Raw genomic sequence first — 144,179 nt, 5'->3', positions numbered from 1 at the left:
CACATATGCCTTATTTTAAAACACTTCTAAAAATAATTTCAAGTATCTGAGAGTAATATATATAAAATATAACTATATCATAAAATAAAAATCAAGTTAAATTATAAGAACAAAGGAAAGAGTGTAAGGTGCAGGGGGGATTAAAATATAGCTAATGATGAATATCATGAGGATTTTAACACTTACCTTGACAATTATGATTTATCTATTCTGTCATCTTGACAATTTGCATTGTAAATAAGATGAGCACACATAAATGATTATTATCAGAAAGATTTTTAAAAAATTTTTAATGTTTTATTTATTTTTGAGAGAGAGAGAGAGAAAGAGAGAAAATCTGAAGCAAGCTCTAGGCTCTGAGCTGTCAGCACACGGCCTGACACTGGGCTTGAACTCAGGAACCCTGAGATCATGACCCGAGCCAAAGCCGGACACTTAACCTACTGAGCCACCCAGGTGCCCCAGAAAGAATTTTTGTTTTAGTTTGTGTATTTATTTTGAGAGAGAGATAGAGACAGACAGACAGACAGACAAAGTGGGAGAGGGGTGGAGATAGACAGAGATAGAGAATCCCAAGCAGGCTCCGCACTGTCAGTAAAGAGCCCTTTGCGGGGTTCAATCACACAAACTGTGAAATCATGACCTGAGCTGAAACCAAGAGCCAGACACTTAACTAACTGAGCCAGCCTCGCATTCCAAAAAGGAATTTTTGGGGGGTGCCTGGGTGGCTCAGTTGGTTAAGCATCTGATTTTGGCTCAGGTCATGATCTCAGGGTCTGTGAGTTTGAGTCTGCATTGGGCTCTGTGCTGACACCACAGAGCCCTCTTGGGATCCACTCCCCCTCTTTCTCTGTCCCTCCCCCTCATTACCTCTCCCACTCCTTTCTCTCTCTCTCAAAAAATAAACACTTAAAAGAAAAGCATTTTGGTGTGTATATGCACAAAGACAAAGTCTATGACAAAAGGGACTGCATAATTTTCAATGTTGTTACAGTGGATTTAGTAATAAGTTTTATGATTTTTTTTGGTAAAATCATAAAAATGGAAACCACAGAAAAGACTACTATTTAAAGGAGTATAAGGTAGTCTAAGAGAAATACAAGGTAGTTTAAGAATCCAATTCTCTAAGTGGTCGGATTATATACATACTTAGAATAGATTAGAATATAATAAAAAACTAAGTCCATTTTATGGCTCTGAGTTATACTACTTCCTGCTGTAATGTAAGATATCTATCCTTTATTAAGGGAAAAACAATGTTATTAAGTGAGGTATCTTGTTTTAAGAAATTGTTACTTTGAATGACATTTAATAATGGGAGGAAAGTGGTGAGTCCACCAAAAGATACAATACCACCTTTAGAATGACTTATATTAGTTCTTATTTATGGTTTTAATTACCTTGTATAATCAACTGACTATTCAAATTATAAAAATATATAAATCCACACATTTCTTTTTCTAAACTAAATTGAAAGACTAAACATTTTTATTTCTAAAATGTATTATCAAGTCATTCAGAAAAATAGAATTTAAAAGAAGATTCCTATAGCAGTCATTACCAGTGACCCACCCTTATCTCTACTGCATTCACCTATACCCTTCAAAGGTCCTTACTGTGAACGCTTAAAACTCTCTGCTTAAGGGATTTATACTATAAAATCATACTAGATCTGAGAGCATAGCACATCAGAAATGCCCAAGAAGCAATGTATCTGGAAGTATTCCTTGATAATGAGGTTCCTGAGCAAGATATATGCATAGGAGAAAATGGTGAAAAAAGCAAAGTAATAATTAACCAGAGTACTGTTTTAAATAACATCCCCCTCAAATTCATGTCTACCTGGAATCTCAGAATGTGACTTTATTTGGAAATTGCTGACTTTGCAAATGTAATTTGCAATGTAATCAGTTAAGATGAGGTCATGCTGGATTACAGTGGGCCTCAAATCCGGTGAGTGATTGCTTTAGGGAAAGACACACATGTGAAGACACATAGTAAAAGAAAAGCCATTAAAAAACAAAGATGGTACAAGGAGTAGTGAAGCTAGAGCCAAGGAACCACAGAATCCCTGGGTGTCATCAGACATTAGAAAGTTAGGAAGAGGCAAGGAAGAACTCTTCCTTAGAGCGCTTAGAAGGATGATGGGCCTGATTATATCTTGGTTTTGGACTTGGAGTCTCCAGAACCGAGAAGGTAAATTTCTGTTGTTTTAAGCCACCCAGTTTGTGGGACTTTGTTATGGCAAGTCCTAGAACGTAAAATGTCACGTTAACCCAGAAAAGCATGCCTGAAATCTATAACTTCAGGCTGTAAACTAGAGTCTCCTCAGCTGTCACCTCCATCAACAAATCTACTCTTTCCCCACCCATATCTGAATTCTGGCACCTTCTGCAGCCCAGAAATCTACATGGAAGGAAGAACAAAAGAAAAGAGCAAGCTTTAGAAAAGGTGGCCTACACCAGCCTATAAAGCAGATACTGGATCTGTTAATTTGGATGGAAGAAAAAGGAGAAGCCACATCTACTTTTAGACTTTCCATGCACACTAATGTTTTTTACAGGTGAATTATATTAATCAGTGTATTGAGATTTTGTAACTGGTTAAATTGGTAACTTTTCCACTAAGGAGAGGCACAAATAAAGCATGACAGATAAATATTTCCTTTGACAATGTTCTCCCATCAGAAGCTAATTGTTATCTATTCTATTCTCTTTAATGTAAATGTTGAGCTTCCTATTCAAACCTTTAGTTAACCAGAGAATAACCACACTATACACCCCAATAGGAGAAACATGAAATATTAGTACTGTCCCAATCTTGTTTTCCATTGCTTTCCTCTGTTTTCCACAGTGCCTACCTTTCACCAAATGACTAATCCTTTGAGGAGATCCTCTATCATATTGCTCTCAAACTCTTTAAAAATTGGTCATGACAGTACATTATTTAATCAATACTTCAAATCATACTATCAAAGAAATCACCCCTATTTAGCTCCCATAACAAAATAGGTCCAACTACTGTTAATGAGATCCAAACTCATCATAGACTCTTGATAGATTCTGTGAGAGTCAAAATGCTCCCCAAAATTATGAAGGTAATTTTATTCAGTGTCCTACAATAGATAAAATATTTACTAACGAAGAATGTGTGAAAGAAGTAGGAGAAAATCTGGGATTTTATAAAGGCAAGTTAGCAAGAACGTTATGACAAAGACTGGACAACCAGTCCTGAAACAAATATAGTCCACAGACCAAAACAAACAATATCTCAACCTCCAAATTAAAAAACAAAACCCTATGATCTTTTATTATCAAATGGACCTCTTTTTTTAATTTTTTTAAAAATATTTATTTATTTTTGAGACAGAGAGACAGAGTGTGAGTGGGGTTGGGGAGCAGAGAGTGAGGAAGACACAGAATCCAAAGCAGGCTCCAGGCTCTGAGCTGTCAGCACAGAGCCCGACACGGGGCTCAATCTCCCAAACCATGAGATCACCTGAGCTGAAGTCAGTCGCTTAACCGACTGAGCCACGCAGGTGCCCCTCAAACTGACCTCTTATCTCAACACAGAAATACAGTGTTGTCAAGTGTATTTCCTTCACCCTGCTCTCAACAGGGGAAAATACAGCAATAAAAGTCTTACTACAATGGAAAAATTAAATATCCCCCTCTGAATCTAAATTCCTTTTTTTCTAACCTATTTGGGAGCAACTGACAATGTTGAACTTTATCTAAGCTGAGTTCCCAGAAGGTAGCAAAGGTTGTTAACAAATTTATGCCTACTTCTGCATATATTTTTGTGTTCCAAGAAATAGCTAACCAAAATAGACCATTCTTCTCTGGCAAGTCCCAAAATAAGCCCCTCTTTCCACCAAGTAGAAATTATTTGTTGACTCCCTTGTTTACCTACCTCATAAAACCTTAAGTTTTCTTTTTCTTCTTTGCATGTTCCTCATAAACAAATGCTATCTCTCCTGCAATAGCTTGAATAAATGCATTTCCTTGATTTCTGGGATCTATTTATCTTTCACAGAATCAATCAAGAGGACACATTGAATTTGAATCCCATTAACAGGGGTGCCTGAGTGGCTCATTTGGTTAAGTGTCCAACTCTTCATTTTGGCTTAGGTCATGATCTCATGGTTAGTGAGTTCAAGCCCCCCATTGGGCTCCATGCTGAGTGTGGAAACCTTCTTGGGATTCTCTCTCTGCCTCTCCTTCAATTGTGCTCATGCTTTCTCTGAAAATAAATAATCTTTAAAAATAAATATATAAAACCCATTAACAGAAGGGGTAGCCTCAGACACCTTTACCAGATCTGTTATTGCTGGTTTAATGCCTTGACTGTGGGACCTACCACCAGTGATTAATAAGTCTTCCCACAGGTTCCTCTTTCTAATTTTTCAGTGGTCACTAGGATTTATAAGAATATTATGGAAATAATCCCACTGACACAAAATGCAAGAAACATAGGCAAGTCCTCTGACACTAAAATAGTTTATATCCTAAGCATGAACTCCCTTAGCAAATTCACCAAAAAAAAATGTTTTCTGAATTTAACAGGTATCTCAATCCATATCCACAGAGTTCCTAAGTAACTCTGGAAATCCAGGATCCCAGTCTATAAATGCACTAGAAAAGTTAATAGGGTTTTTTTGATAGGGTTTGAAAAAAGGAAACTGATATACGTCAACTAGAATTTAATTCTGCACAACCTTGTTTAGTTATCCCCCCAGTGACTCATTTTTGTAATCTCTCCTCATTGCTATATTTAATGATCAGTAGCAATTTTCCCATGAAATTTTATTTTAGCCAAGTCTTTTTCAAGGCAATAAAAGTTATAATTACCTTTGTATTTTATTTGAGAAACCACTTTCAAACTTCATATGAAAGTACTATAAACTCAGTAAAGATTTATTATTTATCTATTAATTTATTTGGCTATCTGATCATACTCATCAAATTTAACATTAAAAATATGAGACCCACATTTCTTTTGACATTTTAGAGTTAAAGCTGGTTTAAGTTAACTAAAATCCAGAGGTATAGGAGGAGAAGAAAAACTCTGAGGCTCTTTTCTCAGATAATAACAAATACTGAAATCAGGTCAATTCATCTGATTCTCTTTGCACTTTGACTTTGCTATATAAAAAAATGTATGTAAAAAGTATCTGGGAGGAAGTTAAAAGAGCTGGTTAAAATTAGGGAAATGATATTCCATATGATTTTTTAAAAGATGAAGCATAAAGATATTAACAGAAATATAGTCTACAGTACTAGCTCCAAATCACAGATATGAATAAAATTTCCCCATGTTTATCCCACAGTACTGGTAAACATCAAATAGCTTACCCCATAAGTCAATTTCTAGAAAAATCTTATAAATAGGTATATCTACCTCTAAAATTTTCCCTGGAGAAGACATCATACCATTTTCCATTGATTTCGACACCAACCTTTACATTCAAGACTATGTCAATAATCACGTCTGCTATGGAATATTTAAAATAAAGTTTAACTAGATTGTGTTGATGGTTTCCCAGCATCTAAACTCTTCATGTTGTATACATTATGTATGGACAGCATTTTGTGTGTCAATCATACCTCAACAGACTAGTTTAAAAAAAAAAAAAACTTCAACACAAAAATATTTATCCAAATATTCCACGTAGAGGTTGCTGAGAGAAATAATTCTTTATCAACAGTTATTTAATTGGTACTTTACTTTTTTTTAAGTTTATTGACTTATTTTGAGAGAGACAGAGACAGCATGTGTGGAGACAGGTAGGTCTGTGCTGACAGCACAATGCCTGATGTGGGGCTTGAACTCATGAAAGCATGAAATCAAGACCTAAGTTGAAACCAAGAGTCAGAGGCTTAACTGATGAGACACCCAGGTGCCCCTAATTGGTAACTTCTATGTGCCATATTCGCTTTTATTTGCAAGAGTTTGTTAAATAAATCATATTACAATTGTTGGGGAACAGTATCAAACTGTTCAACCATGAAAAAAAGTCTGGCACATGTGTTAGGTAGCTCAAACAGATAGGTAGACAGACAATAATATTGTTTTCATGTATTGATATATATTAATATTTTAAATTCATAACCATAAACTCATATTCATGCATATAGCATATATACATGACTGTGTTTACAGTGATATATATATGAATGTAAGTGTACATATGTGCATGTATAATGAACAATTTCAATGGCAGTCATAACTACTACTGATTTGAAAAATTTGCCAAAGTAGCCTGTAAATTGCAGTCCATGACAAATTTAAAGCCTATCCCTCTTACTAAAGATGTGTACATTTGAAGTTAAGAAGTAAGTAATGATGGGTAAAATAAGTAATTGTGCCCTTATGCATTCCTTATAATTTATTTTGAATTGAACATAAGTCACCCTGCTTCTCAAAGTTAGAAATTAACCACTTTAGTTTACAATGAACAAATTTATTTTCAGCACTTACTATTGAACATAATTAACGAATTATTGAACATAATCAATGAATTAGGAGAACATACAGAGAAATACAGTGTCTTACCTGCTCCAAAACTGTATCTTGTTCTAGTTCTCATATAGTTGTAAAATAAATCACTCAGATTACATGTGCTGTACCCAAATATTAATATTGTGTCTTTGTGAAAATAAATGGTAACGTGAGAAACTTTCACCAATAGATGCAATAAAGATATTCACTGTGAACTTCAGTTATGCTAATGATAACTTTCCAAGATGACCACTAGGATCCCATTTTTTAAAATTTGTTTTTCTCTTTTTTTCTCATCTTTAACATACACAAATTAAAGAAGGAGCAAAAATATAAATGGACAAATCCCTTGAAACAGGACAAATAAAAGTATTAATATCTTTACTATTTTTCTTGATTTTTGTTCAAACCAGTATGGAAGAAGAGATGGCAGAAGAAAGCATAGAACAGAAGGAGAAGTCTAGCAAAACCAAAAGTATTACTGTACAACAGACACAAAAAAATGAAGGGTCAGGGTTCAGTGAATACAGGGAGGAGCAAATAGAGCTCTGGTGGGAAGCAGAACCCTGAAATTAGATGACTAGTCAATTCTAGAAGGTGTGTGTTACTCCTAGAAATACAACAGTGAAAAAATATGAGAATGTATTTTTTCAATTACGGAAGATTTCTTTATATTTTTGCTGGCTTTTATGACATCTGCTGCTGGTGGGGAGGCCTTCTAGACCCATAAGTGTTGAAACACCTAAGAAGCCATCATCATCGTATTATTACTACCACCATTTATAATTTTATTTCACAGACACTGTCCTAAGTACTTCAATTCTTTAAGTTAGTCACTTAAGACACTATTCAATTCTTACATTCTATGGTCTTAATTTGATAGTTTAAAAAATATGTTAAATAGCTCACCATAGTTCATATACCTAATAAATGGCAGAACCAGTCTGTTGAGGTCTGAATTCAAAAGCTCTGTTCTTCAACTTTGCAGTAGCATCCGTCTACTTCACATTTTTAGGAGTATGGTTAGGCAACATCTGTAGGCATATATATAAAATGTACTCCTCCACCAGGTCAAAATATTAAGGTAATGGTGCTGTATCCATGACCATGGCCCTTAAAACAGAGGTCCAACTTAAGTGTTCACATTGGTAAGGGTCCACTAAGTACACTGGTTTTTGGAAGATATCTGTTACATTTTTCAAAGCTTTAAGCAAAGCACACTTTTATCCAAATTAGAGATGCCCAGACTAAAACACCAAATTTTTGTTTTGAGATACAGTTTAATAAACTAGATATAGTAATATTGTTGGGCTCATGGTTATGAAAAATAATAAGGGACTTTCTAAGACTTCATGGTGTCTTTGTATTTCTTTGGTTAATAAAAATTGGAAGCAATCTTGCCTTAATCTTTTCATTTTTTAGATATGAAGCACCCATCTTCCAATCTAACCAAGCTTATAGAAGAAAAATTCATAAAATATGATCTCTAGAGAAATAATCAAAAGACATCACATTTTAAACTGACTCATTCATTCACTTATTCTTTCCACAATAATGTACTGAGTGCCATTCATACATTATGAACTGATTTGATCTCTGAAAAAATAAAGCAGTGAATGAGACAAAATCTGTGCTTTCATGGAGCTTGTAATATGCAAATATAAAACACTATATAATGTCAAGTAGACATAAGTGTTACAGGAAAAAATAAAACAGAATAAGTTATAGAGTGTAACAGCTTGAGATTTGGATATAATGGTCAATGAAGGATTTGTGGAAGAGAGGGTATTTGAAGAGAGACACAAAGAAAGTGGCAAGCAAGTTCTCTGGACAAGAGTGTTTTAGACAGAGGGAATGGCAACTTCAAAGTCATTGAGGCAGAAGTATTTTTGACTTTCCAGAGTAAAAAACCAAAGTCCAACAAAAGAGATAACTAATAAAAGAGATAAAGGGACAGCAAGAGCAGAGACATTCATGTCAGGCCTTATGTGGTGATAGAAACCCAAGGAAGGATCTTAAGCAAGAAATGACATAATTAGCTCTACATTTTGCAGAATCACTATGTCTCCAGTGTTGAGCACTGAGGTGGAAACAGGAAGACCACTGCAATACTATTACAGTAGTTCAATAAAGAGACCATGGTGGATGGATAAAACTGTGGGGAAGGTAACTGTCATAGTGGTGAGAGCTGTGCGGATTAGTCATGTATTTTTTTTCTTTTTGAGAGAGAGAGAGAGAGAGACAGAATGTTTGTAGGGGAGGGCCAGAGGGACAGAGAGAGAGAGAGAAAGGGGATTTTAAGCAGGCTCCACACTCAGAGCAGAGTCCAACATGGGGCTCAATCCCATGACCCTCGGCTCATGATCTAAGCCAAAATCAAGAGTTGGATATTCAACCCACAGAGCCACCCAAGTGCCCTCTCACATATTTTAAAGACATCGCCTGAGAAATGGAATATAATGTATAAGAGAAAGAAGAGTAAATGATAATGCCAAATTTTTTGATAGTAGCAACTGGAGGAATGGAGATACCTTTTACTGAAGTACGACAGAGAGTAGGAGCAGACGCTGACAAGTTTGGGGACCACAAACTTAAAATGCTGCTCTTCTGATATGTCACCTAAGCGAAAAACTCAGAGAGATGCTGTTATTGAACAGCATTATCTAACTATAAAAATGAGAGAATTATAATAGTAATAGCAATAAACTATGTTGACTACTTAATAATTCTAATAACACTAATAATAAAAATAAGTTTCTAACTTATTTATATCCATTGTATCATAATTAAAGTTAATAATGATCTGCACGTACACAGGCCTTCACTATTGACTCAGAGATTGTACATATATTATTATGCTATCTGTCTTTTATCACTTTTTGCTGAGGTGGACACTTATGATTATTACCCCTATTTTCCAAATGACCCAATGAGATTAATTCACTTCATAAAAATAATACAAAATGATTGTTCTAAAATTTCTAGACTAAGCTCTTTTCACTCTATCATATTGCCCCATATATACAAGCAGTTGAATCTTGTTTTACATCATGGAGTATAAATCCTCTACGTTCCTATAAGCTTCCATTGTTGTGATGACCGCATAACACTCTTCAGTCTTGGCTGGTTCAGTTTTTAGCTGTTCACAGTTAAAGAAATAAACTTCTACATTACAAGTATCGCTCAGAACATCTCACATTATACTGGTAAGATCAATTGTGTTGAAGAATTATTTGTTTCAGGGCAAAAACAGGAAGAGGGATGAAGACAAAAAATACAATACTGGGGAATTTTATAATGATATATAATAAATAAGATCATAAGGCATAGAAGATGACTTACTAAATAAGTACATTTGTATCCTTATTTTTATATCTACACATGAATTGATAAAAAACTAAATTCACATTTTTGGCAGATCTTCTATGTCCTCAGTTATGCTGAATGTAGTATTCCCAGTTGTTTTAGTCACATTTAGAGTTTTAATTAGTTTTCATCTTTTATTCTGGCATAGCATATTCTTTTGAGGACAGGCTGTGGTATGTGGAACTGTTGTTACTTTTCCAGGCAATGTAAGAATGGATTCATAGTGATGATAGGGACAATGGAGTGCCAAAGAGGAGTAAATAAAACTCTTCTTAGCGGCATAAAAGAAATGTCATCCAGCATGAAAATGTGCAAAATGTATCCAGAAGAACATTAAAAAGCAGTCAGTGTGCTTCATTGCAAGCAAGGAAAAAATAAATTCTAGTTAACTAAGCAGAAAGACTATTTTTTGCCCGAATACTGGGGAGTTCAGTAAATCAAAGATAAACCAGTAAACCAGGCTCATAACTCAGATGGGAACCAAGATACTCTAAGAAGTTATGAGTGTAACCATGGGGAGAATCTGGCTATGGGAAAGATGTTTTGGGGTCTGTCACTATCAAACATCATGTCTAATTGGTTGCTGGAATCTCAACTCCAACATCACCTTCACCATTCCCATTGTGCACTGGACCATGGATATTAAAACCTGGGTAAATGCCAAAGGTCCCAAGAGGAACATCCAACTGACCAGCTCTCAATCATCTGCCTTCCGACCAAGCAGCCTTAACATTCCCCTCAGCATGACTCAAACTTTAGACATGTTTCTTCCTGACTATTGTCCTCTGGCATCCCTTTTCTTAGAGTATTTGCTTCAGAAAACTTGCAATTGCATATTCTTTCTCTGTCCCTTTGAGATGTAAATCTCCTTTCGGCCTCTTGCCAGTTCCACAAGTCAGAAATGTCTTTTGCAAGGACCTGAGAGCCATTGCTTTGAAATGTAATCATCAAAGAAGATAGCACCCCTATCTCCCAGTCTCTGTGGAAAGGTAGAAGTTTAATTTTGATGAGGTAAGTGCCAATTAGCAAACACAAATGTCTAATTATGTTTGCTAATTGGCCCACCTCCCCTGTAACATTCTCCAGTACTTTTCCACTAGTTCATTCCAGCATTAAAAAACATTCTTACCTTACCTTTCATTTCAATAATCTCTTTCCTTTAATTTAAAAGTTTTGAATAAAATCATCCTTGCCTATTTAACTTGTCTGCTACAATTTGATGTACTCAAACTTCCCTAAGTCTGATAGAACAAATATCTGACCTTATACAATTTTTATGGGTGGAGGCAGAATCCCACCTCTCAAGATTAAGACTGCAAAAAAGTCCCCAAACACAAGGAGATGTTTGTGCTATATGGCTAAAAACAGACTAATGGCCACTATTTCCCTACAACATAATGTCTAAAAAAGATTGTTCTCTATTACATACACTGAATACTAGTAGGCTCATAAAAATTATCTTTAAGATTATTTCACTGTTATAGTAAATTTCGTTTGTTTCAATTTTCATTTAGTTTTGAAAGAAAGAGAAAATATGTTCACATAAAGGGGAGGAGCGGAGAGAGAGAGAAAGACAAGATCCAAAGCAAGCTCTGTGGTAACAGCAGCGAGACCAATGAAGGGTTTCTCAAACTCAGGAACCATGAGATCAAACGACCTGAGCTGAAGTCCACTGCTCAAATGACTGAGCCACACAGGCACCCCTGTAGATTTCTTAAAGATTCTTAGATTGGGTGTGTCATCAGCTAGACCCCAAGACCTAACCTTTATTGCTCGTCTGCTTGTACCAACAGATTTTTGTCCTGTATTTTTCCTTAAGCTCTTCTTTCCAGTTCATCTTTTAAATCAGGCAAAAGACTCAACGGGCATAGCATCTGTGATGAAAACTGAAACTCGTCTTCAAGCAATGACAGCTGCCCAAAGAGTTCCTGCCAGCCTAGACTACACAGACCAGTTTGAACTTAACCCCTGACTCGTGCCTGTGCAAATGAACCATGGAGGGACTCAAGGAGTCCTTAACCTCATTATAACATGAAAATCTTTGCCCAAGGGGGAGCATAAGCTTCATTTACATAACACACATTGTATGCACAGGTGTTTCCTTAAGATGCATGCACCATCTTAGTCCAGCCTCTACCTAAACCAACAAGCCTCCTCTATCTAAATATTTATCCTAATTACAAATAAAAGGAACTATCCACTTTTGCTTAGGCAGTCAGGGCTTTGGAAGTTATCCCCCATGATCTCCATATTTACTTTGTGGTACAATTCCACCTGGTGTTTCTATCTTTGACTCATCAATGTGCAAATTCGAGTTTAAGTTCCTCGGTTCAGTTACAGGTCCTGTGACAGTAAAGAGCTTCTAAATCTATCTTGGCTAGCTTGAGTCGTTTGTATGGTTGGAAGTGGTATCTCCTATCACAATAATAATTAACATTCGCTAAGTGTTTATCAGGCACTCGGAATTTTTAAAAAAAAATGAACAGTTTTGAAGTTTAAAACTTATTAAAATGTTATTTCATCAAGCCTAAAAAATCAACCATGAAAGGAAAAATCCTTCATTTACCAGCACCTCACAGCTTTCAAACTGACTCCACATCTACACTTGTAACGTGCATTCTACAGAAATAATTCAAACATCTAAGCTAAAATTATAACATACATCAAAATAGTGTATGGATTTGAACTGGGGTCTACCTAACTCCCAAATCCTCACTTTTGCTGCAGTACTAAAACTTCCCTTGAAAACATTAACAATCAAACAGCGACCTATTAAGACTGCAGTGTTTTCCCTTCCTAGGGAGTTCTAGTGGTTATCTTTTTTACTCCAAAGAAAGGAACACACATAATATTCCTGGCTGAATACTTTTCTTAGTTGAAATTTAGTTCAATGCATATAGCTCATGTATAAAAAGGCTTTGAATGAGAAATATACTGCAAGTAATATTTTCTCCAAGAAATATAGCTTTTCATGACCCCACAACTCTACCTCTCTCCAGATATACCCTTTAATATAGCTGTCTATGCTATAAGTCTCTTCTCTTTTGAAATCCTTTGAACCATCCCCTTTTGATCCCATTCCAGTTACAATTTGTTAGTACCACTCCAACCAAAATCACTATTCCCAACATCAAATTTTAGTCATTTATTTGATTTTTGAGGATATTTACTACTTTGATTTTTCTTGATGTGGGCACAGTTTTTCTCAATTGGTTCTTATCTTACCTCTCTGACTTCGCCCTTTTGGCGTTCTTTTGCTGGTTACCTCTCACTTTCCTGAATTCTAAATTAAGTGAATATCTCAGGGTTTAGTTTTTTGATGTCTTCTAACCTTTATTTACATTGCTTTAATTCCATCCCACCCAAGTTCTTTGAATATTATCTAAATTGTGATGTTCCTCCCATTCACTTGTAGTCTAGCCCTCTTCACTAAACTCTAGATTTATATATTCAAATGCCAACTCAACATCTCCATGTGAGGATGCAGTTGTAGTTGGATACAATTAAAAATAGACACTATTTTCAAAAAGACATAAAAACGTATATCATGTTGGTTTCAAAATTTATGCATGAATTAGCTCTTACCCAATCTGTCAATGATCATGACGAATCTCAATTAGAGTTAGTCTTAGTGTTTCCTTTATCATTGTGCTAAACATTTACATCCATTATGCTGTAAAGAGGTTAAACTCAAAGCCTTTTCATTAATCTACTTGTTATTAGCCACCAAGTGGCTAATTTACGTGGGTTTTTTTCATGTTTCTGTTAAAGAGGATTCTGAGAAGTTTCATAGTGTTAAAATAATGACCTGTGAAGCACAAGAGTGGATGTAATGATAGTAAAAAAAAAAAAAAAAAAACCTGTTCAGTATAGAAATGTACTTATCAATTTAAGAAATTGATGTTAAAGTGATTTGTGACTAGATCTGAAGTAAATTTGATTTATCTACTTCACTTATTTTTCTTTCAGATTTCAGCCAGGAAGCATTTGAAATAATTCCTTATACCAGGGTTGCCTTCCATTTTCTGGTCTCTTGATAAATACCAGGAGTCAAGCCATATATTAGTTTGATTGGGGTTTTTGTCTTTATTAAAAACTACATGAAAGAGCCTGAATTTTTAATATGCAGCATAATAATTCTAGTGTACCTATTTCCATTCTTATCATATACAATTTTCTAAATTTGGCACTCTACTCTTAGATAGTCAGGAAATAGATATAGTCAAAAATATAGTCAAAAATAAGTGTTTTCTGTAATCAATTTTTCAGTTCTGGCATAACTTGAAAGAATTTATTAGCTATCGGTGTATCTGGGTGGCTTAGACAGTTAAGTGTCTGACTGTCAGTTTCAGCTCAGGTCATAATCGCTCAATTTTTTTGAGTTGGAGGCCTGCATTGGGCTCTGTGCCAACAGTGCAGAGCCTGCTTGGGATCCTGTCTCTTGTTCCCTCTCTTAACCCTCTCTCTCTCTCCCCCTCCCCTAATCATGCTGTCTCTGTATTTCTCAAAATAAATAAAATTTAAATATTTTTTAAAAGAATTTATTAGCTACCAAAACACTACAAAAAATTATACAACTCTGATTTTCTGAATTAAAAGAATCCTACCCAATGATTATTATTCATAGCTCTCAAAATCTGCAGATACTCAGTTTCCAAATCCCTCATTTCCTGGGGTTAGAATGCTATGTTCTGACCTTTGAACTAAGTTATGACCCCAGAATGTGGAATCTACTTGTCAGGAGGGACTCAAGGAGCTTATTTTAATACACAGGAGATTTGGGATCAACATTCTTTTCTAATAATCCCATAGGGAACAGGAGTTTTACATCTGAAGGCAAAATATTTTTCTCCCATATTCCTGTAACTAAAATTCTGTCATTTACTTAAATTCTGCTAACTGGATTTCTACTTTGTTCCTTTATGTTTGAGCTCAGTCTTAATAATCTGTTTGGTAAGTTCTGCTTTCTATTACTGAAGTTCCTCAATGCCTTTCCCAATCCCTCTCTTTTCACCAAGGGATTGAGCACTAAGCCCCAGTTCAAGCAAAAACATATTATCCTAACTACATTTTTGTCTACCTAACTGGGTTATAATCAATTTATCTGATTAAAAATCATGACTGTTTTTACACTGACTGCATCAGGGCTTTGTGTGATTTAGGCAGCTCAATCCTGTGCTCGAAGAATCTTCACAAAAGTAATTCAATATTGGATCAGAGTTCTTTAAAGAGGTTAACAGTGCTCACCTTGTGCAATAATAAGTGATTAGCAGAAAGTGCCATAGCATAATGAATAGACCATGAACACAGTATAAGAATCCAAGCCTAGTTGTCAGGTCAAGTATTTCACAGCCCTTGTGAGAGGTGATAGTGGAAGAGATTGTGTGCCAGGCCATGATACAGCTGAATATTTTAAAGTACCTTCATGGAGACTATCAACTAAAGTTTTCAGGTAACAACCCTCCTAGAATCCATAACATTTTTGATCATACACCAAAAAACCCATACGCAATTTAAATTTAAATTTTATTAGGTCCACAGTACAAACAGTTCAACATTTGTGGAGACCACTTATCTCAATATTCTGTCTTGAAAACCCATTCACTATAAAAGCCAAAATTTAAGAGGAGCCAATGAGAGAGGACCCAAATAAGCAAAATTACAAATCAAAGAGGAGAAATAACAACCAACACCAAACAAATAGAAAAGAAGTCTAAGAGAATATTATGAGAAATTATATGCTAACAATATGTACAATCTAGAAGAAATGGATACTTTCCTAGAAATATATAAATTTCTAAAACTAAAGCAGACAAAAATAGAAAATTTGAATTGATCAATTACCAGTGATGAAATTGAATCAGTAATAAATAAATTTAAAAAAACCTCCCAACAATAACAAAAAAGTCCAAGACCAGATGGCTTCACAGGTGAATTCTATCAAATATTTAAAGAAGAGTCCTAGTATTCTCAAACTATTCCAAAAAATAGAGGAGGAAATAAAACTTCCAAATTCATTCTACAAGGCCAGTATTACCCTGACACCAAGACAAGATAAAGACAACACACACAAAGAACTACAAGCCATTATCTCTGATGAACATAGTTTGAAATATCCTCAACAAAAAACTAGCAAACTGAATCCAACAATACATTTAAAACATTATTGACAAAAATCAAGTGATGTTTATTCCCAGGATGCAAGGTGATTCAACATTCACAAATTATTTAACATGATACATCACATCATTAAGAAAAACAGAATGAAAGCCTATGATCATTTCAATAGATGCAGAAAAAGCATTTGACAAAGTACAACAACAATTCATGATGAAAAGCTTCAACCAGGTAGATCTGGAGGGAACATACTTCAACATAATAAAGGCCTTCTATGGGGGCGCCTGGGTGGCTTAGTCGGTTAAGCGTCCGACTTTTGCTTAGGTCATGATCTCGCGGTTCGTGGGTTCGAGCCCTGCGTCGGGCTCTGTGCTGGCTGCCAGCTCAGAGCCTGGAGCCTGTTTCAGTCTGTGACTCCCTCTCTCTCTGACCCTCCCCTGTTCAGGCTGTCTCTCTCTCTTTCTCCTAGAAATAAATTAAAAAAAAAAAAAAAGAAAAAAAGGCCCTCTATGAAAAACCCACAGTGAACATCATATATAATAGAGGAAAAAAATTTTAACCTCAGATCAAGAACAAGACATGGATGTCCACTTTCACTACTTTTATTCAACCTTGTACTAGAAGTTCTAGTCACAACAATCAGACAACAAAAAGAAATAAAAGATATCCAAACTGGTAAGGAAGAACTAAGCCATTCACTATTTGCAGATGACATAATACTAAGTACAGAAAACCCAAAAGACTCCACCAAAAACTATGAGAACTGATAAATCAAGTTAGTAAAGTCACAGGATACAAAATCAATACACATAAATCTATTGCACTTACATACACTAATAATTAAGCAGCATAAAGAGAAATTAAGAGTTCCATTTACAATTACATCAAAACTAATAAAACACCTAGGAATAAATTTCTTAACCAAAAAAGTGAAAGACCTGACTCTGAAAACTACAAAGCATTGATGAAAAGAAATTGAAGATGGCACAAAGAAATGGAAAGATAGTCTATGCTTATCGATTGGAAAAACAAATATTGGCAAAATGTCCATATGACCAAAGCAATCCATATGTTTAATGTACTTCCTATAAAAATACCAACAGCACTTTGACAGAGCTGCAAGAAATAATCCTAAATTTTGTATGGAACCACAAAAAAACCCAAATAGTCAAAGCAATCTTGAAAGAGAAAAACAGGGGCGCCTGCGTGGCTTAGTCGGTTAAGCGTCCGACTTTCGCTTAGGTCATGATCTCGCGGTTCATGGGTTCGAGCCCCGCGTGGGAGCCTATTTCAGAGTCTGTATCTCCCCCTCTCTCTGACCCTCCCCTGCTCACGCTGTCTCTCTCTCTCTCTCTCTCTCTCTCCTAGAAATAAATAAAACATTTAAAAGAAAAAAAGAAAAAGAAAAACAAAATGGAATCATCAAAATTCCAGACTTCAAGTTCCATTACAAATCTCTAGTAATCAAAATGGTACTAGGACCAACATAGATACATAGATTAATGGAACAGAATAGAGAACCCAGAAATAAACCTATGATTATATGGTTAATTAATCTTCCACAAAGGAAGAAAATATATGCGATAAGAAAAATATAGTCTCTAACAAATGGTGATGGAAAAATGAGACAGTTAGATGCAAAAGAATGAAACTGAACCACTTTATTCCATCATACACAAACATAAATTCAAATGGATTAAAAACCTAAATGTGAGACCTTGAAACCATAAAAATCCTAGAGAACACTGGCATTAACTTTTCTGACATTGGCCATAGCAACATTTTTCTAGGTATGTCTCCTAGAAATGAAAGCAAATATAAACTATTGGGACTACCTCAAAATAAAAAGCTTCTGTATACCAAAGGAAATCATCAACAAAACTAAAGACAACCAATGGAATGGGAGAAGATATTAAAAAATGGCATAGCTGATAAAGAGTTAGTATTCAAAATATATAAAGAACTTATGTGACAACACCAAAAACTCAAAATGATCCAATTTAAAAATGGGCAGAAGACATGAACAGACATTTCTTCAAAGAAGACATACAGATAGCCAACAGACATATCAAAAAGTGCTCAACATCACTCATGATCAGGGAAATGCAAATCAAAACCTCCAAAAAAATGAGAGATCACCTTTTAGCTGTCAGAATGTGTAAACTCAAAAATACAGAGCTGGCAAGGATGTGGAGAGAAAGGAACTTTGGTGCACTGATGGTGGGAATGTAAATTGATGCAGCCACTGTCGAAACAGTATGGAGGTTCCTCAAAAACAGAACTACCTATGATCTAGTATTGTACTATTGGATATTTACCAAAAAAAGTACAAAAACACTAATCTGAAGGAATACATGCACCCCGAAGTTTAATGAAGTATTATTTACAATAGCCTAATTATGGATAAATGTCCATCAATAGATGAATAAAGATGTGGTATACATATGCAATGAAATATTATTCAGTCATAAAAAAGAATGAAGCCTTGCCATTTCCAATGATATGTATAGAGCTAAAGAGTATAATTCTAAGCAAAATAAGTCAGAGAAAGACAAATACCTTTTGATTTTACTCACATATGAAATTTAAGAAACAAAACCTTAGCAAAGAAAAGGAGAGAGAGAGAGAGACAAACTAAGAAACAGAATCTTAACTACAGAGAATAAACAGTTACCAGAGGGGAGACGGGTGAGGGGTTAGGTGAAGTAGGTGAAGGGGATTAAGGAGGAAACTTATCATGATGAACTCTGAGTAATGCACAGCATTGGAAAAACAAACAAAGTTTGGATGAGGGTATGTCAATAATAGGGACGCTCTTCCAAGAAAGGAATGAGAAGTACTTTATATTTTGAGCATTTCTATCATTAAAATTTTACCTACAAATTAAAGAGCCAGGAAGTCCTTTAAGAGACTCTGATATCAAGACCATCTTCATGGTGTGGTTACAATGCTCCAACTAGCTATAATTGGTACTCACTCACCCCCAAATCTGTTAATAAGAGGTACAAATCTAGTTTCCTGCCCTCAAAAATCTTTCAGTTTTCTTTCATTTTCAAATCTCTCCATGATCTACCAAATCACCTTTTACTTCTTCCTTCCCTCATTTACCCACCTCTTTCAAGTTTTCTCCATTGCACCCTTCAACGTACTGCATAGAGAATTCATGTCTGACACAAGAGCAAAACACTCCAAATGATTCTATAAATTTTTTAACATATGACCTTCTAAAGTGCCAGGAAGGCACTGATTTCCAGAAATATCTGGCCACACTTCATGGATATAACTGAAGAGAAACAACTTGAGAGTCAAATAAGAAAATGTGAACTAATGGGTCACTGTTACAGATTTGAACACGTGTAAGAATAAATCAATAATCTGGAGATGAACAGAATATGTAAATGTAGGCAGGAAAAGGCACTTTGGAAAACACATAAATGGGAAGTCAGTAAGATGTACTACAACTGAGATCAAACTCAAAGAAAAGATGAGAAGAGCCACAGGTGAGAAGCCAGATTCTGATCATCTCTCCTCTTCACATGCCATCTTATAATGTTTCTATTGTGCATAGAGTGAAGCCAAGTGTAAAAACTCAAAACAGGATTTTCTAAAACTAAAAGCTCTAACTTTCCAATCAAGTCATTTATTTGTTAATCCAAATTAAATATAAAGATTTCTTTCCCATCATTTTAGGGAATGTAGCCAAAGGCCTATCAGTTATATATCTTCTACCTTATACAGTGCTCTAAATACCCATAGTTCCATGTATAAGAGGTAAAAATAAGGTATGAAGAAGTTAAACCATGTATAAGTTGAGCTTGTCATGCAGTCAAAGAAATGCAATTTTATGAAATCTCTACATAAATTCTCCTCCAAGGTAATGACTGACTAATCTCTAATCAGTGAATTTGACCTTAGTATATCTTTCCTTTGATCACACTTATTGACCTCCAAATGTCAGCATGAGATTCCCTTCGTCCTGACCCAAACTGAGAGGCTTTGGTCTTCTTGACCCCATTCAGGTCTGATACTGGTCTAATAATTAGACTCAGAGTTCTTTTATTTTACCTATTAATCGTGAATTTTCCTCAACTGTGATAATCCTATGACAGTTATTCAGTATAAAATTATATACATGTGCAGTCAGAACAATGAACATAAATGTTTTTAATGATTTAAGCCAAAGGAATATTTGCAAATATTTTGATAGAATGAAATACTTCATTTCTCACCAATGTACTGCAGCTAATATAAAAAGTATAGGACGTGGGTGTCACTTTGGTAAATATAGAGAGATTACATATAAAACTACTTTTTCTATGGTTTTTATGTTTTTTATGGTTTTTCTATGGTTTCATGTCTTACTATAGCCAATTACTTTATCATGCATGGGATATAAAAGAGAAAACACTACAACTTGAGATGTCAACCCAATCTCTTTTCACATGAGAGTTCTGTTGAAGAAATATTTGAAAAGACAAATCACAATTTAGGCAAAAAGCTGCATTTTTCTCAAAAGGTTCATTTCCTCATTCAAAAAGATTTTTATGGAAACAGAGATATGATGGTGAGACTTTGCCTCTTTAATTGTACCTTAGTCTTTATCACACTGTCGTTTTATTACAAAGTGGCATTTACTGATTTTGAGTTATTTCTTTTCTTTTTGCAATATTACCTGCTCTTTTAGAAACTATGAGGGCTTCTAACTTACCTAGGATACTCCACACCAGTGAAGGCAATGGATACGTGTTTGCTTAGGAGCCGTTCCCATTAGAAAATCTATTACCAAATATTTTTGTATTTGCTTCTTTATTTGATCAAATTATTGAGTCTTTTCCTTTTAATCACTTGGAACAATTTCCCATTGTAGGATTCTTCCCATTCTGTAGCATTCAAAGTGCTACATCTGCCTGGCTTTATATTTTCTATTCCACAAGAGTGTCAAAAGCAATCCAAGGGCCAGCAAATGATGAAGTCCACTGTGTGTAGTTATGAGGTTTTCATTTTCCATCCTGCCAAGTCTCTGTTTAGTTGTTTTGCATTCTTTTATTGTCCTTCTGGTATTTTCATTTTTATTTCAGTTTATTCTTCTGTGGATCTTTTTAAAAGAGTTAGGCATTAAATTAAATGTTTTCTATTTCTTCCCACATATAGTTCATCTCATTTTTTAGCTGTCCTTTCATATTTTAAGTTTCATTTTAAATATATGTATGTTCTCAGAACTAGAACTAGATCACCAGTTTGAAATGTTTTCTTTCTGTAGATTTTTAAATGTTTATTATTATTGTTTGTATTCTAAGAATAAAGTCCTACTTTAAGCTCTCTATTTATAAAATGTGAAAATTGAGCTGGTAGTTTCTGAGTCTTTTGCATTAGGTAACCTCACCTCTACGGAGATAAAATTAAAGCCATGATAATGTCTTGTTCATTTCATTCCATTCCTACTTGCTCTTTAAAAGCATCAAAGTCTCTAATAAATTTTCCGAAAAGTTCTAGCACTCTCAAGTGAATTACCTTAGGTTGATTTGTGAAGAGGTTTTTTTTGGCTACCATGTGTCATCTAATACAAATAGTCCAGAACATTGCTGACCTATTGGCTGATATTTCATAAATAATCCATCACTAATTTAGATTTGGTTTAAATTTTCAAGTTGAGGTCACTTGGAAATTATAAATAAATGAAATAATCTGTGTATTTTTCAAAGAGAGTGTGGTAATTTCAGATCAATTTCCAGAATTATGTTTAACATTGCCTCTTTTAGACTGGTGGGAAAATATCTACACAAAGAGGCAATAAATTTCTTAAGGTCCTGTCTCCAAAAGATAAATATTTTATAAAATCACTTCCACTGATTTGCCTAGGAAGACTCCCATTAGTGCAAACATCAAGCTGTGTTGTGATAGTTTGCTCCTTCATTTAATAGTGCTAAATATACATTCTACCCCCATTGACTACTGAGCCAAAGCACAGACCAGTCAAAATCAGCAAGCCATTCAAAATAAGATCATGTAAGCAGATTCATCCTAAATTGGGCATAAAATTATTACATTTTAGGAATATTAGATACTGCTAAAGCATCATTTGGGAATGAGAGTGGACACCAAAGACCAAAACATATCTGTTGATGGCTATTTTGTTTTTAGAATCTTGATTTTTCAGCTCAATTTATTTCTTCACATTATATAAGGCTTGATTTCCTAGGGGAGTTGGCAATCATTAGACTGCCAAATAATATTCCTTAATAAGCCTTGGCATTTGTGTCTCTAAATATAGTATGTATAAATAAATGTTCACCCTTTCAAGGAAAATCTTTTTTAATAATTCAGACTGACTATAAAACTGTCTAGAGAATGTTTGAATTTTATTGCTTTGTATTTTTCTTGCCCTTTCAAGTTTTTATTTAAACTTCATTTAGTTAACATACACTGTAATATTAGTTTCAGGTGTGTAATATGGTGATTCAACACTTCCATACAATACCCAGTGCTCATCACAACAAGTGCCCTCCTTAATTCCCATCACCTATTGAACTCATTCACCCACTCATCTACCCTCTGGTAACCATCAGTTTGTTCTCTACAGTTAGTAAGCTAAATTTCATTGTTCTGCATGAAAGTACTCTGAAGATCTAATAAATTACACTAAACAAACAGAGTTCAGACTCTCAATTTTAAGTGCAGAACATTCTTTGTTTCCTAAGGAAAGTAAAATGAGGAGATATTATCCTAATTGTATTGTGGCCTTCACTTTCTTATAATAGTCCGAATCTGTATTGCCAATCCAGAAATACTGATCATCTCTCTTTCTCAAACCTTCCTAAAAAAATTTCAAATTTGTCCCGTAGGCTGGGCTTATAGTTGAAGCTAAATGGCCTATAAATATTGCTGTCTTGGTTTTATGGAAGTTTAGCCTGTCCAGAAACAATGGTTTTCTAGCCTTCAATTTATAGACTCTTGAATTGGAAGGGATAGCCTACATTCTTTTGATATATGACGAACCTGAGGTCCTAAAACAACAAGGTACTTCTGCTAGGATGTTGCCGGGTAATATGGAGAAGTGAGTTTAAGTTCTGTCTTCACTAAATTTTGTTAGATTTTGGTAGGCTGTCATATCTATTGGCCTCAGTTTTCCTTCACTTACAAAATGATAAAAATATGAAGTAAAAGCTGAGGCTAATAAATATTAAATAGCCTCCTTCCTTAGTGTTATGTTAATAAAATTTAAAACTTATATAAGCAACTCACTATACAATAAATTTTAAAATTCTATTACTGATTTCTGTGTTCCAGGCATGGATATTATGAAAATTGAGTGATGAATTATTTTCTCTGTAGATCCTCAAAACTAAATACCCAACAATATACCCACCATCTCCATGCAAATTTCCTGGAAGAAGCACATCTACAATCTGAGCCAAAAAGAACACAGAGATTTCCCTTTAGGGGGGGAAATACAGATCCCACCCAGTAACCCCAATTTCAATAGAAGATAATTCTTACTCTCAATTTCTCAAGCCAGAAACTCCAACAAAGTGCTGTTGGGTTATCCTCTTGAATATCTCTATAATTGATATAATTTCTCTCTTTAAAGCCATTATCCTATGTACATCAACCTCATTTATTACTTGAATTACTGTCCCAATCATTAATAGGTATTCTCATCCCCAGTTTTGCCTATTTAATCCCATTCTATAAAATATGGCCTGTATGTGCTGTTTAAAGTGCAAATCTGATTACTTCACTTGCTGGCTTGAAATGTTAAAATGGGTCCATATTTTCTTTAGATAAAATCCAATAGATAAAATTTGCATATTGGTATGGAGTTAATGTTTGTGCGCCTCCCCCACCAAATTCGTATGTTGAAGCCCTAACCCTCAATGTGGTAGTATTAGAAGGTAGGGTCTTTTGGAGGGAAAGGGAATTAGGTTCAAATGAGGTCATTAGGGTAGAGCCTCCATGATAAGTTTAGTGTCCTTGGAAGAAGAGTAAGAACACTAGAGCTTCCTTTCTGCCTTGTGAGGACACAGAGAGAAGGCAATAGTCGACAAACCAGGAAGAGGGCTCTGACCAGGATCTAAATCTGCAAATCTTGATAATGGATCTTCTCACTCCAAAATTGTGACAAATAAATGTCTACTGTTTAAGCTACATAGTGTTATGGTGTATTGTTAAAGCAGTCTGAGATAACTAAGACAGTAAATGGGCACCAAGAAGTGGACATATGGCTGTAACAAATACCTAAAAATGTGGATGTGGTTTTGGAGCTGGGTAAGGGGTAGAGGCTAGAAGGGTGCTGCCTGAACATCCCCTCACCCCAAGCCATGAGGGCAAAGAAGCATTCAAACATCAAGTAAATTGACTTGTAGGAGATCAAATTAGTCACAAGGAAATCGCATAAATCAATGAATCTGATTTCAGGCCGTCTAACCCTCTTCAACTGCTTCTCAAGTTCCATCTATGGCCTCATGGGGAGTACCTTATGTCCAGTTGACTAAGAAAGAAATATTTTGGGCTCAGTTTTATGGAGAAACTGGTATGTGGGAACTCTGCACAGCCACAGCACCACAGTCTCAGTCTTGGATGACCTAGAAGGACGACGGAGAGAGGAAATGCTCCCAAAAGATTGAACGTTAAGCACAATACTTGGTTTTTCATTTTTACCTGAAAAGAGAGAAGACCAAAGGCATAGATCTTCAACTGATTTACAGCTGGTGGCTAACGTTAGGCTGGATGGGGATTTGGAATGGACGTGACTGGAAAATTGGTGACAAAAAGGTCTTACATTGCCTGCACAGATTACTGAAACAACCTTCTAAGTGGTCTTCCTATTTCCAGTTTCATCCTGTTCTAATCCAGTCTATAAAAATTAGCCTCAAAAGGCTTTTAAATCTTTATCTGATTACATCACTACACTGATTAAAATACCTAAAAAAAGGCTTCCCATTTCTCTTAAATTCCAACCTCTCCAACATATTGTAACCACTTACTATCTGAATCCAGTTTACCTCTCCAGTCTTACATATTATTGCTTTGCACTGGGGCTTGGGGGGCGGGAAGGAGGGGGACCATAGTCTCCATTTATTCATGATTTTCTTTTCTTCCTGGAATTTCCTTTATACATACAATCTTTAAATCATTTAAATATCAGTTTAGACATTATTTTCTTCTGGGAAGATATTTTGACCTATTTTCCCATCTTCAGATAGTTACCCTTTTTATTTATAGTATATAGTATTTATAGTATAGACTCTATTTCTATATAAATCTTCCAGGAGTGGCTCAGCACTACACCCAGAACCATTCAAGTCTTATTCATATTTCAGATTCTAGCCCAATTCTCCAAGCAAAAAAAGGACAGAGATATTTGACTATATATCTGTATAGATATGACTAAAGAGTTATTTTTCCCTGTTTCTTCTGCCTACAATTAACTTCTTTCCAGAACTCAGAATAATAGTGACAATTTTTTTTCCAGAGTAGACTGCTACAAAGTAAGCCTCATTGTTTGGTTCTAAAAAGGTAATCATTAAACAGTACAACATCAGAACATTTCACAAAAGTGAGTAAATCATGGGAATCCATAGTCATCTCATTGCACATACACACTCCATTTGTAAGTGCATGTGAGTATATATTATAGATATCATAAAATTTCAAAGCTGAAACGGACCTTAAAAGACACTTAGATCTATTCTTAACTTCAACAAAATGCCTTCCAAGTGATTATGCATTTATGCTTTAACATCCCCATTGAAAGCACAATATCTCACAAAGACAATTCATTCCAATATTAATTATTTCCGACATAGAAGAACCAATTGCATATCCTATAGTTTTTAACCTAGTTTGATTCAGCAAAGGCTGTATTTCCCAAGTTCAATCCCTCTTACAATAGTCTTTTCAATATTTAAAGGCAATGATTGAAGTTCCTGAAACATCAGTACTCTCTCTTAAATATGTGTCTTCATATTGCACATAAAAAACAATATTGTTGCTTTGGATAAAAAAAGGAAGAAAGAGAGGAGGAAGGGAGACCGAGAGGATGTGTGGAGAGAAGAAAGAGAGATATGAAATGAGAGAGATGGCTATTTATTTGAAAGAGGGGGTTAGAATATCTATGTATGGAAAAAAACAGTCTGAGGTATCCTTTGTTTTAATCATCCCAATTAAAAGACATTGTGGTCTATACAATTAAGGATGCAGAAATTTTCCTTGATAAGTTAGTTAAATAGCTATATATAAACCTGGTACAAGAAATCATTTGCTTTTCTTAGGAACAGAAAAAAAATACCTTTTCAGATGAACAAATCTCTCTCTTACCATAAGTAATTTTTTTTTGCCATCGGTTTTGGTTTTCTTCTATAATTTCCCTTACAAGCTATTGCTATTAAGTCTCTTTGACATGCAACACTAGTAAATTTTAGAAAAGTAAAATCCAACAGCTTTTGGATGTTTTCACCTTTCATTTTTGGAATTTGTTTGGGTGACTAAGGCAAGCAGATGCTTCTTTACATCATGTAAAGACTGAAGCAGATTCAAAGCTCAGTGCAAATGGCCCTGCATATTCATCATACTCCCTAGTTATAAATGGCAAAGGCAACAGTGATCACATTGGTTAGCTATAGGCATCTGGTGCTCAGGATCATTAAGAGGTTATGAGAATGTTCTAGGTGTCCTTGAGTCTAGAAAAATAAGAGATGGTTAAAACGGACATAAAGTCTATCAACAACAACAAAAAAAAATCAGCATCCATTTTCATCTTAATCTCGCATATACATTTATCAGTGGTGATATAAATTAATACATTTACTATGAAGTAACTGATGGTTTTTAACATATTTTGGCAATATTATTATGAAACAAATGTTCTCCTATTGTCAGATCAGCCAATGAAAGCTTAGCATGATTCATATAGATTACTATACTATTGATTACAATGTCAAATTGTGATGTCCAAAGAGAAAGCCATGGAAGTAATCGCTATCAAAACACAATCAGACTCATCTAAACAGTTTGGTGACTCATCTAAACAATTAGCTAATTCTGATGAACTCCAAAGTCCATTGCATCTCTCATGTTCTCAATACCCTGAAGATGATCATTTCCTTTACATTTCACAAAAATGTGAAGAATTATGTTATTGCATATGCCAAGCATTATGCATACATAGTTTTATATCATATTTTCAACATCCGCATGGAACAGGTATCATTAGCCCATTTTCCATAGTAAGAATAAAAACTCAGTGATGTTAAATAACTTAATATCTTATAAATTGTAAACAGTAGGACCTGGATCCAAGCATGTTACTGTATGTCTCCAAGGTACCATGCTTTATCTACTACAGATCAAAGACCTACTTTTTTACTGGTAGATAAGTAAATATCTTATAAGGTAGATATCTTATCTTATAAGGTAGATATCTTATATCAAGAGGAAGCAACATTTTTCTATAAAGAGACATAGAGTAAATATTTTCAATTTGGTGGGGCATATGATCTTTGTGATAGTTACCAAATTTGCTGTTATAGCATAGAAACAGCCATAAACAAATGAACGTGGTCTTTAAAACTTAATTTATAAGAATTATTAGTGGGCCAGATTTGGCCTATGGGATGTGGTTTTATGAACCTTGTCTCATACCATTTCATATAATGTTCAACTTGATAAACAATCAGCCAAAATTTATTTTATACAATAGAGTTTTCATATAGAACATTACATATGCTTTTATTCAGAACATACTATACATAACTGATATAAGAGTTTTCGTTCATAATATCATATAAGCACGATCAACATCTGGACTCAGCATGAAGGTCTTGGCCATTTGTAGAACGAAGCTTCAAACATAAGTCGAAAACCCACACTTTTAGTATAGATGGGGCCATAAGGCAGAAGCCATCCTGTGGGTATCTGAGAATAGTCTGGAAATTATTATCAGGCTCTCTATTTAATGGTATATCTATGCTTCTTTATATAATACAGCATGATCTCTTGAAATTAAACTTCTATAAATTAAAATGTCAAAATAAAATAAGTAACATGATAGCATTCTGTCTATGCTAAGAGAGAAAAAAATACATGGATTATGTATATATTTTGAAGAAAGAATATAGGTGTTTACTAACAATTGGATTAAAATTCATTTAAAAACTTAAGAATTCTTAGGGTATATTCCTCATGATTGTGTAAAGTCGTGTGTGTGTGTGTGCATGTCTGTGTATGTATGCAATCCCACAGAAAGTTTCCATTGTGCTTCTCTTTCTCTCATATTCTTATGCCATTCTGTGAAGATTTTTGACACACTGAGTTACCTAATGAAACATGACATGTTTAATTAGCTGTTTAATAATATTCTTCCATGATAGATTAGAAAATCCATGAAGGTAGGACCCATATTTTTCTTGTTCCTGCTATGTTCTCAGACACAATTATAATGTCTGAGGCATAGTAACCACTTAATAAATAAATAATTGTTGACATAATAAATTGAATGATCTGCTTTCATTTAGATAAATCATAAGAAGAAAACTATGCCCCAAACACTTTTTTACACAAATAATCTTCAATGAGTCATGCCTGCAACAAATTTATTATCTCATTTCATTTTTGAGACTAATTTTTTACATTTTTTTTTCTGGAAGGTACTGATAATCCATCCTTACAGGCATGCACCAGAGAAGAAAGAATGCATTCATCTGGATCCTGCACTTTGTCAAATTGGAAAATCAGTCTTCAGCTGCTGTCAGCTTAGATGGTTGCACGGAAACTGCTCAATTAAGCCTCTGATGGAGTATCAAGTAGATTGCCACTTTGGGCTACTGGATCGATAATAATAATTCCTTGTATTTGTGTAGCAAGCACTTACACTTCCAAAAAGTACTTTCACATTTATTGTCTAACCTTATCCTTACAAGAACAGGGTCAAATATAAGAGTCAGATTACCTTTTCTGTTTCACAAATGAGGACGGTTCACGACCAGAAACATTAACTGGCACTGTCAGCAGAGATAGACCAAGTATAAGAACCTAGGTTTCCGACATCTGAGTTAACTGCTTTGTTCACTAGATAATCCTGCCCTATGTACATAATTTATGATGTACATGTAGCTTTTTTAAAGGGTAGTAATAGAAACACAGTTAACCATTTATCTACCATTTCTAAGAAGACAAAAATGATGAGGATCAAGCACAGTAATTTAATGATCTCTGATTACCAAATCAGAGAAAGCATTCCAGGAAGACAGTGGGGTGTAGTGCAAAGATAATAGGCCCTGAGGCCAGACAAATATGGATTCTTTTCTCAGCGTTGGGACATACTAAAGTTCATGGCCACATCTGAAAATAAGACTATAAATTATGGCTACTAGGTTTGTTTTGTTTAGATTTGAGGATTAAATGTGATCATGTGTGTGGGAGTAGGCATTTCAGCAGCAAATCCATTTTTATTTACTTTGTCTGAGATTACTACATACCTTCCTAAAGTTGACTCATCTCTTCTATATCATCCATATCAATAATAAAAAATCCAATTTGATAGTGGTGGCATTTTATTCACTAAAACTCTGTTTCCCAGAATCCAGATAAATAAAGAGTAGCTGACTCTTTGGCTTTGACCAATGACAAGTAAAAGCAAGTTGTCTGGCACGATTTATACGTATGTGAGACACAGCATATGCCTTTTTTCTTTGCCCTTCCACTTCTTGCCTGGCACCTGAACATAAAGGTGGAGTAGACACCTGTGACCACAAGGGGGCACAAATACATCCTAAGGATGGTTGATGGGATTCTGGAAAGACCCTAAGACCCTGATTGCATCATGGAGTCATGGTATACTCCTAAATATCCTACGTTCAAATCATCTTGTGACAAAAAGTAAAGATACTAATTAAGTCATTCTTTGGAGTAATATGTGTCACAGCCAAACATAATTTTCATGTGATATAACTAATTTCCTTTTTTTTCCATTGTTTAAAGGATTTCGTAATCCATCTTGTATAGCACTAATTGGTATAACATTTTTAAAATAAATAGATAATATGCTGATATGCTCTGGGTCAGCTACTACACTAAGAACATGACTTAGTGACAAAATCAGTTACAGATGAAGTCAGAGTTCAAACTCAGGTAGGTGTATCAGACCCAGAGTATGAGCTCTCCCCACGATTTAGGGTCCAGTATAGTTTAAGTGTTTTTTTTTATTTGCCACCCACATGACATTTTCAGGCATATATCTAAGTGCTTGATGTGATGTTCCTTAATTAAATTCTTACAACACCTCTATGAGATAGGGGTGACTATTATTAAATTTTTCAGATGAGGAAAGCCAGTTTTAGAGATGATGGAGAGAATTGTATGAAGAGATGAAGAAAAGAATTTCAGACATGACGAATTTCCCAGGAGCACACTTCTAGGGAGGAACAGAGTAACAGAGACTCAAATGCAGCAGAATTTGATTCTAAATCCACATTTCTAATGACTGTAATATGCCACCGATCCACTTATAGAATGTCATTGTCCCAATTTCTGCTAAGAGAAATGTGATTACTCAAAACAGAACTTTTTCAAGAAAGGCTAGAAGTTGATTTCTATGTACTGGTTGGAGAGGAGGACACATCACATCAAGTTTTCATTTTTATTCAAAGCTGTGTTTTAGGGGATCCAAGCTGACTAAATCCTTAAAATATGGTATATCCTCCCATTAAGTCACTAATAATGTGACAGATTTCATACAGCTTAAGGAATCAAATACATTCCTCAGCATATTCTGAGTAGTGTTCTTTGTGGCTGATATCTACATTTGTAGAAAAATCCCATTGTTAACCTTTCAACCCCTAGGGATAGAGATAAATCAGTCTCCACTGCCTGGTACAAAATTATCAGATTTCTTATTTCATTTTTTAAAACTTCTCTCATGTGAAGCCAGACAGCAGCATTTCTGTTTTCTTCCCCCTAGCATCTGGAATATCCATGATCTAGGATATATTTCTGTGGATTTGGAGCCTAAAATGTCACCACATGCTGCTGCTAATAATAACACATAATAATAACTGCTGTGAAAGTTCTTTAGCTGTCAGCTCTATTTTTATTTCATTAAAAAAATAATAATTTCAATGTCCATTGCTGTGCCTCTGAGTTCATTTACAAATCAAAAACATACTTTGCATTAAAAAAAGAAAAAGAAAAGAACAACATCCAACTCATTCAAATCTTAGGTCTCCGGCAAAGGAATCACCTAGGCTGCTAGCAAAGAATGGTGGTGATTTTTTAAGTGGCTCCAATTGAATTAGAGCACCAAAATAGTTAAAGAGGTTCAATTTATAGAATCAAAGAAGTGGATGATCTTTGAGTTTATCTGGTTCAACTTATATCTATTATATTAAGATTTCCTACTTCATGACCCCACCCAAAATGCATAAAATATGCCCCATTAATGATTCTTTTCCCTGGTATTTCCATTTATGGAAAATTTATTCTGAGCCAGTCAATTCCATTTTAAGAGTTTGAAAGTCAATGACAACATGTTCCTGTCTGTCTGTTTTGCTCCTGTTTATGTTGAGAGTAAGCTGTACTCCTTGAAGCTTTTACTCAGTAGCTCTGTTTCTGAGCTCTGCAACCAACAGACTCTTCTACACATAATGTTCCAATTATTTAAGATAGCAAGCATTTAAAGTGTCCCAAGACACTTTATTATGTGAAACGTCCCATATATAAATTTTATTCTATTTTATTTTATTTTTTAAGTTAAAAATTCCTTAATTTTTTATTCCTAGTAAAGCTACCACAATTTACAGGGCAATGAAATGTAACGAAAAGACATAATGAAGAGAAAAAGGAAAAGCTACAACAGATAAAAGACCTCAGGAATGTACATCTAATTGACACTACATTGCATTAACCAATAGTTACACTTTTTGCAAACTATGGCTAGGACAGCCCTGGACAAGACGGGTTTCCTGTTTAAGCTACATTAACTTCTCTGAGTATGGATCATTGTTCCATCTGTGGCAGATTTCTACAGTTTCTCTAATGTATTTGGGACAACTGTCTCAAAGTTATCCACAGCTTTCCTGACAACTCTTAACTCTCTCTCCTGTTGAGAACTATAACCCTTTTCTTCTGACATTGTTTGTTTGAAGAATCTTCTGCAACCATATCTACCACTTCTACCACCAGATCCATAACCACCACCATAGGGACTCACAAGCTTCTTCCACCAAAACTGCCCTCCTTCATGAGTCCATAATTTGATTGCTGTTGTCTACTATAATTCCCCAAATCATTATAGTTCCTACCACCACTGTAGTTACCTCTAAATTTTTCTCCTTCATTGTAACCACAATATCCTCCACTACCACCACCACCACATTTGCCTCCTTGGTTTCCATATCCTGGTCCGCCCCATCACAGCCTCCTCTACTACTATAACCAGGACCATCATCATAGTTGCCACCATCATCTTCTCTGTAACTACCTCTGCTGCCATGACCTCTACCACCATAGTCTCCTCTTCTACCAGAGTTATCACTGCATCCAAAGTTGCCTTCATGACCCATAAAGTTGCCAGATCCACCTCCTCAACCTCTTTGTGATCCAGCAGACTGCATTTCTTATTTAGAAAAGGCCTTTTTCACTTCTCAATTATGCTCATTAATAGTGTGGTATTTCTAAATGATAATTTTATCTACTGCATCATGATCATCAAACATTACAAAAGCAATCTCTTTTTTCCACTCTGCCTGTCTTCTGCAACTTCTACAGTTTCAGTACTTGCTATATCTTTTCAAAGTACTCTCTCAAAATACATTCTTCTGTATCCTCACTAATACCATCACGGAAAATTTTCTTCACTGTTAGATGGTCACCAGGCTTTACAGAGTCCTCTCTAGAAACAGTTCTCTTTGGTTCCACTATATGCCTAACCACTTTGTGTGATCCCATCCCAGCACACATTGCTGTATCTACCTCTTCCACACAAGAGTAAGTCACAAAACCAAACCCCTATGGTACCTAGGTGGCTCAGTCAGTTAAACATCGGACTCTTGATTTTAGCTCAGGTCATGATCTCACAGTTCATAGGTTCGAGCTCCTCATCAGGCTCTGCACTGGCAGCACAGAGCCTAGTTGGGATTCTCTCTCCCAAAATAAATAAATAAGTATTTTTAAGGGGGGGGGGGCATTGTCTTCTTTATAAAATATAAGAAACAAAAACAAAACCCCCAGATTTGGACAGAGGGAGTCTCATCACCACCCAATCTGTAAGTGTGCCCCATTTTCAAGATATTCTCTTTAACTATCATCTGTAGCCAATCAACAGTTTTTCAGCTGCTCCCATTCCTTTGGATCATCACCCCTCTTCCCTACCTACAGCAGTGATGCCCAAAGTTGGGCTGGAGGTGACCTTACCTCCATTTTGAGACCACCTATATGTAAAATTTTAAATAACTCCACAGCATCTAAGATAGAACTTACTCAGCTGACTTTACAGAAAAAAAAACCCATTTCAAAACTAGCAGAATCCTAGATGTGGTCTAAGGACACATAATACTAAAATGAAATGGACAATAATATTTCTTATGAAACCTTTCCATAAAAGTGATGTGAGGATGGCCCAGAGTCCTTCAACACCCATATTATCAACAGCAGTCATCACATAAATGCTCCATCTAATCTGACAGTATAGTAGGTGTCCTCCATCCCTGTATCACCCCCAACCCCAACCTTAGTTGCCGCCTCCTAACCCTATCCCTCCTCCTTACTTCCTGCCTCCTCCCTGGAGTTGGAATCAGTAAACCACTGCTACCCACCTTTGGCATCAGCCTTTTGCCTTATGGAATACTCTTAACTGATCTTCCTTTCTTCAAATAACAACTCATTCACTACTCCCCTAACTTCCCTAGTCAAATATCATGTTATAAAACCTCAAAAGGCCATAGATCTCTGCATCCAAGACTTGTAAAGACATCAACCAGTGTGATTTTACATTTATTCAATAGACATCTGTCTATCTGTTTAGATTATAAATATGGGGAAGAGAGACTAGTTCTGGTTTTGCTTATGTGTATCCTCAGCACTGAGCTCAAATCTTAGTTCATAGTGGATAATCAATAAATGTTTGTTGAATTAAAGACTGGATGGCTAAAATAAAAAATGACATAAATATAATTTTTGGTGAGACATAGAGGATAGACTGGTGGCAATAGTTCTAGTACAATAAATGGACTGAACCCTAACTGCCTGTGTGTGTGAATGTATGCATGTATACACCTATGTATTTGCATATGTTTACGAGTTAAAAGGAGGTGGCAGAATGAGAATGGAGATAAGCAATAAGAAATAGGCTAAATCTCAGTCCATAAAGCGGTATCTGGAGTGGAGAAATAAGTAGAATCTCTGAATTAGATTCTCTTAGACTCTTGGTCTCCTCCATGGTGAGGCTACTGTCTTTCCTCCATGCCTATGGAAAGTGGAGGTTTTATTCTCTGAAGGGCTGAACCAAAGTCCACATTTAGAGACATGAGGCAGTATTGGCAATGATATTAAGGAGGGATGCAAAATGAAATGAGGAGAGAGAGATAAAATGAGTATGTATGATACTGCTAGCACCTCTCTTAGAGTACAGGCTATTAGGATTATGCCATTTGGGCTGGAAATTAGAACATTCCGTGTGTTCAAGTCCTCAGAGAAGAGATTAGGTAGGATTATATGTGTAGGAGATTAAATGGAGAAAGGACTATGGAGACTAGAGGGGAGAAAGGAAGAGTAAGCAAGGGAGTCTTTAGGCTACTTGTAGGTGAGGGAGACAGAGGGGGATGGGAAGGAGGAGGAGAAGGAAAAGAACAAGGAAAATGAGGAGGAAGAGAAGGAAGAGGGGAAGAGGAGAAGGAAGAGGAAAAGGAGGAGGCAGGAGGAACAAGGAGAGGAAGGGAAGAAAAAGTGATGATGATCTGTCGCCCAGAATTAAATCAAATATCACTTATATATTTTTATTGATAACAAGAGTGCCTTCCAAGAGTTTACACAAAACTCAAAATATATCTTTTGTTCCATCTCTTCATACTGAACTATGGGAGCTTCATGTATTTCAAATTAAATATTATTTTTCATTTCCATTCTCTGGAAGCAGAGCTTGTGTCTTCCATGTTTTGTTTATCCATTAACTGGGTTTTCTACACATCATTCGTCAACTCCCTGACACTCAGGTAACTCTGAAACAGCTTGTAAGAAAAAACAAAGATTGGTTTGGTAAAGAGCTATTTTATTTTATTTTTAAACGTCTATTTATGTATTTTAGAAAGAGGGAGAAGAGCAGAGAGAAAGGGAGACAGAGAATGTCAAACAGGCTTCTCTCTGCCAGCACAGAACCTGACGCGGGGCCTGAACCCATGAACCATGAGATCATGACCTGAGCCGCAATCAAGAGTTGGACGCTTAACTGACTGAGCCACCCAGGTGCCCTTGGAGGAGAGCTATTTTAGATGATGGCTGAAAGAGCTATGCTGCAGTGTGTAAGTGCCTGTAAAGTGAATAAGCTCTCTATCAGTCTGTTCCTAAGCAAGAGAGAGAAAGCTGCCATTTATGTAGAGGATGTGAATATATATATATATATATATATTTTTTTTTTTTCTAAATTTATTCCTAAAGCATCCTCCCAGGGTAACACTAGTTATTAAGTCTCTGGTTACATTTTGCAGCTGAGCAAGCCTTGAAACAAATGAGCACAAGGATCAGGAATTAGAACTCCTTTTATTCCGAAAAATGTAATTGCCTCTAATGTGCAATGCTCTTCACACTGAACTGTACATGGAGCAACTACTGAGTAAGGGTCAAAATTTCAACTTAATATTGTTTTATTAGTTTTTACTATTAATACTTGTTTCTGTTTGCGGTCATTTGCCAAACTTTAAATTATAGCTGAATCAATCTTTCACATCAAATATTTCATAAAATATTTTGAATAAAGTCATCAAGATGATGTTCAATGTGCCTGGGAGGAGGATGGGTGAACTGGGACACCAAGTGTGTGTATATGTGAGAATATCCTATCTTCCACATTCTCTGTCCAGAAGTTTCTGTCACAGCAATATTAAAGGTATCAAAATATTTTAAAAATTTGTTTTGAATTCTTCACTGTTCCCTCTCTGTTTGACTAACACTAGAATATAAGCTATGAATACCAAAATCAATGCTTCATGTGTAAGAAAACCTGTTTAAGAAAATATTTCAGAAGTATTTCCAAAACAGAGTATCTCTTGAGAATGTATCACTTCTCAGCATGTGGACCTTTGTTCCTTTAGAATTTTAGACACTATTTGTTTTGGTTTTTTAATGGCAATTTAGAGCTTATCATATTAGAATGTCTGATAACAGTTCCTACTTCCTTACACTCTGCTCTCTGTTTTCCTCCATGGTCCAGTCCAGAGTTGGTTACATTTTTCATTTCTTCATCATTTTTCTACATGCCACTTTGTTATCTTCTCAACCACTGACTAGTAAGGAAAAGCTGTTGCTATCTTACTCTTTTTCTGAGACACCTGGAAATATGAAAATCCTATTATATGCATCTTTTCTTTTTGGTAAAAATACTCAGTAGACTGTATTAGGATGACGGGATTAATAGGTTTTCCTTAACAGGTTTCAAAGAAAAAACACATTATGTGTCATCAGCTAAGTAGAATGACCCCATGGTGTGCATGCTACTGAAGAGAAAGCATATTGTGTGGCTCACTTAACATTAATAATATCCAAGTTTACCAATTCCTCCCTCCATGCCTCAAAAAATGGTTTGAAGGAAAAACACCTAAATACACATTCCAAATTAAATCCATGATAGTTTGTATGTGAAGAAAGAAAGCAAAATATGTAAATTTTCTCAAAGTTTTACCAGAAAAAAATTGTTAACATCAATGGAGACAGAAATCTTGATTATTTTCAACACTGACATTGGATAGTATGCATCAATAAAGAAGACGAAAAATTTTTTAAGCTTCCTCAATTCATACATGATAAATACTTTGAATGGCTACATATCTATTAAACAAATCCATAATATTTAACTATTATGTGCTTTTCTCATTGTTAAATTTGCTTTTCTTATAGCTTAGAATTTTGGGTGAAATTCTAAAGGATCCTAAGGCTATTATATTCCAATATGGTAGCAGCCAGTGGAAGAGGGGGGAAAATGGGGGAAAAAAACCAGCAAAACCAAATATAATTCAAAACAATATAGTTGATAAAATTTTCATTGAAAAGAAATGGTATTATCTTATAGTTTTTTTGGCTTTCATTAGCGCTAAAATTCAACAAATATTTTAAAGCTTCTGATGTGTTACCAAGAAAAAAGAGCAAAACATTTCTAGTTAGAAAAATGTGTATGCAAGTCCTGGCTAGCCAGTTTGAAATAAATTTTAAAAATGATCTTTTCTTTGGTTCAGTATATATTCTAATCAAAAGAGTTGTTCATTTATCTTCAAAATCTCAGTTTGCGATCCTTATTCTGAATTTATTTCTTCAGTTGGTTTGATGTTGAGGGTCATTAGAATTTCATTCCCCAAACATACCCAAAGTTGGTTCCTTTTAGTTTTTGAGAGCCTATAAAAAAAAAAAAAAACAAAAAACAAAAAACAAAAAAAACCCTAAAATAAAAGACAAAATTCAGTCCAGTTGTTTCCCATCTTAGTCATGTGCTTCCAAATTTTGGTTGGAGAAAGGTCCCCTGTCACCCTGAACAGTAGAAAAATATTCTTATCTAAGTTAACTCTGAGTTTACATTTTATACGAGAGCAACACTGTAGACCATAGGCCAGTTATCATAAAATGGAAAACAGAAAAAAACGAAAACAAAGTCTGATCTTCATTAGACAGGAGAATCCTTACTAGATTTATAGGGAATTTGTCATTACATCCATGTTTCTGCACAATAGAGGATGCATTTTTCAGCCATATTTCAGCCTGACAAACTTATCATGAAAATTTATCCAGAACTCAGGGGCGCCTGGGTGGCTTAGTTGGTTCAGCGTCTGACTTCAGCTCAGGTCATGATCTCATGGTTCGTGGGTTCGAGCCCCCCGTCGGGCTCTGTGCTGACAGCTCAGAGCCTGGAGCCTGTTTCGGATTCTGTGTCTCCCTCTATCTGACCCTCCCCTGTTCACGCGGTCTCTCTCTCTCTCAAAAAAAAAAAAAAAATTAAAAAACCAATAAAAAAAAAAAAAGAAAATTTATCCAGAACTTAGAAACAGGAAGAAAGATTATTGGGAATATTTTAAGTATAGTGTTGGGAGTAGCTCACCCTTCCTGAGGACTGTCTCATTGTCTAGGGTGGACAACTTTGATCACAAATGTACTAATCAGAATATTTCACAATTGTATAGTATTAGAAATTAATTTTTATAGAACTGATAGTCATGCACATTATTCTTGTCTAAGAGAGTTGCAAATGATTCTTCAACAATAGCAATTCAAATGATTTCTGGCCAGGAGTAAAAGTAATCAAAGGTTACTCTCTCGTCTAGCAGATATTAACCATTAATCAGTCATGTACTAATTAGCAAATTTATTTCTGCATTTCTTTAGCTGGAAAACTATAAAAATCCCAGTTCCTCAAATTCTTCTTCAAACCAGGTTTAATATCTTGCTGGTTCTTTCATTAGAGTTGAATAAAAATTGACATATTCATTTTACATTGTTATGAGAGTCATGTTTTATAACTTTTTGAAAATTATACTTTAATACTCTAACAAAAGTCTTCCACTAATAAAATAGCCTTCCAGTGATGAAAGCAGAACAAAAGGCAGATCACAGGAACACAGAATAACCTGGCAGGCAAATAGAAAATATTCAAATTAGAAAGCAAGGGGGTGGGGGGAAAGCTACAGAATTAAAAAGGAAATAAGGGAGCCCAGTGTCTTAGGGCAATGCAAGAGTTCTGGAGCTCCATCTCACCGAAATGGTGAGTGAGGCAGGATTCTCACAGAGGACACTGATCAAGACCAGCAAGGTAACTTACCATCTACTGCAAGTATTATTTCCAAAACCAACATAAAAAAGAAGAGCATGGCAAGGAACATGAAAGACCTATTTGAAAGTAAATGTGAAACATCTTCACAAAATAACATATTAAGAGTTGGAAATCACCAGCACCTGGGTTATGAAGAACTGAGTTCCAATCCTCTTGTCTTATTACCAGATTTTTTTTTTTTTTTTACAAAATTTAAGGTATTTAAATCCTCTATGACTGTGTTTATTTCCAAAGAGAGGATAATGACACTGCCTGCTTCTTAGACTTGAGGCATGAAATTTGAAAGTGTACACAGCATTTAGCACAGTGTCATGCACATACTAAAATAACTTGATAAATGCTAGCCCTTATTATTTTTAATGACTTGGGAAATTTTTGAAAGGCAATTGATAATCTATAGTGCATTTAAGAAGCCATCAAACTTTCTTTATTAATATCATGATCTTATTGTACATAGAGGCTGGTGGATCCTGGAGATAATTGGGTTGCATGAATGCTAAGATATATATATAAATGCTGGGTGCTTAGACTGCCTTGAATAAGAGTATTTAATAAAGAGTAATTATGATCCAGATGCGAGACTGCAATACTCTAAGGCAATCCAGATTCGACAAGAATACTGTCAGACATATATTAAAACAGATCTAGAAAAATCTAGCCGGCTCCAAAAGAAGTAAAGTAAAATTGAGTAAGACCAAAAATCAAGTGTTCAGGTTGACTAAGGACACTTCTTCCACCCTTAATAAATAACCTTATATCTAAATCTTTTTAAATATTAAAGTTTATGACCTACAATTGTCATGTTCACCATATAGGAAGAACATATGTCCTGTTATCATGCCACTAAAGATTTTAAGTAATCTCTATACTCCACACGAGGCTCAAACTCACAACCCTGAGATCAAGAGTCACATACTCCATCTACTGAGCCAGCCAGGTGCCCCTCAGTCATTTATTTCCAATTGTTAATACTGTCCTTCAAAAATACCATTCTTCACGTAACCTGCTACTGCAGTGGAACAATCCATGAAAAGGACCCATTTCAGAAGGTAGGAGACCAACTGGAGGGTCACACAATGGCAATCCTGTGTAATTGCAGTTGGACTCCAGTATCTAGCTGTCTGTTTTCACCATACATTCCATCATTTTATAAATCATAAAATGGCAGTGTTGGAAGCACCACATTTATCCTTCTAGTCTCAGCCAGAATCTGATCTCAAGAACAACTGAAAATCAACTGTTTGCTTGAAACAGAATTAGATTTAGGATAAAAGAAACAGTAAAATCTTCTGAAGATTCTCCCTATTGGCCTGACATCATTAGAATGCTCAAAGTCTGTATTGTGCCAAAAACTCAGCTCCACAAAACATACATATTTGAGCACAATGCTCCCAAGAAGTACAACACACAGCTCACTGTTGCTCTTTAAGGACTCTGTTCATAACCAGTGGACACACCCAGAATCTTAGCTTGGATTCTCTTCCTACTCTCTTGCTTATTCTCCTTCAGAGAAAGCAGAAAAACACATGTGAATCTTGGAATTAACGTGGGTTTTAAACTGAGCAAAGACTGACTCTCCATTGTAACCAATGCACTGAGGCTGTAATAATCCACATTCCTGAGAGCCAAGTGGCATGATAGGGTCTCCGTGAAACAAGAGGAGAATACCTATGGAATAATGTAAGGAATTTCTTTCCAAAGTCTTTTAGCTTACTTAAAGGGATATAAAATATTCCCTTGTCTTTCTCATGTTTGAATATTGTTAAGTGTCTTTATGTTATAGATACATCATATTTTCCAATATTCTCTTCTTTAGATATTTTAAATATGTCTATGTTTAAATGAGAACAAAAAGGTTACTGAGTATGTGCGTGGAGAAATAAAAAGACATGTAAAGATTATAAAACAAACTCATTTCACCCTTAATAGTAGAAACTCTCAGAGGAAATAATAAAAGTCATAGGTTGTAATCCACAGTGAATAACACATTTGGAAAACCAACAATTCTGATATCAGTAAAATTTAAAGGATGTCCATAAGCAAATAAAACCTTCATAGGATGGAAAATTGATAACCATAAAATTAAACTGGTATGAGAAATTACATTGAATGTGGTGACTATTTTTAAAAGAATTCTCCACTTTATTTAAATATGCGCCTTCTCTTCATGACAGTAAAGGGAGGAAGGCTTAAAATAATTTAATTAAAAAATGTTCCTATTCTCAAAGGGTTGACTTTGGAGTAACTTTCAGAATAAATTTTTAAAAAGATAAATAAATCCCACAAATACAATTGGTCAGGAAAAGAGACATATGCTTTGTTGCCATTTAACTACATCATATTTTTGACTATCAGATCTGAAAGTAATACAATTGAGTGAAAATATTTGAGTATATTGTTCATACACAGCCATCCTTGCTCACTGTTTAAACAGCAACATTCTCTGATGTTAGCAAGTAGATAAGGTTTTCTTTGGCTCTCTTAATGTATCTATTGAGTTTCCTTTACAGGATAAAAAGAAAAAAATCCCCACAGATTTAAGGGGGTGGGGGAGACTATCCAGACAGCAGCTGCAGAAGATAATGGATGGGCTAACTTTTTTCATTTTTAATCACATGGGCTAGATAAATAATTTAAAAACCTTAAATATATAATGCTCTCAAAGAAGGGAAATGGACCAGGTTTCCAAAGATATTGACTTCCAAAGTGCTATATGGAGTGGCAAAGTATTAAATTTTTAAATATTCTGATCCTAATCTTTACATTACGGACTATCTGTGTATTGATTGGAGCAGTGTGTTTTCTTTCTTCTACCGAAGGCCATTTACAGCTATCACTAGCTGCCATTCTGGGAAATGCGTTATTGCACCATTATTATCTCCTCATATCATCAGAGTTTGTTTTCTTTTTCTTAAATACATAAAGATTGCTATATGGTTCTAATTTTCATAAAGAAGTTTCCTGCATACTCATTTTTCATTAGAGTTCATTAAGTATTAGCAGAGCTGTTCAACTCTGAAACTAAAAATGTTATTGATAAAACTTCCTTAAGAGTACAATGCAATATCTGTTAAATTTTATAAGGACAGAGCAATGACTCTAAATCATTAGATCAGCTCCTAAATGAAAAAGAGATGAGCAAATTTGTCACAAGCACTCTCTCTCTGTGGTGCTATTAGAAAGTGAGGATTTACTATGAAAGCATTTATTGATTCACATCATAAACAGTGCATACACATATGCCTTCAATTACCCAGAAACTTCATTCCTTAAGAAATATTCCAATTAACGTATCTTTGACTATTTATGGTGTTGATGACCACATCAGGGGTAAGCCTCCTCTGCCAGGCCTACAAAGAGGAAAGTCAATGGATCAACTTCTCTTTTTTACCTTTGTAGCAAATACAGGCACCATGGAAAATGTCACGAAAAGGCCAATCACATAATCATCAATGTAAAATAGTGGCATTAACTCATCCTTGGCTAGTACTAAAATAAGCGGTGTTTTAGTGATTATCAGCCCTTTAACATGCTAAAAAATAGTAATAATTCAAGGAAAAGAATCAAAGGTGAAAAGGGCAACTTTTGAACTATTAGGCACATTGATATATGTCTATAAACTATGTTTAGAGATAGAAAGATCACAAGATCCTGTTTTTGAAACAAATTGGTCTTTTATTAAATCATATCATTATCATTCAAGATTTTGCTCTTGTGCCAGTCCTGACTCCGGCCTCCTCCTATCTTTAATTCTGCCTCTTAGCTCTCAGCATTATTATTATCCATGTTCTTTACTAGGTAATATGCAAACCTCAGCTCCATGTAATCGCTCATGATGGTATTCACCATCATTTCAAGGTCATGTTTACTTCTGTCATTCTTTTATTATTGTCTGCCTCACTCACTAGACTGTAAGCTAAATGAGCCACCTCCCCCCCACCCCCTGCCTACTCCTGCCTCACTGTCCCTTGTCACCGAGTCTCCAGAACTAAGGACAGAGCTTGACAACAGTCAAGCAAAACTTGTGGGGTAAATGAACAAATGAAGGAAATAATAAAGAAGTGCAATTGTGAATTTCAAAGACATATAATGAACAGATAAATCTTTCTGCAGGTTTTATAAAGATAGATTAACATAACAGCTCAGATGAACCCCGGCTTTTGGCTTGTCTGTAATTTTACACATTGGAAACTGAGACCTAAGGCTTAAACAAATGGCTAGTGGCAAAAATTCCTTTTACATTGCCCTACACATTGCTACTAGTTTATTATTTAAGAAATTCACATTTTACAGCAAAAGGATTAATTCTCTCCATAAACATTATGTGCACAATGCCCTCAATTACTCAAAAGGACTCCATTCTTTGAGAAGTGCTCCAATTAAGACATCTCCCAAACGGTTATAGTGTTGATAAAACGAGGTGTAAGCACATTCTACCTTAAAGTGTGCATACAAACTAGTGGTAAACATACTTTTAATACTGTCTAATTTTTATCTGATGCAAATAAAGCTGTTTGTTCATTGAAGCCCTAAATGCCTGAAAGTTGTATAATCTTTGCAATCTTCTTTCCTATACACCACTATGACACTTAAAAAAGAACAGAGTACCCTGCTGACAGATCTAAAAATTCCATATATTTTAATATATGCTGCTACCTGATGATGTGCCTTCTTATACATTTTAAATAAATGTTTCATCTTCTCTCTCTCTGCTAGGAGGTGATTTTACCCTGAAGGGCATCACTTTATGAATTCAATAGCAAAGACTACAGTAGGCCTAGAAGGAGCCTTGGGGGCTTTTCTTGATCTATTCTTGAATCTTCAAACAGGAGAATATCTTAACCATTGCGTAAACAAGTATTGGGGCCCTGTGCTGACACCTTAATGAATTCAGGACAGAACTAATGAGAAGTAAGCAGTGAACCTTAAAGTCTAATCCTCTCTAAGTTCCCTTAGTTCTCTTCATTCTGATTTTGCCATGGATGCTGAATGTGACAGAAGGCGAACAGGTAGGTTGAGCTGATTTAGAGATAAAGAGAGTGATATAAAGACATGAAAGTTTGTGATAGGAGCCTGGTAGTTCAGCGACCACTTTTTACTAGGGGAAGAGCAGAATGCTTGCAGGCCTACTATGGAAGCCATTGCTTACTACAGTATTCAAGCTTCAGAATGAAAAAACAGAGAGAAAAAGAGAGAGATCTCAGTAAGGTACAGACATTAGCTGCATGCCTAATCAGAATCTCATATTGCATTGCAAAGCCATTTCCCTGTCTGGTCTTTATCTGCATTTCCTGAATATTTTAACTTCTATATTGATTTCTCTAATTTATGTGATATTGCATCAAACTGTGACAATGCATTTTAAGGCATTTTAGGCTATCTGCTTATTTACTTTGGTTTTACTTTTTTATATGTTACAATTCTTATTTGTAAAAAGAACCACATAAATCCCATCTTAGCTATAGATATCTTAATGATACAGTTTGGCATTACATAATTTTTCTATTATTAAACAAATACTTAACAAAATTCTTGATCCAAATGCTAATTCAGTTCCCTCTCTATATATTTGAATATAAACTTGGGGAACGTAAAAGAATGCCCTTATCATCCACACTAAAAAACAAACCAACAAAAAACTTTGTACCTCTGTACCTGGGCTAAAAATCATAACTATATCATAAGATATAACCAGGGCTGGCTACATAATTTGTCATGTCCAGTACAAAATGAAAACATGGGTCCTTTTGTTCAAAAATTACAGATTTCAAGATAGTAACAGCCAAATATTATACCAAGCATGGGACCCTTAGGTCATCGTGTGATGGCACAGCTCACATACCTATGTAGTGGCCCTAATTATAACCATCATTTTATATTAATTACTAAGAATGATTTCCTTAATACATGTTCTTTGAAGTGGTAGGGTGTTAATGATTCTAAAGGAAGTTCTTTTGGCTGAAGTTGGCCTTTATCTGTTGATATTTAAGCTCTTCAGATGATATAAGCTTCTTTAAGATATTTGATTACTAGACTGACTAACTGAAATGGGCACAAGTAGCATAAAAGAAAGAAACACTTCATAAATAATAAGTTTAAGTTCCTTCTCAGAGAAAGCAACAGAACCGCCTGAGAAGTTTAAGGCTTTACCGTACTTAGAGATGTTTCACACTGATAGACTAAGAACATTCAAACAATTAGTGGATGATAATAGCATCAATTAAGTTTTAGTCTGAACCTTAATAATGAATTTCATGAGAGCTAAGGTGTTGATTTGAAAATGTTGTGTTATTTACCCTCAGTGGAAGCTGGCAGAGGGAGGGGCGGGAAGGTTACACAGAAGAGTTGGAAGTAACATGTCAAAGCATACTTACAATTGGCTATTTTTTTTTCTCTGTTCTTGCTGGGCCATTTTGTGTTTTACAATTAAGTGAGAATTTTGATGCTAGGAGATTCGTTGCTTAAAAAACATAATGGTGGTTTGAGGATATTGAAAGATATGGCCTCCCTTTGTCTCCTGTTTAATGGTGACATTCATGAACCTGTACCACAAACCAAACAGTGGCTGACTTCAGAAGGGAACAAGCATTATCTCCAAAGTTAAAACTATGTCCCAAATTTTTCCTGAAGGCAGGATCCCAAGTCAAGTCCTACAATTATCACAATAATACAGCTCAGGGAGCAACTTAGAATAACAATGAAGAGTGAAGTGTCTTAGAATTCCATCAGGTCTGATCTTAAAGCCTGTTGCCAATTCGTTTAGGATTTTTGAAAAAATCATTTTACATGATAGATTTGACTCTTGATCGGTAGCATTTCAGAAACAAATCCAAGGCCAGGTGCCTTATTGGCTTTAAAGGAGTCCCTGTGTATGGAACAAGTATAGAACATGCCCAGGAGAAGGGTTGAATCAATATATTTAATCTATTTCTGGAAAAATCATGCTTGGAGAGGTGGGAAGAGGAAAGTAGACTTGCTAATTCTGACTCCTCGAAATCACTAAAAATGGTCAGAAGTAATTGTATCTAATGGAAGTAAAAAATATGTATCAGGGCACCATCTTCAAAGTTGTAAACTGATGCTAGTCAGAAGATCCATTTCTTAATTACTGCCCTCTTTTGACTTATCTGACCAAGAAACTGAAGTTAAATGTATCAATAATGTTCACCCACCAAACTGGTTGTGTTGCCCAAGGTTACTGTACTTGGGAAGGAGCATTTTAATGAAAGAAAAAAAAAAAACAGAAACAAAAACTAATTCATTCAAATAAGATATAAATTTGTATAAACACCAGATTTTTGCATTTGAAGCTATTATCTTTCATATAAGAAGTATGAGATTCTTTAATGAAGCTTCTCTTTGAACATAATTTCCTGAGACTTTTTTTTTTCTTTACAAGAGCAACCCTGTGTTGGGAGATAATTCTCCACTGGACTCACATTTTTGCACATCTTGCAAATGAAGACCTTGATTTTCTTTGATCCAGATTGTCTTTTAAAGGATATATGTATAGCTGTGAATGGCCTTGGAAGATAGAAATAGTGTCTCCCTTCAGAAGATAGGTCAGGTTTCATTATAGGCTTCAGAGCAAGGGAAGGCATGCTTGCCCCCACTTGTTAGCCCAAGTCTCCTCTGTTATACAACACAACTCATGCATGTGCAGACATCACTTGGTCCTCTTTGCTTCATCCTTTGGGAAATAAGACGTAGAGAACCAGCATAAGCCAATATGCTGATTCTTTCTCCACTGCAATTATTGTGAGTCATATAAGCTTTTGACCCTGACCAAATAATGTGGTTCCTGCCAATATCCATGAAACAGTGTGTGCGAGTCTCACTTGTTAGCTTGGAGGTTGGGTGCATTTATCTTTCAGGCTACCATAAAAAAAAAAAAAAAAAAAAAAAACCCACACACCAAACTTTGTGGCTTAAATGACATAAATGTATTTTCTCACAGTTCTGGAAGCCAGAAGGCTAAGATCAGGATGCCAGCAGGATTGGTTTCTGATGAAGCCTCTCACCTTGGCTTGCAGATAGGCACCTTCTTGCTATGTCTTTATATGGCTTTACTCTGTCCATGTGCACTTTTGGTATCTCTTCCCCTTCTAGGGATACCAGTCCTATTGAATTAGGGCCCTGCCCTTAATTCACTTAGCCTTAATTACCTCCTCATAGGCCCTATTTCCTAATATGGTCACATTAGGGGGATAGGGCTTCAACATATGAATTGGGGCTGGGGGAACAATTCAGTTTAAAATGTAATATTTCTTGACACGATATATTGAAAAACATCCTGGTACTGTTTGATATGTCTCTCCATTTTCATTAGGAGGTTTTTTGTGGGTGTATTATATAGATAATTTATATATTGACATTGATTCCACCCAACTAGAGACTGTTGCATCAAAACTATTTTTGAAAGTGGCAATTATAAATTACAAACTAAATAATTACAGTAAAATAACACACTAGTCTCAATTTTATAAGCAAGTCTCATTAATTACAAAATTTACACTCATAGTCACAACCCACCCACATGTCATGAGTAACATATATGATGTAACTTATTCTACTCCATGAATCTTATTAGTTACAATATTTATAATTTGAACTCTTTGGGAGTTTCAGAAGACTCATAGAAGTGAAACGTGGGGAATCACTGATACTAAAGCTTAGATTATATAATTGTCACAAATTCATGTAAGAATTCACTAGTTAAGTTTCTAAATTAAAACTTGATATACTGTTCCCTAGCTTAGCAATTTATTCATTTAACCACTCCCTACTAGATACAATAATATTCTGCCAACATTAGATCAATTCTCCAATACAACTGTAATAGAAACAATCTTAGAACTTTAATGGATAGCATAGCATTTCAATGGTTACTGTTACTGTGTGCTGACTAAAAGATCCAGCCCAGCCCACATTCTGCCTCTCTCAACTTGCTTTAGCCATTTTATTCCTCTACCTCCAGCTTCTTTGTATTTTAGGGCCTTTGCATTTGCTGTTAACTCTGCCTCAAATGCTTTTCTTTAGGCTGTTCAGTGCTTGCCTTTCATTAGTCACTTTTAATCAATGTCATCTCAGAAAAGGTTTATTTGATCAACTCATACTTCTCTACAACAACTACATATTTTCTACTAAAACATACTTCTCTAAAGCAATGACCCTTTATCATATATTACCTTTTATCCATCACTCATCATATCTTTATCATTTTAATCTTTACGTATCTTATTTGTGTATTTGTTGGCTGATTTATTAACTTTCTTGTTAAAGTCAGGAAATTTTTGTTTTGTGCACTATTATATAATTAGGACACTGTTATATAGGAACAATTCTAGGCATATATTTCTTGAATAACTGAATGAATGTTTTCATTAAATCCTAACAACAACCTTCAAATAGGTATTGATAGTCTTTATTTTTAGATAAAGAAAATTACATTCAAAGAAGTTAAGTAAGCTGTTCAAGGTCATGCAAACAGTAAATGTCAGAGCTGTAGTTAAAAGCCATATCAGATTAAGCTTTAGAGGCTGTAGAGTTAACTTCTATGCTTTCAAAAGCGTCACTCCTTCTGTAAATCAGAACCCAGCTCCTTTTCTTGTTCCCTAGAAAGAATCCACTTTCATCTCATACCCGTATTGAAAACACGCTCAATCGAGTAACAGACTTTTTCTCACACATCCTGTAGCAAACTAATTAAAAATTCTCAAGGCTATTGTCTCCTTTCTTCTTCACTTGATAAAGTTTCTCCTTCTCCACCTCCTCCACACCCATTCCTTCTATTTTTTAAAATTACTATATTATTCTTCACAGTAATTTGGACCTTTCTAGCTTCTCCCTTCAAATTGACACAAATATCCACTGCAGCAATCACCCAGGAGCTCTCTTAAAATCAGGATTTCTTCTCCCAATTCAAGTCCATGTGAGGATTTTAAAGAAAAAAACTATGTTATCCTTCAGGCATGTCTTGCCTTGGCAACTTAAACCTCACTTTAAATCCATTAAACCTCTTCATTGTAGCATTCTCTTTCCAAAGAGTGTTGACTGAAAAAACAAAAAAGAAAAGGAGTCCTACTTTGGATAAGTCCATAAATATAGAAACCAAGGGCAATACAAAGTTTGATGATGTAATATCTTCTCTATCCATGATAGAAATTCTAGATATACTGGGAGGTTTCATGCTGAATATATCCTAGGGTATGCATAATTTTGACATTTAAATGGCACAATCAGGTTTTTAATGAAATAGTTTAATATGGGCCCCAGGAAAAGGCACAGCAGTCTATCCTCACACCAGAGATGGTTCCACAATACTTTCTCTTGAACAGTATAGGTTACACATTTTGCCCTTGTTTTTCACTACCCGAAGTGCCCATTGTGTGGCTGAAGCTATTTTGAATTAATAGTCGGGTTCTGAATCTTGCCTCCACATAGAAACACTACAGAATAAGATTCGTTTTAGAGAAAATGAAACTCGATAAGAAAAAAAAAGAAGAAAACAAGACCAACAAAATGGTACATATATTTATTACTGCACAACCAGGCTTATGGCATAATGCATTACAGTTTCACAAACAATCGATACAAATTATTGGATATAAAATTACTTTTTGATGACCACTGTGAAAATACAAGCTGTTCAAGTCATTCCTCACACTATTATTGATTTTACTCTACTTTTTCTATTGCATTTTTAAAGCACTTGATGTCAATTTTTAAGTCTCTAGTCTATAGTGAAATACTAAGCAAATTCATGTACACTGAAATATTTTAAGGGACATCAAGGAAGAGGGGATTCTTAAGAAAATTTTTGCTTTGAATTTCTCATTCCAACAAGCATCCCTTTTTTTTAAAGATACAAAATGTCTTCAGGTCATATTTCCAACAAACAGTTGAGATGATCCCATTTTAAGACTAACAGTAACTTTGTTTTATCATTTTTTCAATAGACTTTTACTATTGGGTAGGACGTGCTGACTGAATGGGGACCCCCATGGGAATGATACTGTTATCTGTCAAACATGAAATCACACATAATTGTTAAGCAGACAATGCAGAATTTTATCTTAGTTTATCAATTAGCATTTAATATTAATCTAGGATCATTAGAATTAAATGTAGTTGCCTCTGTGACCACATTTTGATAATGCTAATAACTTTCCAGAAAGATGTTTTTAGGCCAGGTTTCCTGGGAGACAGATTCTGAAATTGTGATATGCCTGCACAAAGTTTATTAGGGAAGGGCCTTAGTTAAAACATCTGGGAAGGAGTGAAAGACACAGGATTGAACAAAGGAAGAATTTGTTATGGAGATACAGTAGAGACCTCAAATGAGCCCACTGATGGTTCTGAAGCTGAGAAGACCCTTTGGCCAGGGTTTAAATTTGGGAAAGGGAGAGCCCATTAAGTTGTATCACGGCATCAACCACTCTTTAGATATAGGCCAACACAGGAAATGGGTGTATGACCTCAGGCAAGGCATCTCCTTCAGCTAAATCCAGTTTTCTAGAATGACAGGTGAAGGAATGAGTGCTTGCATCCTGAAAGAACAGCCTAGATACTATTGCTTAGTATGCACTGTAAGTAGTATTAGGGCATTTTTGAATCATGAGACTATGCTGCCTAGAATTATCCACATATGAGAGCTTGCCAGCTTCCCAACTACTCATGTCTTGCTCCTCTCCTGATGCCCATTGCTTTGACAACAATTTCTCCTTGGCTCTCTCACTCTGCCCATTCTCTCCCCCACCCAGACTTTCTGTTTCTATATGAACTTCTGCTTTTCTACCTATTTCAGCATTACAATTTGATTCCCATGTATCCAGTAAAACTAAACAAACCATCAAGTGAAACAGTGGTTGTTGAACTTTTTACTTGGGTAAACACCAAAAGAACTTTCAAAATTACCATGGGTCCCTTACACATTTTTAGACTGGTTATTATCATCTACTTTCTTTATTTCCTTCCTTCTCTTTCATTCTACCCTTTTCTTTTTCCATGACTTAATCCAAGACACTCAAAGCTATGTTAGATGCCTGTCTTCTTGTCCCTCAATACCCTATATGTTCTTCTGTCATGGCTCTTACCACACACCTTGTAATTATTTCTCTGTATCCCATGTCAAATGCCAAGATCTCTCAAGTTAAGGGCCATCCTACCTATTCACTGTTATTCACCCAGCAACTAGCATACTGCCTGGCAAACTGAATCATGAAATTAAGAAAGGTTGCATATGAGAGGAGACAAACTTTACTTTCAATGGGTATGTGGGAAGTGAACTGGAAGAGGAGGAGGAGGAAGGAGTTTCTGGGCTTCATCTTTTGAAAGATGACTATAGGTCTATTTCTCCAGAAATACATCCTAAACAAACCACAGTGTTAGTAGAACAGTATCAAGTTATGATTCTCTGACAAATTTAAAGAACTTATTTAAAGAACTTACTGACAACATATAAAGATTACAACCATTTATCCCATTCTCCTTACTTCCCAAAGTGGTGAACTTTCAAATGAGGGAATTAAGTTTGGCCTCTGAGAGTTAAAACCTAATAGATCAGGGTGCTAATAAGCAAATCCAGCACTAATTGAGAACTCTCTCTGTTACAACTCCGCTTGCTTCAGACATTTAGAGCAGTTAATCCTGTGGTTAAAAAAAATTCTAAATTTGCTACATCATTTGGGCTGTGTCTATAAAATGTAAATACATCCGGTTGATTGAAGTGTCCAGATGTTTTGGTGTGATATAAAGATATCCTTGGACTACCAAGTACTTCCCAGTAATAATTGTACTTTAAATAGCTGATAGAATTATTTTATAATTGACAGCTCTTGAACCTAATTTGGGTGGAATATTGTTTTCTTAGTATAAAACTATCTGCAGATTCATTTTTCTTGGAGAATAAAATAAAATACATTCATGCCTCCAGATGCTTCTTATTGAAACTGTTTGTAAGGTCTGCAGATAGAAAACTTTCATATAACACTGGCTACGAGGCTACCAGAATTCTTTTTTTATCTCTGCCACTGACCAGTTGAGTGACCCTGAACAAATCATTCTGTGACTCTGGCCTCAGTTCTTTCACCTATAAAATTCAGACACTAGGGAGGTGATCACCAAGGCCCTTTCAGCTCTAATATTCCATGACCTAATAATTTTAAACCCCATCTAAAAAAAGGTATTGTGACATTCTTAACTGAGCAAAACGTTTTCTTGTGTGGTAGATTTTGATTCTCTCAAAGATGAAGGAAGACACCACTGGTCTGCTTTTAACCTCCTCCGAGCCTCTGCAGCACAACTGACCTGTTCTAGGGCATACAGATTTTGCCTCTCATCTTCAGGAGCTTCCTAAATTTGATTTAAGTTAAAGGTAAATAGGGAATGGATCATTCATATCCTTTATTCTTTCCTATGTACTTCTCCTTGCCCATTTTAATTCCAGCATCCATTATTTTTTTATAAGCATAATTGGTAAGTAAGAATATTGTCACTCAGAGACACATATCTGAGCTAACATGTTGGCAACAATAATAACTGTTAGCATTTATGAAGATTATGTGTCAGACACTTTGTAATACTGCAATGCTATGAAATATAAATTATTATCTCCATTTTTACTGATGAACAATCTTAGTCCCAGAGGAACATGCAAATGCTGGTAAGTAACAGGTCAGAATGAGAAACTATTTGAAGACTTTCAATGTCCTGGGCTACTGTCTCTAAAGAGAGAACAGAATCTAGGGTTAATGAACAAAAGTTTTTTCTGTGTGAACTTCCTTAAACCTAATCTGGCTCCCTAGTACAAGAGTAGAATCCAGCAAGAGACAAAATCCTCATATGAACCTATTACTGTTTTGTTATTGTCCACATATCTTTTGCTTGTCCTCTGCCTTTGTATCAGTGACACTACATCTATTATTTATGGTGTTAACACCTCTTCCTACTTGGAACAGCAAGAGAAAAAGAGGGGAATAGGATCAGGGAATGTAGGAGTTGCAGCATTATTATCAATAATGTGGTCATAAAATTTCATCGCAAATCACTAGCAATCATTTTAAGAATGTAGTTTAATTTTCTGAAGCAAAATTTATTGATATATCCTAAAGTGTACCATCAGTTGTACTTCCTTAGGACAGTTTTACTTTAGAATGAAGCCCATTTATAGTAAAGCAATGTGTAGGAGTCTGCATTTGATAAAAATCTCAACAAAAGGAGTCAAGGGTGGGGGACAAGGAATGGACTGGTTCTAGATTAGGGCAGGTTTTCTAAATTATTATTAAAGTTGATGGTAACAGAGCACTGAGCCAGTCCTCAGTTAAGGTCAGCAAACCTTTTTTATTGGAGCATTATTTGTCTGACTTCTTGAGGAGAAAGTGAAACATAGCTATGTGAGGGAAGCACAACTTTGTTTTCATGAAATCTCTCTACTGAAAGAGAACTGGGGACAAGATGAAGGCTGACTTCTTAGTAGCCCTCTACTTGAATGGGAAAAATGAAAAAGATTTATCACACATTACAGAGAGTCCTCAAGTCACTGCTTCCTTAGTCACAGGTGACTTTTCTTTGAAGTACCCTTTTCTGTTGGCATATTAAGATTTTCTATATGTTTTTATCTGGTTTGAGGACGAGTTCTGAATAGACTATGATATCTTCATAGATTGATTTTGACTGAATACAGTTTAGAGCAACCAGTAAAAAGTCAAACAAATCACTTGGCCATAGACGAAGTCTGTGTGGTAAGAGTAACTGGTTCTTGATATGGACAATTCTGGGGGTCTAGTCCACAAAATACAATTGACTAAGGCCATCTTGAGATCATGGTTAAAATAATCAGTGAAAGCCAGTTATTACACAGCAATTAAAATGGACACTGAATTTGATTATGATTGCCTTCATACCACATTGTATATTTAATATTTTGGCTCAGCCATTTTGTAACCAGATATATGCTGATATATTAAAATTGTTGAACTACCATCTTAGGCTTTTAAGTATTGAACCTAATAATGTTCAAAATACACAAGGGATTATGTCAGTATAAGGAATTTGTTATGTGACAAGATCCCAAAAGGTTAATGACAGAGTAAAGCTTGAGGTAATGGCTAGATGAGATTGCCAGGGATGGACAAAGAGTGTCTTATGCACATTACTGCATCATGAAAAATAACAACACAGGAGATTAGACACTTAGAGATCATCTATAACTAACCATTCAGACTATGTCAAACAAGTCCCAATAAAATACACTAATTCAAGGTAAAGAATGATCTTTGGAATCAGAAGGTATGTTTAAGTCCTATCCCTACTGGTTTTAATATGTAAGATTTTACATAAGCCACACAATCTCCCTGAACTTCAGTTTCCTCATCTGAAAAATAGAATAATATCTACCTTGAAAGGGGAATTTATTCTAAGGATTAAACATGGTATTCATAAAGCATATCATATGATGACTGACATCAAGCAAATGCCCGATTAAAGTACATATTCGATTGGAGATGTATAATAAAAAGCTTCAATGACATGGTTATTTTGCATTACTAAAAAAAAGGAACGTGAAGTTAGGACAGGATCCCTTCTAAGATTACACTGCAGCTGGGAGGAATCAAAAAGGGGTAACATTTGGTCAGTGGGACTGTTATAGAATGGGTTTATACTAATGAATTTGTTAGCCTAGATTATACTGGAAATATTGATATAATATGGAAATTCATTTGGGGGTCAGCAGAAGAATTTTCATGGTAATAGTGGTGGTAACAGTGGCGGTAATGATGAGATGGATGATAATAGTACCTTCTATTTATTCGCTACTTACCGGTTCCAGTTCCTTTTCTAAGTGTATGATGTGAATTACTCATTAATCATTACAAGAAACCTAAGTGTTAGGTATTAAAATTATTCCTTATCTACATACAAAGAAAGCAAAGCTCTGAGGAATTTAGTTACTTTCTCAAGTTTTCATGGCTAGGAAGTGTTAGAATTAGAACTTAAACCCATTAGTTTGGTAACAGAGCTTAACATTCTTAAAAATGACATATGTGCTGCCTCTAAGAATTACCCTAAAGTCATCTGCTCTTTATCCTTTTCCATCGTCTACATAAATAACCATAAGCAAATCCTGGTAGTTTTAACTTGAATTTTCAGCTGAAAACCGAGGTTACTATCCTATACAAAGACTTCTGAAATTGCCTCCTATTGATAGCCTTATCTCTTTTCTTGTTGCCTAAAAGGAGAATGTTCATAACTAATACCATAATTAATTATTACCTATTACGGTCAGTCAGAAGAAGAATCTCCTCGCAGGGAAACTGCAGGGAGAAATTTCACTATAAACTTAGATATGACACTGATGAAAGTTTTATTAGGGAATGTTGGGGTTGACAAAGTGTAATCAAATGAAGACAATTATTCATTTGTTTTCTTCTAACCTCTTTTCCATCCTTCTCAACTGATTACCTTATTCTACATACTCTTCCTTGATTCTGTTAAGATTATACCTAAGGAAAGAAAACATAAGAGATTAAGAGGTACAGTGTCACATGACTGGTACAGTTCTAATCTGTTATTAGAGCCTTCTTGATGTCAGTAGAAAACTGCCATCACTCAACTCTAGTCTAACATTTTTCTCCTTCAGGAGAGACCTTCTACTGAAGCTCTTTCAACGCAGAGCACAGCCTCTTCTCTGAATGGCCGTGTATAATTCTTTTTTAGGCTCAAGATTGTAATGTTCCACCAGTCTTTGGAGTATTCTTTGCCCTTTCAAACAGTTTTCTTTAGCAAAGTTCATGCTAGGATAGCCTAAGGCTAGAGGCCTTTTGTCTAGACCAAATTTGGTGTAAGTGGAGCTTTCCCTTGATAAAATTTCCATAATGTGTCTTTAGTCCACCAAAGAGGTGCTTTTTTTAATAGTTATATGTAAAATATCAATGACTATGCCTTTCAAACTTAGAAGCATTTTGGAGGTTCTATAATTTATCTCCTCAAAGTCTAACATAGCTTGAAGTGAGGTGGACATAACCTCTTCCAACTAAACCATTGTGAGAACCCAAAATAAACCCAGCACAAAAATAAATCTCCTTATAAAGGCTCTTCTCAGCTGGCTTCTTCAGCCTCCTCCTTATATGGCCTTTAGTTATCTCTATGTGTAATGGACTAAATTGCCAAAGGGAGGAAACAATAGATTTTGCACAATGTGCACAAGTTTCTTCTAAACCAGTAAGCAAACTATGCATTAGGAAGATATAAAGAATGCAACCATGACCACTTGCTATTTTAACAAGAAATTAGCTGTGTCTATAAACTCTAATCTCAATGCCTACTCTGAGCGGAATTCAGTCCTATCACTTGGTCCCTGTTTTTGACCTTTTCTACTAAATTTTCACTAACATAAATCCCATCTTCCCACATGCTTTCTTAATCTGAAAAAAAAAATATTGGAAAGAATATAGATTCAGAGTTTAACAATTTGGTGGTATCATGCTTTCTTTGGAAAAGTTACTTTACTTCTCCTAGATTTGGAACTTATCTATTAAAGCTTACAATGCTGATATTCTCTCTCTAGATTCTAGTTGCCCTGTTCTCTAACTCCATTTCAGGTATTGTTCCAAGTCAAAAGCAAATTAATATTATAGAATAACAACACAATTATTCTTACATGCTCAAACTTCAGTATTGAAGAGTCTGAGAAGGGGCCAGAAAATGAGAGCAGTTTTAGATGATAGAATATATGTATTTTCTCCAAAATTATGAAAAATTGACTCATGGCCATAAGCAATAGAAAGGGGTGGAATCTAGAAACAAAAGAGAAAACATTCACATAATTTTGAATACCCACCTATTATTTAACTTCTTGAATAAAAATCTCCTTTGAAAATACCAGAACACAATTTCTATAAATATCCATTTCAGTAACATTACATTAAAATGTAGCATGCATTTTATTCCCTGTTGAAATTTATTTATCATCTTGTAGATAAATACTTTGCATAGAAATATTGGGGGTGCTAAATTTTACTTATTAAACTACATACTCTAAATAATTTTCTTTAAACATTTATATAAATAAAGCAATATGCAATTGGGGTTGAGGCTTCATTTTGTATTTATCAACAACCATACATCTCTCTGAGATTTAATTAGTGTTGTTACTTATAGTCACAGATTACTGAACCAAGCAAATAACTGAAAGGCATACCTTTTCATTTAGCTAGCTGGAGCATTTACTTTAATATAAGCCCACCTCCTTTACTTCTGTAAAGTGCAAAGATCCATCTTTCTTGTTTTTGCTACCTGTTTCATTTCATACAGAGGTTTCATGTTTGCATCCTAATTTTCTAACCTTGAGTGCTGGGGTCTTCCATATATTTAATGAAGTCGGCTAATAAATCTCAGTTCTCCTCGAGTAAGCAATCCTGCTGCAGACTCAGCTCTCTCTCCCTTGACTTTTCTGAAGCCCAAATAAGATTTGTGCTCTGACAGGGTGAGCATTTACTTTATCAGAAAGCATATTAGGGTGGGCATGTCTCAGCATAATGGGCACCAGAATCAGAGAGGATGACTAATTTGTTCTGCTATTAAGCGGATAATAAAATGATTTAGGCATGTAGATATGAAACAGCCAGCACTTTAGGAATTATATGTAGCATATTTCATCCTAAATCTGACCAAGTCCAAAAGCCTTTTATGTAGTAAGTGACATTTACAGGAAAGGCAAGGCTTTACCCAGAACTTAGAAATGTTTACCTAAGATGAGTTAAGAAGATACTAAGAATTATTTAAAGGTAGTATCAGTTATATGCATTTTGTAAATTTTCCTTTATACTAAACTAGATTTAGTAAATTTCTTCCATGCTTAAAGGTATTTAAAAATAGCACAGTGTCAGGGAACCAACATAAGCAATTAAAATTTTTTTAAATATTTATTAGAATTCTATTTTAAATAGTAACTTACTGATCACCAAGACAACTATTAATGTGTAGGCATGTGTGTGGGTTTACATGTGTACAGAAAACACTAACTATCCTTAAATATCTGGCTCATGCTTATGAGACATATAGTCTGTGGTAGGACTGTAAATTGGTGCAGTCTCTTGAAATAATTTGAAAATATATATCAAAAGCTTTAAAAATGTAATTTTGTTTTGGAACTCCAAGTAAATATCCTGAAAAATCATCAATGACCTTTAGGCCAAGATGTTCACCAGATCAAAAATTATAGTTAGAACTCTGAAAATATTCAAAATATTTAACCAAGAAAGCATAATTAAATTTAACTTTTATAATATCATGCTTTCATTAAAAATTATATTTTCAAATCTTTAATTACGTACAAATATATACAATAGCAAAATGAAAAGTCAGATAAGTTATAGATTTGTGTATTTGTGTGTATATGTATATATGTGTATTTGTGTATATATCCTATATCCTGTGTGTGTGTATATATATGCATATATGTGTGTATATATCCTGAAAAAAAATATGTATGTATATATACACACATATACATACACATACATGTACGTGTATGTGTATGTGTATGTATCCTATGGAAGCAATATGAAAACCTATCTTTTAAAAATGATTGCTTTGTTTATCTCTGGATGAGAAAGGTATATTCTCTTCTTAAAGATTTTGGTATTTTCTAATATATGAAGAAATGTGTCTCTTTTGTAAGAAAGAGTAAAAATAACCATTAGTGAGTTAATTAGAATGGACCATAACACTTTACTAATCACATTAAATCAAAATATTTACTAATACTTTCAAAGACCTTCCTAAAAAATGACCAGTTATGCACACTGGAAGAGTCATAATTCTAGGTAAATGGTTTGAAAATTATAAATAACTTTGGGGACTTAACTTAAAATCTACTTTAGATGTACTTTTGCTACTTATAAGAAGTTTTATAAATAGCTAACATTTACTGTTTCAAGAACAAAATAGTTATTTTTTAACTTAACTTAGAATTTTAACTTAAAAATTTCCAGTGATTTTTTTTCTTTAGTTTTCAGATGGTTGTTCATCACTGGGAATGTAATCATTGCTTTGTGTATGAAGTGTGGTGGTTTCAAAGCAGTCTACAGCGTCAAAAAATAATCAACATTCATTCATGTCCCTTATGAATTATGATTTTGGAAGAAACCAAATCATTACTTTTGTACAAATACATATATATATATTTAATTTTTTTCATTTTATTTAAATCCAAGTTAGTTGGCATATAGTGTTATATGGTAGTTCTAATATTTTATTTTTTACCTTTATTTAAACACTTTTGTACAAATATAAAAAGAACCATGTGAAATATTTCTTCAACTTATTAATTAATAAGAGAAGTAATAGCCTATTAAGACTAGTTTAAATGAAAATTTGACTTGGGGATTAATATTCTGTCCTGGACAGAACTTATTTTAATTTCTATGGTCAGGTGTCATGTGCAGTGTGACCAGTTTTCCACAGCTTACCCTCTAATGCCCAAACAGTTTAAAATAGACTGGTCAACAGAAAGTCATTCAAAGAACTCAATAATACTCTGTACTTTCCTTTGGCCAATTTCAAGTCCTCAACAATTCTTCCCGACAGCCTCAAGCATTATTTCTCATTACTTTAGGTGGCAACATTAAATTTTTCAGGTAACAAAAAAAATATATACTTTAAACCAGAACCAACATTTATCTCCCCCACAAAGGTATTTGGGCTTTATCTTCCATAGATCATATATCTATTCATCACCAAGCCTGTCTCCAGATTACTGCCTTCAACCTTTTCCCTTCTCTATGATTAAAGGCATATAGCACCTGATTTAAATGATTGCCTGAGGAATTTGCAGAAGTCCTCCATAAGGGTCTAGAACAAAAGACTAGAGTGTGTGTATGGAACCAAAGAAGACCCCAAATAGCCAAAGCAATCCTGAAAAGGAACAAAACTGGAAGTCTTACAATCCCAGATAACAAGATATATGATAGAGCTGTCATAATCAAAACAGTATGATACTGATCCAAGAATAGACACATAGATCATTGGAACAGAATAGAAGCATAGATATAAACACACATCTGTACAGTCAATTAATCTGTGACTGAGGAAGAAGAATATACAATGGGGGAAATTACAGTCTTTTCAATAAGTGGTGCTGCTAACACTGGACAGATACATGCAAAAGAAGGAAAATGAACTCCTTTCTAACACCATTAACAAAAATAAACTCAAAACGGATTAAACATGAAACCTAAAACCATAAAAATCCTAGAAGAGAACACAGCCAGTAATTTTTCTGACATCAGCTGCAGATTTTTTTCTAGGCATATCTCCTCCACAGGCAAGAGAAATAAAACCAAAAATAAACTATTGGGATTATATCAAAATAGAAAGGTTTTGCACAGGGGAAACAAACTATTAAGAAAACAAAAGGCTTACTAAAGGGAAGATGTTTGCAAATGATATATCTGATAAGGAGTTAATGTCCAAATATATAAGGAACTTTTATGACTCAAAACCAACCAACCAAGCAAACAAACAATAACTCTGATTTAAAAATGGGCAGAGGACCTGAATAGATATTTTTCCAGAGAAGGCACACAAATAGACAACAGACACATGAAAAGATGCTCAACATCACTCATTATCAGGGAAATGCAAATCAAAACCACAATGAGATATCACCTCACACCTATCTGAATGGCCAAAACCAAAAACACAAGAAACAAGTGTTGGCAAGGATGGGGAGAAAAAGAAACACTGAGCACTATTCATGGCAATGTAAACTAGTGCAACCACTATGGAAAAAAAGTATGGAGTTTCCTCAAAATATGAAAAATAGAAATACCATATGATCTAATAATTCAACTATTGGGCATTCAATCAGACAAAACACTAAATTGAAAAGATGTATGCACCCCTATGTTTACTGCAGCATTATTTACAATAATCAAGACACTGAAGGAACCTAAGTATCCATCAACAGATCAATGGATAAAAAAGATGTAGTATATATATAGGAATATAACACAATGGGATACTGAACAGCTATTAAAAATGAATGAGATTATTCCATTGGAGACAAACATGGATGGACCCAGAGGGTATCATGCTAAGTGAAATATGTCAGACTGAGAAAGACAAATATGATTCCACTCATAAATGAGTTCTTAAAAAAGTGAGAAAATAAATAAAAGGCAGAAAGAGAACTATACACAGAACAAAGTACAAAGTAATGGTTGCCAGAGGTGTCAGGGAAGGAGCTGGAAAAAATGGGTGAGGGGAGGAGCGAGATATAGGCTTCCAGTTATGGACTGAGTAAGTCATGATAAAAAAACCAGAACACAAGGAATACAACGATATTGCAATAGTAATGTAATGGGACAAATGGTAGCTATACTTGTGGTGTGCAATGCATAATGTATAAACTTGTCAAATCACTGAGTTGTACACTTGAAAGTAATGTAACATTGTGTGTCAACTACACTCAAATGAAAAGAAAAAACATGATAAAAAAAGCATAAGAAGAATAAAATAATTTGATTCACAACCCCCCACCCCAAAAATGGTAGATTGCGATTCTGAGAGTGTCTGCTATAGTGGCTGCCATATAGTACATGCCAAGTAAACATTCAGGATATGAAAAACAGAAGACCTTTTGTATGAGGATACCTTGATTCCTTACCAGATAGTGTAGAGTTGGAAACAATAAAATTCTTCACCTTAGTTGGTGAGGATAATACTATTCTAAGACACCATTCAATTGTAGGGAAAGGTACCACTTAGAAAAGGGAAAGAATACTCTAATATGAAGGAGAACCAAAGAAAAGTAAACTTATTTCAAGGTTGAGATTTTTACCAAAAATAATTCCTGTGACAGAACAAGTTCCCACTAAATCTAAGCTTTCCCATTTAAGCTCGGAAAAATTAGGAGCAACTTTCTCAAAAAAAGGGGCCACTAGAAATAATATACCATGGGAGGTTGGATGAGATTGCTGGTTAAAAGTATGTAATCACTTTGAGGTAAGAATGTCTAGAATGACAGGGGCGCCTAAGTGGCTCAGTCTTTTAAATGTCTGACTCTTGATTTGGCTCAAGTCATGATATCAGGGTTCCGGAGTTCAAATTCTCCATTGGGCTCCATGCTGACCATGTAGAGCCTGATGTAGGATTCTTTCTCTCACTCTCTGCCCCTCTCCCAGTCTCCCTCACTCTCAAAATAAATAAATAAACATCTTTTAAAGGAATGTCTATAATGGGGGCACCTGGGTGGCTCAGTTGGTTAAGCGTCTGACTTTGGCTCAGGTCATGATCTCATGGTTCCTGGGTTCAAGCCCCACCTCCGGCTCTGTGCTGACAGCTCAGAGCCTGGAGATTGCTTTGGATTCTGTGTCTCCCTCTCTCTGACCCTCCGCTGCTCATGCTGTCTTTCTCTCTCTCTCAGAAATAAAGAAAACATTAAAAAATTTTTTTTAAATAAGGGAATGTCTATAATGATAAAAAGTGCTAGAAGAAACACCTTCCTTTTCTTCGGGAGAAGAACGAGCTGTGGTACAACGTTAGTGAATGTGTGGCCAAGGTGTAACGGAAATAGGATTCATTAGTGTAACATCAAACAGCATTACTATAACAGTGGCCATTGATAGTAATATGAGCATATTAGCATACTAGAAGTGAGGGAGAACAGCAGCCAAACCAGCAGTATTGATATCAAGAAACCATGGAAAAGTGGTCTATTTCTTCTTGCAAGCATTCCAAATAGAATTGTGAATGTAAAACTGGACGTATGGAAGATACTGGTCTACAGGGAAGCAACTAGTCCAATGTTTTTTAATGGTATGGATCCTCGTCAAAAATCTCTATGATTAGGCCCACATTTTAATTTTCCCAGTGAGCAGGAGTATCCAGAAATGGAAGAGCTATGTGCATCTTCTTAGGTGCTCTCCCTGGCTACGTAGTTAATATGTTTGGACCTGAGTATTTACGGTGACAAGAGCAAACCACAGAGCAAACCAATGCAGCCGGGCCACAGATGCTCCCCAGACACTTGCGTGAGAGCCTTAAGTGTTTACGGTAGTTTCTATTGCAACAGAAAACTAGCCATCATCCTTAGTTGTAGGAGAAGGAGATCAGACTGGAACCCTGGAAAACTGCTCATTAAAATCAAATCATGTTAATAGTGCATGAATAAATGCATGTGTTGATTGTTGAGTGCTTTAAATGCCAACTCATATTCTTTTATTTTCATGGAGACATATGAATTTCCAGTGGATATGGTTATACACTCTCCCTGCATCAGCTGCCTAACATTGGCTTCTTTCATCTTACATTTAAAAAACATACATTGGTAAAGAACTATAAGTCAGGATCATTTTTATTATTCACCAGGGGTTGAGGCAAAAAATACTGTCTGAAATACTTGCTAATATCACCAGCTTTGTTCTCCCTCTAGCACGCATAAGCTGCTTCTCCACAGAGTAAAACCTCTGCTAATACAAAGACTTCTTAACGTCATAGGATTTTCGCAAATTCCCAATAAATTGAAAATCACAATGTTATCTTCTACTAGGAATATGCATCATTTCCTAAACAAACATGTACAAAGCCAATCAAATCAGTCCTGGTATGTTTGATATTTTTAAATCCCATATTTAACAGATCTCTTCAAATATCCTTTCAGGATCTTTTAAATTTATCATTAGGAAATGCTAGTTCAGCAATTCTCTCCTATTCATGCCACTTTCTTTAGGGTCCTCCAGGAAATTCTTGAGACAAAATTCCATATATCATGACTTGTCTCATGCATCTAACCCTATATATTAGATTCTCTTACTGTGAATGTATACTTCTTCTTTCAAACTTAGAAACAAACTGCATAAACAGATCTTAGAGGAAGCATAGAGTGGCCAATCTCATCCTGCTCTGACATACATTCAGTTTTCTCAGCACTGCTCTATAAAGAATTTACTACATGCCTTTGTTTATAGATTCCCTTATAGGAGTTCAGTAAGTCACTTCACTGTATTAATTCTTTTTTCATAACATTTTTAATAGTTTTTATTTATTTTTTTTTTTTGAGACAGAGAAAGACAGAACATGAGCAGGGGAGGGGCAGAGAGAGGGAGGGAAACACAGAACCCAAAGCAGGCTCCAGGCTCTGAGCTGCCTGCACAGAACCTGATGCGGGGCTTGAACCCATGAACCACAAGATCATGACCTGAGCCAAAGTAGGACGCTTCACCGACTGAGCCACTCAGGCACCCCTCTGTATTAATTTTTCAATGAGTACATATTTAGAGTTCTTAATGCATTTTGAGGAAGGAAGAGGAGGAACAAGGTAGAAAAGGAAAGGAGAAAATAAAGAACTCATTTTCTCTCTTTATGTCCATAGAAGCCAAACTACCAGTGATATTATTTTTTCAAAACTCCCAACATGTAGCACAGATGTAGCAAGAAGGCTTGTTTAGGAAGGCTTGTTTGGGGAAACATCTATTCAGAAAACTTGCCCATTATGTAACTGGGTTATTAAACTGGAAGCACTCGATACATTTTGGATACAAATCCTTTATCAGATATATGATTTGCAAGTATTTTATCTCATTCTGTGAGTTGGCTTTTCACATTCTTTATGGTACCCTTTGAAGCATAAAAGTTTTCAATTTTGATGATCAAATTACCAATTTCATTACTTTGATTGCTTATACTTTTGATATCATTTCTAAAAAGGCTTTGCCTAATCCAAGGTCATTAAGATTTACTCCTACAGTTTCCTCTGAAAATTTTATAGTTTATTAGTTATACATGATTTTTAAAGTATTGGGTTTTGAAAAAACTATTTTCTCCATTGAACTGTCTTGACATCCTTGTCAAAAATCAATTGACTTAAGACTCTGACAGGAAAATGGTGGAGTAGGAAGCTTCAAAACTCCATCCCTCTAATAAAGCAGTGAACAAGCTTGCAAAACCTGTCAAAATCATTTTTTTTCCCCTAATTCTAGCATCACATCCAACTTGGAGAGGCAGTGGTTTTAGTGTCTGACTATCCCACTTTCTGATTTCTCTGTTAACCTACCTGCCTCTGTTGGTATCACAGGGAGCTTTGAGCCTCCATTGAGTGCTGGCTGATTACTCTGGTTATTTTCTGACAATACCTTGGGGCATAAAGTGCTCCATAGTCTGATCCTATTAAATTTGTGTCTCTATTAAATTTGTTTGAGGCCAATCTTAGAGGTTTGTTCTTATGCCAGGAAGGCTTATTTTTCCTTGGCTCTCTCTGCTAAACGTTTTGCTCAGCTAAGTGTTAGGTTAATGCTCTTATGGAGTAAGTTTCCTCTTAACTGCTTAGTACCCAAATCTCCATTTCTTTTTGCAGTGAAGTCCTTAATGTTGAACTTCCTTACACTCTCTTCCAAATAATGTCAGTTCCATTAGGGAGAACTTCACAGCTCTCTGTTCTTAAGGCTGTCTCTGTGCTTTTATCAAAACCTCTGCCACTGTTCCTGAGCTAGAGACAGGATGAGTGGTCTGCTTCTCTGGCATTGATACCTCTTTTCTACCTGCAGGGCACTGAGTAAGAGCAGTAGTGTTTAGCCCCTTCCACTTGATTCTCCAGATGTCGAAACTCCTCCCTACATATGAGCTTGGGAGTAGGTGATTGGGATCTTAGCGTTTTGGACATGTGGCCCCTAGCACAGAACTTTCACCCTGCAAGTGAAAGCTGAGTGAAGGCAGAGAGTCCCACACCTCTCAGTAGCTTCTCCCTGGAATAGAGCTTCTGAAGCATGCAACTGTGAGAATGTAAGAAGTGTTAGTAGTCTACCTTTCATGGGGAGATAACACAGCCCTCAACTTAGAATTAAGAAGAGGGGGAGTACTGTGTTCTTGGCTGCATCCACCAGGGGTGAGCTTCCATCATGCTGAATTGGGCAGGAGAGGAATGGAGGGTACTTAGAGAAATCAGTCCTGGCTTAACAGCCACAGACTCTCACTGCCCTTATTAATATTTATTTAATTTCCTGAAATAAATGTTTCTTATTTAATGTCCTTTAGACAATTTCCAGAGATTTTAAATGGCTTTTGTAATATTTTTCACCAGTATGGTTATTTTGGGGAGAGGTTTCCTGAAGTTTCTCGGACTGCCATTCAAGAATTTGTGTCCGTACAAATGTTTTTACCTAATTGGCTTCCAATAAGTTGGATGTTGACTCATCAATTATGCTGATTAAGTCAGACCGTGGAAATCATAGTCGATGTGAAAGGCTATGCTTTTTACACAGAACAGTAGCACAAACTGGAGTTTGTAACCCCTGGCTTTAACCCATTCATTCAGTTGACCATTTTTTCCCTGAAATGTCATCCATGAAAGTAATGGGATTTGCACGTGGAAGTACCAAGGATGAATAAAAAACAACCATGATTTGAGGAAAACTTACACTCTGCTACTAGAGATAAGAATAGAAACAAATAGGGTCACCAGGGTGGCTTAGTTGGTTAAGTGTCCAATTTTGGCTCAGGTCATGATCTCATGGTTCCTGGGTTTGAACCCCACAACGGGCTTTGTGCTGACAGCTAGCTCAGAGCCTGGAGCCTGCTTCAGATTCCGTGTCTCCCTCTCTCTCTGACCTTCCCCTGCTCTCTCTCTCTCTTTCAGAAATAAGTAAAACATTAAAATTTTTAAAAAAAGAATAGAAACTAATAAAACAAGGAAGTGGCTCCAGATAAACAAACAAAAAAGTGTAGTACAAGAAAGAGGAGTTTAGGATTGGTTGGAAATATCCTGAAAACATCCTGTACATGAAAAAATCAGAGGAATTTGAAAAGAGTATAGAGAAATGTGGTAATTATATAGTAAGACTGATTTTTTAAAAATATAATTTATTGTCAAGTCAACTAATATACAGTGTATACAGTGTGCTCTTAGTTTTGGGGGTACATGCCAGTGATTAATCGGCATACATACAACTACCAGTGCTTATCCCAACAGGTGCCCTTCTCAATGCTCATCACCCATTTTCTCCTCTCCCCTGTCCCCCACATCAACTCTGTTTGTTTTCTGTATTCAAGAGTCTCTTATGGTTTGCCTTCTTCTCTTTTTGAAACTATATTTTCCCCTTCCCCTCCCCCATGGTCTTCTGATAAGTTCCTCAACTTCCACATATGAGTGAAAACATATCTGTCTTTCTCTGACTGACTTATTTCACTTACAATAATACCCTCCATCCATGTTGTTCCAAATGGTAGGAATTTCTTCTCATTGCCAAGTAGAATTCCATTGTATATATAAACCACATCTTCTTTATCCGTTCATCAGTTGATGAGCCCATGGGCTCTTTCCATAATTTGGCTATTGCTTGAAAGTGCTGCTATAAACATTGAGGTACATGTGCCCCTATGAATCAGCCTCCTACATCCTTTGGATAGATTCCTAGCAGTGCTATTTCGGGGTCATAGGGTAGCTCTATTTTTAATTTTTTGAGGAACCTCCACACTCTTTTCCAATGTGGATGCACCAGTTTGCATTCCCACCAACAGTGCAAAAGAGTTCCCATTTTTCTACATCTTCACCAGCATAAGTGTTTCCTGAGTTGTGAATTTTAGTCACTCTAATGTAAGACTTATTTTAAAGGAGAATAATTTTACATTGTCAAACAAATGAAGGTTTTAGAGCAATCCTGTTGAGAAAAGATTTTGTTGAGTGGGGTTATTTGACTTGAAACATGCCTGAAAGCTTTCAACCAGGATTGAGGAAATCTGGCAGTTGGGTTTACATAGGCCAGTGGCTGATGATGAAAGAAAAAAATGATGCCAACTGGAGAAGTAAAGACTGTAGTTCTGGTGAAAAACTTTGGATGAATAAATCATGAAGTTTAGGCAGGCTAGGGAATCAATTAAAGTCAGAATCGGAGTCATGAATTAGGAGAATGGAATGTGACTGCTGAGTAACAAGAAACCATAACAATAATATTGCTTAAGGGGCATCTGGGTGGCTCAGTCACTTAAGTGCCTGACTCTGGATTTCAGCTCAAGTCATGTTCTCTGGTTTGTGGGTCTGAGGCCCACATGGGACTCTGCCCTGACAGCATGGAGCCTGCTTGGGATTCTCTCTCTCTCTCTGCTCCTCCTCTGCTCACTTGCTCTCTCTCAAAATAAATAAGTATTTTAAAAGATATACTGAGAAGTTCCAAAGAAATGAGATAGATTTTTAGGGATAAAAAAATTTTTTTTTAAAAAAGGATAAAGAAAACCCTGAGCACCTCCCAATATTATTTCTTGTCCTATAAAGTAGGCATTATTTTAGCAATTACAAGACAGTAATATAAAAGCCTATATTTTTACATTAGAAGATTTGATTGTGTGTTTTGGAAATGACAAACAGAATTTTAAATAATGACAAAGCCTAAGTTTTAACCATAAGTAATGATTAGAGTCATTGAAATTGAATTTTTTAAATTCAGTGATGGCAAAAAATGAATTGTTAGGAAAATAGGATAACTGAGATCTTTTGTAGCTCTGTTCCTCTCTAGCCTTGACTCTGAGCTCAGGTGATTACCAGAGACAACAAAATGGATGAAGATATTACAGATAAAAAGTTGTAAGTCTGAAACGAAGACACTGGAGTGCTGGCAAGGTGAGTGGCGTGCATCAAATAACAGTAAAGGATGAGTATAGGGAAGAAATGGATAAGGTGCTAGGATATGGTGACCAGAGAAACACTAGGGAGAACCACCTAATGGAATAAAGTACAAGATTCAGATTAAAAAAAACACAAATTCTCATGTGGTTCCATTTTCCATTACTACACTCTAACACAGTAATTTTGTGCATGACAGTAGCTCCTCTGAACCTCACTGGTGCTTGGACCTACCTTGTAGGGGACTTGGGAAACTTAATGATATAGATACATGCCAGTCATATTTCTGAGAAAGAGATTTCTACTTAAGGTTTTTTATTCTAATAACTGAAAATATTTGTAATACCTTCCTCAGAAAAAATAATTTAAGATTAAATTTATCCAATTTACCTAATTCATTTTGTCATTTTATTTGCCCAAATTTATATATAATAACTAAAAATATCTGTTTATTAAAATTGTAGACTTCACCTCCTCACTACGCATTATTCTGACTCAAGACATTTAGAGTTCAATTCAGGAATATATTTATCAAGTTCTGGAGTGATTCTGATGTCTGTCCGAGAACCACACATTGAGAAATACGTCTTAATGCCTTGATTTGGAAATGTATCAAGATACATGTTGCATGTTAGATTCACGTGGAAAACTAAACAAACTACTGAAGTATGGGCCCACATCATAACCTGAGGGTTCTTACTTAAATAGACTGGGGTATGGCTTGGGTATTGGAGTTCCAAAAAGTCCCCAGGTGGTTCTAATGGGCACCCAAGGTTAAGACCCACCTGATTTCTAAAGGATGATTGTGGAGTCTGTTAATTTTTTTTCTTCAAAACTTAACAGAACAGCTTTTCAATACTATTTAACAATCCTTAGAACTTAGAATTAAATAGTTCTCAAGTTTTTAGAATGATATGGACTCTGGAAAATAGAACTCAGTTTTACCCTTTACATAAGAAACTTGCTGAGAAAAGCAGCTTTGAGCAGTTTTATTTGATATTCCTTTCTTCCTGTAATCATGTCTCTTATGGTTGCAATTTGCTATCTATTTTCTCTCATCTATTCATTTTCTATAGTTTTATTCTGTGTCCCTCACTTCCTTTACTGTCCCACATGCATTATTTGGCATTAATATTCATTATTTTAAGCCCAAAAGACTCCATTGAACTTGCTCCATTCTCCAAATCTTCCTATTCCCTATAGTTTTTACAAGCCTATTGTGGTGGCAGTGGTAAACTGTTTTTTTTAGGCTATTTATTATTTAAGAAAACAAAATAAAAATAACTTTGTTTTTCCAAAATACACTCTTTCTTCCTTTCTTCAGAAATAATCCTCATTCCTCATTCCAACTAGTCAAATGCAATTTCTAACAACTAACTTTGTAAAACCAATATGAAAAACAGCTCGTGTGATAATAATACCCAACTAAGCACAAAGTCAACAAGAACTGCATTACCCCAAAAGCTTTCTTCCCAGCAAGCTGAACTCTTTGAAGTTAACAGTTCTACATTTACAAATATACACCATTACATAAAACGAGCTACCATGCTCTCACTTGGTTTCTAAACCAAATGGTTTGTTTTGGATCCATCTTGTGACTTTCAAGATTGCTGGGAAATCATGGAAACTAACTAGCTAAGAAATAAGTGCCTAAGCAGCATCACAAAGGAAATGGTCCAGCCGTGTGGGTTTTTGTACTTGTGAATCTAGTCATTAGTGCCACTTAATAGACATGCATAACCCTCAAGTTATCAATACATACACAAACGTACATGTACACATAAAATATTCTCTTAAAAGATGATTCTTGGAGCACCTGGGTGACTCAGTCAGTTAAAGCATCCGACTTTGGCTCAGGTCATGATCTCACGGTTCGTGAGTTTGAGCCCCATATCAGGCTCTGTGCTGACAGCTCAGAGCCTGGAGCCTTCTTCATATTCTGTGTCTCCCTCTCTCTCTGCCCCTGCCCTGTTCGCACTCTGTCTCTCTATCTCAAAAAATAAATGTTAAAAATTAAAAGATATTTCTTCTAACCCCCAAGTTTTAAAAGAAATGGCTCCTACTATCTCCAAGTTTCCACTAATGCCATTTCAACCACTCTGATTAAAGTGAATCAAATAGTTTTGAATTGAGCTTTTAAATACCAGTGAGCCCACTTTTTTGGTAATTGGTTATATTTTTATGCATACAGGTGCATTATAAATTAAATTAATTTGCTTCTAAAAATTCTAAGAATATCAGCTAAAATCTAAGCTGATGTTTTCTGTAGCTAATTGAATAAATGATCATTTCTTATTTTTTTTAATTTAAATTCGTTAGTTAACAAACAGTGTTATATTAGTTTGAGGTGTACAATATAGCGATTCAACACTTCCATACAAAACCTGGTGCTCATCACAAGTGCCCTCCTAATCCCCATCACCTATTTAACCCACCCTCTCACCCATCTCCCCTCTGATAACCATCAGTTTGCTCTCTACAGTTAAGTCTGTTTTGTGGTTTGCCACTCTCTCTTTTTGTTCCCTTAGCTTGCTTATTTTATTTCTTAAATTCCACTTAGGAGTGAAATTGTATGGTACTTGCCTTTTTCTGACTTATTTTGCCTAGTGTAATACTCTAGTTCCATCCATATCATTGCAAATGGTACAATTTCATTCTTTTTTTCACTGAGTAATGTTCAGTTGTATATACCTACCAATCATCTTTATCCATTCATCAGTCAATGGATAATTGGACTGTTTTTTTTAATCTTTATTACACTTAGTTTTCCAAACTGTCTATAAGTCTATGTATTTTCTAATCAGAAAAATGTTATTGTCTAAAGAAAATAATTTTATTCTTTATTCCTACCAATTCCAGGTTCTTAACAGTATGAATTATATTGGTAGGAATACTGGCAATAAAAAATGACTTTATACATAATCACAAATATTTATATATAAAATATATATTGCTATATATTTAGATTTTCTATGTATTTGCAATATGTATTCATAAAACATACAATTTTTATTCAGAATTTATTTTTATTGAATTATATTTCTAGGAATACAAGCATGCTCCTTTAGGATTCTGTACATTTATATAAATAATGTATTTAAATTAATTCCAAGTTAAATTTCAGTAATATCTATATGGCCATTTCATTTATTTCCATTTTAATCAACTGATTAATGAGAATAGTTATGAAGATGAATCTGAAGACCAGATTAGTGAAGCCATTTTGCATCATTTTTATAACATTTTATAAGTTACTTAGAGATGAGAGATAAAATCGTTATTTTTTTAAGTTTATTTATTTTGAGAGAGATAGAGACAATGTGAGTAGGGCAGGGGCAGATAGAGAAGAAGAGAGAGAATCCCAAGCAGTCTCCACACTGTCAGTGTACAGCCTGACACAGGGTTCGAGCCCACGAAACCATCAGATCATGACCCAAGCTGAAACCAATAGTTTTTAACCAACTGAGCTACCCATACGCCCCAAGAGACAAAACAAAGACAGCTGGGTTAAAACAAAAACATAGTAATTTTTTTTCTAATTCTAGAATTTATGATTTTATAACTTATATGTAAGTAATCAAGATATTTACAATATTACACCAACCATTTATGATGAATCTACTGGGTTTCTTTTGTTGTTTTGTTTTGTTTTCTTGTATGGCATTTGACTATTGAGTGATTATGGTATATTGTGTGAAGACAGTGAAATAGGCATGTAGTTTATGATATCAATATCAATTGATGATATCCATCAATCCAGATAGATTCTTTTTAAAATGTATTAATTAGGAATAGTTCACACACACATTCAATTTTGCACATATTAAGATAATCTGATCATGTGGTTTAATCTTGACCTCAAAAAAATTCATGGCTCTACATACTAAAGTCTCTCATCTTGAGCTCAGCATCCTGATAGTTTTCTTAATAGTGATTCTTTGTTGGTTATCATATTGCTGATCAGAATGCATTAGTGAGTAAAGACAATCCAATAATTTACATCTGCTTTCTATTTTATGTCTGCTCTATATTGTACCAATCTTATTTTTTAAATGCATACAACTAAAATTACTATTGATGTTTTAAAAGTGTTGCTTATCTGCCCACTAATATACATAGTGATCTAACTTAAAATAGATTTATGAACTTATCTTAAGCAATACTTTGTTATAAATAATATGATTATCTTCTCATACATAATTTTTAAATTACTGAATGGTTTATTGCAAAATATCATAAAAAGGTATGTGGATTCTTATCCACATGATCATAAAGTAAGGAAAAAGTTAAAATGAGGAAAACTTTTAGACATTAAATAAATCTTTTGAAGGATTCACATTAGACCTCCTGTATGGTGAGAAAACATGAAAAGATTTAGTGGTTCATTTTCTTATGACATACAATATACATAGTCAATAAATCATCTGGAAATTGAATCTATGTATATGTAAGACCAAAATTTGCATGAATATTTTCAGCCAAGGTTCCCCAATTCATTTTCAAAATATCATAAAGGGATAAAAAATGGTCTAATGTAGGTTTAGAGCATATATTTGCTATACAGAGCAAAGAAGTAAAAATGATTATGATGTATTAATGTTGAGTATAAAAAAATAACACTAACTTCAGTTACAGAATATAGAATCATGTTTACTTGAAAAAATACAATCTGAATTATGGATACTGAAAATTATTAAAGAAAAAAGTACAAACTTATTTGAATGGACTCCTTTTTAATTATAAAGAATAAAGGAAGTAAAACATGAAAATTAAAATGTTTGGTCCTGCAAAATGCATTTTATTCCCCATAAGATAAAATGCAGTCTGGACTGTCTTAAACACAGGAAGAAATTCACCAACTTATGAAACTCAAGAGTCAAAAAGCAGCCTTGCTTCAGAGGCAAATTCTGGGTTAAACATCATCAGAGCATCCATTTCATGCTTTTGTTTGTTCTGTGTCACCTTCAGCCTCAAGCTGATTAACACCATAATGGCAAGATGGCAATAGAGATTTCAAAGCTCACATCATCACAGCACTATGAACTTTCAAATTAAGAGTCTTGAGTTTATTCTGTTCTGAGTTTAACAAGCTTAAGTCAGTCATTGCTCCCACGGACTGTGCTCCGAATTATGCTGATCTAGGTTAGGTCCTTCTTCCAGGTCCAATAGGAGGAACCAGAAGGTGGGCTATGCTTCTACACAATACAATCAGACATTAGGACCAACCAAAATAATGATATGTCCTATTGCCACATAACTAAATCACAAAAGAAAACAATGTAGATTTACTTCTGTCTTATAGGTTACCTACTCACTTCTCCAGCACTGAATATACTGTAAGATTTATTATTCAAATTTAAGATTTAAATTCAAAAGTATCACAGGTGTAAATTAGATATGCATCTTTTTTTTTTTGTCATTTTGATCTGACAAGTACAATCTTTCTCAGTTTAAGAAATTATAGTTTATTATTTCAATTATTATTTCATCTGCATCTACTCTGTTCTCAGTTTACATATAGCTGTATCCATCACTTTATCTTTTTTATTTATATTATTCATCTCTTCATCATCTCTTGAATTCTGAATTTCTTTTTAAACATTTAGTATTGTATAATATCATAATAATCGTTAGCTACTACATTTTAAAAATTTAACAACCCTCTGTCTTAACTGAAAGTAACCCTTACAAGGTTCATAATGTCTCTTTTACTTGGACTAACATCCTTTTAAATATTATGTAACTCATAAATAATTATACATGTGTTAAGGAGGTATGCATGTAATTTTTAAAAATCATACAATAAAATTAACTCTGGCTTTTTTTGTACAGTTATATACGAATACACAGAGATATTCGTTTCCAGTATTGAAGTCAAGTTCCCAAACCATTCTATCACTCCAGAAAACTTCTTCCTGTTAATCCTTTAAAGTCACCCTCCTCCAATCACTACTCCCAGCTCTACTCAACTTTTTGCCATCACTACAATATTGTCATCTCCAGAATGGAAGCATTAAGTAGGCAAACTTTGAGATTGGCACTTATCACTCTGAAGAAAGATCGTAAGCTCTATCCATATAGTTGCATGTGTATCAGTAGTTTGTTCCTTTATATGGATGCGCCACAGTTTATCTATTCACCTGCTGAAAGTAAATTCCATTTTGGCAAGTTCCTATTAGACAATTTTGTACAGAGCGGTTAAATACCACTGTAATATCCAATACTGCTACGTACATCATGTGTAATTTTTAGTGTGATCAGTTTTAATTTCTCTTAGGTAAATACACAGGAGTGAGATTGCTGGGTCATTCTGTGGGAGGTCAGCAGGGAGAAACTACTGTGTAGCTGAAAGCATGTTGCTTTAACACCAACAAAAGAGTTACATTTACTCCATATTTTCATCTGCCTTTAGTATTGTAGTTTTTTCATTTTTATCCATTCTAAAAGGTGTGTAGTGGTATCTCATGGTTTTAAAATGTTTTTAACGGTTAATAATGTTACCTTTTAATGCACTTATTTGCTATCTCTATATACTCTCATGAAGTGTCCAAGTTTTTAACTATTTTTGTGTTTTATTGTTGAGATTTAAGAGTTTCAGTATTCTGAAAGCACAGTCTTTTGCTGAATTTTTTATTTGCAAATATGTTCCCCAGCCTGTAACTTGCTTTTTCATTCCCTTAATGGTGTCTTTCACAGAGAAAAAACTTAATTTTGATGATATCCAATTATTTTTTCCTTTTGATTGTTTTTGTTGTCATACCTAAAAAGCTCACCTAACATGAGATTTTCTTTTCTCCAATATGTCCTTCTGCTGGGAGCTATTCTTAGCCCACTAGTCGAGAAAACTCCTGGTGAGGTTATAGCAAGTTTGCACTGTCTCTTGCCAATCTGATGACAACCGATATCCACCCACACTCAATTATTTCTGCTTGAGCACAGACCCCCAAGGTACCTTGTTGATCAGTATCAGGAGTGATTTGTCCCCTTATTCTGGCCCTGGTATGATGATTGCACCTTGTGAAGGAACTTATTGTGGGAACTTCTTCTTTTGATTATGCAAACAGACATCATGTCTCCAGCAGGTCCTGTTTCCCTCCATCATTTCCCTTGAGCTATAAACAAGCTAATGACCCTTACTCATGAAAGACTGACCTTTACACGTACAATTCTGTTTCTGTGGTTGTGTTAGTCCAAGAGTTTCATACAGCTCAACATGTAAATCAGCTAACCAAAAATGTCTCTCATGCCCTAGCTATTCAAGAAATCAAAGACAAAAAAACTAGACATAAAGGTAAATGTACTCAAAGAGGATATTCTATGTATTGGAAATGAGCTAAACTCTTTAAAGGTATGGTTGGCTCTCTGGTGCCATAAAGACTATAACTGGACAATTAAGTCTTGCCCAGAGACAAAGAGCCTAACTTAGAGAGAAGGAACAGATAAGGGCAGAACATAAGTTACTACATGTACCTTTACTGACTGGTGATGTATAGCAGTCCCTTCCCTAAGGCCTACATTCTGCAAAAATCTTCCCTTACACTGGCAGCTGTGATGAGGATGGAAAAGAGTATCTACAAATCTATGACTTAATCTTAGTGTTATTAAAATGTGAACACCCTGACTGGTACAGCCCCTCTGGAAAACAGTGTGGAGGTTCCTCAGGAAACTAACAATAGAACTCCCCTATGACCCAGCAATAGCACTGCTAGGAATTTACCCAAGGGATACAGAAATGCTGAGGCATAGGAGCACATGTACCCCAATGTTCATAGCAGCACTCTCCACAATAGCTAAAACATGGAAAGAGCCTAAGTGTCCATCAACGGACGAATGGATCAAGAAGATGTGGTTTATCTATACCATGGAATACTACATGGCAATGAGAAACAATGAAATCTGGCCATGTGTAGCAACATGGATGGACCTTGAGGGTGTTATGCTTAGCGAAATAAGTCAGGCAGAGAAGGACAAATATCATATGTTTGCACGTATAGGAGGATTAGGAGGAACTTGACGGAGGAACAAGGGGGAGAAGAAGGGCGGAAATGGTGGGGGAAAGGGAGAGAGGCAAACCATGAGAGACTCTTGAATGCTGACAAAAACTGAGGACTGATGGATGTGGGGTGAGGGGGGATGGGCATGGAGGAGGACACTTGTGGGGATGAGCACTGAGTGTTATGTGGAAACTAATTTGACAATAAACTATTTTTTAAAAAAATAAATAAAATTAAAATGTGAACACCCTGTTATTTTCTTAGATACTCAACCTCACTATAATTGGGGCAGTTCTGCAGGAATACTTATGTAAAACCTGTTTCTGTACATTTTCCAAAAACACCTTATCACAGAGAACTATCCATTGTAAAAATTCCATTTTCTGATGCCATGTTAACGTCTGACCTATAAATAAAGAAACCAAAACCGACAGGCAAAGATGCCTGCCTGGTGATCAGAAAGATTCTCATGGCTCTCTCACTCCCTCCCTCACCGACACTGTCCATCCTCCAGGGATCCCTGACCTGGCCACAGCTGGACTCCAGCATCCTTCTAAATGTTTTATAAGTGTTATGTTTACTTTTATATCTGGGATCCATTTTGAGTAAATTTGTGTAAAACACCAAATGCTTAGGTTCAGATTCTTTTTTTTTTTTTTTACTTTCTCTTTCCTTTTCTATTTTACATAAGGATGGCCAATTGTTTCAACACCATTTCTCCTTTTTCCATGGGTTTCTTCAGCCACTTTGTGGAAAATCAAATGGCCATTTTGTATGAATGTGTTTCTAGATTCTATTCTTTTCTTCCTGATCTATGTGTCTGAACCTTTACCGAAACACTCTCTTAATTATCATTTTACAGTATTCTTAAAACTATGTAGTATGAGCCTTCCAACTTTATGGTTTCATTTATTCTCATCTTTGCACCTCCATACAACTTTAAGAATCATTTTGTCTTTATCTAAAAAATCTCTGTTGGGTTTTAATAGATATTGCACTGAATCTACACATCAATTTAGGGAGAATTAACTTTTTTAAATGTTTGTGGGTTTTTTTTTTTTTTTTTTGAGAGAATACATAAGTTGGGAGGGGCAGAGAGTGAGGGGGACAGAGGATCCAAAGTGAGCTCTTAGCTGATAGCAGAAAGCAAAAGGCAGGGCTTGAACTCACAAACCATGATATTATGACTTGAGCTCAAGTAAACAACCTACTGAGCCACACAGGTACCTCAAGAATTAACATTTTTTATGTTGAGTCTTCCAATCTAAGAAAATAAGTCTTTCCATTTCATTAGGTCTTCCTTTATATCTTTTATCAGCATTTTGTAGTCTTTAGCAGAGAGATCCTGAAATTTTATTAAATTTATATTCATATATTTAACTTTTGTTGGTGCTATTAGAAATATTATTGTATTTTTAACTGGTTTTTCACTTGTTTGTTGCTATTATATAGAAATTTTTCTGTTGACCTGTATCTTCTAAATTTGATAAATTCCCCTTTTTAGCTCTGGGACTTTCGGTATTTTCAGTCTTTTTTTAAGTTTTAGATTACTTAGGCTTTCCTACACAGATGTTGTATTGTCTGTGAACAGGGGTAGTTTTAATTCTTTCCCTTCTATTACATAAGCTTTTAAGTGAAAATGTTTTCTTCTTTCACTGCATTGACCAAAACTTCCAGTTTGGGAAAGGTGAGAATGGGTATTCGTGTGTTATTTCCAATCTTAGGGGAGAGAACTTCATATATATGATTTTAACAATTCTCACTGCACTCTCAGTTTTGTAGCTTTACTTCTTTTAAGGTATTTATAGGGTGATGAACACTCTGATTTTTCACATTTCCTCTCTTTCTCTGGGGAATCGAATGAATTTACCTGTTTGTTATCATTAGAAAACAAGATTACTGCCATAGATCATGTGGGCCCATGGTAGAAAAGTTTTAGTCTCAGGCAAATGCTAGGAGGGAAAAGATGTGGTTTCCAGTGGAGGTTACACTGTTGTTTATTGCTCTGGCAGACCAAAATTAGCAAAAGTCAGCACCAATGATCTTGTTAGTCAGCACTAAAGTTGACTAACAAGTAACTGTTTGATCCCAGTATCGAAAACTAGGTAGCCACTGGCAAGATACTGGGAAGATCTATGTTAAAATTGACCCATAATTTTTATAACTATATTAGAATATATATAAAAAATTACATCTGATATACTTCTCTTTGGTATCAAATCAGGGACTGGAATTCAAATAGAGTGTTTATATGGAATTTAAGAAATAAAGCAAAGGAAAAAAAAAAAAGATGAAAGAAAAGACCAAACAAAAGAGACCAAAAACAAACTAACCAACAAAACAGAGATTCATATACAAAGCACAAACTGGGGGCTCCCAAAGGACAGGCAGGGAGGTGATGGGGGGTGGGTGAAATAGGTGAAGGGATTAAGAGTACACTTAGACTGATGAATATTGAGAAATGTATAGAATTGTTGAATCATTATATTGCACACCTGAAACTATTTATAATACTGTGTGTTATTTATACCTCATTTAATAAAAAATGAGAACTATGCTATTTTGTAAAATTATTTAGATTTAGTATACACCATTAAGGATCCAGTGAAAGTAAAATTGATTTTCATCACTGAAGACTCTATACTTAGATAAAACAAGTATAATACCTACACACAGATGGAGAGATTTATTTTTCCTTTTCATATGGTGATACATGAACTTTTTTCTTTTTAAGCTCAAGGAAGTGGGTTGAAAATTAACTGAATATTCCTACAAATTATATGCTCAATAGTTTTAGAAGATCCTTATATAATTCATAGCTGGACAAGGCCATGGGGAAATTATTAGTTTGTGTTATTTTCTTCAATGGTCAACTCATCACTGGTCAATTAATTTTTACAGAGGTCTTCAATAAGAATGATACGATGAGATTTTTTTAATATTTCTCCTGAGTCTTGAATGTATTATATATTTATATTTCATATATTTGATCATATATTTTATGTTACAAGTATGCACTTTAAAATATATATTTCTTGAAAGAAACAGACTAAATGGCAATTTTTATAATTGTGTGTTAAGTACATAAAGTTTGTTCACCAATTCTTAGTTTTGTGTAAATTTTATAATTTTCACCATAAAAATTATAATGTTCATGAAATCTCATAATCCTTAGAAAATCTTTCTAAAATATGTGTAGATTGCTAAAAATTCTAAGATGCTTGCGTAACTGAAATAATAAAATAACCTAAGAAATAATTAAGGCCTCATAGAAACTAAGTTTGGAATTAAGAAACTCATATGTACCTTGAAGAATCTGGCTTGAAAATGGGACAGTTGGAATATCATCTCCCAGAAGATAAGATAAAGTATAAATAAGATGGGTATTGAAAAAAGAATTAAAATAGTGAACAAAAAATATTCTTAAATATGAGCAATACATGAGTTGTAGTATTTTAAAGCCAGTTATTTTGGGGCACCTGGGTGGCTCAATCAGTTAAGTGTCTGACTTTGGCTCAGGTCATGATCTCACAGTTCGTGGGTTCAAGCCCGGGTTCAAGCCTAGCATTGGGCTCTGTGCTGACAGCTCAGAGCTGTGTCAGACAGCTACTTCAGATTCTGTGTCTCCCTCTCTCTCTGCCCCTCCTTTGCTCATGCTCTTTCTCTCTCTCTCACTCTATCAAAAAAAATTTTTTTAAATTTTTTAAAAAGCCTGTTATTTTATAATTATATGGCATTCATTTCCCTTATAAAGTTTTTTGTATATTGAATAGTAAGGCCTAAGTTAATTGACTTAAAATGGCTAGATTGTATTTTTCATTCGCAAAAAGAACTAATTACTGAACAATCTATTATACTACTAGTCAAATTTCATTTTTAACTAACTGCTTTATTGGCATGATTCAGGGTAACTACCGATTTGTTTATAAGGGGATCGGACATACTAATTGGTGATCAACCTTCAAATAACCAACTGAATGGAGGACACAGATCACTGTCTATGTTTAGAGTAACTGCTTAGTAATAATAATTAAAATGTATTGAATATTTGATCTGAGCCAGGAACTCAACTCCGTAACAGGGGCCAAAATTCCATTTAATCCTCACCACAAAACTGTAAGTAGTACTACCATTGTTCTTTATTACAAAAATGAAGAAACCACAATTTAGATATCTTGCTTCCATGTAGTTTTAGAAGCTTACGTATGTTTAAATATGGAAATCAAAGTACAGAAGACTGACAAATGAATATAATGATAGTTCAACACTTACTGGTAAAAACACTAACATTTTCTCATTCCTAAATTATACTGTAATCTTTGAAAGCATCATAGTAAGAGTGAAAACCCTAAGGAAGTTATTAAAAATTTAGCGCACTCTGCTCATGTGGGAGTATAGATTCTACTTTCTGAAGAGATTATTATAGATATGCCTGGAATAAAATGCAAATATCACACAGAGTGGGCTGGAGATCTCAGCTGGGTTTCCCTAAAACTTATTACCTCAAAATTTTAAATACCAGAATAAATGTATACTCAAGCAAATGCATGACTCTAAAGGAACATCTTAATGCAAGTTAGCAGAATTATGAAACTAAATAAGTACCTGGATATGGAAAGTCAAACAGAGATGTGTGTGAGGTGCAGAGAGAGGAATATAAAAGAATGGAGCAAGGATAAGTAACAAAGCAGGAAAAGGACAGGATTTATGTGGAAAATGCTAGGGTCACTCATTCAAAAGTAAACAGATTTGTTTCCATTTGAATTTACATTTTATATGCAAAAATTGATCATTACTAATTACTCTCAAAACCTACATTTACTCAAAATCTAGTTTGAGGGGTGCCTGGGTGTTTCAGTTGGTGAAGCATCTGACTCTTGATTTTGGCTCACGTCATGATTTCACACTTTGTGAGTTTGAGCCCCACATGGCACTCTAGGTGGATGGCATAGAGCCTGCTTAGGATTTTCTCTCTCATCCTCTCTTTCCGTTACTCCCCAGATTGTGATTGCTCTCTCTCTCTTTCTCTCTCTCAAAATAAATTAATAAACTGAAGAAAAAACAGTTTGATCTAAGAAATTCTATGCAGCTAAGAGTATGCCATACCTGGTACTCTTTTTAACCACATTTTTTTCTAGAATTCTAATTCAGAGAATAATTTCAAAGATAAATATTAATGACACAAGTCAATGATCTAAGAATAGCAAAAAATAAAAAAGTGATGATGTGCACTTATATAACTATCATCTTTTTTTAAAATATTTTCATTATTTCACTCCCAGTGGTTATTAGTTCAGAAAGGATTACATAAAAATCATGCAAATATTCCAGACAGTATCCACACTACATTGGCATCTGGAAATGTCTATTTTAGCTCTGCATTTCCCTTTCTAGCACAGTGCCTGGCGACACAACCCCTCTGAGACCTAGGCAGGAAGGGACGTGTGTGGATCTGAGTCCAGGGTTTTGGAGGAACTCTGATCCTCACCTCCTCAGCTGTGCTTCCTTCTATACATGAAGCAGAGTCATCAGTGTAAAGAGGATTTACTCACTTGAGCCCACATTCTCCAGCTGTCGCTTGGAGTTTTCTGGTCCCCTCACTCCTTCCACAAGTGGCTCAGAACCCCCGACTGAAGCCTGAGCGAGCCCTTTCCTGGCTCTTCCTTTCCAGAGAGAAGCGCAAAGCCAGGTGGGTATCCCGAGGTGTCCCTCATCTCGTCAGAGACCCAGGGCAGAGCAAGAAAAAATAAGGTGGGCTGCAGACCATGTCCTGTTGCTGCCAAGTATTAGTGTGGGACTTAAAAGTGTCTGAAAACTCTAAATCGGAAGTAGGTTTTCCTTGAAGTTCTGAGGGTATGTGTTATGTGCTTGTTAGGCACAATTATACTCATTTCATTAATTATTTATAAAAGTAATGAAAATAGAAATCAACTGTAAGTCCCTGTTTTAATTAGAATGGACAGTAAGAACATCCCTGAAATCTCTGAGGCTTAATACTCATTCTGTGGGACCCCAGTCCAACAGGGGTCACCAGGAGAGAAAAGTTCCTATTACTTGCAGGACCCAGGCAAGAGTATAAATGGAGCTCACATGCTTTATATTGTAAGTATTCGGAAATATAAATTAAGATAATAAACAGTCAACTGTGTTTTCTTCCTATCTTGATAAACCTTCAAAATAATAAAACTGAAAACTACAGGTAAATGTATAGTTTTATTTAATAAGGTTGGTCTAAACATTTAAAAATAAATGTTATCATTATTCTCATTTAGGGGATCTACTGATGAGCTTGTGGTGTTTGTATGAGAAATACAATAAAATATAAATATAATAAAGCCTTGAGCCAGCATTTCAGTAAAATCACTAATACTGACATTACAATCAAGAATTTCACATAATTTGGGGTGTCTGGGTGGCTCAATTGGTTAGGCGTCCAACTTCAGCTCAGGTCATGATCTTAAGGTTCATGGGTTCAAGCCCCGCATTGGAGTCTGTGCTGACAGCTAGCTCAGAGCCTGGAGCCTGTCTTCGGATTCTGTCTCTCTCTCTCTCTCTGACCCTCCCCTGCTCACGCTGTCTCTCTCTCTCTCAGAAATAAATTTTTAAAAACATTAAAGAACTTTTAAAAAAAGAATTTCACATAATTTGACATTTTTACCAAATTAGGTGAAGTTTTTGTGTAATTGTCAATATTAATTTATCTCTTAGTTAGTTTTAAGAAAAATTTACCCAGCTGAGAGAGTGGCAAATTGAAACATTAAAAATTTAAAGCAATTTCAGAACAAATCAAGAATTTTACTTAGACCATCCAAACATTATAGGAGAAACATATATAAATTATTTTCAGAAAATATTGAAAATATTTTAATGTTACCAATTAAAAAATCACTATTAATTATATTATGGTTTTTACTGACTCTTGAAGAAACATCTAGCATCTGCAAACAGTAAGCCCTAAATTTTCTTCCCCATCTTTCAATGCTAACATATAAAGAAACCTGAAAATAGCAGTATATCACTCAGTTTATTCAAAAGGTCTTCTCAATTAAAATATACCTGCAGTCTCCAATGGACAAAATATAACTGTTTTACAGGTTTTTAATATTTTTAACTGTATATTCTTAATTATGCAAACCTTTTTGTTCCTGATTATAATTTTCTTATATATACTAAATATCCTATTTTGTATTTCATATTAAATGCTTTGATTTAACAAGTTTCTCTAAAATTTATGTGTATAAGCATTTAATTCTTTATTTAATTTTCTCAATTGATTTAAAAAATTTTTAATGTTTATTTATTTTTGAGAGACAGAATGTGGGTGAGGGAGGGGCAGAGAGAGAGGAAGACACAGAATCTGAACCAGGCTCTAGTCTCCAAGCTGTCAGCATAGAGCCAGATGCAGGTCTCGAACCCACCAACTGATATCATGACCTCAGCCGAAGTCAGATGCTTAACAACTGAGCCACCCAGTTGCCCCAAGCTTTTAATTTTTTAAAAATTGAAATAATGAAATTTGATATTTTTTACTGTAGTGAAAGCTTTTACCAATAGCATTATTTATAAGTAACAATTCATACCAAGTAACTATATACAGTGCAAGTTAAAAATTCTGTTTTTCTGTCAAAGAACATGATTTACTTCTTAAAAAGAATTTTCTGTTGTTTTCTTAGTTCTTCTACTTTATTTTATAAAGTCTAATATAAATCTAATTATTCTGAAACCATCATGTTTCTTAATAAAAATTTAAATAATGCTCTATATAAGGCATAAAAGTCTTAAAATTTGGGGGGGAAAACTCTTTCTTATAAACTCTTTTGCTCACCACTCTTATTATCTCCATAGTCTTGTCCTTGATAATGTCTCAAATACTTCAATACTTCAAATAAAATTTTTTTTAGTGTTCATGTTAGTCTAAACCTATACTTCAAAAAACAAGTGTGAAACCAATAATTCATTGATTTTGACTTTTTAAATGTTTAATTATAAGGGTAGTAAAAATATTTTCCAAAGCATTTATTACCTGTGGCACATTATAGCCGCAAGACTTCTGCCTTTGGTACATTCCAGTTAAAGTAGTACTTATTTACTTTTTATTTTATGTATAGTTTCTTTTGATAATTTATTATCTATTAAATTAATAAATTTTGAATGTGTCACATTTGATAGTGATTATTATTTCTATTTTACGTGTCATGTTACTAAACCCTATGTACAAATTTGAAATGTTTTGCTGTGAGCGCCATGAATGTAAAAAAGATGTTCAGTGAATACTGAGCACACAATATTATTCTATTAAAAAAATCATGCTGAAGTCTTATGCCATTATTTACTTGTCTTTACTTATGGTATATTGTTTGCTACTTATTTACTCTTTTTTTCAGGTCCTGTAATTAATTGCATGAGTCCTTTATTCTGTGAAAGTGAAGAATTAGTATTACACTTTGCATATCACGTCTATCCCTATAAAAACACAAATCAATAAATAATATGAACTTTTTAATATTGCAACATGTTCTTTAGCCCTCAAGAAAAACTACTGCAAACTTTGTGCTGATTCATATGTAGCTCGAGAATCACGAATAAATAGAAATGCAGAAGAAAAACAGAAAAATGGATACGCTCAATACTGGAAAATGATACTTCAGGATGCAATCTTAAGGAAGAGGTACTTTTAAGTATTCTTCTCCAACATGGCATAGGAGTATAAACGACAAATCTACAAGGTATTTTAGTGCAATTATCTTTTGTTTTGAGGACATGGAGCAAACGAGGAAGAAAACACAAAATTTCTTTTTTATTTCTAATATTTAGGGCATTCTAGTGCTTCCTTCATTGACCCATTCGGTATTTACAATTGTGTTTCCAAGTATTTGGAAAACTGCCTAGCAATCATTCTCTTACTGACTTCTACTTTAATTCCACTGTGGTCAAAGAAAATACTTCATACAACTTGAATCCTTTTGAATTCATTGATTCTTGTTTTAGAGCCCAGAATATATTCTGTCTTAGCAAATGTCCCATGCGATCTTGAAAAGACTGTGAATTCTGTTACATTTGGCTGAAGTGTTCTATAAATGTTAGATCAAGTTACTTGATAGTGTTCTTCAAATATTCCATTTTCTTACCGATTTTCTCATTATTTTCTCAATTATTGAGAGCAGAATGTTAAAATCTTCAAACTACACTGAATTTGTCTATTCAAAATTTTATGTTTTTGATAAATATACTGAAAGCTTTGTTATTAAGTTAATAAATGTTTATCATTATTTCCTATTGATGAATTAAACATTTTCAGCCCTGTTGAATATGCTTATCCTTGGTAATATTCTTTGTTGCAAAATGTACTTTGCATGGGGCTCTGAAACCTTTTAATGAGTATTGGCATTGTATATACCTTTGTCCATGATTTTACTTCTAATCAAGTCTTCATTTAGAGTGTTTCTTATAGTATGTAGTTGTCTTGCTTTTTACCCACCCTTACAAAAATCTGTATTTCAATTTAACTTCCTGTTGCATTAATGTGATTATGAATATATTTTGGTTTGTTTCTATTTTTCTTGTTCCATGTTTTACATTTTCCCCATTTTAGTGTTGTTCCCTTTTCCCTCTTTTTTTTGATTCTTATATGATTCCATACCATCTATTCTGTTGGCAAATTAGTTCTTTTACTGTTTGCTATTTGTTTCATTATTGATTTTTATGATGTACATTTTTTTTTTACTTACCACTGTCCATTTTTAGGCTATACTGTGTCACTTAACTTAAATTTCTCCCCTACCAAACTTTATGCTTGAATTGCCATTCATTATATGACATATACGTAATAAATCCACAATATGTTGTTGTTATTTCATGTTTAAATATTTATCTCTTAAGGGCTTTTAAACAAGCAAAAAAAGTGACTTTTTTGTGGCTTTGCAATATAAAACAATAGGGGGTAAAATAAATCTAGTCACCCATAGGAATCACATGTTTGAACGGCCAAGCAATAAATATATTTTTTAAACTGAGGTAACTTTTAATTATTAAAATAAAGTTCTAGGGGCACCTGGGTGGCTCATTCAGTTGAGCATTAAACTTTTATTTTTGGCTATGTCATAATCCTAGGGTCATGTGATAGAGCCCTGTGTTGGGCTCTGCACTGAGCTTGGAGCCTGCTTAAGATTCTCTCTCTCTCTCTCTCTCTCTCCCCCCCTCTCTCCCTGCTCATGCTCTAAAATTAAAAAAAAAATCCTGTGTTTCCCTCTCTCTCTGCCCTTCACCTACTCTGAATGTCTCTCTCAAAAATAAACATTAAAAATTTTTTAATAAAAATATCTTTTTTAAATAAAATTCTTTTTTGCTTCCTGAAATCATACTAATATTTTAATAAAATTCTATATTTTCATTTCTCTTCAGTTTTCAATAGCTTGATCCCAAAATTTTATGCTTTCTTTTTCAAGCTTTCAAAAGGTCACATCTCCAGATTTAATATTTAATTTTCTTCAATAATTTTTCTAAATTTGACAATTATGCAAACTGGAAAAAGAAGAATTCATCCATATGCTCTAAATTTAATTGTGTGATTATGCTTTAATTTTAATTGTGTGAATGGGTTATTTAATACAAATTTTCCATTCATTTATTTTGATGTTTCCTGCCAGATTCTCAATAACTTTGAAATCATTAACACATCCAGATCAAGAACATAATATGGGAAAAACTACTTATTTTCAAAAACTGTGACAAAGATTTGTTGTCACTGTTCCAGATACACATTTCTTTTTTAAATGGCTACAATATGGTACAAATTTTAACTCAAGATAAGTGAACTCTCAATTCAAGCTATAGCTATAGCTTTGAGGAAATCAAGAAAGCTTTTCATTTCATTGCCTTCTAGACAATAATGATTTATTTCATGATCTCAATACATTAAGATGTCAAATTATTCTTTATAGTTAGAAGCCAAGCCTCTATGAGAAAATTTTTAAACTTTGAAATACAAAAATTACATACTAATATATTTCCTAAAATAGGGGTGCCTGGGTGGCTCAGTCGGTTAAGCATCCAACTTTGGCTCAGGTCATGATCTCACGGTTCGTGGGTTCGAGCCCTGCATCTGGCTCTGTGCTGACAGCTAGCTCAGAGCCTGGAGCCTGGATCAGATTCTCTGTCTCCCTCTCTCTCTGACCCTCCCCTGCTCACACTGTCTCTCTCATAAATAAATAAAACATTAGATATATCTATATATTTCCTAAAATAAGAAAAAAAGTAACAAAAATCCCAAAATAAGTTATTACCATCAAAGGATGTCAAATTTTAAATTTTGTTTAAATTTATTAAACAAATAAAAAATTTTGTTTAAAAAGTTTTTTTTTTATATTTTAATAACAGTATAGTTAACATTCAATCTTACACTAGTTTAGGTGTAAAATATAGTGGTTTAACAGTTCTATACATTACTCTGTGACTGTGACAAATATACTCTTTAATTCCCTTCACCTATTTCACTCATCTCTCTACCCATCTCACCTCTGGTAACCACCAGCTTGTTCTCTGTGGGTAATAGTCTTTTTTGGGTCTCTTCTGGACATCCAAATGGCATGAACATGAAACGATGGACATCCACATGAAACGATGCTCAGCATCCCTACTCATCAGGGAAATACAAATCAAAACCACACTGAGATATCACCTCATGCCAGTCAGAGTGGCTAAAATGAGCAAATCAGAGAACTCTAGATGCTGGCGAGGATGTGGAGAAATGGGCACCCTCCTACACTGTTGGTGGGAATGCAAACTGGTGCAGCCCCTCTGGAAAACAGTGTGGAGGTTCCTCAGGAAACTAACAATAGAACTCCCCTATGACCCAGCAATAACACTGCTAGGAATTTACCCAAGGGATACAGAAATGCTGAGGCATAGGAGCACATGGACCCCAATGTTCATAGCAGCACTCTCCACAATAGCTAAAACATGGAAAGAGCCTAAGTGTCCATCAACGGACGAATGGATCAAGAAGATGTGGTTTATCTATACCATGGAATACTACATGGCAATGAGAAACAATGAAATCTGGCCATGTGTAGCAACATGGATGGACCTTGAGGGTGTTATGCTGAGCGAAATAAGTCAGGCAGAGAAGGACAAATATCATATGTTTGCACGTATAGGAGGATTAGGAGGAACTTAACTGAGAAACAAGGGGGAGAAGAAAGGGGGAAATGGTAGGGGAAAGGGAGAGAGGCAAACCATGAGAGACTATTGAATGCTGACAAAGACTGAGGACTGATGGATGTGGGGGGAGGGAGGGGGGTTGGGCACGGAGGAGGGCACTTGTGGGGATGAGCACTGGATGTTATGTGGAAACCAATTTGACAATACACTATTTGAAGAAAAAAAGTGCTTCTAGGGGGCACCTCGGTGGCTCAGTAGATAAGCATCCAGCTTCAGATAAGGTCATGATCTCACGGTTTGTGGGTTTGAGGCCCATGTCAGATTCTGTGCTGATGGTTCAGGGCCTGGATCCTTCTTCAGATTCTGTGTCCCCCTCTTTGTCTCTGCACTTCTCCTCACCCAAAATAAACATTAAAACAAATTTAAAAAAATAGAAATTGCATCTACTGTGTAAGTGCATCAAAACATGAAATTCAAGGGGCATTTGGGTGGCTCAGTCTGTTGAGTATCCAACCTTGGCTCAGGTCATGATCTCACAGTTTGAGTTCAAGCTCTGCATCAGGCTCTCTGCTGTCAGCTCGGAGCCCCCCTTAGATCCTCTTTGTCCCTGTCTCTCGGCCTCTCCCAACTCGTGCTCTCTCTTAAAAATAAACATTTAAACAAATATGAAATTCAAAATCTTCTTTACATCTACCACATATTTGTTAACTGCTTGTCCTATCAGGATATTACTTGTAGCTTGAAGCCTTTAAAAAAGTTAGCAGGCACTAACGTTTAAAAGTTGTCTCTGGTAATATCACCAGTCACGGCTGAGAGAGGGTGCAGGACTATTAGAAGCAAACTGGATTTCAACCCTGCTTCTGAGAGGCAGCTCTGACTACAAAGGGCAGTCAAGTCTCTGCAGTCTCATAGCAGGAGCAATGCCGTGCATTCTTAGGCTCAGTTATTGTATTTTTACATGTGTGTACTTCATAAAAATAGGCACTTTTATGCTCCTGTTAAATGGGATCTCCTATGTGAATTACTTGGTGAAGGCAACTAAAGCATTATTGCCTAAGGAACTCATTAAGTGTAGATATATAGATCTCCTATCTCCATCCATGTCTGTAAGTATGTATGTATACATGTATCTATCTATCTACTATGTTTCTATCCTTATTTACAGAACAAAACAACAAGGATTTAAATTAATTCCCTACCCTATTTTATTTTAGCCTTTCCACAATCTTGCAAGGTAAATAGTCCATGGAAAAAGCATTGAGTTTTTTCCGAGACACTTGAAAGATGGCTCTACTGTTTGTCATTGTGCAACCAAGAAATGGTGCAGGGAATTCCACCCCCATCTTCTCTGTCCTCCTCTCTTACCTCCCTTTGCGGACTCTATTCCAGGCATATTAGTTTATAATTTCTCCCTGAGGATATCAGGTACCTTTCCTCTGAGCTTTTGCAGTGGTTATTCCCGTTATCTGGAATGCTCTTCCCTCAGACATTTGTTTCATTCACCTCCCTCTGGCCTGTTCACATCCCACCTTCCTAGTGAGGCTTATCCTGTCCGCCGTTTAAATTGAATGCAGTGGTTCTGCTTGTAATGTCAATGCTCCATATGCTGTTTTATTCTCCATAACATTAGTCACTGGCTAACCTATTAGATAATTTGCATGTTTGTATCTCTGCTCCCCTGCGCCTAGAATGTAGGCTCCACACAGTCAAGAATTTTTCCTTTTTTAAGTCCAGTGGAGATCCAGCAAAAAAAGTCTAGGGACAACCAGAACCGGGCACAATTCTAACTTGTGTGATTTGATACTTTAGCAACTTAGATCAGAGCCGAGCCAGTTACTGAAGAGAATTTCTTCTACTGCATTTAAGTAGCAGAATAAACTCAAAGAAACTGAAATTTCCAACAATTACAGAGCAGGTATTAGCTGTTTCTCCATTTGTTCCTCCAGGCACAAATCTATCCTCCCTGGGTGATGAGGGAATGTGCAAGAATGACTGGCCTAAGTCTAAATTAAATATGAAGACATACAAGAAAACATTTCTTAAAAAAAAAAATCATTGTGGTTTCCTTTGAAACACCAGGGGTTATCTAGCCTCTAGTAAGGTCAGAGCGGGTAGAGAGAAGAGCAAAACACAGAGGGAAGGGGCAAGGGTTAGTCTCCTCATCTTTCCCTCTTTTGTACCTTACTCCCTTCTGGACTGTCATCCCTTACATTCAAAATGCAGACTGTAGACGGCAGCGCATGCAGGTAGAACATGTAGCCACTTCCACATCCCAGTCACTGTGACGTGGGAAATTCTGCATCCTTAAGTGTGGCTCAACCCATCACCATTCACACAGGTTAATCCTTTCTCTACTGCTGAGTCAAAAAGAAACAAGAGTGAAGGCAGATTAATAAGAACAAAGTTTTATACACATATGTGTATAAGTACACAATGTGGGAAGGAGAACAGCCCACTGAGGCAAATCAGTTGGGGAAACCACTACAGACAGCAGTGGTCTCCTGCCGGTTCCAAGACCAGAGGAAACTGGCCAGGAGCTTGGGTCAGCCGCGTTCACGGTCACGCCAGGGAAGGCACAGTTGGTGATTGATGCAACTTTCTTCTATTTTCCACCATTGGAACTTCTTGAATCTGGTGTTGTTCTGGAGTAGTTCTACACTGGGGCTCATGCGCCCCTCGCCCTCCAAAACACACACGTGCACAGAACAACACAAAAATACACATGTGCACACAAGGTACACACTTGCCGTATGAAGAGATCAGGTTAAGTGTCACTTAAAGGGGTTGGGCCCCTTTCTGGTGCAACAAAGTCCATTTCCAGTTATATACAATTTGCAAGGAATCTTTGGTCGTTATTTGTTGAGATTCATGACGAGAAGAAGGAATTGTTTGGTGGCTCTGATGAAGCCCTAGGCAGGTTATGAAGGTGTTCTAGTCATGCCCAGAGCACAGGCACAGGTGACCAGGATAAACACAGTGCTTGCTCCTCCAGAGGGGCACCTGGCTAGGGCGAGCCCAAGTGCTGTTTAAAATTTCACGGTGGTGTCCCCCATCGCACGACCTGCACTGTGCTTAGCGGGGGCACATGCGCTGTGTGCGGATGAGGTTCCGTAAGTGTATCCAGTCATAGCAGGTGTGGGGTTCTTCCCCGGAGCACCACCTGTGTTAGGGGTTAAGTGAGCTCCCCATGTTCTTCGGGGGGGTGCTGACAGAGAGGCCTGCCATCATAGATGTGATAGTGTCCACATCTGCGACAGCTCCTGCTGGATCTGCCTTGGGTCCTCCACAATTATTCTTCTGGGAAGCACGAGTACCAGGTCCTCCCATTGTGACAATGACCTTGTCCCCTCCATGTTTACTGACTGTCTGCTGGGCAGGTGGACCGCCGTTACTGGGAGGGACCATGGAACTACATGTGGATGTGGCTCCAAGTACAGACACAGTGCTGCCACTTGCCACTGCGACAGAGGCAGTGTGGGCCGGCAAGCTGCAGGGGATCTGTGGGGGGTGAACGCACACGTCTCTTGACACGCGTGTGGCTCTTCCACATGGAGCGATGGGATTTTGCGTAGATGAATCCTGGGAGCGATTATGGGTCCCAGGAGCAGCTGAAGCTCTGTCTCTGGGAGGACCGTAGCCGTCTCCCCCTGCTCCACCCCCTGCGTTGTTGACAGTTGGACTCTTGCTCTGCTTTTTGGAGGTGACTGACTTGCCTCTTGTCACATCTTTTTTGTCCACAGTTGTGGCTCTTTCATGTGAATCAGGTTTCTTTTGTAACGATGGGTCCAAGGTAGGTTTATGGCTGCCAAGAACAGCTGAAGCTCCATCTCTGGGTGGACAGTGGCCGTCTCCCACTGCTCCACCACCTGGGTTTTTGAAGGTTGGCCCCTTGCTGCTTGGATTAAAGGAGGAGGCTGCCTGATCTCCTGACTGGCACCTCTTCTCCCAGATGGCAACACATGCAGATGGGGGGTGTTTTCTCTGCCTGGATGGGCCCCCAGTACACTTACCAGTCATGGAGACTGTAGAGTCTCTACCTGTGGGCATGCTGCCGTCTCGGCCCACTGCTCCACTAACTGGCAACGTGGGTGGGCCCCCAGTGCCTGGATTTAAGGTGGAAGTAGCATGGTGTCCCAATGCTACCTGGGCCACAACAGTCCTGCTATCGGGTGGTGTCTTCTTAGATCCCGGAACCACTATGTAAGGTGGCACATGGGTGTCCCTGGACACAGGGGAGGAATACATGATGGAAGCCTGAGATGGAGACGTAGTGTCCATGGCTTCACCTTCAGAAGCTGAGTGACAGTTTGCAGGGAGCTTGCCTACTGGAGTGGAGGTGACACCAGAACCCCCAAGGGGCAAGCTAGTGGAAACTGCAACACCTGGTGGTAAAGATGGAGGAACAGATGGGATTGGGGGCCTGGCAGGTTGGTCAGCCAAGCCCGCTGGAGCAATAGGGACTTGCACAGTGTTCATGCTGGATGGGAGACAGTTAGCAGTCCCTGTTGCAAGTATGGAGAATGCAGGGGCAGGCAGAGGGTCCGAGCAGGCTGCTTTGATGTCTCTTCTGTCCCCCAAGATGTTGTTCCTCTGACATGTGGTGTTCTTCACGGTGTCCAGATTTTTGTCCAGAGCTATGCAAGGAAGCTTAGGAGGCGAGGCAGAGGCAACTCCTCGCTGTCCCACAACAGTGGCTGTGGTGGTGGCAGTGGCAGAGAAGGTGGCATGGGTCTCTTCCGTTTGCAGGCCCTGCTGCTGGCAGCTACGGGGGGCAAGGAGCTCCTTGATGACATGTCTGAAGGCTCCTTAGTCTGTTTCTCTTTCTTGCCGACAGGCTGATGGTTTCCCCGACAATTCTTTGGCTGATGTCTCCTGCAGTGAGGGGCAGCATGGGGCTGGGTGGGAGAGCACGGCTGCATCTGTGTGAGGCACATCTCTGGCAGGGCCATGCGAGGTGGTGACTCCATGGCCGTCAGGGGAGGAGTGAATCTGATCCTGGTGGGTGTCCTTCCTCCTACTGTCTTCTGAAGGACCAGGACGGAGGTCCAAAGGCTCAGGGCTGTGCTGCCTGGAGCTAAGTTCACTGGCCTCCAGGGGACGAGATGTTAACTGTATATCCCCGCAGTTATGGGGGGCTCTGCTCCCACCATCCCGCCCTTTGGTCTCCACAGGTTCCCCCATCTTTCCTGTGGATTCTTTTTGGGTCTTCTCCTCCCTCCCATTTGGGCACGAAAGTGGGAGGCCCCTGGATGGGACCGGCTCCGCAGCCCCCTCTCCAGTCTCTGATGGCAAACGCTGGAGTCTTAATTTGCGCCCTGGAGGAGGGATTCTGATGGCTCTGGAGTGCCCAAACATCATCGAATTACGAGACGATAGGACAGGTTTTTTCGGAGGGTTACTCCAGTTACCCAAGGGGAGGATGCTCGGAGTGGTCCATGCAGCCTGCGGGATGGGGTACCGCCTCCTCGGCTCGATATGAAAGGTGGCCGGTAAAGGCCTACGTACCTGGTGGAAGAGCCTGCGCCCAGGGTGCAGGGCAGGTGAAGGAGCAGCGGGGTGGCCCCTGCCGGGTGGTGGATGGGGATCACCGGCGGGGCGGACCAGGGCCCGATCCCGGCCAGGCAGGGGACGGCGGTGGCGGCGTGGGAGATGTAGACATTTACTAGGGAGACTGCCCATAGTGAGCTGGTTGTGCGCCCAACGACCGTGAGGTTGGAGTCTAGAGCCCCTCCGGAGCTTCCCACTCCTCTTGTGGTCAAACACGCACTGAGCCTGAATGGCCCAGCCTGGCCCTAGTGATGCATCCCTGGGACACGTCACAAAGAAGGGCGCACATGCGCAGCGCGGCAAGAGACCCCATCACAGGGCAAAGAGGAGGCCTCTGAGCCCCGCCGGTTAGGCTCCAGTGCCTGGGACTTGCGGTCGCCAGTGGCGGGGTATAGGCTGCCTGCTGCCCTCGGTCCGTGCGCCCGTTGTCGTGTGTGGACAACCAGCAAGGCCACAGCGTGGGGACTGTAGGTGAGTGCCGTGGTTGTCGGGCCCCTCAGCGCCTCGGTGTGTGTCGCCAGCCCTTCCCCCAAGAAAGACGAGTGCTGGGGGGCTCTCAAAGTTGCAAGGGAGTGGCCTGCTGCCCCTGGACCGTCTCTGCTTCCCTGCGAGGCTTCGAGCCAGCTGCATCTTCACTGGGGCTGCCCAGGCTTTCAGCATCTCCCTCCAGACAGCGGCAGTTTCCAAGAGGTCGCCAAACACTGACCTGACCGGATGCTGCGCCCCAAGACCTCACTTCCTGGCAGGCAAGTCCTTGCTTTCTTCCTTTTGAGGAATTTGGCAAAATAGCATTTACAATTTAGACCGCCCCTCAGGTCACACAGGTGATGGTTCAGTTAGGATTCAAGCCCAGGGTAGTGACTCCCAGAGCTCTTACTCTGAACTGTGGTGCCTCCTTACCATATATGCATCACGTGTTATCATCTTTTTCTTTTTCCTAGTTCTTAGGGTACTTAGCAGGTGCCATATTTACAGTAAGGAGAGGCACTGCCCAGGACCAGGCCTTCGTTGAACAAAAGCTCAAATCATAAAATAATCGGGACCACAGTGGGTTCTGGTCTCAGAAGATGTAGGTCATGGACCACCAGTGGTAAATATAGAAAATTCGTTCTGCTTCAGTGAAACACTTCTTTTGTATAGTATATGAAATAGTAATCATCTGTGTCTTAATATAATGAAAATACTCATTAAAAGTAATTAAATGTTCAGGGGCACCTAGGTGGCTCAGTCGGTTAAGCTTCCGACTTCTGCTCAGGTTATGGTCTCAGGTAATGATCTTGCCGTTTGTGAGTTCAAGCTCCACATCTGGCTCTGTGCTGATAGCTCAGAGTTTAAGGCCTGCTTCAGATTCTCTATCTCCTCCTTTCTCTGACCTCCCCCACTTGCACTCTGTCTCTCTCAAAAATAAGTTTAAAAACATTAGAAAAAAATTTTTAAGTTCCATAGCAGCAACATAATTGCCAAAGTAGTTCCTACCCCTTAGGAGAAGGTATGCCGTAGTTGAGCCAGAGGACGGGTTGTACTCCTTCCATTCAACCTCCAAGTAACAAATAGAAAAGTACACTCCACTCCGGACATACAGTCATGTTACACACAGAAAAGTATGCACAGTTTGTTGAGTATGCTCACCTCTCAATATGATTCCATAAGTAGCCATCCCCAGGGTCCCAGAAATGTCTTTCAGTCAAACTATCTTCCCACCCAATTTGTTCCTTGATTCCACCTGATATTTTAGGTATCCCAGCTCACAGTGTTTCTCAGATTATATTCCAGAGCTGTGGCTAAAGGAAAGTCTGGTGTGTTATGGATGGAAGGGCATCATAGTTAACCCCTGCAGAAATTTAGTTATGGTAGAAGATGTAGTGATTTTTCCAACATTTTTAAAACAGCGTATTTTGAGGCACTACCCACTACATGATTTTGCAATGAGAAATAAATATACAATGTTACACTCTTTTGGACTACAGTTTCATGCAATCCATTCACACGTATTCATTTTATTTTGGAAACAAGAGTATGAGTCTGGAAGGAAAAGGTTCATTTCTTTCTTATTTTGCAAAAGAGTAACCTATAATGTAGAGAGGTTAAAGAGTTTAGTTGAGCACAGTTCACAAAAGAACTTGAATATGAAAATTTTGGCTCACAGACAGATGTGGGGATGATAGAATCTAGAAAATATAGGACTGGTAATGTTGCTCAGAAGCAAAGTGGGTCCAGATATCATAAATGAGTAGCAAGTTTTGAGTGATACCCACAGAAGCCTGATCCACAGAGATCTATGATAATTTTGAGAGCTCAGTGTTAAGGGCAAGATTGATGGGCATCCCGTAAGGCACTACTCATTCTATACAACCAAAAGAAATCAAGGACAGGCAGTCAAGAGAAGAAGGCAGCAATCCCACTACAAACACAATCCTTGGGCAGTTTCTGCACCTGAGCCAGAACCCCCTGATTCAAGTAGAGGACAGTCCACACAAGGAACAACACTGTGACACCTCAGATGTATATGAAAGAGACTCCATATTCCTCTCTCCGAAGGACCTATGCCATTTACTTGTTTACATATATACTCAGTAAAGGGGAACATACAGACATTTTGAATGAGTACATACCAAATTTAAGGAAACTTGGAAAGGCAATCTTAGTGCCTCTTCACCCTGGGGAATCATAACTACATCTTTCAACCACTTTGCAATTCAACTCTCTCCATCTATAGCTACCTAATCTCTTTTTTCTGTGGGCACCTCCCAGTAAAATTCCTGCAGGCAAGTCTGTTTCCTAAGGAATTCCACTTAAGACAGATGTTAAACTTTGGCATCATTTGAATAAATTAGTAAAACACAAAATAGCTACCATTTATATTTATCAGATTGGCAAGGTTAAAAGATTAATCTGATACAGTATTGTTAAGGATGTGAAAACAGCCATTCAGAATCTGTTAAAGAGCATCTAAATTAACACTGAATTTCTTGGGGGCCATTTAGAAAAACATATTCAAAATGCACAAGCATGGATTCTAACAATTCTTCTCTTAGAAATAGCAAATTATGAAAAACGTGAAGATATTATATATGTAAGTTTTTCACTTCAGCATTGTTCATGACAATAGTTTGGAATTCTTTAGGAAAAAAAGTTTTGTTATATCCATATGCTTATATCATGTATCAAGGACTACACAGCTTTTTATGATATATCTGTATGTGTATATATTTGCATGTTATTTAAATAGCATAAACGTATCTGAAGTAATTGGTAAAATATTAAGTATTCAGCAAAATAAGTAAAAACACTTGGATATATTAGTATGAGCCTAATATAATGCAGAAAACAATAATATTTTAGGCATGCTATACTATCATTTATAGCATGATATCAGGTTTATATGATTTTCATTTCTTAATGAAAATTAAGAACAAAGAACAAAGCTATTTTATTATTTATTATTTGTTAAAAAAAGAAAATGATTATAAAGTTTGGGTATTTATTTTAGAGTCTTTGATCTAAATAATCAATTTAAAAATTCACCACAAATTGTCTTATGTAATATAATTTAGCTTTCATGGAACAGATGAGAAAATCATGGTGTGTATAAGTACATTATTCTTAGAAAGAACAATAAATTAAAATGTTTCCTCTACTCTGTCTTCATCTAAAATTTTACCTCCAGATTAGATTTTATAAATGACAGATAACAGAAGAAATACCAAAGGGGACTCATGTCTCCTTTTTCACAACCTTTCCTTTGTTTTACTATTCTCCCTTTAATTTTCTTTTCTTTTTTTTTTTCCTTCAATTTCAATGTGGACTTTTGCCTATCGTTATCAGATCAAAGCTCTTACACTGATAAAATGAGATAATTACCATGCACAGTGGCTGTTATATAGGAAAGTTGTAATATATATTAATCATGTGGATTATTAGCAATCACTGGAATTGTTTAACCTGGTTGATAGGAAATAGGATGATCTTTTTGTCTGTGAAGTTTCCATGTTTCTGTCCAATAATTCTCTCTGAAATAGAAGTGCAATACAGGGGCTTGATGTTCTCAGAATAATGCTCTCTTAAATCTTCCTGGCACTAACAGCGTAAGTACTTACTATAAAAGCCCAAGTCCCTGCCCACAGCAGTCCAGCGAGAAAATTGCTTATTGTATATATCTTTTGTGTATGTTGCTTGCCATGACAGAGGGGAACAAGAAAGAAAGGGAGTTTCAACTACATCAAATTACGGCCGATATTGATAGAGTAAAATACGCACATGTAGTTGGGGAGATGAAGGAAAAAAACACCTCAGCATTTTCACAAAGAAATCTACCCTCTGTCAGACATGCCGAGGGGGCACAGGAGCCCCCAGAGCTTATGAGGCCAGAGAAGAGATGGATAGTTTAAAGAGAAAAGTAAAGTGACATAAGAAATCAAAGAATATTTTACCCTCAGAAAGAAAATCAATGAAAATGATGAACTGCTATTCAAAGGAAATAAACTGATTATTTCAGTTTCCACAAGAAGGGAGGTGCTGCGGGTAATCCATCAGCATGAGCAGGATGTTGGAAGGTGAGGGAGGAAGGCTCGATGTGATAGTCAATCTCTCATATTCTAGCCCCAAAATGAAAATATTAGATGTGGGAAACACAATTTATAATGAATTCCCTTAGTGCAGTAAAGCCCACTGGCATGTATATATTTTCGAACTCTTTTCTACTTTCATACTTCATAAGTGAGAATCTCCAACAATATTAAAGACACATTAATGCACACATGCAGCATTTAAAAAATGATAAAATGAATCCTCATATACTTACTAAACAACTTAAATAGGACTTTATCAATAGTTCTGTGGATTTTCATCATGATGTCCCCCTGCCTCCTTTACCCCAGCAGGAGAAGATAACCATTTTTCTGACTTCCTATGTAATCATGTATTTGATTTTGTTTATAGATGTCAACTGTGTATGTATATATACACACATATACACACAACATATCAATTTTTGAGAGAGAGAGAGCGAGCAGGGGAGGGGCAGAGAGACACGGAATCCAAAGCAGGTTCCAGGCTCTGAGCTGTCAGTACAAATCCCAAGTGGGGCTCGAATCCACAAACTGTGAAATCGTGACCTGAGCTGAAGTCAGATGCTCAACTAACTGAGCCACTCAGGCACCACTGTTCTCTTTAATGTTATTGTAAATGTAATTAACTGTCTGTTTCCTTACATACTATATTCATTTAATTTTATGGTTTTGAGATCTATACATGTTTATTGTATAAGTGTATTGTAGAATAGGTCATTTGTTCCTTCAGGTGATTGTTGAAAGGTGGTTGGGTTGTTTGCACTGTTGCCAGTACCAACATAACACCATCTATCACAGGGACCTAAAGCATGTACACGTTCAAATCTATTTAATAATAAAAATAGGATTTTTTACAGACATTTTTATTGATTTTGGACCCCAGAGCACTGTACCAGAATTTCCTTCTTCTCTATCCTTGACACAATTTGGTATTGTTCTGTTTTTTTAATTTTTGTCAATTAAGCATTCTCTGCTGTGTGGTTGTCATGTATACTTGCCTGATTATTAACAAGTTTGAACATTTTCTCATTAGCTTATTCAATATTTATATTTGCTCTTCTGTAGACTTCTTGTTCATGACTTCTGCTACTATTTCGATGTGATGTTCCCCTTTCATAACCATTGTGAACAAGTCTTTCATGTACTCTGGATACTAAAACCTGATCAGCCCTAAGTTGCTATAACTTTTTTGAGATTTTTAACTTTTTACTCTTTTCTGATATTTTTATATGCACAGATATCATCAAACTTACCAAATGTTTCTTATATGATTCACATTTGGTCACCTTGTTTTTAAAATAAATTTTAAAAAAACACATATACCATAAGATATAAATAAGATATTCTCCAATACTAACTTCTAAAAGTTTTAGATGTTTTCCTTTCCTGCCGTATTAAAGGAGTGATGTTTGCACAACACTGTGAAAATAATTAATGCCACTGATAGTACATTTAAGGAAGGCTAAAGTAAATTTTATGTTATGTATATTTTACTAATACATAAAATATCTCATAGAAAGATTCATTCATAGCCTGAAGAGATCCAAAATTCTTCATTGTTTTTCAAAAAGCGTAAATCAAATTTTCCAAACAAGTAACAGAGAAAATTAATGTCAATTTCTGAGGTAGGTAGAGTTTTTATCAATTTCTCTTTTTTGGAGATAGACTGTACTTTCAGTCAGTTTCACTAATATTGGTATTTATGGGGGGAAATGTGGGTTTAAATGAATACTCAAAAGTTTTTCCTTAAACTTTTCATAAAACTACTCCAGATTAAGGAAGATCTCTCAACATGAACTTGTTTGACAAGTATCACAGCTCCAAGTCCAGAGCAGATTTTGTTTCCATTCTAGGCAAGAAATACACACATGTGACAAATTCATGGTCTACCACTGTTGAGGTAGGAGAAGAACACAGTGTTGACAGAGGGTCTAGTTTGGGCAAAATACTCTGACTCCTTTTCCAAACCCATCTTACTTAATCCTCATGACACCATATTAGAGATGAGGAGTCTAAGACTTAGAGGTTAAATATCTCATTCAATAGCAATTTGCTGGTCACTAATAAAGCAGAAATTAGAACTCAAGCCTGCCTTACTCAAAAAAAAAAAAATAACTAAATAAAACAAAATTTAAAAAAAAAGAAGAAAAACAACAACAAAAAAACAACCAACCGAAGGTGCTGTTTCCATTTTCCAACCTGTTATCTCAGAAACACCTGTAAACACGAGAAGGGTAATTGCCATTTGTTAAATGCACCAGGTGTTTCACTACTCTTACTGCATATTCACAACCACTATAGTAAGAAGCTGGTATTAGTCAAATTAAAGAGATGGAAAAAACCAAGGTTCTATAAGTTAATTGTCCATGTGTATGTCAATGCCACAATGTAAATTATTCTTTGTCTGGCTTTAAATCCTGTGCATTTGCTCCCTATATTCCTACAAAACAATTTGGTATGATAATGTATTGAGATATTCTTTTTTTTTTCTTGTTTTTCCTACTTATATGGCATATGTCCCCCACCGAGTCTTTTTATAGTTAAATTGTTTTCTTATTCTCGCCTTAGGAATGAATTTCTTAAAGTGAGAACACTGAACCAGCTGCATTAGCTTCATTGAGGACCTTTCTAGAAATGCAAATTTTCACATACACATCCCCCACCTAACATCAAAAACTGTGGTGGTAGAGCCCAGCAGTCAGTGTTTTATCAAACTCTCAAGTGATTCTGATACACACTCAAGCTTGTGGAACCACTGATGTGGGGGAAGGTTCATTGTGTGCTTTTTCAAAGAGAATGTACTTCTAAACAAACTGCCCTCCTGATTTTCAATTTCTAGAAGTCTGGGCTTTATGTTAGAATAGAAATATTCTCAAATCTAGGAAATGCATGAAGTTCTGAAGTTCTGCTCGCTATGGAAACCCAGAACTCTTTGCTCCAGAGAGAAGTAGAGAATCCCTTTTTGGTGCATGTTTACTTTAATAATTTAACTTTTCTTCCCAGGCCCCACAAAGATTACCAAATGTATCAGAGAAGTAGAACAGCTGCTAGACTTTAGACCCATATAGGCTTGGCCATTGTTATTATCCTGAGTGATCTCTCCCAATGTAAAAGATCATAATGTAGGGGGCCAGGGGGATTCCTTAAGAATGAAATGCATGGCATTGAAAATGGAGGTAGGATTCATTAGAATTAATTAAATAATGTAGTGTGAGAAAAGTTTATAGTTCTTGCAAAACAAATTCTACAAAGTACCCTGAAAGACACAAAAGCTCAATATGTAATAAGGAGAACACTTACAAACGGCACATTTGTGTCACCCAAAAATTATTATGTTGAAATTCTAACCCACATTGGATGGTGTTGGAGACCTTTGAAAGTAATTAAGTTTAGACAAGGTCAGGGCACAGAGACTCTATGATAGTATTAATGCCCTCATAAGAAGAGGAAGAGAGGGGCACCTAGGTGGCTCAGTTGGTTAAGCATCTGACTTCAGCTCAGGTCATGATCTCATGGTTTGTGGGTTCAAGCCCTGCTTCGGGCTCTGTGCTGACAGCTCACTGCCTGGAGCCTGTCTTCAGATTCTGTGTCTCCCTCTCTCTACGACCCTCCCCTGCTCATGCTGTCTCTATCTCTCTCTCAAAAATAAAAATAAATAAAATAAACAGTAAGAAGAGAAGAGTAGGGCTCATTATCTCCACTCTATGAGGATATAAGCAGATACCTTTCTGCAAACCAGGAGCAGTGCCCCCACTAGCACTAGATCTGCCAGAGTCCTGATCTTCAACTTCCCAGTCTCCAAAAACTCTGACAAGTAAGTTGTTGTTTAAGCCACCCAGTCCATGGAATTCTGTTATAGCAGACTGAACTGAATCGGTTTTTAAAATGTCCTCTCCATCTTTCCTCTTTGATTCAAATGCACTTTTGCAGAAATAAGAAGGAACAGAATGCTTCCTCCTTTACTTAAAATAATTATCTAGTACTCCTAGTTAAATTATGAATATAGAAAATATTATCTACAGAAAGCAAAGTGAAGATCTACTCTTCTAGCTACAGTTGTAATAATTTATTTTAGTAGGAACAAAATTTTTTTAAAAACTCTAACTTTGAAAAGCTTATATATTGGTTGCTGTTTTTTGAAAGAAAACCCAGCAATCATGATTTTGTTCAGAAAATGTCTTAGATCTCAAAGTACCTTGCATGGGCAGAATTTAAGAACCTAGGTCATCCATAGTATTTCTTTCTGTAAGATAGGTCTTAGGCACATATTTTATAGAGTAGCTATCTGGAATGAAAAGTATCTCTGTGGATTGTTCAATATTGTAACTTTGGTAAATATCACACTTGCTGTCCATTCAATTTAATTCCCCAATTAATAATAATAATAGCAACAGTCACAATATAACTAATTTTTTTTAGCACTTTCTATGTGTCAGGCATTATTTTCAGTGCTTTACATTTATTAGCATGCTTAATCCTTACAACTCAATTATAGCCCAATAAAGCATATTCTTTGTTACTGATATTAAACACTTCTGAAGATTAAAAATGCACATAGATAATATTTAAGAACTGCTATTTCTATTTTCCTAAGTCAATTATTTACTTGTTTTTTCAACCTATAACACATATATCATGAAGGTTGGGAAGTAATTAAGAACTCAAAATTAGATATGAAACAAACTTAGATATAAATTTAGAACTTTAGAAATAATCATTAAACTACTTTGCCCATAGCATAAATATAAGTAAAAATATTCACATTTGCAACCACTATGAGAGTCAGGAGAGAGCTTACAAAAAGTGTAGGATGCAATGTCCCCAAGTCTCCAGTTATCAAACATGGCCTTGTCTATAGCAAAGACCCTAACCCACTGATCCTAAGTATTTGTTGACTATGATTTACACACATAATTACTATGTTTTCTAAAACCAAAGGTTGAGAAAACTTGTGGGCTAAATAATTTCATTTTCTGACTTGTCAGTTTCCTTATATTTAATGGATAATAGGAACACAATAATAGGTATAATCTAATTACTTGCTTAAGAAATCAAACAGTGTAAAATCTCTTAAATTATTCTAAAAACTGGAGGTATATAGTAAATGTGATTATAAATCATGTTAATGAAACACAATAATTTGTAATAATCCTTTAAATTTATTAAATTTGCTGCAATCATTAAAACTAATACTATAAAAGGAAATCGGGGTGGGGGCAGGGGGAAGAGCCAGATGGGGTTGTGTTATTTGATCATTGCAGAGTTTGTTATACAAGATGAAAAAGTTCTAGAATATTAGTTGCACAACAATATGAATGTAGTTAACACTACTCAATTGTGCAATTAAAAATGGTTAAGATGGTAAATTTTATGTTATGTGTATTTGACCACCATTTTTTAAAAGAGCAAAATAAAATAAATGGAATAAAATAAAATAGAAAGGAAAACAGTTACCTTTTTCTTACAATGCTAGTAGGAGCTAAAACCTTTTCCCAACTTACTGTAAAGGAAAAATAAAAGAAGAGGATAGAAGTGGGGAAATTAAATCAACATTTGTTGACTATTCACAGCCAGCTATTTTAATTATTATTAGCTTCTCATTTTTAAATATAAATTTAAAGTCAATATAACATTTGTTCAATCTAATGTTAACCAGTGTTACAATTGATATGCAAACACAATTTTGGAAAGATCCAAGCTCTGTCTCTTATGCTAGAATGCCTTTGAAAATATTACACCAAATGCAACTCTCTATCAGACCAAAAAAGGATTATACTGAGTAGGTGCTCAAAAGAAAAGAATGAGTATCACCTAGTTGAGAATTCAATGAACTTCAAATAGCATTGATCTTACTGACACTAATTATAATTCTCATGAAGTTAAAATGTATCAAGAGCTTAGATATATAAGCAGCCTCCCTTTATTCTCCAGGTTAGCAATTTAATGCTGTTAATGTAATAAAAATATATCCCTACACCAAGAGGTAAGAAACTCATCACCACAAATATGAACCTTCACGTTAGTGTTTAACAGTAACTGAGATGATAGGTTCAAAATCAAAGATTAGCTTTCTCTGGATGACTGGTTTGATCTTAGCGCTAGACAGAGCATGGACTGGACTTAGGTCCCTTTGCTCCAGACTGAGAAACCAAGCGGTCCCTGGTAATGGAAGACTTATGCCTTTTGAGTTGCATATCTTGTAGGAATTCCTGACTCTACTAGGAGATCAGCGAAGACCTAACCAAACCAATCTGCATCAAGGCGGACCCCAGTGTTACCCTTTCACCCATTTCCCCCTCATTATAATACTAAAAATCACACTGAGGGATGGAAATTTAAACACTAATTAGACATGCAATGTATGAAAAAGCATGTTCTGTCTGCTCTACCTGTGCACCCAAATTTCTGTGCCTCTCCCCTCCTCTGCATGATTAGACATCATTTCTTTCGCATCTTTGCATCTTTGAAAACTTTCCCTGGTCTTTGGTCAAGGCGCCAGCCTGAAGGACCTTTTCTTTTGTGTTGTTTCCCTTGTGTGGGAGCATTAAGTCCCAATAAAAGCCTTGCCTGGAACTCCCATCTGACTTCTAGTCATTCTCTGTTGCTGAGAGACCAAGGACCCAAATGGGTAACCTAAGTGCATTTAGCTCTGTGAATAAGAGCAGAGACAACAATGATAATACTTGCAATGGACTAAAATAGGGACAATAATACAAAGAATTACATGTATATGTATAAAAGATATATATTCTGCTATGTTCCCTGTATAACTGAGTCAAAGCCTGGCCAGAGAGGACTGGAGTGACCTCTATCTTTTAATGTTTTCCAAAGGGAGAACAGTCAACAGTAAGGCGACCTTGGATTGAGGTAAAATTGCAGTGGAGAAGCTATTCTTTATCTGTCAGAATGGAGCTAAAGAAGTAGACATGTGACTGGTGAAGTAAAGTGTTAACTTGCTCATGGAACCCAGTGAGCCTGATACTCTGACAAATCTTCCTGAAACTGTGACTTCCACTTGACTGTGCTTGAATGACCATGGGCTGTGCATTAAGAGCAGAGGTATTCAGCTGAGTGACATCACTATTTTTCTAATATGCAACTCTGGTCACCAGTTACAGTACTGATGCTTGCAAATTACCTCAATATAAAAAAAAAAAGATTATTAGGCTCTATGCTATTTGAATAATGCAAGTCCACAAACATCTTACTTGACTGACAAAGGTGATTCACAGCTGGTAAGCAGATATGTGCATTGGCATCATGTACTCATTACACAATTTACTGCATGCAAACTTTAAGGACAAATGTCCTCAAACTTTGATAGCCAAGACTTTCTCAGGAAGAATGACCTATGAGCTATGAAATGCCAGGTTTTCTCACATTCTCATGGAAAAAGAACTTCCTAATGGCAATCAAGAATCACTTCTAAAAAACTTTTGGGATTATGAATACATGTATTCTAGTCATAAAGTTGCATGTGATTTATATTTGAAATGCAATACACACACATACACACACATGTATATTTATATCAAAACTTATTAAAATGGTAGATGAAAAATACTGTTGATATAGATACATATGATTTCGATGACAGTGAAGTTTATCTAACAGCAGTTAAAATTGAAAATCAAGACTAGCAGATATAAGACCACAAACTTAAATAAAACTAAGTATAAATTCATAAAATGCCTTTGAAATTTAACATAGCCCTCATATCCACAGTGGAAATATGTTCTGGAAAAGGGGGAAACCGTATATTTAGGAATGTGTGTGTAAGCGTTTATTTAGAAAATTTCATAAATTATAAATACCTTTATGTGGATTTATACTGGGATATAGTATATCTGTTTATTAATCAATTAGCAATAATAAATGCACTTATTTGTGTTAGTTAAGATTCCAGGAAGAAACACAAGACATTCAAAACAGATTGTGGAAGAGAGTATGCTGAAGGAAGTATTTTTGAAAATGGGGGGGGGGGTGTGTGTGGAACTAGGTAAAATAGCCTTGGAGCCAGCAACAGCAGAATGTTAGTGCCACAGCAGGGCCTAAAGAGGCCAAAGAGGAGTAGATACCAGGGCTCACCACTACCTACAGGTACAGGAGAGAGAATACCTCAGGGGACTTGTCCATATTGGTAGAGAAAAAGAGCAGAAACAGAGTCAGTGACGAACTGCAGCCTGGGCAAGGTGGGAGTCAGGGGGAAACATGCCATGACTTCTCCATCTTCCCTCTCTCCTACCTTTGATGCACTTCCCTCTCGCCAGCCGAAAGCCACACGGCAATGGAGCCCCCTTAGCGCGGTCCATGGGGCTCAGCTCCTTGGGTACCAGGCAGGGTGGAGATGGCAGATTATGACCCTGGAAGGGTAAAAGGACAATACTCAGCATAATGGATGTACTCAGATATACATGTTTCGTAGATTTTCAACAACCATTCACACAAATCCATTTAACTCAGATAGCCTGGAAAGAGAAGTTGAGAGAAAGAAATGTGAAGTTCAAAATTTTTAGAGTTTCTCAACACTGCCCATTTAATGTGTCATAAAGCCAGTAATTAAGCTGTCTTCTAATTCCATCCCTGGGATTTTTCAGGTTAGTTGGGGAAATCTGGATGTTAGAAAATCTAAATCGCTTAAGGAAATGCTTAGGAACCCTTTCTCTTCTTCCAGGCTGGGTCTTGAAAATATTAATGTAGAAATCAAGTATGTAATGGGAATATGGGGTTCCAATAAATTTTCACCAGTCATGTGTCCATTTTTACAGTGGCCTCAAAGAATCAGAGATTCTGGGAGCTCTGCATCAATCCTTTGAGAGAACCATTATTGAAATACATGTTAGAACCCATGGTAAAGAAGACAGCAAAAACATCTAAGACCCTAAAACCCCCCACAAGGAAATAACTGGAGGTCCACTGGAATGGCAAAACCTACATTCTGTTCTGTTAATGAGAAGTGACTGAAGAAATTTATAGGAGCTCTCAAAACCAAAAAAAAAAAAAAAAAGCTTTCTGTTTATTCAAGGCAAAGATTCCAGCTATCCTCTCATACAACCTTGTGCCCTTACAAGGTGTAGAAAGCTCCTTGATTCAAAAGAAGTCACACTACCTGAAGAAAGTTGGTAAAATTAACAGATCAATGGGAATCAAAACAGTAGGTATTGTTAAATTAGGCTGTGCTATGTATATCTTTAGAGCAGCATTTGGAGGAAGAAATGGTAATCGCAGAAAAATAACAGTTCAAATTAAACAGGCCCTTCAAAAACGTTCTGATTTGTTTTGATGGAGAATGGTGTGTGTGATGTATAGTGTTTTGAGGTGTGCATTTGAGGCACAAAGTGTGAGGAGTTTGAGGCACATCAACAAAGTTAGAGAGCTTGAATGATAAACCAAGGCTAGTTCATAAATAATGGGAAATGAAAATTACCCCCCTCCTCATATATTCTAGAACAGAATCCTAGAGTAAATCTCTTTGGGGACAGTTCTGCAGGCATTTTGCAACCTTAGAAACACTGAGTAGCATATACATTGCATTAACTGAGGTAGAGAATTGCTGTTTTTTTAACACTACAAGCTGCATGCCATAAAGATGCTGTATCATTCATATGATTTGTAATAAATCTTTTGTATTCTTTCCTCACAATAATTTATCTGAAATAGAAGCCAACACCTTTCAGGTTACTAAGCCTAGCTATTGAATTAATTCATGAGCTGGACTGAAAAAAATGGGCCATTCTTCACCACCAAGAACATGAATATTTTAATGTCTGAATAAAGCTAAAGCAACTCAACTTTGTGGAGATGCCACAAAGAGAAAAATAGAGAATTAGATGCTAAGGTGGACACTCTAATTTATTTTAAAACAATTGAGATAAAAACAAAATTAAACTGATTGTTGCTGGTGAAATCAAACACTCGCTTGAACACCTATAATTGTTAATTCATGGAAAATTGGAGAATTACTATCCTCTCATGATTTTGGCCATCCAAAGAGACACAAAACTTTTCTGTACTGTAGAAAGAGAGATGTGATTTCATTATTTGTTGAAACGTAGCATCTGCACCAATATGCCCATAATTCGACCAATTCAGTAACAAAAATACGTTCACCACAATTCCCCAAAATAGGCTTCCTTAATACAAAGGACCCGAACGGGGTATGTGAAGAGGTATGTGAATAATCCCAGAAAAAACAACAACACTTTGAAAATTTTTCTGCCAACCATAACAATCTGACAATGCAAAAGAAATTCAAGAGTAGGGAACATCATTTTTCTCTGTTCTCCAACTACTTTGTCAGCTTATTCTTACCAAAATCAGAAAAGATAAAAGAAACATCCACAGAAGACAGAAGAGAGAGAGTTTAAAATATATGTGATATTTTAATTAACTGTTGCTTACATCATGGTTTTCCTTGATCGGTGGAACACATGGGCAAGCGTATTTAACCTAACCCATTCTCAGCCGTAGGTCAACACTCCTCATTTCCAACAAATAGTATCATCAGATCCTCAGCACTACCACCACCACCACCAGCAGCAGCAGCAGCTCAGTCATTAGGTTAATCCTCTAACTCAATAGTTCTTAACACTGGCTGCATATTGGGATTACCGAAGGGAGCTTGACTCAGAATTTCTAGGGGCAGGAATGGACCATCAGCCTTTCTTTTTTAAAGGTCCATGTAGGATTCTAATGTATAGTTAGGACTGAGGACTATTGCTATCCCATACAAAGATACTGAAAGTGAACATGAATTTATTTGCATTACTTTCATGACTTGAAAATCACTGCTGGTAACTAAATTTCCTATCCTCTTTCATTACTAGTACAATGTTCTTCTTACACTCATTGGTATTTGGTGAGAATTCATTAATTAAAATAAACATGAAATGAAAACTTTACCATGTTGAGGTATCTTCTAGTAAATTTCTATTCCTGTGTGACCTTAAGCACACTAATTCTTATCACTTATTTACACATTTGTAAAGTGGACATAATTGTGTTTACTTTCTGGCATTATCATGCAACAAGATGGGTTAATATATCACCGAGTGTCATAAAATGTTTGCTTATGATATACATTATGTAGTACCTATCAACAAATAATTATAAATTATAATTTTGAATATGTCACTGTAGTCCTAATTATAGGTTCATAACTTTTTACTTAAAATTTACACAACAAATATTTATTAAGAATTTACCATGGGTAGGCAATGTCCTGTATGCTGACATGGCAAAACAAACTAAAATCCCTCCACTGAATTTCATTTTCAGGGAGATATTGACAATATACTATATAAGGATAAGGACCAAGGAGGGTCAGGGGTGGGGGTGGGAAACAGTGGCTTGATGGGGAAGCACTTATGTTAGATGGGATAACAAGGGAAGTACTTAGTGGGATAGCTGCAATTTGAGTGAATGCCTAAGGGAAGTAAGTAAGTAAATATCCAGGGAGATATTTCGGAGAAGGCATTTTAGAGTAAGGTAACAATAGGAACAGGCCTGGGGTGTTCAGGTAGCAGCAAGGAAGCTATTTTGTCAGGATTAAAATCAAGTAAGAGAAAAGTAGCAGGAGGTTAAGATCAGAGAATTAATGCAGATGGAGGTGAGATGACCATATAAAGCTTTGTGGACTGTGATTTTGCCCCTCTTGTGCACTCTTTCAGATAAAAGTCTATTTTCTGCCCCCCACGCTGCAGTGCAACAATTAAAACAAGTTATGAAAGAAGAGTTGTATCTAAATAGGATATGTGATTCTCATAGATCAGCGAATCTAATTGCCTCAGCACGGTAATAAGTGTATTTGAGATGATAACTGCCCCACGGTCTTAGTCCCTGGATGCTTGTGAAGGGCATGACTCAGGGCCTCCAAACAAAAAACAAACAAACAAACCACCCACAGCAGAAATTAGAAATGAACTTTGGTTGTTTAACTCATTAAGATTTGGAGTTGTTTGTTACTGCCTATCATTTACCCTGACTCAAACGCACCTCATACTAAGGACTTCCACTTTTATTCTGAATAAAATAGAAAACTCGTGGGCATGTCTAAGACAGGTATGAAATCATTTGACTTATGTTTGACAAGATCATTTTACTTTGTTGAGAAGAAGATAAAAGTCTTGGGCAAGAATAAAAGCTCTTGGTCCAGATACTGTTGAGAATGTGATCGCTTGGTGAAGTGGGGACCACACACAACTCTTTCATTAGAATAGAGGTGAAGTAATTCACATATCCAGCCTTAGTACCTACCTTGCTTCTGCCAGCTAATTTCTATTCTGTCTTTGGTTCCAATCATTAATTGGGATGCTTTCATTTCTGTTTTTCCATATGTTCAGTTGCTTATAAATTAATTCGTATGCAAATATTAATTACAACTAAAAATAAATGATCAATTTTAAATTGCAATAATGTGTATTCAGGATCTACCATGTGACAGGCAATAGGGATTTAGACAGATACAAATCTTTTTCCTTGCCCTTGACCCTCCATCTAGCTGGAGCCTCAGGAAAACTACAATGAGTTGCCCATAATAATATACGTACCAACTTTGGTTGTTTTTGCTTTTATTTATTTTTTTTTTAAAGAATATAAATATTAGAATTCATTTCAGAAAGAGGTAAATCAGGTCATTACTGATAACTTTATAGAACAGGTACAATGTGAGCTTTAGGGAGAAGATAAGACTTTCAAGAGCAAAGAGTTGGAAGGCATTTTAATAACAAAAGCTTAAATATCAGTGAGTCAATCATTTTCAAATGAAATATGTAGACCATTTCTGAAGAAATATAACATTTACTAAAAAGAAAACAAAGTAAATTGAAGTAAGAAAGCAGCAAATTTTATAAAGGGCTTTGAACAACAGAATAGAGAAAATACAGTCTAGCCAAAGAAAAAATTTTGGGTAGTATTATAGTCTCAATATGACCAAAGGAAGTTTATAATTTTAATATGCAAAGATGAAACGGGTCATTTAAAACATGACTGTGACAACATACCCGATTCAACTGTCTATGTAATACTGTCCCTACTTTAAAACAAACACTAGCTTGACTATTTCATTACACACTATTTTATCTCCAATCTAAATTCAGGAAGTATAGTGAATGCCTAAGGTAATAAAAGAAGATAAAATAAGTTAATATAATTTCCTAGCTAGGGAGGAAAAGAAGAAACAATTGTACTGTGAGTTAACAAAAATCAATTACTTTTTAAAGAAATTTCACAAATAATGCTTCAGGAACGTTACATTATTTATTTTCATAAAAATATTACTTGTATAAGAAAAGAACTTGTGAATATTTGCTAATATACCACTATTTCAAAGCAAATTTCTGAAGTCTTAGTACAAATCTTATCATTTCCATTGGCATAATGTTCAGTTATAAGTCCAGTCTTCTGTAAAGGTCAAAAGGATTTCTTACAGGGGAAAAAAATGATAGATTTGATCTGGTAAACAATTATTCAAAGATAAATTAAATTAGAGGATATTCTAGAAAGGAGCTGATAGGACCTAGCAGTGCACAAAAGGATGTGCAAAAAGAATGTGCCCTTTGGGATCTGTTACATTGCCATTCTGAAATATAAAATATTATAATTGTGTTAGTGTAGCCATCAATGAAAGACAATGTGAAACACTGAGATTCTTATAAGCATTCAGGTTTCAGCCTGATCAAAGATACTGTGATTTTTAAAAAATTGCTTATATTTAAGAGTTCATTCTGATGAAAAAAGCAATGGATTTAATTACTTTTAAGCATAAAAAAATCGAGTTACTAATGATAACATTTCAAGCCTCAAGATAAACAGTGTAATTAATACCAACTAAAGCCTTCCTTAAAGATGGGATGAGATTTCAGGTTCACATATATGATTATTTTACCATCAATGGTAAATAAGGTTGCTCTGAGAATTCAAAATTTTTATTTTTGGACATGAGTTCCAATTAGCAAACATTATTTCAGAAAAAAGGCACTGGGAAAAAAGAATACTGTATGTTTATCATCAAAGGCTTCATAGTAGAAAGTTATTTGATTCTTTAAAGAAACATAGAGGAGGGGCGCCTGGGTGGCTTAGTCGGTTAAGCGCCCGACTTTCGCTTAGGTCATGATCTCGCGGTTCATGGGTTCGAGCCCCGCGTCGTGCACTGTGCTGACTGCCAGCTCAGAGCCTGGAGCCTGTTTCAGTCTGTGACTCCCTCTCTCTCTGACCCTCCCCTGTTCACGCTGTCTCTCTCTCTCTCCTAGAAATAAATAAAACATTAAAAAAAATTTAAAGAAACATAGAGGAAATAGACAAGAAGGGTAGGTAGGATAAGAAAATAGAAAACATGGTCCAGTGCTGATCATCACAGGAGAATGACTACCATGATAATGACCCAGATCTCTAGATGGCACAGAGGACATATAAAATTGCTCAAACAAACGAAAAAAAAATTGAGTACCTTGATTTGTGAATGTTGCTTTGTCAATATTTATAGTTGGCACTTGGTTTAGAATGTCAGAGTTGCTGTTACTTTTACACAATTCATCCAACTCTATTTTGTACTCAAATAATCCATACCCTCAGATTGGTGATTTTATTTTCTACTATAAATTCTTACTTCAGGTCAGTCTGTCTTTCTGCATCACATACTGTCTAGTGCTTGTCTTTATCTTTCTGGGTGAGTGCATCTCATCTACAGAAATGGAGCATCCTTAGGTATTGTGAAGAAGTAAAAGTATGCACCAATTCCCAGAATATGTTCACATCCTATTCACATCTTGTATAACTATAGATAGTTTTCTCTTTCCTCATGTATGTTCAAGGGATTATGTTCAAATTTTCTTCTCTCTTCTACATCAAGTCATAGGATTTATATTAAGCACATAATACCCAGCACAATTTATCTTTTTTAAAAGTATAGACTTCTATGTTTGCTTTGTTTTCCCCTGCTTTTTTACTAAGTGAGATAACTGGAGGCCATATACATCTATAAGTTCAGTTGACTCTTGGATAACACGAGTTTGAAATGAGTGGGTCAACTAATATGCAGATTTTTAAAAATAAATACAGTATAATACTGTAAATGCATTTTCTCTTATTTTCTTAATAACACTATCTTTTCTCTAGCTTACTTTATTGTAACAATACAATATCTAATACATATGAATACGTGTTAATTGACTGTTTATGTTATTGGTAAAACTTCTGGCCAACTGGTGGCTATTTATAGTTAAGTTTGGGGGGAGTCAAGTTACCTGATGGATTTGTGACTGTGCAGGAGACCAGTGACCCCAAACTCTCTGTTGTTCAAAGGTAAACTATATGTTGTAAGTGGTAAAACCCACATTCCACTACTGGTGAACTTAATTTTGAAATCTGTGTGTGTCATTATAAATTAGAGGTCAACATACTTTTCCTGTAAAGGGTCATTTATTAAATATTTTATGCTTCCAGGATACATAGGTCTCTGTCTCATATTCTTGTTTCCTTTAAGAATACTTTAAAATGTAATAAATATTCTGAGCATGTAGCCATTGCAAAGTGGATAGCAGGGTGGATTTGGCCTTTAAGCAGTAGTTTGACAACTCCTGTTCCACATTATTGACGCTCATGTAACATGGTATTCTTCATTTATGTGACTGTGTGAGAATTGAATGAGATGTATAAAAAGCCTAACCTCGGAAAGTGTTTAAAAAGTGGTGACTATTATTGATGGCAATTTTATCATTAGGATGCTTGTAAGTAATAGACGCAGTTAGAGAAGAGTAATATTATTTATTGCCATTTGAAGGATTTGAATCTTGATAGACATGCTGATAACAGATATTCTGAGAAAGGATTAGAAGCACAATTTAAGTCTGTCTTTGCCTTAAGTGAAATGCAAATCAAAACCACAGGATACTTCGTACCCACTAGGGCTGCTATGGTAAAAAAGATAACTAATCTTAATAACTCTAACAAGTGTTGATGAAGATGCAGATAAACTATAAAAAGAGCAAATTAAATCTAAAGTAACCAGAACAAAGATAATGATAAAGATCAGAATGAAAATTCAATAAACAGAAAAAGAAATTTTTATCAAAAACTGGTTGTTTGAGAATTTCAAAAATCAATAAAGCTCTAGCTGGAATAGTCAGGAAATAAAAAGACATAAATTATAAAAATGGGTAATGCAAGAGGTAGTACCACTAGAGATACTATGGATATTCAAAGGACAGTATCAGACTATTATAAACAACTTACTGGCAATACTTTAAAGACCATAGAGGAAATGAACAAATGCACTGAATTACTAATATTACCAGAGCTCACTCAAGAAGAAACGGATCAGTTGAATAACCTCATGTCTATCTGAAAAATTTCAATTTGTACTTAAAAACCTCACAAAAAAATATTTCAGGCCAACATGTCTTCACTGGTGAATTCTAGCAAGTTTTTTTTTTTTCTTTAAGTTTATTTCTTTGATAGAGAGCAAGCCTAAGTGCATGCATGTGCACAAGTGGGAGGGGGGCAGAGAGAGAAGGGAGAGAGAGAATGCCAAACAGGCTCCACACTGTCAACACAGAGCCCCACATGGGGCTCAACCCCATGACTGTGAGATTATGACTTGAGCCAGAATCAAAAGTCAGACACTTAATTGGCTCAGCCACTCAGGAGCCCCGAATTCTACCAAGCTTTTAAGGAAAAAATTATCAATTCTGCAGACTCTTTCTGTAAACTTAAGGGAATGGAATAATTCCTGACTCATCCAATGAGAAAAAACTTATTCTGATACCAAAATCACAAAAAGATATTACAAGAAGGAAAATTACAGATCAATAGTGATGAATAAAGACACAAATATTCCAAATAAAATTCAGCAAACAGAAACCATCAATAAATATATAACTTGTAATTCACATTAAACTAAAAAAGAAAAATCATACACTTTTCCCAATAAATGGTGGAAAGTATTTGACCTTGTCCAATATCCATTTCAGATGAAAAAAAAATCAGAAAACAGGGATTATAAAGCAAATTAATCTGATAAAAGACAACTATGAAAAAAATAGATTGCACTTAATGGAGAAAGTTGAACTGCTTTCTCTTTAAGATCAGGAGCAAAACAAGAATGTCCCCTATCCCTACTCCTATGCAACATCATTGTGAACATCCTAGCAGTATAACAGTTCAAGAAAAAGAAATTTTAAACGTTCAGATTTTAAAGAATTAGAACTGTCTTTATACACAACGACTGTCTATATAAAAATTCCAATGGAATCTACAAACGAAAAACCGACCCATAAGTGTTACAAAATTTGTTATATTTCTGTTCTAGTAATGAATAATTAGATCCATTATTTTTTAAAATGTCATTTACAGTAACATGAAGATATAAAGTATTTAGGAATAAATCTGCCAGATCTGAAAATTTAAAAACATCGCTTAGAAATGTTTTCAAGATCTAAATAAATGCAGTAACATCATGAATTCATTACTTGGAAGATTTGGTATTGTTTAGATGTCATTTCTCCCCAAAATGATCTAGAGCTTAAATACAATCTTAAAATTCCAGTGATTTTTGTAGGAACTGACAAGGTTATTATAAAATTTATATGAAAATGCAAAAGACCCAGAATAGCCAAAACAACTTTGAAAACAGAACTAAGTTAGAATACTTAACCTGACCAATTTCAAGATTTATTTTAAAGCTACAAAGGTCAACATAACATGGTTGGCCTCAAGACAAACAGATCAATGAAACATAAGAGAGTCTACAAACAGACTCACATGTATATGGTCAATTGATTTTTACCAAAGTGTAAAGCGCAAGTGGTTGGAATGTTTATCTTTTCAACAAATGGCTACCTCCTTTGTAAAATAATAGCTTTGATCTATTACTCACAAAATACAAAAACAAAACCAAAAAAAAAAAAAAAAAAAAAACCCAAGAAGCAAAACAAAAATCAAAAGTTATCATAGTCAAATATTTAAAGTTGAAATTTTAAAAAACTTCTGAAGAAGATACAGGAAAAAATTTTTGTGATCTACGTCAGAGTTCTTAAATAGGACTCCTGAACCATGCTTCAGTGAAAAATGATAAACTTGACCTCAGAAAATGTAATAATTTCTGCCCTTCAAGGACAATATTAAAAGAAGGAAAAGACAAGACACAGACACAGTAAAAATACTTGTATCATACATCTGATAAAAGGCTTTTATCTAGAGTATAGATGTTTCAAAACTTACTGAGTTCAAAACTCAGTAGGAAAACAAACAACTTAATCCAAAAAATTAGCCACAAAAGGGTATTTTAGCCTAGGAAACTCAGGTTAATTTTATAGATAAATATGGATTCAAAGCTCAAGTATTAAAGCTACTTTTCATACTTGCCTTATAATCTGTTATTATTTTTTTACATTTTCCCCCATCCACAATCTTCTAAAATCTGTGCCAAGATAGGTAAAAATTAAAGCCATCTAATGAAATTTTATATTTATTTACTGTACAATATCTGTGAATGTACTTCGGTATATATGTTTTCATAAGTTACTTATATTTTCTCTTAATGTATTATATTTGAGTCCATCATACTGAATGAAAAGGTAACATTTATGTGCCTATTGTTTGGTATATGAAAATCAGAGGTTTTTAATTCTGAATGAATTTTATTTAAGAGAAAAGTCCATTTCAAGTGGAAAACTGAAAGATAAATTTCAGAACATACAAGATGTAACACTTGAGAGAAGCTTATTACTTTGCATATGGATCTATAGGTCTTCTAGATTTCACTGGGTATGTCTTTATAGGTGCAGAGAAAAATTATAAACATAACTAAATTATTCTTTATCTTGAAGAGCCTAAGTTATTCATTGATAAATAGCATGTCTCTGTATACACATAAAACACTACCTCTGTGTTCCTGCTTTCTTTAGCAAAGAAAGTAATATTAGGAAAAAGTAACTTTTTGGAGCCAAGGGGGTCTAGGTTCATATTCAAGACTTAATCATTTTTAATAAGGGGGTAAGTTTCTTCTTATAAAAGTCTTTAAATATATCATGGGGATATTAAACCCTAAGGGATCCATTAAAATCAGTGTATGTAAAGCATCCAACACATGTCTGATGCTCAGTAAATGTTAGTATCTCACTTCCACTCACTGCTTTAATTCTATGGTTTATGTCTACAATATGTGTGTTTAGAAACCAGTATAAAAGAAGTGAATGCCCAGTGATAGCTCTAAAAATCCTTTCTAAAGGTGTTCTTATTTTCCTTGTTAATCAGTCAGCAATTAGTAGTTGAAATACTAAGGACACCTAATACTCTTTACATAGAATTTGACTCCTTGAGTATTTATTTTTTAAATAGGCATTTGATCCACCCTCAAAGGTGGTAAAAGTGAAAAAGGGGGGTGATTTCTAATCATTCAATTATTTGGATAAAGTAGAAAATAAAATTGTTTAAATAAAAATATAAATTATTTGTGGGGCAGCTGGGTGGCACAGTCGATTAAGCATCCAACTTTGGCTCAGGGCATGGTCTCACAGTTCATGAGTTCAAGCCCCGCATCAGGCTCTGTGCTGACAGCTCAGAGTCTGGAGCCTGCTTCAGATTCTGTCTGTCTGTCTGTCTGTCTCTCTCTCTCTCTCTCTCACCCTCTGTCTCTACTCCGCTTGTGTTCTGTCAAAAATAAACATTGAAAAAAGACAAATTATTTGTAATATATAATAAGTGGGATCACTACCAGTTAAAAATAACTTATTTGTAATCTACTATCAGGCATTTGTTGATGTCATTCTATTCACCCTAACCAATATATTTTTTAAAGATTTTATTTTTAAGTAACCTCTACACCCAACATGGGGCCCCAACTTAAAATCTCAAGACCGAGAGTCTCCTGCTCTGAGCCAGCCAGGAGCCCTACCCCAATATTAAATTCTGTGCTGGTTCAAGCAATTAAAATATATATAGCAACATGAAATAAAAACATAGGGTTTGAATAGAAAGAAGTTTTAAGGAAACAGGTTAAGGAAATCAGCATTTTCTATATCCTCAGGGCCACTTCTGAGATGTAACAAATCTCTAAATAAAATTTTAAAAATATGTTCAGCAAGGTAGATGTGTATATAAATACATAGGAGGAAAAGAACAAAGGAATGAAGGAAGGCATGAAGGCAGGAAAAGAGGGAAGGAAGGCGGGAGGGAAAGAAGGGGAGAGGGAAAGAGAAGAGAGAAGAAAGGGAGGGAAGGAGGAAGAAGATAAAATTCCTTTATGTTATTCTTCATGTAACATCATCCTGTGCCTCATATTGTGAGACTCAGTGTTTGTAAATTTTCTGTCATTACAAAAATCACCAAACTGAGTAAAATTAGGTAACATTTTAGTCCGTGTAGTCAGAGTAAAGGTGCTCTTTAAAAACCGCTCTGGAAGATGGTTATTTCTCCTTTTTCCCCTCTGTTTACTAACAAGTATGGATTAGCGGACTACACAGTACAGCCTACTTCCAGCTCGCTCTGAAGCATTGTAAACCAGTAACAGTTACCGACAGAATAGCAATTACAGCCTACACAATTCATTACCTCTTTTAACAGAGTTCTTTTGTTTTGTAGCATAAAGGAAAAAGAAACCGTGAATTGATACCCAGTCCTATGTCGTTAAAGCTATAAATTCTGTAGAATTATGTCCCAAACTACCATTTGGTGCTACTACTTGAGGGCTCTGTTTATTTGTTTGCTGTTCTGTTTTGACTAAGGGAATAAGGAGTCTTCCAGAGAAACAGCTTGCCGCCTTCCCCCTGAAGCTGACTTTATTCTTTGAAACCACAGACTTATTTTTGTTTGGTCATGTTTTAAAAACCATGTCAAATCTGACTTTAAATTTGGAACTAAACATGAATTTTCAGGTCTTTTTTTCTTTCTTTCTCTCTATTCTTGGAGAAATAAAATGTTCTGTCTCTAAGAAAAATACAAATCTAAGAGGCTCTCCCGATATCTAATTTTTAAAACATTTAAATAAATCAATACCATATGGATTTTCTTTCTCTTACAATATATGTTTTAAGAAATCTATAGAAGAAAATGTCTCCCATTTTTACCTAAAACAACATCTGTCAAGAAACATCCTCAGCTGCTCAATACAGTGCCTTTACTCTGCTCTCCAGGTGTCCAATAGCTCTTTTTGCCCTGCTATAAATCATCTATTAAGGATGGTTGACTCTGTACTCCAAATTAGGGGACCCAGCAGCTGTGAGAATAAGGAGCCTAGAACTACCAATTACTTTGTCTGGAAAAAGTTTCTGAAATACTAGAGAGAGGACACTTGGGTAAAAATCAATAGTTCCTACACTATGGCTTGAAGTTTTAAAAGAATGGAAAAATGCTTTAATCCAGCATGTTTCTCTTAAGAGTTTATCATAATTTAAACATGACGCAAAGTCAGGGAGGTAGCATTGGAGTGAATTGGTCTTTTGAGAAACATATCTAGATAGAGTGCCACTAAGAAATCTTGATAAAGTTCATCTGTACTCTATTTCTCTGCCTGTAGTATAGAAAACGATAAAGCATCACAATGACTATATTTGTGCACTGTACTTACTTACTAAGGTCTTATTACTCTTATTCATTGCATCTTCCATTAGTTTTAAAAACAAAAAAGGTAGGAAAACATTTCTCTGTACCAGAGCTACTATGTATAATTGGGTAGTGGGCGGGAAAGGGGGGTGATGAAAAGTTCAAGAAGTGTCTCATTCTAGCCTCCTGGCCTTGCTATTCTAAGTATTACCATGGGCACTAAGTGAACTCTAACGTTATTTAAGATTTAAAGCAGATAATTCATGAAAATTCCTTAGCACAATGCCTGGTGCACAACAACCATTCATTATCATTAAACAGTAGCTACTTTTTATTGTTGTTATTGTTCATTTTACTTGTTGATTTTTAAACTTATTTCAGCTACAAAATTGCTCTCTTGTGAAGTGAAATATATAGAAAGAGCACCTGATATTCCACAGAAAGTATCAACACAGTAGTATCATAAAGTATTACATTAGGAAGAAAGCAATCAAGGACATCTGGTGCCATTTGGTTCTTTTATACCTGAGGCAGCTAAGACTCAGAGGGCTAGAGCTGTTGAGTAAGATCCTTCACACATAGTTCAAAACAGTGACACTCTCCATGGAAGTATGGTGTGAATGCATTTCTGTTTTGTTTTATTCCACCTAGGGCTGTGGAATGCTAGGAGTCTGTACGTTTTACTGGCTCTTCAGAGAGGGACCACCTGGTATTCTGAGTACTCTAATTTGAAGGAATGCAAACCATGTGTTTTCTTCAATGCTCTGACATACACACGATACCAGCACCAACCAGCAACAAAACCACAGTGCTACCCCATTCTGACCCCTCCAAAGCGGCTGTACTTCATGTCTGAGAATATCATCTGCTGCCATAGATACATTCTTCAGGAGAATGGACGAGAGGATTAGAGCAATTGGTCTTGCACCCATCATAGATTTCCTGAAGTCCTTCAGATCCAAATTCTGCCCTGTGTTTTGTACCTACTAGACTAAGTAGATAACTACATTTTCTGTGTCACAACACCCTGAGGCAAAATATAACAATAAGAATTGTAAAGCAGTGTTTCTGACCCCAAATACTTCTTCTGTGAGAATTACCAAATACTTCTGAGAAACCATAAGTCTTTCTTATCTACGGATTAGTCTTCTAGAATACTTCTTGAAATTCATTTTCCTCCTCTCTTCCTCCAGCTGCTAACTCTTGCTAGAAGTTCCATTTCCACTGCTAGCACTCAGCAGAAAGAAGGCTAGCATCTGCTGCCCATCAGTGGTTCTGTAACATCTGGCTTCACTCAAGTTGGCAGGGTCTCCTCTCAGCGCAGGTGTGCTGGCACCTTATAACTTTAAGATTCTTATACCAAAGAGCTCTTTAGTCGAAACACAGGAAACTACCAATATCTGACCATTTATGACTGGTTGAGAATGATTCAAACTAACAGCTTCACTGGCTCTTGTATTGTGCAAATTTCACTCAGGGGTTCAGAAATGACACCATGGATGCTGGGCCACATTACAATTTGAATGAAGACTTGAGCTCATAAATCACCTGTCCCTCCAACTCTGACCCTTATGTAAACAGCCCTTAGTTCCTTCCCATAGGAAGAATTCTTTCCCAGAATACTGCATGCTTCCCTGTATGGGCCATGTGCATCTAATACCCCCTGACATATTTAATAAAATCTAATTATAGTTGAGGATTAAGAGTTGTCTTTTGCTACACACAGGCTTTCTGTGATGGCTTGCTGCACAAAAATGACACTGTCTGAGCTACTCTTGATACAAAAGAGTCAGAATTCAGCCATAGTAAATTATTTCCGCCAACATTATTGATGCCACCATTATCAAAGGAATATTATCACAAATAGCTGTTTAAATATGTCCCACATATTAAAATCTGAACCTTTCTTACAGATGGAATTCCAACTCACATCCCTCCACTTTAACTCCTCTAAAACCTTCCACATTTTCTTCTCTTCCCTGATGTCACTGGCACCTCCCAATTTAGTAAACCAGTGAATTTAATTAATGAACTTCTCACTCTTCCTTCTAAAAAATTAACAAAGACTTCAAATAAAAACAACCCTAACACCTAAGCCTACATCTTCTCACTGGCTACTTCCTTCCCACTGTACACACTTCTGTACATTATCACCATCAATTTAAAATTCTTTAGCCAAAAGTAGTCACAGCTGGGTCCAATGGTGTAAATTAAGTAGACAGTAAATGCATTAGTAAACTTCACCTCATTTTGGTCTATCTTCCTACGATAAAGTATAAAACTGGAGAAAATGTGTCCTTTTTAAAAATTTTTTATAGTTTATTTATTTTTGAGACAGAGCATGAGTGGGGGAGGGACAGAGAAAGAGAAGTAGACACAGAATCTGAAACAGGCTCCAGGCTCTGAGCTGCCAGCACAGAACCCAATGCGGGGCTCAAACCCAGAAACCGCCAGATCATGACCTGAGCCGAAGTCGGACGCTTAAGTGACTGAACCACCCAGGAGCCCTGAGAATGTGTTTTATATACAGGAACCACATATAAATTATAAAACATTCTCATTAATAACCTAAGAAAATCATGGAAGAAAGTCTGTCTTCTAGCCAACCCCTTTTTGTTGAATCTTAATCCTGAACTCTGCTTCTCCCCTCCCTTCAACACCCTGTACTGGCAGGTTCTACTGCCTTCTAATTCGAAATTCAGTCCTGGGAAAAGATTTTTTAAAAATTCATTCAAGAAATTTTTCATGCCTACCACATCCCTGACACTGTCCTAGGTATTGGACATACAAAAGTGAACTAAAGAGTCAAAATACCTATAGAAAAAAGAATTTATGCCATAGAAATTAGTTACTAAATTGATTCATAGTATGTCAGATCATGGTAAGTCTTACATAGAAAACTGAAGCAAGTTAAGAAATAAATGAAGGCATGAAGGAGGGCACTTGTTTGGATGAGCACTGGGTGTTGTATGTAAGCGATGATTCATGTGAATCTACTCCCAAAGCCAAGAACACACTGTATATACTGTATATTAGCTACCTTGACAATAAATTATATTTTAAAAAAAAGAAATAAACTGTCAGGTTAAGGAGGGGGAACTGTTATCAGCTATTGCTAGTAAAAGGGTCTTCATTGTTACAGTGACTTTTGGCAGATTGCCAAAGAAAATGAGAGCATAAGCCACATCGTTATGGCGGGGGGGGAGGGGAGAGGCATTTCAGGTTGTGAAAAGCAAAATCATAGTGAGTTCAGAGCCTAGTGGGGTTCAAAAAAGGAGACCAATGCAGCAAGAGGGCAGTAAATCATCCGATGTGTGGGAGGAGAGAAAGTCAGAGTGTTTAACAGGAGGCCAGATTACACAGAACTTTCTTAACCTGGTAAGGATTTAGGGTTTTATCCACATTGAGAAAGAACTCCATTTTGAGTAAAGGAATAATATTATGTGACTTGGAATGTAAAAGGAATATTCTTCATCAGTGTTTCTATGACATGTATAGAACATCACCTTGGAATTCTGTAAATATGCAGATTCTGATTCACTGGGTATGAGTGAAGTCCAAAATTCTCGATTTCTGACAGGCTCCCCAGTCAGTGATATTGTTGGTCAGTGGGCCATACCTTGAGAAGGAAAGTTCTACATCACAGGTGTTCAAGGGATGCGCCCTAGACCATTAGCATTCAGTCACCCAGAAACTTGGTGGAAGTGCAAATTCTGTGGTCTCACTGAATCACAGCTAAGTGATCTATTTTTTAGTAAGACTTTCAGGTAATTCTGATTCATGGCGAAGTTTGAGAACCATAACTCTGTATGATTATTACAAACATACTACAGGGTAGCAAGGGTGGAATCAAGCAGGGAGAACAGTTAGGAACTGTTGGGATAGGAGGAGACAATAGTATGGTGAGTCAGGAGATGCTAGTGGATATAATGAGAAACGAATGATTTGTGGAGATAGGATATGTGAAGGATAGGACACATAAAGAAACGGGGGTGATCCTGAGGCTTTTGTTTTAATAATTTCAAGACTGGAGTTGCCATTTACAGACTAAAAAGATGGATGGAACAAACCAAATGCAGGAGAGTGTCAGGAATATGTTTCTGGACTTCTTAAGTTTGATGCATACTACGTATATTCACATTTGGATGGTGAGTGAGAAATAATGATTCTATATGTCAGGGGAGAAGCATATGCAAGAAATACAAAGTTGACAGTTCTCTTTGACAGTTGATGGCATCATAGCCATGGCAATGAATGAGACAACCGAGATACTCAATGCAAATAGAAACGAGGCCCAAGTACTGTGATCTCTGGAGCATTCCAATTTTAGAGGTCTGATGTACAGAAACCAGCAAAGTAGCCTCACAAAGAATAACAGACAATGTGAGAGAAACCAGGAAATTTAAATGAGGAGGACAGTGCCCAAGACGGGAGCTATTCCCCTCTAATGAAGACAAAAGCTTTGTGACTTAAGGTAGCGTTTTTCAGGTTGTGTATTTCAGGTGGAGAGGTATGGGGCTCAGGACAGTGGACAAAGGTCCTGAAGTGATTATCCCATATCCATGGCTATAGTCAGCATCACCCTCTGTTTTGATGATTTTTTTTACATGTTATAATTGATGAAGAGGATGAGACCCATATATGTATTCACTGTTTATAAATTACATCATCCATTTGAAGGACTTTCAGTCCCAAGCTTCCTTCCAAGGAACTAATTAAGGAACTTAATGTTAGGATATGCCAGGTCAAGAGATTCATAATCGATACCTTCATCTTATACAGATTCACCATATGTACCCTCCATACTCTATACATACTCTTCACCATGTGTGATCTCTCTAGTCACTGACTAGATTAATACATACATTTTAAAATGTTAAATTAATGAACTAAAAGGCAAGCCCCCATAAACTCTTTATCTCTGTCCTTAGGGATACATTTTTATAATAGTTATTTTTTATTTCACAACTATATGACATATTTTAAAAATGTTTTAAAATAACAAAGTGATTTCCCTTAGACTGTCCCACTTAGTCATCAAATATCCCTGTGATATAAGCCAGGTAGATAACATTATCACTACATGATAGCTAAGAAAGTAAGTTTCAAGGTCAGACATGTAAGTTAATAACAAAACTAAGGTTAGAATGTAGGGAACCTCAGGTCTAGTTGAGGACATACCCAATCATACTATGCTGTTTCTTTAAAAAAATTTTTTTTTATCTTACAAGGATAAGTTTTTTATTTGTTTTGAGTGAGAGGGTGCAAGCAGGACAGAGGGAGAGAGAGAGAGAAGAGAGAGGGAGGGAGGGAGGGAGGAAATAACCCAAGCAGGCTCTGCACTGTCAGTACAGAGCCCAAGGTGGGACTTAAATTCACAAACCACAAGATCATGACCAGAGATGAAGTCAGTTGCCTAACCAGCTGAGTCACCCAGATGCCCCATACTCTGCTTTTTCAAACGTACTCCATCTACAAATGGGAAAAACAAAGCCCAAGTCTGCTTTCTTAAAACATCAACAGATATGATTAGCCCAAGTCTGCTTTCTTAAAACATCAACAGACATGATTTTAAATCTGTTCTCATTTTGCGATGTCATTTTTTTCATCAAATGAATGTGATGTAATTTACATTAGAAGCTACATTTTTAAGAAGTAAAATACAACTGTGTTTTTAACATATATGTACATGATCATAATTAATTATATCAGTATGGGGGAACTGTTCTAGCCAATTTGTCACCTCACAGGGGTGTTGTAAAGATTAATTAGAATTAATCAGTTGAGTTATTTGGAGGCAAAAAGCATTATAGAAGTGCTAAGTATTGTTATTTCTCTTTAAGATCAGTTTGACTTAAAAAGCAGTCCTTTATCGGTAAAATACTCTTGAAAATGATTCACTCTACAGATAGTTGTAGTTCTGATTTGTTCTTGAAGAAGACTGCAAGTAGTCATCTCTTTGGTTTTGATCTAATACAATGAAGGCAAACAAGTTTGATAAGAAAATAGAAGTACTAGACAGTTTTATTTGATTGAAGGAAATATTTGCATGTTATTTGTTTCAATATTCTCTTTCTTCAACTCCAGTATACAAGCATTTAATTATTATTCTCAGTAGTATTTTTTCATAATATACCAAAAATGTCAACTGACAAAATTCCTATAAAAGAAACGACAAATCTATTCACCCCATTAGGCAGCATTTAAAATGATTAAGCATTTTTCTTGAGTGTGGTTTTGCTAAAACAGCTTTCATTTTGAAATGTCAAAACTTATCAAAAAGCACTTAGCATGACTGTAGACATTCCACCTAGTAATAAGGAAGGTTGCCTCTATACAATGCATTTCTTAATTCCTGTTGGTACTATTTAAGATTACTCTTTATAAGTATTTTCACACATCTCTCTTTTGGCTGACCTTTTCAATTCTACTTGTCTTACTTATTTGTGAGAATTCATTTGAAACATGTATATGAACAAAACCAGATCAATGTTAGTGACTAAGATACTGACAACAGCAAACTTTGAGATGAATTTTTATTAATTTCAGGGCTCTAAGAGAATATTCAATTATTTCAAATATATATTATAAAAATTTAGTCCCATACATTCCTGATATGGAAGGCATAATGAATTTCATTGAGTACAGTAAATTAGACAAATTATAATCAAGAACTTTCATAAGCAGAGTTGAACATTTCTCTGATGTCAGAATCCTGTTTAATCCACCGACTCATCATGTTGTATGAGAAACTAATCAATGGTGAGTTAATTTGTTTAATAGATTTTGAATAAATGGTCTACTGACTGATACCTTTCCTCCACTGATTCCTTCTAAGAGGCAAAGCAGAGCATTTTTTATGGAATATTAAGTATATTTTCTAATGTCCTTCTTTAAAAAAAAAAAAACTTAAATAGGAAATTTCTGGAAAAGGCAGCACCAATAGTCATTTTTTTTTATAAAGGTAAAAACAGTTTTTAAGTTGGGTAAATTATCTTGTATTCCTTATATAGATTTATCAATTCAATCCTTACTTTTTTTTTTCCAATCCTTACTTTCTACAGTATTTAAAATCATTGCTTACCATAGCAAAGCTCAAAAACTGAAAATCTTGCTATGTGTATTAGTTTGTGTTAGCTGCTATTACAAAAAAAATAGGGAAATACAGTATGAAGATTTGCATATAAGTGTGATTCTATGGTATGTAATTAATTGATGTAGAAAGGGATCATTTCTCCCCCCACCCTTTTTTTTGAAATCTTCCATATACAGGAAGCATAAAGCAACAGAAAGACTACAGACAATGGAGTCATTCAAACCAATACTCAAAACTGTTTCTCACTGATTTTGTGCTTTTGAATATTAACATTCAGAGCTTCAGTTTCTAGGGCTTTAAAGGACAATAACACAACTCACAGAGTTGATTTGAAGATTAGATAATATGTGCAAAGTTCCTACTAAAGTACAGCACTAGGTAGGCACTTAGTACACAATAGTCAGCACGCTTATTATCATCCTCTTGAATAGGAAGGGATATGAACTCAAGTTTCACTTAACCTGAAAGCGCACAAACCTTTCTCAAACACACCATTTATCAGTAAGTGTCACTGATTATTGAATTGAGTAGAAATACAGAAGTTTCAGACAAAAGTGAATAGTTTAGCAGGAATAGGGAATTACAGTAAATGAAACAAGCAAATGTTTAACAGGAAATGCACTATTTCCTATAATGTTGTCAGCTGGCTTCAAATAGATCACAGGATTTTCAAGTTCTGGATGAATCATTATTCAACACCTCTTTTCTTGATTAATATATTTATAAGCTTAATGCAGTATTCGTTGGCATGGGTCCATAGAGAAATTTAAACATCTTCAGACAGTAACTTTCTCCAATTCTTCCTGTTTCTCTGTGGGACAACTGCAATTTCAGCCTCATGGATCCCTCACCACATGCTTTATCTAAAATATTTATTATGTAAGTATTTTTTATTTACTATCTATTTCAAAAACAGGACTTCTGGGAGCAAAATACAGTTTGCATTTTCAGCATCTTGTTCCACGGCTGTATTTAATGAAGTAATTGGATCCTTACCAGTTAAAGATGAAGTCATCCACAGTCTCATCCTTCTCCCAGGAGCTGTCGACAGTGTGGTGACTCCAACATCTCTATCTTTTCTGAGACTTTTTTTTTTTTTTTTGGTATGTTCCAGACCTACTTCTAGCTTCTACTGGAAAAATCAACTTGGATGAATTCCAAGTATTTCCTAGCCAACTGTCCAAAAGTGAATTCCTTACCTTTTTGCTAACAATTCCTTTTCCTGACTTCCTTTTGTCAAATCATACCACTGTGTAACCAGTCACTTAAGCCAGATCTGGTATGTGGTATTCTTTCCTCTTCATCTAATAGTCACTTAAGCAGATCAACTCTATGTACAACTCTGGGTATCTAATGAACCAATACCATTCTGTCTCTCACCCGGATGATTTCAAGTTCCTCTAATCTTTTTTTTTTTTTCCATCATCCTTTCAAACTGGGTACAGTAAATCCCTTTATATTGTGGCTTTGGGGACTCCTGGGTGGCTCAGTTGGTTAAGTGTCCAACTCTTGATATCAGCTCAGGTCATGATCTCACAGTTCAGGAGTTTGAGCCTGGCATCGGTTCTGAGATGACAGCATGGAGCCAGCTTGGGATTCTCTCTCTCTTCTTCTCTCTCTGCCCCTTCCCCTCTCGTGCTTTCTCTCAAAATAAATAAACTTAAAGTGTATTGTGGCTTTGGATATGTCTTTAAAAAAGTGTCCTCATTTTGAGTTCTAGTTCTACAAGTTACTAATAGGTATCCCATAAAAGGCAAGTTTTTTGACCAAATCACTGTGGTGATAACTTTGGTTTAAAAATGGGGCTTTCTGTTAGGCTTCCCATGGCATTGAACAGGCTAGTGTGAATGCTTAGGACAGTTTTAAGCAAAGAGCTTATATGTGTGTATTTGTGTACACATTTATAATTTAGGGATGGCAGGGCAACCAACAAGATTAAATTCAATGAAATAAACTTTTGAAAGTTTTGAGAAATTTAGCCTCTAACATACTAATTACACAGCATGATGGTCTGACACCATGTTTTTATTTTTTGCCTTCATCTCTTCATCATAGCATATCATTCCTAGAGTGGCTCTCTAACCCTAGAATGAGGTCAAGCCTCATAAGGCTTACAAAGGGTTTTTATTTTTAAAGTTTTAAGAAAGTTACCTTCCTTGGAACAGGATATTTGCTCCAACAGAAAGTTTAATTTAATTATACCTAAAATAGGGGAGAGGTCAGCGTTTAAAGAATCCTGGCATTCAAAAAGAATTTACAGACATATTCCTTTAAAATTTAATTATAATTTAAAATAAGTATTTGTTTTACAGATCCCACTTGAAAAACTAAATGGTAAATATAAATCTTAAATAATTAAGATCTACTGTGTACTGAAGATAAACAAAAGTAAAAATAAAACAATTATAACTGCTAACAAAGTGAAGTCAATAAAGGAAAAAGAATTGAATTCAACGTGTAAGTATTCAAACTACATATACTATGTTAGCAACTGATTTCAGGCATTGAGACAACGTAGTATTTAAATCACTATTTCCCCAGCTTTCCTTAGTTTTATTCCAGCATCTCTTCTGTGAACACTAAAAAGGAAAGCTGATGAAGTCGGCGATGCATTTGTAATTCCACAAAGACTGTGAAGCAGTGGGAAAATGCCAAGCCACTGTGGCCAGAGAGATGTAGCCTCAAATAGGTGTCATGCCATTTCCCAAATTAGTGGACCGTTTTGAGTTCTGTTTTCCTTAGTACTAAGCAGAGTGCAATACTAAGTTTACCTGCGCTTAAACAAGACCCATAATAAAAAGCACCCAGCACAGTTATTGGTTCCTAACAAATGCTCAAAAATGTCCTTCTTTCTCTGAATCTTATGGTATTTCTATGTTAGCAAAAATTCTTAAAAACATGTATTTTATAATACTTCCTAAATTTCACACTACCCAGAAGCAAGTTAGTCTCTTGTTTAGTGTTTGACATTTTTTAAAGGCTATTCTCAATTTTTTAATGAAAGCAATAACCCACTCTTTTTTAATTATTAGACAATTAGATAATTTATTAGATAATTTATAAGCTATGTGATTATGTTTATGTCTTGAATATAACATTAATCCTACAAGTCTAATCTTGAAGGAGAAAAAACTTAATTACCTTTGAAACTATTACATTTGTGCTATAATATTTATTGCAAGGGAAACACTATTTGTAGGATTTTGCAAAGAAGAAAAATTATTTTTCCTTATTCTTAAAACCAATAGTATCAAAGAGAGTCAAGTGGACTAAAGTCTGTTATTTTGCAGATCAAAGTAAAAAATGACCTGATTCTACACAATTAACATTTAACCTATTAACAGTAAAAAATTAAACATCAAAGTATACTAAACAGTTAAGAGCAAAATAACAAAAAGTTGGCTTAAGAAAACACTGAAGTTTGTGCTCGCTTCGGCAGCACATATACTAAAAAAAAAGAAAACACTGAAGTTTTAGTGATTTGTTGGTAAGAACATAGATTTTAGCTCTAGAGAGAGGTGCTCTAATTTCTGGTTCTGCCACACAATACCTATGAGAGCCGAATCAAATTCATAACTGTTTCCAGTGCCGGCTTTCTCAGATATAAACTGCTGATGATTAGATGTACTTCATGCTTTTGTGTGTGTGAAATTTAAATGAGATGATGTATAAAGTTCTCATCACATTGCTTTGTAGATAAAAGCCACTTAATTACTACACCCCCAAGAAGAAAGAAAATATAAAACATACCTCTCAGTACTTCAATGAATATAACACTCTTTATATTTCACTGATTTTTCACATATTCCCCAAATCCATTTTACTACTTAAAACGCTTTAGTGTTTAGTTCTAAAATACTAAGTATGGTATTTCCTTTCTGTTAATCCCACATCCCAAAACGAAGACACTGCTGCACTGAGATAATAAGAATTTGACTCCCTGCCCCAAGACAAAGTTGACAAGTGGCTCATTTTTGCCCAGTTAGTTAAGTTCAATACTTGACCTTTTTGGTTAGAAATATGATTGACTCCTGGTTTGCTATTCCTTGCGTATGTGGAATCTGAGTCTGTCTTCAGGCCTGAGGGAGTCAAGCTTTATCATTTTATAGACTGAATAAGAGTAAGACAGGGTGTAGGACTCCCCGGTGAGCCTATTGGCCAATAGCCTCGTTACATATCAGTACCACCTGCAGGCACAGCTGGCTCATGTCCTGCTCATTAATAGGGCTGCATACAGTCTTTCCATGTTATACATATACAGTTTGTGACATGGGTTTTTTTTCCCCCAATCCTTCATCTTTCTCCACTTTTATATCTCTCTTTCAAGGGCAAGAACAATCTCTTAAATAGGTTTTGTGTAATATGGTAAGTAATGTGGTGGTCTTATGGAAGTGGTTTTTTTTTTGTTTTTTTTACTTTATTCCTCATGTTTTTAAATTTAAAAATGTTCTTTTAGTATGAAAGTTGCACCTGTATTGCTTGGGTAGTAACCAATTTACAGAGGCAAACATTTACGTCAAAAATCCTCAGATCATATAAATAACAAGAGAAATGGTTCCTTCCTGATTTACTCAACACTGTATACTTGCTCTGAGTACTTGCATTTGTGAGAAATCTTCTGTTGTTAAAGTAAATATAAATATCCCACCATGATGTGAAGAACAAGATGACTCTTAATGTTTCTTTGTGGAAAAGTCAGTGCCTTAGTTAGTTGATTAGACAACTTTCCTTAAGATACAGAGTTTTGTCTTTTCAACTTGATATTCTACACGAAGAAGTATTTAAAATCATGTTTCTTTGTCAAATGCCAAGGTAGAAAATATTTGATGGACGGGCACCTGGGTGACTTAGCAGGTTAAGCGATTATTGATTTCGGCTCAGTTCATGATCTCACAATTTATGGGATCAAGCCCCACTTTGGGCTCTGCACTAGATGTGGAGACTGTTTAAGATTCTCTCTCTCCTTCTCCCTTGGTCCCTGTCCTCTGCTTGTGCTCTCTCTCTCAAAATAAACAAATAAATAAGTAAAATTTTAAAAAGAAGATATTTGATTGAAGTCATCAAGAGTTAACTAAACAGGGGTGCCTGGGTGACTCAGTTGGTTAAGCAACGGACTTTGGCTCAGATCATGATCTCATAGTTTATGGATCTGGGCCTACATCAGGCTCTGTGCTGACAGCTCAGAGCCTGGAGCCTGCTTTGGATTCTGTGCCTCACTCTCTCTGCTCCTCCCATGCTTGTGCTCTGTCTGTCTCTCTCTCAGAAATAAACACCAAAAAAAAAACTTTTTTAAAAAGAATTAACTCAATAGTTTGTTTTGAAACAATGAGAAAAAAAATATGTAAAAAATGTGTGTATATGTAACATTTATTTGGAAGTAGGTAATACCAACAATACTTTAAAGTGCTAAAAGTTGCCCAGCTTAATACAAAATACTTCCATCTACTGAATGTTTCCATTAACCAATTTGATACCTTTGGCTTGATCATTTGTCTCCCTGCCTTGAAAGGCATCACTGGCCATTTCTCATATGGAGTTAGCCATGTGAGCCCATTTTGGGAAGCATAAATATTTGAGGTTTCCTGATGCTTTAGCATTCCCTTTGCCAAGGCCCTAATATGAAGCTGGATGTTCTCAGCCTCTTTATCTTGCTTTTTCTGGAAGAAAGGAAGGAGCTCCGATGTCAAAGGGAGTAGTAAGTCAGTGGAGCTTGCATCATTTACTAAAAGCACTGGGTCCCTCTTGGGGTTTTCTCAGGTTTTCATTACTTACTGCAGAATGACATTTATACATTAAAAAGGGGGCTCCTTTCAAATAAAGAGAGACAACTTGGATTTTCCACTTCCTTAGGCTATGGTTCTCCTCTGTTATGGTGTTTTGTTCATTGTAAGAAGTCAGCTCTGTTTTGTACAATCACCACGCCTAGGTTAGCTATGTTCAGAAAAGTATTATGCCTCCACTTTTTTTCTCAAGTTAAATACTATAATTTGAAATCTCTTAATTTTTTTTGCATTCTTCCCTATTGTATACAATAGGAGTGACTATAGCTTACTCATATCTACCAAATAGAAGATGAAGTGCTCAGAAAATTAAAAAGATACCAAACAGCTGTCAAAATCCATTTTCTCCATACACAAGTACACTGATATATTAAGGCTAGATTTTAGAAAGCTAATGTGCATCCTCTCCATTTCCTATTCTAGAATTTTCAATTATCTCATCCTCTCCTTTATCCTAATTATTTCTCCTATCACATGCTACCATAAAAAACCATTTCCTTTGGAGCATTCCTAAGAAATGATAATGATGATATTACCATGGGATTATTTCTAAATCACTCTGAATTATTTGATAAGCATCCTTCGATAAACTCTTGAAATTCCCTAAATTTCAATATAACATTATTTGTACACATTTTACATTCAAATTGTTTGTAATTGCAATTAGTTTTACTTCTACAGGTCAGTTCAGCATCTCTAGTATGTTTGGGTTTTATTATTTATAATGCATTTCAATTTATTTAAGCCATTAGAGAGTGTTCAAAAGAAAACTCCGTTCCCAACTCAGGTCACTAACACAAGAGTACTTTGCAGCCAACCATGTTGAACAGAAACACAGGGAAGAGCAGAGATTTGTTTTCAGCTCATGCCATTTTAAGGAAGAAGTCTTTCTGTGGACTTCCAGCCACATGAGGGAGAAGTGCAGTTTCAAACAAGTAGATCTAACAGGTAATAGTTCACCCCTCTTCCCTGCTGGTCCAGTAGATGGATAACAGGTTAATAACCTAGTGTTACAATTTCTACTGCAATGTCTCCTTGCCATCCACTTTAATTCATATTTGTTATAATAAGAGATATGGTCACTAGCATATGACAGTACTTTGTACCAAGACATAGTCACCACATTGACATCCCAACAAAACCTCATTAGGAGAAGGGAGAGATACCCAGCTGACTATGAGACTGAAGACAGAAGAGGTTAATCAAGGAATTTTCTGGTTTAAAGATTTCTGCAAGATTCTTTTCCCTATTAAAACTTAACAAGATTTTCCTTGTGCATTTGTTCCAGCAAAGACGAATTCTGCTTTTTATTTTTTCTTATTTTCCAGGGGTGTGTGTGTGTGTGTGTGTGTGTGTGTGTGTGTGTGTGTTTGTGTTTGGTTTTTGTTGTTTGTTTTTAAGGTTTCTTCTTACAAACCAATGAATTCTTTTCTGGGACAGACATTTAAAAATGTTTTACCTACTTTATGGAGTTATTTTTATTCCCACCTAAGCACTAGATATGTGAAAGAGACTTTTAAATGAATTCCATTTACTAACCTCCCAAGGGTGAACGTACAAGCTTACCTTCTGTATTTTCTATAGTAGTGCAGCTGAAACTAGAATTCTTCTCTCTCTTGCCCTCTAGTGCAGCTTGTCAATATAACATTGCTTATCCCTCCTGACTCCTTCAGCAAATTTACCAATTTGATCAACTATTATGTCTTCTGTTAGGGTTTATTATTTATACTCCACATGGCAGACAAGCACCCAAAAGATAATGAAGTGAGATAGGAAAAGAAGAAGGGAGGTCGTACAGTTACGACACTGAAAGTTCAGGGGGGAAAATTCTGGTTGAAAAAACATTTTGTGCTACTCTTTATTTCTATAAATACTATTGCCTACTTAGGAAATAATAAAAATGACACCAATCAAGAAACATCTGCCTGTGTCTACCTGTAAGGATGAAGAATCAAAGAGTATAAACTTGCAGGGAAATAAGACTTTATCTCCTCTTTTTGCTCTATGTCCCACCACACCTACAACAGACACATTTCAATTGCAGCATGTTATTCTTTTCCATCCTTATGAGGATTAAAAAGCTATGTTGATATGCAACTATTTTAAACAGCGTTTTTAATAAATGTAAATATCACTGATTCTTCTGCTTTTCTTTTTTTGTCATATGTTATCTCTGTTCTCTTATATTTAAAGTCTGCAATCTTTAGCAAATTTCCAAAATACATGGATATTCAAAGACAATGTGAAGATGGTTTTATCTGCCTTTGAAGAAAAAAACCTTATTGTCAGTTAGGATGGCATTAGGTCTTTGTACCATCTGTGTTCCAGCCTAAATCATTAATTTATAATACAATGAACACATTCCAAATTGAATTAATATGAATAAAACACATGAGCTTATAAATACGATACCCTCAAAACTAATGTTAGTAAAGAAAGTTGTGCTAAAGTAATTATGCTTTTAGCCATCCACTGCAGCATTGATTCTCCATAATCCCTCTCATTTCCTGAAAATAGCTAAGTCGAAAGGTGGTGCAAAACAGAGGCCACAGAATAACTAATTCAGGTCAATGAGAGATTCAGTTCTTAACTACTTGGCCAATTTGATCAGGAGACAATTATAATTCAGATACTTTATGTCTTAAATAATTGGAAATTTTGAGGTATTTCCACTATGTTATATTAATGGCAGAAGTCATTTCCTTTAGCCTAAGACCAAGGTAAGCATAACACAAAAGGCTAGTAAGGCCATTTGGGGTGGATACTTCCTAGCTTAAGTTCTTGGAATCTGAAGCAGTTCATTTAAATTACGACTTGTCTTTCAAGACAGCAGCTTAACTTGAAATAATTGAAATCAGGGTTTCTCAGTCGAAGTACTATTGAAACTCTGGGCCAAACACTTCTTTGTTAGGAAAGACGGTCCCATGCACTGTAGGATATTTAGTTGCACTCAAGGCTCCACACACTAACTTCCAGTAGCACTCTCACTCAACTTGAGACATCCAAAAATGTCTCCAGATATTAACAGACATCTCTCAGGGAAATGGTGGAGAAAAAACAAACAAGTAAAAAAGCGAAACCAAAAACCTCCCTAACTTCTGGTTGAGAACCACTGATCTAAACCACTATTTTCATTTATGCTCGTTTCAAGAAATAGAACACTAGTAAATGGAGTACAACTTGAATGAATAGGATAGAGAAATAGAGTAGGCATTCTGCTTTTATCATCTCTAATCCTCAACACGATCACATGTTGAGGTCTTTATGCTATTTTATTTTATTTTTTAAATATTTTTTATTTATTTCTAGGAGAGAGAGAGAGAGACAGCGTGAGCAGGGGAGGGTCAGAGAGAGAGGGAGACACAGACTGAAACAGGCTCCAGGCTCTGAGCTGGCAGTCAGCACAGAGCCCGACGCAGGGCTCGAACCCATGAACCGCGAGATCATGACCTAAGCGAAAGTCGGACGCTCAACCGACTAAGCCACCCAGGCGCCCCAGGTCTTTATGCTATTTTATAGATAAGCAACCTCGAGGAAGAAAAACTGTGTCAGTATCAAACAGTAACTGGAAAAGTCAAAAATTTAATCTCAGTCAGATTCCAAAGCTAGTATTCTTCCACTACCAACTTTATAATAGTTAGTGCTTATCAGTCCTCTACTACCAAACATTATTATGCCCTCCAATTTTCAATAATAAATCAGTTCCTAGTATTATCACTGTTATTTTTAAAACAAGGATCTAAGCAATATCAAATGACTTATCCAAAGTCATACAGTAAGAGAAAAGAGTAATACTTCATCCTGATTATATCCAAATATATCAGCAATTACCCCAAGATCTGAGGTCTAACATTAATCAAGAGGCATAGAATTCTTCCTCCTTAACTGGTCCCATTCACTGCACTAATACCCACATCTAGAAGCTAATGTAGGACATACTTACGCTGCAAATAAAATGATCAGTATAAGAAGCTTAAAATAAAACACAATTCTAACATTTTCATGTAAAAATATTCCATCACCTCTGCTTCATGACCCAGAATTTGTGATGTAAATAATTTACAATAATATAGGTGAGATATCACCTGGTTGTGTGGACCAGAGATAAATTTAGGTTCAAAAATGAGTGGCAAAACCCATAATGAGTTGCAGAGGAGAAAGGTTATTATAAGCAAAGAAAGGTATTCAATTTCTGACTTTTTTCTTTGACATTGTCTTCTCCCTGTCCCCAGTAAATGACAACACGTGATTGATATTCGTGTATAGGAAACGGCCCTCTTCTTAAGAATCAGCTTTTTTATTTTTAGTTGTTGCAATCACATATAATATATAAACAGCATATGCAATTGCACATTTGTTCACTGCATTATGTTATAAACAATTCATAATAGAAATTTATCTTTATCTAGCATTCGTTTTATCTTATGTATTAGGCCAAGTAAATTATTATTATTATTAATTTCTTTATATTCATCAAAGACTTCCTGAGCAGCACCTATGCCTTAAGAAATTTAAGTGATCAGGCTTAGAGAACAAAGCCAAGATTCCCACCCACACAAAAGCTATTGTATCCATTCCAGGCTTCATGATTTTCAAATACTTTCTCTGAGTAATTGCCCCAGTCCTCACAGCAACCTAAAGTGAGAAAGTCAGGAATAGGATGAGTTACTGTGCAGAGATATATGGTAATGAGTATATTTCCTAGCACATTACCCTCTCTTTCTACTGTATACAGGAAACATCTTTATTTGACTACTGACCCAGAAATAAAGATCTGCTCCTAGAAAATGTCTGATATGAACAGGGACAGAGATGAGACAAAGACCAAATGTCACTATAATTAATACTATGATTTTATTCTTTTTTTCTAAGTGTGATAAAACTATCTTTTTGTTTCTACTGAACAACTCTCCATCTGCACTGACCTGAGGACTGTGGACTATAAATATCTAGGGAAGATGACAAACAAGAAATCAAAGGAAAGCATATGACCCCATTATTCATGGGGATTTTTAGAGATTCTTCCTGCTATATGAATGACTGCTTCTTCAAAATATAGACACACAGAGTGACATACATCTTAAATATGCACACGTATGCATACGCACATACATACACCTTTAATGCAAAGGAGTTTATTGATTTTCATCCCTGTATGGACTATTATTCAAATCAACTGCAGAGCAAGAAAGAGCAGAGTAATTGTTTCTAAATGCCATGATTCATTCATTCAGGACATTTGAATTAGTTCATATTAAAGAGGAGGCATGCTAATACATAGATCTTAGGATTTCTCACTAAATGGAAAACCTTAGCAATTATCTAGTCTGTTTTGAATAATTTAAGTCATGTGACATATATGCACAATTGCTCAGAGGTAATGTGAAAACAAACATGACACCAATACCAAAATTGTTCTGAGCCTAAGTAGATTCCCCATGTACATTCTTCCCTCATCCACAACCTACCACCCAAACAAGGGGTCAGCAGAACTTCTCATCTTCAAGGAAGCACTGTCTGAATTGTACGGAGTCTAGTCCTGGTCTCTCGCTGTATAGGGACAGACAACAATGCCCAGAAACATGTTGAGACATACCCAAGATCATTCATGAGCTACATGCAGACCAGGACCTAAATCAACCTCTCTTTAAGTTACTAATAATAAGAATGTTGATTTATTTACTCCACTGTAAACCTGTTATTGGGGATTACGTGTCTATCTGATAACTTAGCAGAATGCCTCACATCTCCCCAGAGACCAAATGAAAATGGTCAAAATCATGAAAAGTTCCATTTTCCTTTACTTCCAATTTCAAGTGTGTCCCAGGTCCAGAAATGCCCTTTATGTTATTGCTTCAAAGTATAAGTACCCAATGGTGGATCCAGGAGCAGTAATATCAGAAAGATCTCAGAATATGGTTGCATTTCCTTACATCATCTCTTATATAAGCTAATATGGGTCTTATTTTTTTTTAGGGTTGGTTTAACCAACTGACATAAATATTAAAGTCACTCTAACCAGTGAGGATACATTACTGCAGAGGAAATACAGGAAACATTACTGTTTTAACCCTCTCATTGCTTTTGGATTTTTTGTTTATAGGCAAACCTCCAAAACTGAAAATAGATGTATACGATATAAATATGAAATCCAGGGTACTCACTAAAGCATTTTATTAGAGGAAAAGAAAAAAAAATGCCTGCTAAGAGGTTACATTAAGACATACTAGAAGACCGATACATTACAAACTGTTAATAACAACAAACCAAGTCATGGAGTGAGTGAGAATAATTCTTTTTACTGTTACAGGATATTGTGAGTCACTGCCACTGTGCAAAAAAGAAAGCCCTGTGCCTGTGTGGCCATGTGAAGCTTACATGTTTTTCCAATTAATCAAAGTTCTCTTCTGCAGGTTTATTAAATCAGGAGTTAGATATACATTTTCTTTCCCAAAACTAATGTTAAGTGTTTTAAAGCCCTCTAAAAGAATAATGTCTCATTAAAGCTAGGAGACTAAACTCTGACCAAATTCTATACAAGCCAGGAAATATAGTTGTTTTAGACACAGCACTAAACTAGGTAGAGAAACAAAAGCCCAATTGTTTCCTTATACCCAAGATGAAAAAATATATATGAGAGAAAGAGAGAGAGAAAGAGAGAAAGAGGTGGGGAGAGGGAGAGGGAGGGTGGAAGGGAGAGGGAGAGGGGAAAAAAGGCAATTAAGCTAATGCAAGTTAGGTGTCACAAGGTTATAGATATTTCAAGAGCTGAGCAATTTACCGTCTGGAAAAGGAGAAGAGCTCTTGCATAAAATGTCCCCCAGTTCAGATTTATTATGCTTTTAGTTGTGTTATATGTGATACAATTAGCAGGAGGTGCCAATAAGGCGTTCTCTCAAGGACGTGGTCATCCCGTGCCATCTGTTATTAATTGCATTGTCCTTTCCACATCCAGCTAGAGGGGAAAAAGTTCTCTGAGAAACACCTGCAAATTCTCACTGCACAATGAGTAGAATTTAAAAATACTTAAAGAAGGAAGAATAGGTCACATCTCTAAAAACTGCCCACCCTGGATTGAAAAGAAAAATGTACAACGGATCCTGATGCAATAGAATTCTGTTACTGGGTTTGTTTTTCTGTCATTGGATTCTACCACCTCAACAGCTTTCCAGGTAACATAATATACCACATAAATGAAAATGAATGGTTAGAACATTCTCCTAGAAATATAGCTATCCTCTATGGGGTTTATTGAAGATTCAGATGTTTAAACAGATTTTTTTTATAAAATAAGAAAACAAAGATAATAAAAACTGGGAGTTTTTGTTTGTTTATTTAGATTTTGGCATTTGGGGTGATTCATATCAGTCTTAAGAATCCAGTTCTGCAAATTAATGTCCCTATAAATATGTAAGTACTTTCTCAATTTGGCACCTATTTTCATAGACATAATTTCAAAATACGAATCAGTAAAGGACGCTATTAAAATATAAATAGCTATTAAAACAATTTAAGCTAATTTCAGAAACACTAACTTACTTTTAACCATCTGTGCTGCCTGTTCTTTTTTTCTGCTTTCCACTCGACTTGAGTCTTTTGAAGCACGCGGCTGCTACAGCCAGTCTTGTTTTCCATCCTCATGTTTGAACAGGAATGAATCCTCCCAATGCTACAGGGTGAAGCTCTCGAGCACTTCACTGGAATGTCTTAAAATTATCTTATGAGCAGTATTTCAAAATGTTTTTTACCAATAGCACTGAAATTCTTTAGAGGGGATAAGGTGAGAAAGTATTTTGAAGGAAATGAATGCTTTTTAAACGATACTTTCCCGGAAGGGAAACAAAGTGTTATGTAGTCTAACTACCTCCGGTTTGCTTGACAGTTAAATTACCTACCTCGTCTTATACATCTCGTGTTATTAAATTCAACTAAATTCTCTTTCCTGAGACCTGACAAAGAAAAATAAAACCTTCCTCAAAAAAATGCCGTAAGTTATGGCTAATACAAAACATAAAAGTAGGGAAACACTGTTTTGTTTTGTTTTTAACCTAAGGTTTCAATCACTAAATTAGAAAAGGCCTCCATGTTGGTAACATATTGTTATATTAAAAATCTGCAGTAAAATTAATTTCATGCATCAAAAAATCAAATATCACCAAATTATTTAGAAACTTAGTTACAATCGATTCATTTTATTGAAAGAGCACCAGCATTCTCTGAAACTGCTCACTTTTGTGTGCTAAGCATACATTTCTCTGTTTGAGCATATTGATTATCTTCTCTTATTTATTGGTTCTTTTAGGATACACTTCACTTTGCTCTCAGTTTTAAAAGTATCCATTGGGCTGAAACACTTCTCATTTCACTTTTTTAACTTTAAAGCATGTGATCTGATGGTGATATTATTAAATTAATTCAAAGATCTGGAATAATCAGCTCCCAATGAATATGACTGATATAAAAGCTCCCATTCTCATAACCTACACTTGAGATATACTTAATCAAGTTTCAGGCCCAAACTGCTTTATACTGTAGTCTTTCAGGAAAAGAATACACCCCTTCCTTATTAAAAAATAAAGAATATCAAAATAAAATATGGAATAATAAACATATTGCTCGAGTCACTAAGCATATTAATGCTGTCCAAATAATGATTTTTATTGGCATGAACCCTACAACTATCAATCAAAATATCAAACCACTGAATTTCCTTCCTTTCTCTTTGTTTGCTTTCATATTTGCATCGTGCTGCTTTTTGGTCCTCACATTTCGCTGATAGCAGAACCAATCAGTAACTTTAGGGTCCCAGAAGTGCATTAGTATAGACTGAATACGAATCTCTACTTGGAGAAGATTCACATTAAAGTAAAGATCTGATAAATTGTTCTCTTACGAACCTAGCCTCTATGTCCTTAATCGCTGGAGTACCAGATCTGAGAATGCTCATTGAATAGTTCATCAGAAAAACATGTATGATTTAGTCAGCACAATTCAGTATGAAATAACAATACGCTGTGACTCTCAAAACTGTGAATGCAATCTTAAATAGTATTCACAAAGGTAAAGCAGACCCTTGACATATGCATATTCAATATCTCTTCATTAGCAATTCATACGTATGACCAGGGAGGTACACGATATGTATTAATATAAATAGCATTAACAACACCTACTTGATAATTAAGAATTAAGTGAAATGATATATTTAAAGCCCCACTCTGGATTGAGATTCTGTTTGCTCTAGGGAAGCCTAATCAATCACTCAAATTCTACACCTTAAGGAGATTTTTTTTAACTTTTGATGTCTTTCAAGAATAGCAAGGTTTATATCACAGTTACAGGAAATGACAGAAATTATAGCAGGAAAGTAGAGAGGTGAAAGCTCTATTTTTCCTGTCAGAAAAGACAAAGGTTTCAGATCCAACTCTCCCAGTGATGAGATGCAAGTCCTTAGGCTAGTGATATAAAAAGGTTCTACCTCTGTTTCTAAATAGAAGAAATGACAGTAATGATATCTGCCTTACGAGGGTTCTGGAAAAAAGCAGAACTAAATCATCTACAACCTTACTACAGTGCCTACCACATAGCAAGTGATAAATTCTTGTTAGCTAGGGTGGTAATAAAGTAAGTCACTATTAACAATCCATCTGGGCACAAGTCAGAGCTTTCTGGAGTCTCTGTTATGTATATATATATATACAAGGAGACATTTAAAAATCAGAATGATTGAATAATTATCCCAAGTAAATCAAATCATTTGAGAATAAAAATGAATGTTTTACCCAGATAGGAGTCTATACAAAGCAGTGGTAATTCCCGTAATCCAAGGCATAGTGTCATTAATGGTACAAGTAGACCAACTCTGAAGCTCCGTAAGTTAAAGCTAGCACCAGTAAGCAAAAGCTAAGTGTACTCCAATTTCATCTTAAGTAAAATATTTTGCAGAACAATATCAATCCGTGTGCACACATTAGAGGACTACCGTATTAGGTGAGAGAATACACTCAGTAACTTCTAATTCAACATTTGAATACTTTCCTTGAATCTTACTCTTCCAAAAATGCTGTGGACATTTTCTTCATTCATTCATTAATTTATTGAGTGTATACTAAGAAAAGGTCCAAAGCTGGCTGGGAATTTTATAAGATTAATGCTTATAATATTAAACAATATTTATTTTGCACTATCAGGTATGTCTAAATATGTTACATGTATTATTTCATTAATCATCACAATATCCCTATCACTTTATCAGTCTTAACTTTTAAAAATTTTAGATAGAGACAAAGGGGAGGGGTTGAGGGAGGAAGAGAGAGAATCTCAAGCAGGCTCTGTGCTCAGTGCAGAGCCTGATGCAAGGCTCTATCCCATAACCCTGGGGTCATGACCTGAGGTGAAATCAAGAGTTGTACGCACAAATGACTGAGCCATTCAGGGATCCCATTATCTCCATTTTAAAGATGTGGAATCTTATGTACAATAAGTTTAAGTAGCACTCTTTGCCCAAGATAAATTTTGGCAGAGATATTTTATTGAAACAAACAAAATATCCTTGTCTAAAAGTTGACAGTAATCTGGATGAATCATAACCAAAAAATACAATTTGTCCTAGCCTCAACCACCATAGAATCCTCACAGCTAATTTCAATATTCTTCTGATTTAGTTTTGTTTTCCAACTCACTCATAGACAGGAGATGTGTACTACAGAAATATTTTTTGGTTTTAACTGAAACTTTTAGTATAAAACTATCATATAAAAAACAACTAGCTTTAGGAAAAATACCTTCCAAGGTGTGGTAAAACTCCATTTTTCTGCCTTACTGCACAAAATGTCTTGAACCCTTTGGTTCATGGCTTTAGGGACTTCATTACAAACATCAGG

The 144,179-nt window shown here is 35.8% G+C and overlaps 1 protein-coding gene and 1 pseudogene across 1 annotated transcript; both read right to left on the bottom strand.

The window, feature by feature from the left end:
- Window positions 1–31,999: 31,999 nt before the first annotated feature.
- Window positions 32,000–91,023, bottom strand: LOC120220658 (annotated as a pseudogene).
- Window positions 91,024–91,933: 910 nt separating this feature from the next.
- Window positions 91,934–94,447, bottom strand: LOC120220657 (nuclear pore-associated protein 1). The gene is made up of 2 exons (XM_039217783.1): window positions 93,597–94,447; window positions 91,934–93,530 (listed from the first exon to the last, which is right to left on the bottom strand). Exons 1-2 carry the CDS (start codon window positions 94,445–94,447, stop codon window positions 91,934–91,936), a joined length of 2,448 nt encoding a protein of 815 aa, XP_039073714.1.
- Window positions 94,448–144,179: the final 49,732 nt, after the last annotated feature.

The sequence above is a fragment of the Hyaena hyaena genome, unplaced genomic scaffold, assembly GCF_003009895.1.
Source record: "Hyaena hyaena isolate Hyena2069 unplaced genomic scaffold, ASM300989v1 scaffold_718, whole genome shotgun sequence".
Lineage (NCBI taxonomy): Eukaryota > Metazoa > Chordata > Mammalia > Carnivora > Hyaenidae > Hyaena > Hyaena hyaena.
The sequence above is the reverse complement of the archived record's forward strand: the minus strand, read 5'-3'. Positions and strand labels throughout refer to the sequence as shown.

Coding starts and splice junctions, on each gene's coding strand:
- LOC120220657 (XM_039217783.1), bottom strand. CDS start 94,447: ATGGGCAGTCTCCCTAGTAAATGTCTACATCTCCCACGCCGCCACCGC. Junction 93,531..93,596: donor GGGAAACCATCAGCCTGTCG/GCAAGAAAGAGA, acceptor TGCCCCCCGTAG/CTGCCAGCAGCAGGGCCTGC.